The sequence below is a fragment of the Vigna angularis genome, chromosome 3 (assembly GCF_016808095.1).
Source record: "Vigna angularis cultivar LongXiaoDou No.4 chromosome 3, ASM1680809v1, whole genome shotgun sequence".
Lineage (NCBI taxonomy): Eukaryota > Viridiplantae > Streptophyta > Magnoliopsida > Fabales > Fabaceae > Vigna > Vigna angularis.
The window spans coordinates 7,920,217-8,061,249 of NC_068972.1; the positions used below are offsets into that span (position 1 = coordinate 7,920,217).

The following is a 141,033-nucleotide window of genomic DNA, read 5'->3' on the forward strand; positions in this document are numbered from 1 at the left end:
AAATTTGTTCACTTGAGTAGATTTGGAGAGAGTGATTGAGGAATTTGAGAGGATTTGAAGGTAAATTTTGTTGTTGTTTATTTGAATAGATTTTGGGTAAGTGAGAGTCAATTTGAAAGTAAAGTTTATAAAATTAGTGTAGGATTTGATTGATATGACATATTAAAAAAAATTACGTACAAATTCACTCTCACTTACCTCAAAATCTACTCAAATAAACAATAAAAAGATTTATCTTCAAATCTCTTCAATCACTCTCGTCCAAATTCATTCAATTGAACAAAACATTAGTGGTGGTATGCTGTGAATCACACAAGAAAAAGGTACAAGTAGTCAAGTCATTTTGTAATATATAATAAATTTAGAAATTTTAATAGAAATGATAGTATTAATTTTATTATCAATAATAAAGAATAAATATAATATCATACAGTAATGATATAAAATATTTTTAAATCATCACTCAATCATAAATAATTAAATAAAATAATAATATTTACATATTTTTAATAGAAATTAAAATGATATTTTTTAAATTATTTTGAATATTTTTAAGGTCACGTACTAAAACTATAACACTCTACATTTTGACTATTACTTCCTGCATCCCATCAGATTTCTTCCAGTACCCTATCACTCTTGGAAATTATTTTTGAGAACACAATAAATAATTTCGGGTTTTCTTTTTCTGAAAGCAATCTTCCCTTCTATCACGGAAAAATAAATCAGGAAACCTTGATGGGTTAGATGAGAAATTTGATGGGGTGTAGAAAACAATAGCCTTACATTTTATGTGTTTTTGTTTGTTTGAGAACATGTGTAGGCCCAAAAGCTTCATTTTAGGTTTACTATAATTGTTCTAGTGGGCTTTTGTCTCATGCAACTCCACAATTTTTTTAACTTAATTTTTAAAATAATTATTTTACCTTTTTTAAAAGTGATTTTCAGAAATTTGTACAAAGAAATTAAAACATTTTTTTATCAAAGTACACAGATTAAAAATGTTGATTTTAATTTAAATAATAGGAAATAATTGAAGTTTTTAAAATTAAATTGACAATATCATGTAAAATTTCTTTCATTTTGGGATATGTTTAAATGAACCCTTTACAACTTTTCACTGCATTGACACAATATTATGCATTTATTACTTATTATAGCTTGTTAACTAAATACTCTTAAGAGTTTATGGTTTTTTATTTTGATGATGAATATGTTTCTTTAAACTTATTTTTTAGAAAACAAATTAATAAATCTTTTATCATGTTTAAATAATTTTATTTTAAAATGTTATAACAGTATATCTCTTAGGCTTTGTTCTTTTGAGGTGATTTGGGAAAGATGATTTGGGGGAGATGATTTGAATAGATTTGAGTGGATTTGAGGGTAATATTTTTGTTGTTTTTTTGAGTGGATTTGTGGGTAATTGAAAGTGGATTTGAAAGTAAAGTTTGTAAGAATTAGTGTAAGATTGGATTGATCTGATAGTTTTAAAAAATTTGTTTAATTGGTAAAAATTAAGATTACCAAAATACCCCTAGTTATTAAAGTAATATAAAATGATAATTATTAATGTTATGTTTAATTGTAAAAATATTTATAAAGAGTAAAAAGTTAAAAATAATGATTAAAATTAATTTTTAAAAAGTAAAAAAATTATAATTTACTAAAATGAATTTATTTATTATGGAAGTGAGATTGAATAATTTTGAAGTAAAATGAATTTAGTAAAATGAATTCATCAATTATTTATTTTGTCATATTGAGTATTTTTAACTAGGAATTTTCTCTATTTCTTTTTATCTCTTTTTTTAGATGAAGTTTTGTTGTACAGAAACAATTTATCTTTTTGGTTTAATTTCTTCTTTTATTCACTCAACTAAACACTAGCCAACTAAACACTATCGAACTTATACTCTTACAGTGTACTCACACTACCCCTTTCTCCTATTTTCTTCATTCAACTCAACCAAACCCTCATTTTACTCAACAAAGCATTCTCACCTTAATCTGGATACATTCACATTGCCTATCCCGCATCTCATTTACTTGAAGTAACTTTTCTCTTTACTCTAATAACAATGAAACCCACTTCTTCTTCTATCATCACAACACTTCATATCTTATCTCTGCCATCTACACTTACATACCACTCATTAGTTACCTCTCTCTTCCTTTCATTCTTTTCTCCTCCAATTTCTCAAGGTCACCCATCACTCTTCTTTCCAAGCCTAACAGGTGGTGCTCCTCCCGCCTCCCTGCCGCAAGTGGAGGTCCACCATGGAAACAGTGATTTCGTCTCCAGTACAACCAAGTCCTTCCACTCTAATCGCTGGATGCACTCTCAGGCTACTGCATCACTGTCGGATGGACCTCTGCATCTCACAGCACACATCATCAACCATGGAAAGACATCAACACATGGAGGAAGTGGTGAAGCCTTGCTGGAACCGAATACAAGCTGCGTCTGGCATATTTTTGCGCACAAATTATCCACCGTCATAACAATTCCGGAACTCTTGATGTGATTATGAACGAAACCAGAACGAATCTCGAACCGGAGTTTGAATCAGAGAAATTATGGATGTAATCGAGGCCATGAGCGACGTCGGAGGCGATCTGCATCCTAGAGGTCCACGTGAAGAGATCGGTGTAGCTAGAGTTCCGGCGGTTAAGGAGATAGTGGGCGAGGCTGGCGTCGGGGAAAAATTCGGAAACGAGAAAGACGACGTTGCTGGAGACAGAGGCACCGACAGGAGCTTGACGAGGCTGCTGTGGTGACTCCGATAGATGATGGCGAGATGGCAGCTAAGCTCTGGGAGGTCGATTTGTTGGCGAAAGTTACGGCGAGAAACACCAACATCGCGACGACAGATTTGGCAGCACCAGGACGAGGAAGAGAGGCGTGGGCAAATAATAATGTACAGAAGGCACATATGTCATTTGTGAGCAAATCAGCACAAATCTCCTCTTGATAGCGAGATGAAAAAAAGAGCCTCGTCTTGCAAATCATCGCTTTTCTTCGCTCACAAATCAGCACAAATCAACATAAACGAATATCTCCTGCTTCGCAAATCATCGCTTTCTTTTCTTTATAAATAGTGTTTCACCTTCAAACGAACATAGACTTAATCATGTCAAATTACTATACAGTTAAAGAAAACTTAAAAAAGCAACAAACAAAAAATACTATTGCATTATCTTATGTGTACTAAGTTACATTTAGTAAACATAATTAAAAAAAGTTAAAAATGAAAAAAAAATGGTGGATAATCAAGGGCAACAATTTGTTAATATATTTTATTAAGTTATAAGTATTAATAAAGTGTTATTACTTTAAAAAACATCACTTGGAGAAGTGGATATTTCAGAGGACAAAAATCATTATAAATATGTAAGTATATGTTTTTATATGCTAAAATAAGTTTTTTTTTTAACTTTAAACTTGAATATAAAATTACAATTTATTTATGTATCAAACTTTAATATAATTTAGTATTAAAGTTAAAAAATGAATACATATAATCTTATGAACTATCTATGTAAAAAATATTGACATGTTAAGTTGTATTTTAGGTTAAAATTTGAACAATTTATAATATTTAACATTTTCTAAAAGAAATTAATATCGTCAGATTGAAAAATATATATTTATTCATTTTTAAAATTCAGATAAAAAGTATATTCAAATTTAAAAAAATAACGAATTTTAAATTCACCTTTAAATTTAAAGACTTAACATATATTTAACATTTATTATAATTATGTAAATAAATTGATTTTTCAATCAAAAAACAAAAGTTTATTTCTATCAGAGAGGCAGGGAAAATTGATATTTCAATCAAAAAACAATTAATAGTTGAGTTCCAGATTTGAATTGCTTGAAAATTTTCTCCTTTGGGCAGGGAAAATCTATTGAGAATTTGAGATTCCAAAATTGAATTTAAAGGTTAAAAATATCAAAGAAGAAGAAAGGCAGAGAGGGAGACACATGACACCAAACCAGAAAAGGATAAAACAAAAATCAATATTCTTGTTTTGTGTCTGTCTGAAAAACCAAGGGTGATGCTGTGTGCACCACCATTCCAAGATGCCATTTATTCTTCATCCTTCTAAATTTCTTTGCTTTCCCAACTGCACAACAATACCAGTTAAGGACACCACTCTTTTGGCCAACGCCTTCATCGAGAAACCAAACACCAGTCCCAGTAAGCACCAAAAGTTTCGTTCTTTTGCTAAGATTACTCTTTCCAGTCCCCGTGCATCCATAGTTTCTAAGAAAGATTCAATTTTGGGTTATACCCACTTCACACTTTGCTCCAGGAGTGATGGGTTTGGTGGATATTCCACTGATGTGTCTCAAGAGGCTATCGATGATGAAACCACCGCTCAAGAACTTGAGAAGCTTGAGTTACTAAACAAGCCTTCTCCTGTGCTTGTTACAGAAGAACCTTCGTCTGAATCGTCTGAAGTTGAAGTGGAACAGCAAGAAAAGCCCTCGGAAGAGGAGGCTTTGGCACCTTTCTTGAAGTTTTTCAAAGGTAAAAATTCCGGGGAGGATGACGAGGAAGAGAGGGAGGGGTTGGAGGTTGAGAATGGAGAGGGAGATAAGAAGGTTAATGTTGAGTACTATGACCCAAAACTTGGAGATTTTGTGGTGGGTGTTGTTGTTTCAGGTAATGAAAACAAGCTTGATGTCAATATAGGGGCAGATTTGCTAGGTACAATGTTGACAAAGGAAGTGCTTCCCTTATACGATAAGGAAATGGAGAACTTGTTGTGTGATGTGAACAGGGATGCCGAGGATTTCATGGTTCAGGGGAAGATGGGAATTGTGAAGAATGAGGAGGCAATAAGTGGAGTAGCAGTGGCCGGAAGGCCTGTTGTGGAAATTGGAACCATTTTGTTTGCTGAGGTTTTAGGTAGGACATTTAGTGGCCGACCATTACTTTCCACCAGAAGACTCTTTCGTCGGATTGCCTGGCATCGACTGAGGCAGGTTTTTCTCTATCTTTTCTTCTTCTTTCCGACACCAGTATGGTAGATATTCCAACTTCTATGCAGAATTTTTTTATGAGGCATTAAGACATTCTTGCATTTTCTTGGTGTACCTGTAATGGATGCGTATTAGACACATTTGGATACATTACCTTTACATATTCGTGAAATGTGCAAACCTTTTGTTTTGTTTGTTTTGAAAATCTGAGATTGCTGGATACTCCGCAATATGGCTAGCGAGAGGTAGTTTGGATTGGATATGTATCAATATGGGTCCTTCAATTTTCTGATTTTTCGTTTTCCTCCCACTATATGGCATGAGATGTACAAATTAGAACTTGGTAATATATATCAAAATTAGAACTTGGTCACTGGAAAGAGCACAAGTTGCAGGCACATGACGAGCAAAACAAGGAAATTTTCCTTTTCTTCTATGAATGATATTCATGGAGGAAATAAGATTGATACTACTGCTTGTTGGCAATGGGCAGTGATTTATTCTATTTTCTGTAAGGCTGGTGAAGCATGCTTAGTTTGCATTTTTTGAAACTGCAATTAAATATTTAGTATATTTTATGATTTTTATGCATATCCATATATGCGTGTTTCACATATGATATCCTTTATATCTTAATAATAGGATACACATGGTATCTGATAATTGCATTCTCCATGCTTTATTTTGGGTTTGTCAGTTCTTATGGCTACTTAATTGTTAAGATATAATATTCAAGAAATGACATCTGTCCTCCATTTAATAGTGACAACAAATTGGTCCTTCTATGATATTCGATGTCAATTTTGTCTTTCAAGGGTCAATTTTGTGTGTTTTTAATTACTAATTTGATGGAACAAATATGAGATTGAAGGATCACGTTTGCATTGTGTATTTGCATGACCAATTTTGATATTAATGTATTATAAATTGAGGACGAATATGATACTGTGTATGTTTAACAGGCCAAAACAGACATTTAGGGTGTGCTAGATTGTGTTTTTGTTTTTGTAAGTTTCTAAAACTACCTCCCTCAAAAAAGACCAGAGGTAGTATTTTATCAAACAACTTTCAAAATCTAATTTTTGCGGAGTAGGAGTGAAAGGATGGGACAATGTAGGAAGCATATATGAGTAATAGGAAATTGATAGTAGAAAACCAAATCAACTTTGGGATGTTTTATTTATTTTTTATTTTAAAACTGAAAAAGATTGTTTTTTGAAACAGTTTTGAAAAACTATTTATCAAGCAAATTCACTCTTCCTAAAAACAGAAAATAATCGGAAACGAACAGGTTGTTACTCTTTATTCATATTTATCCTGAAATTTTAGTGGGAAGGAAAACATAGTTTGATCTAATACTAAAATCTATGCCCATGATCTCACGAATTTTGTCTTATCCTTGTTCCAATCTTATCCCATGTACAGTCAAATAACATCTTTCTGATGGTGGTGAGATTTAAATTTTCAATTTTTTTAATGTTTTGGGCAGATAAAACAGCTCAATGATCCTATAGAGGTTAGAATCACCGAGTGGAATACTGGGGGCCTGCTAACAAGGATTGAGGTCTGTGCCATTGACTTGCAATTTATGTTCATGTGGCACTCATGTAGATGCTTATCTCTTTCTGAATTTGTATGGGCAGGGTTTGCGAGCTTTCCTACCCAAAGCTGAGCTTGTAAAAAAAGCAACTAGCTTTACAGAATTGAAAGAACATGTAAGTTGCAGCCTTGGAACTTTCCACTAAGCCATGGAAAAAAAAAACATTTTTCTTATTGGGATGGCTTCTGCCGATATTCTTATTTTATTGTCTATTATTTGGTAGATCTGTTGATAACAATATGTATAGCTTCACAAATGGTACCATTGCATTAAGTTTAATTCCTATATAGCCGCTGTCTGAGTGCAAATTTATGCTTTAAGTAAAACTAGTTTCTTTTTTAAGGTTTTATACAAGTCCGTTCCTCGAGTGAGTAGCTAAAGATTTTGAATACTGCATAGTGATTAGTGGTTAAGCATCTAAGGAAGTTCAGACCTAGTAGTCAAAATGATGTTTTATGTTGTTCTGTATTCTTTAAAATACCCCAAACATAATTTAAATTCACATACATTATTATGGGGTTTGCATTGTGAAAAGTGATGATCTAAAAGTTGTCATGCATGATACGGTATTGCTTTATGAGCTTCCTCTTGGTGGTATACATTACAATTTCAAGTGTTCAGCAAATTAGCTGAAAAGATTCTGTATTTCTTTACAAAAACATTATTTCTTGTATTTATTGTTTCTTTTTCACTGCTTCTTACCACCACTTGATTACAATGATGTAGGTGGGGCGCCGCATGTATGTACAAATTACTCAGATAGATGAAACTAAAAACAATTTAATACTTAGTGAAAAGGAAGCTTGGGTTAGTATTCAACTCTTCCTATTTCCTATTCTTCCTTCTTCTTTTTGCTTTATTTTTTCAAGGGATATTTTTAGGCCTTCCTTTTTCTTCTTGGTCTTCTGAAACTTCTAGTGCACAATATATTTCAGGAAAAATTGAATCTTCGTGAGGGAACACTTCTAGATGGGACTGTGAAAAAGATCTTACCGTATGGAGCCCAAATTAAGCTAGGAAAAAGTAACAGAAGGTCAGTCACTGATTGGATGTGAATTGCTTTAGCCATTTTTTTTATCTTGTTTGATAAATCACAACTTGATTCAAAGGGATTCCCCTAGGTATTGTTCTTTTTTCAAGGGTGACCCCATCGTAGAGAATCATTGAATGGTTTCAATGTGAAGAAAAGAAAACTTGATTCAAGTCCTTTTCCTATACATGGCTACAAGTGTTTTCATAACTGAAAACCTATATTTGCGTTAGATAATAGGATGCTTTTATAATCTTTGACATGATCAATTGGTGAATGATAGCTCCGCTGCAGATGATATTATTCTGGAACATACCTAGATTCAGGTTACTGATACGAGTCACTTTCTGACTAGATTCCTCTGAGATCTTTAATATAAAAAGTGAATATTAGAGAACTTAGTGTGCCCCATTTTACAGATCCATTGAAATTCGTGTAAAACGGTAGTCCATCTCCTATTTGAGGTGTCTGCCTGAAGTAACCAATGTTTAACCATTTGTCTTAAAGATTCTTCACAACCTAGCCTGAAAAAGTAGAAATTCATGCTTCAGAGCTCACCTATAGGAAAAAGATGCAAAATAAAAATCTTGGACCCCTATAGGAAAAGATATATCACAATTGTGTAAGTACTTTACATAAAAAGAAATGTTGAAGTTCCAAAAGAAACATTTGAAGTTTTGAGCAGCACTATAGCAGCCTTAGGTTCATAAGAATTGTTTTCCTTTAAATTTCAAAACAACATAAAAGATGTAAATATTTCCTCAATTGTCTGCATTGCTTTTATAAGACCATTTTAAGCATTGTATTTAAACCCAAAGTAGACACAGCATAAATGTAAATTTAATTGGTATTCGTGCAACTTGTACTGAACATGGATTCTCTTTCTAAATGAAGTGAACAAAAATAAGGTTTTTATCACTCCTTTATATTCTTTTAATCACCGCTTCACCACTTCTGATTTTTCGCTCAGGCAGAGCACACGCACATAGCTCTATGGTGAATTACTGCAAACTGTATATTTTCATTGCTTCCCTTCAGGTTACCCTGAAGGTGTTTTTATACAGACTTCTTACCCGTTATTCAAGGGTTACAACCTGTTAGTTTTCTGTTTAAACCCTAATTATTACTCTGTTAAAGAAGTTATTACTTTGAACAAAAATAAGGTTTTTATCAATCGTTGCATAATCTTCTTTGTTTTTTCCCTACCTTTCATGGTTTTATGTTATTCTCATTCTCATCTGTTATATCACTGATCTATCTCATCTGCCCCATGGTTTGGCTGCATCGTTGTTAAGAGGCTTCTTAGACATTTTTATCCACATGAAGATTTATATATCAACTTCATGACTTTTATTCTTAAAGTTGGATTAACGCAGCTTACAACGACATGACATTTTAAAATTTAAATGTTACTATTTGACGCCTTTCAGTGGGTTGCTGCATGTTTCAAATATCTCTAGAGCTGAAATTACTTCTGTCAGTGACGTACTATCTGTTGATGAGAATGTCAAAGTTCTTGTTATGAGGTCAATGTTTCCTGATAAAATTGCTTTAAGGTAATGGATTACTGACTTTAAATTTCTTCTGTAATTGTTGGGTACATTCAGTTTATTCCTGTTTCTCTAATAGCTGACTTTAACTCCTTTTACTCTTCTTGCTATGCAGCATTGCTGAACTTGAAAGTGAACCTGGCCTTTTTCTATCAAATAAAGAGGTATATATTTATTATTTTCCTAATAAGACACTGTTTTGATAAGCTTCTCAATAAGTTCTTAGAAGAGAAGAAAATGAGATGGTAACACATAAGCTAAAAACATCCTATGCACCTTAATATTTATAAAAGTTATCTCGTTTAAGTTCCATGAAAAGTTTAATTCATTTTTGTTCTCTTATTTTCTTTTTCTATTAGTGATTATTGAGAAGTTTATCCAAACAAAGTCAAAGTTCTATTTGATTTTAGTTGGACTGATATTGATAGACGTGTAATATTTTTTATCATGAAAAGAGAGTTTATCTGGAGGCTGATATGATGGCAAAGAAATACAAGCAAAAGCTGCCTCCTTCTGTCGAAACTCAACGATTAGAACACATACCTACCAGTGCCCTACCTTTTGAAAATGAAGCACTTTATGCAAACTGGAAGTGGTTTAAGTTTGAAAAATAATGATGAAACAAGTTGACACAAAAGCATGATATTAGTCACTGACAGAAACTCAATTCAGAGAACTTAGCACTGCATGGGGGCGTGCCTTTCTGGAAGAAAACATCAGAAGACTAAAGTGGTTTTCGTTTTGATGCAGTCATTGTTCTCCTGATGACTACCGTAAAGATTACAAGCCACTATGAGATCAAAAGGGTCACAGCATAATTAACTTTTATTCTTTTTTCTGTAACCAAGAAAGATTCTTCTTCCTTTCCTTTTCATCTTAATTTTTCTCTCGTGGGGCATCACTTTATAGATAGATTAATGTAGTTTTATGTAAATTCTGGAATAAATTTTGAATTTAATTTTGATTAACACTTGTGAAAACTTTTTGCACTAACATTTTTGGCCTCTTAAGTTAGACACTTGTTGATGTTCAAACAGTGTTAAATGACAGTGTGAATGTTTTACAGCAGAAGATCAAAATCAGATCCAATTTGTATTGCATTCATTTCCTTAATTTTTCATGAGTTTTTCACTTCAACTTGAAATTCTGCTCTTCTGACACTTTTTGGGTCATAAATTATTTTTTTGAATAAACCAAGCATTCCCAGGTAATTGGAGGTGATTTTTTTGGAATCCTGAGAGGTTAATTGTATGAAAGTTACGTTTATTACCTGAAAAACTGTCAAAACAAAAGCAGTAGCTGACAAAGGATTGCAGAAAATTTGCTTAAACTATGTAGGTAAATGAAATAGCGTGAAAAGAGAGCAAGAACAAATTATTTTATGAAAGAATTTATAATTATTTCAAGTATTGAAACAATAAAAAAAAATTCCTCGAGTCTATATAGAATAATATTTATCTTTTCTAATTTTAAAATAGATACTTAATAAAATGATATTTACATTTTCTGTAAATTTTAATTACACTTTCATCTTCCCAAATAATATTAACATTCTTTATGTTTTCAATAAGGTGATAATCATCTTTTTTATTTTATTTATAACATTTTTTTTTATTTAAACTTTAATTAATATAAATATTTGTTTAAGTAAGATAAAAGAAGTAAGTACAAAAAATAAATGATTGTCGGTTGTTGAAAACATATAGAAGGTGAATCTTTATTTAAAAACTAAATCTTTGTATGATTGTAGTTTTAATAAATTTCATTTTACTAAAACTTAACAGGGATAGAAAGAATTTACCATAACCACATTTAAGTTCACTTCCCTACAAAAATTAAAACTACAACAGTGTAAAATAATAAATATAATGACAAAGGGTTTGTGTGAAGATGTGTTTAAAGACCTTGTACTCGATCAAATGTGTTTATAAATATTTTTCGAATTTTGACATTTTTTTTCTTATATATAGATTCAACTCACCTAAACTTTTATGTATAAAAAAACATTTTATAATTTTAAACAAACCATTAAATTTTATATATATATATATATTATAAAAAATTCAATGTCAATAAAACATACTTTTATCTTCTTGAGACAAGTATAAATTAAGATGCTATAATTGTATAATATTAAAATAGAATGTCAAATAATAATTGGATTAATGACAAAATTAAAAAAAAAGTCAAAATAATATGTAACATGCAATGCATCTTTTGAATAAATGATACAAAGAAATAAGATAATATATAATTAAAATTGCGATAAGTATATTAAAATTGTGACGAGAAAAACAAGTAAACTTGATGGTTATCTAATGTTAAGAATGAACTATTTTTTTAAGTAAAACAATAATCAAATGAAATGAACCTAGGAGTTAAAAAAAACAAAAAGACAAGGTTTTTTTATGTTATCACATAAAAATAGTGTTTACATAATTGAATATTAGAATGTAAGAATAAAATATTTTATGAAAAAAAGCAATAAATAAAATATTAAAATGAAATATAAATAATTAAATGTCATAAAAATCATATGATTCAATAAAATTAAGATTTGTAGTTCCTTAAATGCAATATACAATTTGAAAAAAATCACACAATAAAATATGTAAATAAAGTTGTAATTATTATAGAGATTTGAACAAACTTGGAAAATGTTAAAAAATCAAACCATTAAAATAAAAAGATTTAGTAAAAGAAAAAATAAAGTTACCAAAATAAGGATTATAAAAAATAATGAATATAAACTTTTTACATACCCTTATCATACTAAATTTGAAAAATTAAATATTAATCATTCCTAAACTGTCTCAGTGAAAATTTATTGTCATAAACTTGAAAATACTCAGGACAGATTTATCAAGTTTAATACCAGAAGATTCAAAAGTATCAACAAGAAAGATATTCAAAAGTGAAATTCTCTAACTGATTAAAAATGATATCTGGACCTTTAGGTTCCGCTACCACCGCGGTGATTTCTTAAAGGCCTTTGGCAAATACATCCAGTGTGACACAACTGAATCTGTACTTTGCACAGTCTCGAACGACAATTTATTCAATCTGTTAACGGTTGACATGAAGTGAAGCCTAGACGTGTACACAAACTAATATAATCTAAGGAAAAGGATGCTTTCGCAAAATTTAAACCAACTCATAGTGTGTTTGAGATAATTACTGGGTACATACATCACATAATCCTGCACCATATATACTAGATAGCTTTTTGATATGGTGTAAAAGCATTTTTAAAAGACAACATTCAAACATGCTAAAAATACTACGAAGCTTGGAAGCTACTCTTATTTATAGAGATTAGTGTGCTTTCTAAAAACAGTTTTCCCATTTACTTTATCTTCGGTGTCAGAGTTTCGGCATGTGCTTTCAAAATATAGTTTGTAAATTTCCTCCATTATATTATTCTCAGTAATCCAAATACTCCAACACCAATAGTCCTCCTACTTTCACGTCTTTCACTTCCTCTAAGAAGCACTATGATAAAAGTGCACCTCTATCGAAAAGCCAACAAAGAAAACTAGGTAGAGCAGGAACAGTCCAAAAAATCTTAGTTTTTAGTCATGAAAAATAAATGTGAAACTCAAACAATTTGTACCAAAACCTTTGTTTATAATTTTGACTATTGCTTGACTGCACCCTCCCCCTCCCCAACCAACATGACTCCTTACTCGCAACAAATACATATGTAGAATGAAAATAACAATAATAATAGACTCCCAAGACCCCGAAAGCTCAACCATTCAAGCCTCAAAATTCAAACCCAACCCTAACTTTGCCAGCTGACAAAAAACTCACGAAGACACAAACAGCTCAGTTCAGTGACACAATCTGGCAACTATTAAGTTTGAGAATATTCCAAGATATGGGCGGCAAAAACAATTACCACCTAACCTTATCAGATTGCCAAGTATAGAACATGAATAAGAAATACTCATGCTGAGGATGCAGGCTCTTCAGTTTTCTTATCTTCAACCGCCTTGCTTTCCTTTCCAGATTCCTTCTCGGTTTTGTCATCAGACTTCTCTTCACCTTCTTTCTTCTCTGCCTTCTCTTCAACACTTAATTTCTCAATAAGATCAGCTGCTGCAGACGATTCCTTGTCATCCTCTGCCTTCTGAGATTCGGCAACTTCTTGGAATGTTTCCATAAAGCTTTTGCAATCTAAAGGAGACAAGGAAAGAGAATATTGTTAAAATATATCAATAACTACAATTATGGATAGCACACCAAAGATATTCATGGGTAGAAAAAGCCGTTCAACACAAAAATACCTTAGGCCAAAAAGAGTACAAGAAAGAACATTAGCTATTGTCTAAAATATAAAATATATTACATTAAAAATATCTCTCAGCCAAAAAGAGTACAGGAGAGAACATTAGTGATTGTCTAATATATATTATAGATTTTCAAATTCGGAGATAACATAACACAGAATCCAAGTAATGGTACACTAAAAGATTGAAAATAAATGAATACTAGAGTTGTTAAACGCACTATTGGGATTTTAAAAACCAAAGAAACACATAGACAAGTTGAAATATATTGTTATGTATCTAAGCTATGAAATACACACAACCCCGTGCCATACTAAATTCCTTAAAAGTGAAAACTATGAAATACAATATGACAAATAATTTCATAAACTTAATATGGAATTGCCAAAGACATTAAATTAATTTTCTATGACCCATAAAAATAGTACAATATAAAGGGTAAGTACTTCTAGTAGGATGTAGGAATCATACAATATAATATTTTAGTATTTGAAGCCAATCAAAAATCATTGTTAAGGCCATGTGCCCAAATCATTTTTGCTCACTGAACCAGATCTTTATTTAAACTGAGAATATGCTCAAGATAAAAAGGTCTCAGACTACTATGATAGGAGATATAAAAATAAACAGATGATGTGAATATTAGTGGCACAGGATAAAGCTAATCAGGTCATTTCACCTTCCTTTTGAGTCTACATCAAAATTAATGTTTATGGAAAAAAAAATTCTATGAGGTATTGCAAGCACACACAAATTCACACAAACGATGGAAAGAAAAGGTACTCTGACTAAATTTTATAGCTCATAAAACTCTGAACTGATCAGAAGACTTCACACAAACTTTACAATGGAGTTTTAAGAAGGATGCATCAAATTGAACTATGAGAAAAGGATTTCATACTTTCACATATTTATTTTACCACCATCCCAACTATCATCAAATAGAAATTGGCAAATTGATTCATAGGAGCAGGATGATAACAGATAATTCAAAGCATGTAGATGCAGAGTTACAAATCCTCCAATCAAAAATTTTGTTTAAACAGAGAGATCCACAAGAAAATATCTCCACTCAAATCTGGGCTAGAACCCAAGAACTTACTTTCAATAGAAGGAAATCGGATGCAGAAAAGTTCATCCTTAAGTTCACCATCAGCATAATCCCTAGCATGCCAGACACAAGATTTCTCGTTCCCAGCGTGCTCTTGGACAGACATAGTAGGCAAGACTGCAACAATCAAGAACAGATAAAACCAAAATTAAATCTCAAACTGGAAATTCTGAAAAAATAAAAAACTGCAATAATCAAGAACAGATAAAACCAAAATTAAAACTCAAACTGGAAATTCTAAAAAAATAAAAAACAGATGCAAAAGATAAGAGGTAAAAAGAACACGCACTGAGATGATTGGCACAGATCTTGAGAGTCTTGGACTGCCTCATGAGAAGCCTAACCTTGCCAGTAACCTTGTGTTTCAAGAACTTCACAGTTCCTGCGCCTCTCTCCTTCCACTGGTTTCCATCTTTATCAAAACGGTACAATTTCGATTTGCTGTGATCAGATAAACACGTATAAACCGCACCGATCAGTGTACAAACGGCTAAATCAAAAAGCAAATATAGACAAAAATGAGAGAAGGAAATAACGTACAGATCTAGGATTGGATCTTCGTCCTCTTCACCGGTGGTGACAGCAACCTCCTCGAGTTTGACGATAGGAGCGATGTTGGCTCCAGTGTCCTCGTCATCACCAGCGACGGGTGCCTCCTCCTCCTCTCGGTGCTCGGGATCGGCGCTCGACATCTTTGGAGAATGAGAGAACGTGTCGTGCTGCTGCTAGGGTTTGGAAAGTGAGAAAGGGTTTGAGTATAGCCTGGTTTGTGTGCTGTAGTGAATGGGAATGAAGTGTGGGTGTGAGGCTTATTTTATAAACCTTTTAGAAAAAGTAATAATTTGGGAGTGTTACTCTCTGTTTTCATTTATTTATAATTTATAATATAAAAAAATCTATGCCCGGATTAAAAATAATAATTAATTATATTTCTTATAAAAAGTTATTACAATAACAAAATAAAAAACCAAATATTCATTTATTTTCTATAATAAAGTAAAAGTAATTAAAATCTATTTATATTTAATAAAATTAATTTTTTAATTGGGAAGCAAATTGCCATTTTTGTTTCAAAGAGACTTTTTACTGTTAGTTCCAATTCTAAAATTACTATTTCCATTCTATTCTATTATAAAATATTTTATTATTCATTTTATTCTTACAATTTTGCAATTATTATTGTTCTTTTAGATATTTTGCCATTGTTTTAGAATTTTTTCTGATTATTTATTTATAAAATATTATTTCTGTAAGATTTTCACGCATTTGTCGAAAAAAAAAATAATCGTAATAGAAAAATGAGAAAATATAAAACCTGACCAAAAACAAAAAATTCTGGTTAAATTTTTATAAAATTACTTTTATGAATGTTAACAATCATAAATTAACTTACAATCTTTTTAACATATTTATAAAATAGTCATGAAATTACTGTATATCAATTTCTAAAATATGTAGTAAAGTGGTGTGCAATATGTTTTACAATAACATAAAAATTAAATTTATATGTTATTTGAACCTGTATTTAGACATGAATATTTAATTGGCTAATCTTGCCTTTAATAGATATGAATGGTGTCATGATAATATAATTTCCTTATTTTACTGTGAATGTATTTTATTATTTTGTTTTCTAGATTTTCAATAAAATAATAATAAAATTCATTTATTAATTTAATAGTAAGTGATAAATTTAACTAATTATATAAAAAATGATGAAATATTGATTCAAAACAATAAGTATTAGAGTATGTGAATAGATGCAAATTAAAGTACACAAATGACAGTTTAATACAACATTATTTATCTTACTCTTTTCTAACAGGCTAAATCATGTGTTTTTAATCTTTTCAATCGCTAGTCCAACAAGTTCATTGAATTTATAGTCTTTATTTCATATATGCATAATCATCCCTCCGAGGTTGGATTACATTAAAAGAAAAAAATAACTGCTGATTATCTTAGAAAAAAACTAAGTTCTAATAACATTTTTTTTAACATGGAAATAAGATTTTATTTGTAATATTTATTGTTATTGAGAAAAAAAATGAAAAGAAATGTGTGAATAAATAAAATGAAATATAATAAAGAACTATTATTTAGAAAGAAATTCACATGACATGAAATAATTTTTTTTATTTTTAAAATTAAATAATTAATTAAGTTAGCTTATTCTATAATTATAAAATAAATTGACATATGAAAAAAATTTGTCATTTTTAATATATATATATATATATATATATATATATATATATATATAATAAATACTTAATTGGGTTAGAGTCATTGTATTATTAACTAAAGTGATTTAATTAATTATATATTTAGTTAAGAGCATGTATCTCATTAAATATTAAATATAGATATCATATTCTAATTTAACGAGGAATAGATTATAAATATTAGTTTTTTTAGAAAAAGTAACATAGGTTACATAAAAAGTTTATGGTGACCTCTTATTATTACTATTTTCTCACTATCCATCACAGGAAAAAAAAAATAAGCAGAGGATCCAAGGTGGTCTAGAGTTGTCCAATGGCTAATGGTCATTCGAGGTTTATAGTATTTTTATGGAATATTGGAATTCCTCAATTAATTGAAAGGTTTGTTACTTATTAATAATTGATCTGTTTTTATTTGTATTTAACAATTAATATCAAAATCAGGTTAAATTTGTGATTAAATTTTTGTGACCAAATTGCATAAACCATAACATGAGTTTTTTCCTCAATTTTTAAAGAACTCTAATTATTAAATATAGGAATTTTAACTTTATAAAACCTTATGAATAAATTCAATTTTCCACAGTAAAAAAACTGTATTAAATGATGTTACTCAAGTTATGGTTTAAGTTTATCATATTACTTGAGCATGTGGTTAGAATTTATAACTAGGATATTTTTCTTGTTTTGATTTAAATTATCTTGTAAGACGTGCTCTTTTTTTTTTATAGATATATTTTATTAAATTAAGTATAACATATTTATACATTTTCACATTACCTTTGAAATCCATGTTAGTCTTAAGTGTTCACTTTTGGTAACGGGTTTAACAAACAAGTTCTCAATATTGTCTTGCATATATAGACTTCTATCCCTCGTTTATTGTTCGATTCATTATTATAAAATAAGATTTTGATTTTGCATAGCTTGATGGAAGGTCATGGGGTCATCTTTCATTGTATCGTTAATTTTTCTCATTTTATTGGAAAAATATAATATAATCATTTGGAATAACATTTTTTCTTTCTCTGTAGATCTTCGCATAAATACTAGCTCATGAAACATATGTTATTAAGGGTATTGAGTTTGCGTTTGTAGAGAAAAACAATTGCATGAATAAAATATAAAATTGTCATAAATTTTACCCTTTGAGATAGTCTTTGACCTTACTATTCCCTAAAATTCAATATTATCAAAGAATGTGACATTTATCGTATAATAAAAATTGTCTTCAATTTGATATTGTAGAACTTATAACCTCTTATCTAGTTATTTTGCTATGCTTATCTTTAACGTATTTATCACAAACATCAAGGTTTGTCAAGTAAAATTTACGTTCAGTGACAAATAATTCCGCATTTAAGGATTTATTACAAGAAGTTACCATATTAAGCATGTGTAGATTATCATTAGCCAAAACTAATTTGGTTCAAACAATATTTGAATTTAAAGATAATATGAATTTATTATTTCTAAACAAACACAAACAACATAATTTGTCCAAATAAAAACATAACTCAAATTCCGTCTAAATGATTATACAAATAAAGTGTTTTTCAAAAGGAAACCTAAGGTGTTCTAGAATTAAAACATCATATTCTAGTTTCATCTATGTTGTTTGCGACGACCAATTTAGATAAACTTTTACATATTGTTCTATGAGGTATTGGAGGCTTTACAATTAATTAAAAGATTTGTTATTCATTAATAATTGATTTGTTTTAATTCATAATTTAACAGGAAATTGTTAATACATAAAATATATAAATCTATAACCAAATGAATGAACTAAATTATTAGGATGACTCTGAAGTCTTTTTGGAATAAGTTTTAAATATATATTATTTTTTTATTAAAATAAAAAACATATAAAATAAAATTAATTTTAATATTTAGGCGAAATAATTTGATATATAAATTTAAAATATTTATTATATATATATCATTATTAATTTGATCTCATTTGAAAAAAAGACAACATTTTTTTATTTAAAAAAAAACAACTATTAAATTAAGTTAACATTTAAAAAATAAAGACTAAATTGAATATAAAATATTGTCTAATGACATTATTATTGTCATGTAACACTGTCACACTAAAATAATTTGACACGTGTTAATTAAAAAAAACAAATTAAATTAAAAATACTATGAGTTAATATGTAACATATAAACATAAGGATAAGAGTAATCTAACAAAACTAACCCAATTGAATTAGTTTTAAAAATTGTAATATTTAATTACACTAAAGAAAATTTTATGTCTTTTTGAATTTTTCAAGGAAAAAAATTAATTATGCCTGAAATTATCAACACTTTTATCATTATTATTGTCGATAAAGTTTACGGAATGCTATTGGTGTTTCTCCCATGTCTTCTCTTATATAAATTTTTTTATACATAATTATGAGTGTGTAGCTTTTGGATTTGTCCTCCCTACATATTCCAAAACTTGTTACAGTGTTAATTGAAGAATCCAATATTATTAAATCAATATGTACATCCTAATGATGACTTTATACTAATAAAAAATTCCAAACAAAACACGAAATTCAAACAGGGAAGACATTGTGAAATTGCAGAGTAAAAAGACGGAGAGAGTAATAATGTAATATATTACCTAATAAAGTGAGTACATGTGTAGTTTCCTCTGAATGTTACGTTTAAAATTTTGTCACAAAAATGATAGGTGAACTTAACACCAATGTGTTACGAAAGGAGAAAGCCCAAAGATATTTAAGCTTTTCATGCTGCACTCCAAAACGTTAGGTCCAGGGATTTGTTCTTTTTGCTAACAGACAAAATCACACAAAATTTCTACACAACTAGCATGTGTACGTCGATTACTTCCATTTTTATTTTAAAAATGATTTTTACATATCGCTAAGATTATTTATTATTCTATTTTAAAATAACACGATTAAATAAAAGATAAATAAGCTCAATGTGGAACATTGAAACATATCGATGCAATTTTTCTAAAAAAATAGTTTTAGTATTATAATAAACATATCTAAAGCAATCAAGATATTGGAACTTTTAACATTAATTTATCAGTATACATTTATTTTTATATAACTTTTTAAAATAAGCGTTTTTAAATTAATTTATATTTACATTATATATATACACTTAGTAAACAATGTTATTTATAGCATTTTCACGAAATTTTACATAATTTACCTATATTACATAGGTTAGCATCTTTTTTTATTTTGGATAATTTAAGGTTTCACTAAAGCATATTTATCTTAATATTTTTCATCAATCATACTAACCTTTATTTGAGAATTTAATATAATTAAGGTGTACATTATTGTTATGTCCGAGATGTTCATACTAAAAAGATATCATCTTGAGTTGATAACATCATTTACGTCTCATTTAACACAATTATCACATAAGAATGAAAATACTACTTAAAAAAAATAATTATACTTAGTTAAAAAATGATAATATTTAATATATATATATATATATATATATATGATCATATACCAATATATTTCACATTTAAAATTTCATTAAAAACTGTATAATAAGAAACAATTGTGAAACCATAACTTTAAGTTTATGAGTTTTATTTCTTATATATATGGTTTTAATTTTTTATTTATTTAATGTGGGATTTAAAATCTTATTTTGCTAGTAATTTAAGTATGAGATTAAGTCATGATAAGATGAAAAAGATTGATATATTGTGAAGAAGAAAACTCACGTAGATTAAAGATTTTAGATTATAGTAGTGTAATTCTTTATATAGATTAAACTCATATTTCATTGATGTTATTTTTATGGAGAATTCTTCTCATAAGACTCATGTAATATCGAAGTTGAATGTTTATTTTAATAATCAGGTTCAATGAATCGTATAGTTGAAAATTTAAATCACATAATAAATAAAAATAGAAAAGTTAAATATTTTATAAAAAGAATTATAAACTTATTAATTTAAAATCTTGAGTTGATGTAATATCTATTTATTGTCATATTTCCACCAAAGTATTCTATACTAGATAATGAAAAGAGAAATACATGTAATTATTTTTACCTTGTTCTTTCTCCTCCTTTTCTTTCTCTCGTTATTGTCTTTTTTTTTCCCTTCATTCTCATGTTAAAGATGTTAGAGTTGAGTTTAAATGCATGGACCGGGCTTTAGATGCCTATCGAACAAGTTTAATTTTCACATTAAATAAATTTCACAAATTATCTAATTCTTACCTTACATTAATATACATTTTATTAATCATGTTAATGTGGTAAAGAGTAAGAATCCAATATGCCTAAATAAACACGTATTTTTGAGAGATGCCTGATAAACACAAGTTCCAACGGGAAAATCTTATTAAGCAAAAGAAAAGAAGGCGCGCATGTGTTTGTGGGGATGGCTTAAGAGGTTTTTGGAAAAATAAACAATCATTCCCTGAAAATATCTTATGGTAACGCGTGTTTCCAAAGTATTAGATCATAATTCTTTAGCTAACCTATTTGAAATCATTTTTCTATTATAGGAAATAGTTTTATTTCCTTTACGTTTTTCAAATTATTTTATTCTTAAAAAATAAACTAAATAAAATTCGATTCAACTGTCTAGTAATGCTTTTTTATTTTTCATGCATATAGATTTTAAATTTGGTGGCATCAGTTTTATATTTGAAATGTTTTTAAATGTTAAAAAAATCTAAAGGAAACTGTTAAAAGGATAATATTTTATACACGATAATTAGTTCTAATGTACTTGAAGTTAAATATATATATATATATATATATATATATATATATATTTTTTTTTTTTTTTTTTCTCAAATTACTTAAATCTCTTCTTCAGCCACATCAATACTAGTTATATTCTTTTTAATTTGTCCATTTATTCTTTCAACACTATACTGATCCTTTGTTCACATAAAACTTGTTACAAAATTATATTGATGAACTATTTTTTTTTCTAAAAAGGTTTAATGTGTTATATTTAAAATATTAGATTTTTACAGTTTCACATCTTACTGTTAACAATATCCTCATAAAACTCAAAAGTTAAAAAATTGTAAAAATCTTCAACATAATATTCGTAAATCGTGTAACCTATCATTAACAACAAAAAATTATCATTAGTACAAATACATTTTCTACATTAAAAAAGATGGTTCTATATATCAAATAAATGTAATGAATTTAAAAGAGTGAATTTGAAGAGAAAAAGAGGAGTTGTTTAAATTATAAACAATATAATGAAAAATGAAAATGTTTCAAATGAAAGTTTACGAAAATTAATGAATAACGTGATAAGTTTGATAGAATAAAATTGATTCACGAACAGGAGACTGATCCTAATATAAAGAATCTTAGTGATAAAATTGGAACCCCCTTACCTCATCATAGGGTTTGGGGCTCTATGAACTTAAGCATGATTAGAATATATACATATGGTGATGAACTTTCAAAACAAGTAGGAGGGGCTACACAGCACATAATATATGCCCATTTTCTTTGTTTTTTCATGACCCTTAGCTAGGACCCCGGAAAACAAGGGAGCCCAATACACTCCATATACCCCACTCATCCATTCTCTAGCTAGGGTTTTTACGTATTCTTATAGCCTATTGCATTTATGTCCTACCATATTCTATACTTTAATGGATAAAAGCTTTAAACTTGTACGCTAAAACAAAGCATCCATTTTAAAATACAAATCTCGTAAAATAATAGATTCATGTTCCCTCTGTAGTTCACTGCAGAGTGCAGAAGCCTAGGTTTGTCTTTGATTTCTTTTCAGTCCACCTTCTTATCTTAATGGATTCATCATGTCCTATCGGGATATGCCACATAATGTAATTCTATACACCATTATGAACCATAATGCAATTCAAATAAAATTTTTGTTTCTAAAATTGAAACTATTTTTTGTATTAAACTTGTTGTACATTTAGCGGCGCATTAAAGTATTCGAATCTTTTTCAAGTGATTCTTAGTTGCAGGGTCAAATTATTTATTGTCTTTCGTCATCCATCGTTATTTAAATTGGTGTAGTCCCGGAAGGAGGAAAAGAAGACGTAATTATGTGTATCTTTAGTTAGACTGTGTATACATTAAATACGAAGATCTTGGTTTACAATATACGTTAAAGGACGGACACACACTAACATTTTTTTCACGAATTCACCATTTTTCAAGCTACCTGAGACCAATCCACACACACCATTCAGTCAATGATATGCTTTTACCTTACGAAATGCAAAAAAATACTTTGACACCAACGACTTTCTAATGAAAAATATGGTCTCATGCATCTTACATTTTGCATAAGTTTTAAACATTAATTATTTCGAACATTTTTGTTATGCTCACTTCAAGAAATCTACTATTTCTAAGAGTGTGAGAGCAAATTATTTGATTGATACTTTCACCGATTTTGGCTGATTTGTGAAGATGAATTCAAGGAGAAGATTGAATTCTTTCTTTACACGAATGAACGGATTAGAGAGAAAAAACAAGTCAGCATTATTGATCATTTCACACAAATGCTATTAACTTTTATTTGAATTCATTCACCGATTAATATAAAAACAAGTCACACTAACTTTTAATTTCCAAAAACTTCACTCTCGGGAGTAAATTATTATGTTTATGATGATAATAAAATAAAAATAGAATTTATATTGTAAATAAAGAAATGATTTAAATTTGGATAAAATCATATTAAAAATAAATGTAAATAAAAAGAAAACTAACGCAATTAGTTTTTTTTTTAATTTAAAATTCATACAATAAAAAGAATTATACATATAATTAATTTTTTCATATTCTCACTCAATTTAAAAAGAAAAAAAAAAGAATTTGCCATGTTATGAACCCGTAGTCCTGTTCTGAGTGGTGCAAGGGCACTGGTTATCTGAGAATATCATAGTTACCATTCCAATAGGTTCCGAATTCTAAAATTTTGTGACATTTATGAGAGACAAGCCTCGTGCAGGTGAAAAATAAGAAAACAGTCAAAACCTAAAGCTAAATAAAAACCCTAATCGTTACCTGTGCCCTAATTTATTCCAAAAACCCCTCTCTGTCATGTGACATACAATTTTCTTTTGCTCCACTCCCAAAACAAACCCACCTCCTCCTCCTCGGTAACCAAATCACTCTTCCCTTTCTTAATCCAATCTTCAAACACTAATCACTCACACTGTTAAAAAAGCATAAACAAACAATGTAAAACTTACAAAATTTACATACCAATTTCACCCCTCCCACGTAGGAATTCCTCTATTACTACGCTACCTTACCCTTCATGTCCTTTTAAAATAACAAGTGTTACTTCCTTAAAACCAAGGCCACGTTTAATGATGCTTGGTTTATGCAAAGAAAAAGACATTGAAGTTGTTTTTCCTACTCTAAACTTTTAACCTTTCACGATCTCCTAAGCTGCCTCACTTCTTATATTATCACCAAAGTGCTCTTCCCCTTCCCAAGAAGGCAATCTTACTGTGTGTGCCATGCCAACGCCATGGACACATTTGCACATAAAGCTCTGAATCTCTTGCATTGTCCCAATCGGAGCCCTCACCAGCAGATTTGAGATAGAGGGAACTTATCCACAATGCCTAATTTTGTCACATTCATGCAAGTACTGTTTTTCATTTCATATAAAACCTTGATAAATTCATGCAGCTCTACTTAGGGCATTTTGTCCTTTTAGGTATCACTTCTTTACATCAAAGTTGCTCTCATTGTCACAAGCCTCACAGTTTTTCACTCTATTTTTTTTAATGTACATAAAGCCTTTTGTAACAAACAGTTACCTTGATCAATATACTTTAAAATTAATAATACATATATTTGTAGAAAATTATATAAATGTGATATGAATCCACTATGATACTTTTTAATCTAAAATCTTGATACATTAAGTTTATGAATATTTTTTATATGATATTTAACTTTGTTATTGTATTGGTATTATTTGAAATTTAATTGTAGTACTTTACACTGTTGAAAGTGTATCCAAGTTAAATTTAATGGATATTTGGCATGTATTTTTATGAAATAAACTACTCAAATTTACAGGTTATGTAGTTACAGGATACATCAATGGCGTGAGAGTTTTGGTCTGTTTCACCACTACAGCATGTACAAGAACAAACAGGGAAGCCCCACTCCTCCCTAAATAGTAAGATAATGAAAGGGTAAGGGAGTGTCAGTGAGTGATAGGAGAACAATTTGGTTTTTGTAAGAGGTCAATGTCCCAATTCACAAACTACATATCTTACATAATGGAGGGTCAATTTGGTACATGTACACAACAATGAATACAGCCAAACAACGAAGTTAGAACTACACTAACTACTATTTAAATGTAAAAGAGATATTGAGAGTGGAGGTTTTCAAAGTGCATTGAACTCAGAAAAGCTCAGCGACCGCACTTACCACCGCTGAGGTATTCTCCTTTGTTATTATTACCTGTAAGCAGTCACGCGAATCATGGAAACCAACAACAGTGCATGCACCACAAGTGCCAGAACTTAGATGGCCATGCCACCATTTCCACCACCATTTGCATAGCATCACAAGAGCCAGAAGCATCATCAGAAGCCTAGCTTTGGTTCTACCATTTGGTTGTAGTGAGAGCAGAGCCACTTTCTGGGGTAAGAGGGAAATAGATTGCATTCTTCACTGTCTATCTCAGCTATTCAATCTTCCTAAAGATAATGATGCAGTCTTTCACATGCTAGTATTGAAAACGCTAGTTTGAAACTTAAGCAATAGAGACCCTCTTTCACATGCATCTGGTCTCCTAGAGTGGACTTTTTTCAGCTTCAGCTTCACCAATCACCATCATTCAACAGCTGCAAGACTGACGTGGTGACCCTATAACCAACACTCCATTAGACCAAGTTCTTAATCTCCAAAACCAAGCCATTTTCGTTGTCCAAATGGAAAGCATTGTTCCCCGGAGTGTTACCGCTTTGTTATTTTCCATGATATTTTTCTGCCTCGCCCTGACAAAGATAGGAGTCACTTGTCTCTCACCCGATGGACAAGCCCTTCTTTCTCTTCTGCCTGCAGCAGGCCCTGCTGCAACATCATCACCTGTTCTCTCCTCATGGAACCCATCAAGCTCAACACCATGTTCATGGAAAGGTATCACTTGCTCCCCACAAGGTAGAGTAATCTCCCTCTCTATTCCAGATACTTTTCTCAACCTCTCCTATTTACCTCCTCGGCTATCCTCTTTATCAATGCTTCAACTTCTCAATCTCTCTTCCACCAATGTCTCTGGCACCATTCCACCCTCTTTTGGTCAACTTTTCCATCTTCAGCTGCTTGACCTCTCCTCAAACTCTCTCACTGGTTCCATACCTGCTGAACTTGGAAGCCTCTCTTTACTTCAATTCCTTTTCTTGAACTCCAACAGATTGACAGGAAGCATTCCTCAACATCTTTCTAATCTCACTTCACTTGAAGTTCTCTGCCTCCAAGACAATCTTCTCAACGGTTCAATCCCATCACAGCTAGGCTCCTTGACATCACTGCAGCAGTTTCGGATAGGGGGAAATCCATATCTCACTGGACAAATCCCTTCACAGTTAGGCCTACTCACCAACCTCACCACTTTTGGTGCAGCTGCCACGGGACTCTCTGGTGCCATTCCCTCTACATTCGGTAACTTGATCAATCTACAGACTCTAGCACTTTATGATACTGAAATTTCTGGCTCAATGCCACCAGAGCTTGGGTTGTGTTCTGAGCTGAGAAATCTGTATCTGCACATGAATAAGCTCACTGGTTCTATCCCTCCACAATTGAGCAAGTTGCAAAAACTTACTAGCTTGCTACTTTGGGGCAATGCCTTAACTGGTCCAATCCCAGCAGAGCTTTCCAACTGTTCATCACTTGTTATATTTGATGTCTCTTCTAATGACCTCTCTGGGGAAATACCGGGGGACTTTGGGAAGCTGGTGGTTCTGGAACAGCTTCATCTATCTGATAATTCACTCACAGGTAAAATACCATGGCAGTTGAGCAACTGTACCAGCCTTTCTACTGTTCAGCTCGACAAGAATCAGTTATCAGGTACTATTCCCTGGGAGTTAGGTAAATTAAAGGTTCTACAGAGCTTTTTCTTATGGGGTAATCTAGTGTCTGGAACCATACCATCATCCTTTGGAAACTGCACAGAGCTCTACGCACTTGATCTTTCAAGGAATAAGCTAACAGGTTCTATACCAGAAGAGATTTTCGGCTTGAAGAAGCTGAGTAAGCTTCTGCTTCTGGGCAATTCATTAACAGGAGGATTGCCACCAAGTGTTGCAAACTGCCAGTCTTTGGTGAGGTTGAGGGTTGGAGAGAACCAGCTCAGAGGCCAGATTCCTAAAGAGATAGGTCAATTGCAGAATCTGGTGTTTCTCGACCTGTACATGAATCATTTCTCTGGAAGCATACCAGTGGAGATTGCTAATATCACAGTTCTTGAGCTGTTAGATGTTCACAACAACTACCTCACTGGGGAAATTCCATCTGTGATGGGGGAGCTTGAAAATTTGGAGCAGCTTGATCTCAGTAGAAACAGTTTGACAGGAGAAATTCCTTGGAGCTTCGGAAACTTCAGCTATTTGAACAAGCTCATCCTCAACAATAACGTACTGACAGGACCGATCCCAAAATCCATTAGAAATTTGCAGAAGTTAACTCTTCTGGATTTGAGTTACAATAGCCTCTCTGGTGGAATACCCCCAGAGATTGGTCATGTTACAAGCTTAACCATCAGCTTGGACTTGAGCTACAATTCATTTACAGGAGAAATCCCAGAATCAGTGTCTGCTTTGACACAGTTACAATCACTTGATCTTTCTCATAACATGCTTTATGGAGAAATCAAGGTTCTGGGGTCTCTCACTAGCCTCACCTCTCTCAATATCTCCTACAACAATTTCTCAGGTCCCATCCCAGTAACTCCATTCTTCAGAACACTATCCTCCAATTCATATATCCAGAACCCTGAGCTTTGTCAGTCCATTGATGGGGCTACCTGTTCTTCTAGTCTGATTCGAAAAAATGGTTTGAAATCTGCAAAAACCATTGCTTTGATCACAGTCATTCTAGCCTCGGTTACTATAATTCTCATTGCTTCCTGGATTCTAGTAACTCGTAATCATGGATACAAGGTTGAAAAAACATTGGGGGCATCAACTTCCACATCAGGAACTGAAGATTTCTCTTACCCTTGGACTTTCATCCCATTTCAGAAAGTAAACTTCAGCATCGGTAATATCTTGGATTGCTTGAAGGATGAAAATGTGATTGGAAAGGGCTGCTCAGGTGTTGTGTACAAGGCTGAGATGCCAAATGGGGAGTTGATTGCTGTAAAGAAGCTTTGGAAAGCAAGCAAAGCAGATGAAATAGTGGATTCTTTTGCTGCAGAGATACAGATTCTTGGATACATTCGGCATAGGAACATAGTGAGGCTCATAGGTTATTGTTCTAACAGGAGCGTTAATCTTCTTCTCTATAACTACATCCCAAATGGTAATCTGCGACAGCTTTTACAAGGGAACAGGAACTTAGACTGGGAAACAAGATACAAGATTGCTGTCGGATCAGCTCAAGGTCTAGCTTACCTTCATCATGATTGCGTACCTGCAATTCTCCATAGAGATGTCAAGTGCAATAACATACTTCTAGACTCCAAATTTGAGGCATATCTGGCAGATTTTGGTCTTGCAAAGCTAATGCATTCGCCAAATTATCATCATGCAATGTCCAGAGTTGCTGGTTCCTATGGTTATATTGCCCCAGGTAAGTCCGTTTAGCTTGCTTTACTTTCTCGAACCTTTCTTACATCCTTTACATAATTGATAAAACCAACGCCCTTAATATTTAGGCTATTGGTTTAAATGTAGAAAAAATGTGCACACATTCAATTGAAGCCCAGGAATATATGGACATCCATATTTTATCATTTAGTGGTGCTATTGGTTTAAAACTAACCATGTTTTTATCACTAACGCAGAATATGGCTACTCCATGAACATAACAGAGAAGAGTGATGTCTATAGTTATGGGGTGGTTTTGCTAGAGATTCTAAGTGGTCGCAGTGCTGTTGAATCCCATGTTGGAGATGGGCAACACATAGTGGAATGGGTGAAGAGGAAGATGGGAAGCTTTGAACCAGCTATATCAATACTAGACACAAAGCTGCAAGGTCTACCAGATCAAATGGTGCAAGAGATGCTTCAAACACTTGGAATTGCTATGTTTTGTGTGAACTCTTCCCCATCAGAGCGCCCCACAATGAAGGAAGTGGTTGCACTACTAATGGAGGTGAAGAGCCAGCCTGAGGAGATGGGCAAGACCTCTCAACCTCTAATAAAACAGTCCTTAAATCAAAACTGATTCCACCCCTTTATTTTTTCTGTGTTTTTTACTTCTAAACTCCAATGGTTAGTGTGATTGATTTTCATCTCATCGGAGAAGGAAACGATGGTGCTGCTAACGTGGAAATTCGAGAGTAGGGAGCTATAGAGGAACTAATGTTTCGCTGAAACGGCCATTGTTGTACAGTTTTAGAAATACAGATGTCAGTTATCCACATCACGTGATCGTGAAGCAGTACTATTTGTGTTTCGACACCATTTACGTGCTTGTTGAATGGTACCAGTTTATCTGCTTGAAATTCTTCGGATAATTTCTTCAACCAATTGGTTTTAAGGTAGGAACCAACTTTTTGTTTTTTTTTTCAAACACCCTCATTCTTGTTGCTGTATAAAATCCACATGTTAACTTTTTGTAAAATTCACTTTATTCTTTTTCCTTGCAGAAAGACAGAAGATATGAGTTAAAAATAACTAAAATGAATGATTTTTTTCTTTTACAAAGCTGAGAATTATAGAGTTAAAGCTTCCGATCACAAGAATCTACAAGGTTTTTACTTTGATTTAAGCGGCAAATAGGCCCGTTTTCATTGAGCACTGTCTCAAGTTCTTGTAGACATAGAAATCAAGCACTTAAAACTTGACTGAATTTATCTGCCTCCACTTTGATCTGTCTGTGTCGCTTCCAATTCCAAGTCTCCCACATCAAAGCTTAAACACGCACTTAATCATTTATTTTAAAAAATATTTTAGATCTGATTCTGATTCTACATAAATAATTTCTTTGGCGACATTAGTTTTCGCATCAACAAAAGGGTACAAGAGACCAGAGAGAGCCGAAAGGTGTGAGGTGACCTAATAGGAAAATTCGGAACCTTAGGTCCCATTGGCTCAGAAATTTCCTTGAGCAATAATAATGGCTACAGACAAAGGGCATGCTTTTCTGCAGAGAAAATTAAAGCTTCAATAATGAAAGAACTGATTTTTTTAAGTTTACACATCTTGTCATCGCATTTGCTGAATTTCATTCAATTATTGCTAAATGTTAAAAGATAAGTAGTTCTTGTTTAAATTAAATTAGAGAAAGCTGAGATCAGAAAGTTTATATAAAAAAATATAAGATTTAATGTCATTAACTGATCCGAGATGACCAAAATGACAAGTTTATAGTGGTTTATTTTCTTTAACGAAGTACTATTCCAATGGTGAACAAGTGATGACTGTAAAGTTTTCTGAATGTAAGACGAGACGGGTCTTGATATTTATCATGGACGAGACGCAAAGGCCTTCAATGGCTCGAGACATCTTGGAGTTGGAATGGTTATCAGATCATGAAGTAGGAAGTAGAATAATAGAAGCCTTATTTTTTACTTTGGAGAATCGACTTTTAGGGTCATTACAGAGGCAGGACCCATATGGAGAGGCTTAGGTGTGGGGGCCAAGATAACAGCGTGTAAGGAGACAAAAGGAAACAAAGTCTTGCTTTCCCCTCCTTCTTCCATGTCTTATCAGACACACTACATTGCGCGTTCATTTGTCAGACAATGTTCGTCAAAAGGCAGAATCGTCATGCTCGTCAGTTTCCTCTCTGAATCTCCCTTCTTAATTCTCATTGCATTCATCCCTCCAAGGACCTCCATCTTTTTTGTATGATAGCAAATTTTGTCAACAGTAAAAAGTGTTATTTTAGATTTCTTTTTCTGTTTTCTTTCACTACAACACTGTTATTTCAAATTGTGTCTCAGCTGGTTTCTTTGGATTGTTCTGTAAGACTGTATTTGGTTGAGTATCCATTGTATTCCTCATCAATAATGTAACCTTTGTCTTTTACAAAAAAGAAGTAATATGGTCCTGAATTTTGCCCGTGATTGTTGAAATTTAATCCAGGTCCTTCAAAAATGTTTTCATTCACGAGCTTGGGACTATGTGTCAATTTTCATGTTGCGATAATTTTCCCTGCTAATCTTGAACTTATCAAGAAGTTGGCATCTCATAATTATGCGTAATACCATGTCTGAAGTCTTTAACATTTGTTCCTTGATTCTTTGACCATAAGGTAACTGTATAGAACAATACTGATTTAAGAAAATGGATTCTTACAGGAGCTAACACAAGGATTACTTTCCAATTTTTATACCTTCATTCTCTATCAGTGGAACTGCGATGATCACGGAAACCTCCTCTAAATTTTCTATTCGAGAATCCTTACAATAATATTTCCTCCTAACTGTAGTTTAAAAGAAATATCTATAGTTCTAAAATTTCACCTTGTCATTTCATATTAGCATCACTTGGTCATTACCGAATTCACAATCTTTTGAATGACACAAGTATATTCGTTCTTATATTTTCCATTTGCTACTACAAGCTTTCCTCTTATATATTAACCGTAGAACAACCTAGAATTATTATCTAAGACAGACCATACGGCAGGACAAATGGTTTCTTAATGGGTCTTCAGAAAGGACCAAACTTGGGAGTAAGACTCCAAAATTACAAATTATTGTTTCCATGTTACACGTATTTTCCATGTTCAGCTATTAACATTGTTAAAAAATGTAGTAATGACAAGCACATGGACACTCAATTAGTCTTTATGTAAAAAACCACACAATTAGAATTATTGTATCTTTAAAAGAAGGAAAATGATAATTATTACTATATATATTTACACACACGTATTTGTGTTTTGTATGTAAGAACCGACACCAAAAACATGAAATTACGCTAAAGAAAAAAGTTGACAACCACTAATAATCCATAATTTAAGTCAGTTGAACTAGTATTGCCAAAATCAACCGAAATCAGATACAAGAACACCTTTGGCCATAAAGCCTATCTGTAGTAAGCAGCTGAGGTTTATTCACTTTATTGCTTCAGGGAATGTCAACTCAAGCGAGATTAAGATTTCATGTTAGTCACACCTGTCTTTCTGTATCATAATATTATGGGACTAACTAAACCTTATAAAGAGTGCAGAGATGTCTATAAGTTAAGCTATGCCTAAAAGAATAGAACCATCCTAACAATTTTTGTAAATAAAGACAATTCGTGCACTCCCACAGTCTGTAGACTTAAATATGTTAATCATCACATTGAATCAGTTATGCAGCAACAAACTCAACAGCTACAAGTGGAAGTGTGAATTGAAGTCTTTAGGCTTGAAAAATGTTTGGCTATTTATTAGTAGTAATATGTAATTTCCCACTTTCTAAAATTGTTAAAAAATTACATTAGAATGGTACAAAATATAAAATACCGATATGTTCTAAATTTGAAGCAGAGTATCCAAATTTTCATCCCACAGCTAAAATAAACAGAACAACAAGTATCTCGCAGAGGATGAGAGAAGTGCAAATAACAGCAAGAGTTATTATCATTACTAAAATAAGTTTATTGATTGTTAGTTGCAGGTTCCTAATATCTTATAAGCACCTCAATAAACTAGTTTCCTGGCGCTATCACAAAAACCCAATAGTTTGTATCACAAAACGAACATCCCTTTAAATGAAAAGAACAACAATAGTCAGTCCTCGCAAATAAGTGATGAACCGTTGGCTTGGCTTCCAATGCGTTCATTATTCAAAACTACAGCCAATGAAACACCTTAAAAATATTCAACTAGCCACTCATGGTTAAAAAATGTTGGGCACAAGTCAGAACCATCAAATACCAAAATCTTACTCATCCAATTGTGCAACTTCAGCCTTCAATTGTTCAATCTTGAGACCCATAGACCTCTGCAAAGCCCCTCTTTCTTTCTCCGGCAACTTGGCCAACAACTTCTCGAACATGCCCAAAACCTCATTGACGGCGTCGCGTGCACACTCGGCTTCCTCGTTGAAATAAACGGTGTCTTTGGACTCCAACGCCATCTCTATCTCTTCCCTCGCCTCGGCAAACTTAAGGTTGATGGTGTCCACCTCCTTGGTGTGGTCTAACTCGGCCGACCCACCACTGAAACTCCTTGGATTGTGCCGAATCGCGTAGTGGGTGCTGGGGATTGAGGAAAAAGAGTGGAACTTCGAGGTGCACGCAGGGTGGGTCGATGAAGTGAAGGGGGCAATTGGGAATTGGCGAAAAGGGTGTCGGGTTCTGAAGAATGCGTAGAAGAGGGAAAACCTCCATCGGCCACTCATTCTGCTTTTGGTGACAACAAAAGTTGAGGTTCCAGCTGCAGCGGCGACAAAGAGACACAGAGTGGCGCTTAAACCTGAAAGTGGAAGAATAAGAACCACAGTCTGCAATGGAACCACAACACGATTCTGCCAGAGATCAAGGATCCCTAGCTCCTTTTCAAGATTAAATTAAATTAATAAAGCTCAGCCTTTGTTTTTGTTTTTATTTTTTACTTTTTTTTAGGGTTTGTTCGTTTTAACTTTTACTTTTTAGTGTTAATAAGGTTGTTTATTAGATTGTTTGACTTTAATACGAACAAATTTAGTTAACTTTTTTCAGTCGGATTAAATTCAACTCAAACTAATTTAGCTTAATTTTGAACTTTTCTTGATCCGAATGAAATAATTAAATAATAATAATAACCATATAATTATTATTTCATTTACTTTATTATATATTTTAACTACTAAATAATATAACTTATTTTTTACCGATATTTTAAAATGAAAATTTAGAATAAATCATAACATATGACACACCCATCTAGGAATAAATTAAGTTAAATTGTATTTAACAAAAAGTACAAAAACTTAACTTAATTCAACTTACTTGATTTTATGTTGAAAGACGGGTTTGCTAAATTTCTTTATTGATGTTAATAGTTAGTAATTCTTTTAATTAATAATGACAAAAACTACGTTTTTTTTTCTTTTATCATGTCAGTCAGGATTTTTTTTTTGATGTTAATGAAATTGTTTTTTTATTTGATGAGTTAAAGTATTCATACTGATTAAAAATAATTAATCATTATACTGATTGAATTGGGTTAACTCAGTAACTGATTAACCTGTACTGGGCGAGCCAGATAACCTATTTTTGACAACTATCTAGATTTTGTTTATGAAATAATTAATAATTAGACATTATACAATTTAAACTTTTTTTTATTGCATAGAAGAACCTGACTAATAGTAAGTGGAAAGAGAATCACCTGAGGAGAGATATATGATACGGAGATTCTTACATGCCACGCTTACTTTATTTTCCAAATTCTGCAAGAAGACCAAACAATCTCAGAGCTCTCAGGGCTTGCCATTTGAGTCTTAGGGTTTGTCTCCTTTCTTTCATTTCTCTCAGTTTTCTCTTCCATTTAACTTCAATACATCTCTTCGTAATAACAAATTACCTATTCATTGCTTTTAATTTCACATTGGCGCAAATCGGTGAAGGTACTGGAGGAAGATTCGGGGGGAAGGCGTTATTTGCGTTCGTGGTGATATTGTGAAAGTGAGTTATTAAATCTCATTCTGTATCATCGACTGGACCATTTCAAACTGTGTTTTGAAGAGTGTCGTTTTTGCTCTGTTTACTACCTTTCCAGGTATTTTGCTCTGTTTACTACCGTTCCTTACCATATATATGTGAGGTTTGCTCTGTTTGAATGTTATATGTTATAGCACCAGTTGTGGAAAACAGCTCTTGATTGGTTCATAGGAAGCACTCTGCTGGTCCTTCCCTAAATTGGGAAGTGAATTCTAAACTAGACAAGCATGCTTTTAAAAACTAATTCTGGAGAAAATCATGTCACAATGTACCTATTATGCGAAGCTATTAATTATGGCGTCTAGCAGACGTGAGACAGAAACAAATGCACTTTTTAAGTCAATAATTCCAGATATATTATCGTTTAGATAACCGAGGGTAGTCAGATAATGAATGTCATTTAATTTGTTGATAATTTACAGTAATTAACATTGTGGAATAATTTGTTCATGTTACTCGCTGAAAGTGATTTGTGATACGAAATTGATCACAGTGGTGAAAATTAAATTAAAATATTTAAATTTGAATTTGTAATGAATAATTTAAATTATAGTAAAAAGTAAATTTTAGTTATTGATAATTTATTTTAAAATTATTGAAATTAAATTTAGAAATAAATATAAAATATGAAAGATTAGGTAGATAAAATAACTAGAAAATATTTTAAAACAAATTATCATTATTTAGAGACCAATATGGTGGCCATCTTTTGATCTTTATATATTTGGTTGCTAAATTGGTTTTTATATCTTTGCTTGCTAAAATAGTTTTGATATAATTGGTTGCTAAATTAATTTCTATGCAATTAGTTGCTAAATTAGTTTCTATTTGGTCACAAAATTAGTTTCTAAATTAGAAGCTAAATTGGTATCTAGCATTAGCTACCAAAGTTTAGCTACTTATGACTATTAGAATCTAAATTGGTCTCAACTTGAATAAGTGACTAATTTGGTCATTTTAGAGACTAATAATTTGGTTTCTAAAACCGAATTTTCTTGTAGTGCCTGAATATGTTAGGTTCCTTTATTCAAGGAATCGAACAACTGCTCTATGCTCACACACACTCAACAGTATAAAAGAAATATGTATGTATATGTATTTCTATTTCCTCTCTAACGTGTAGAAAAGGAAAATACATGTATCTGTCTCTCCCCCCAAGGAAGCCTCCCTTCCTCCACTGGCCAACAACAGGTCCAGTCTAAATCTCAAAATTATATCTGATACCCCTCTCCCCCTATTCGGTTTATTATTTATACCTTCTCTCTCTTCTAACAAACTATAACATACTACCCTCCTTACACGTGTCTTAAACGTGTCTAACTTACTCTCTTTTTATTCTTCCTTACGTAAACTTTAATGGTCTAACAGAATCCCTTTCCTTCAATTCCATGCAGTTCTTATCAGACAAATTTGATATGAAAAGAAATAGTTCTAAGAATAGGTATACTCGAAGAACACGAAATATGGAGCCCTAGAGAAGAAAGAGTTCAGAAACTGTATTAGATAAGAAAAGTAACAACAGTAGATTCAATGAGATATGGTTAGAACAACACTATTATATGTCTGTGATCTCCAAGACTACAGAAAACTACGTAAGTGTTATAGATAAAGTTTATGCGCAGTTCACTCCTACTGTTGTTGCGCATTTTATTTATTGGAATAGCTAAAATTTAAGATGTAGTTGGACACTCTGATAGTAATTAGTAATGAAATCAATGTTTTTCACTTTTTATTTGTTTGAGTTAATTTGAAAAGAACTAAAATTTTTATCAGCAGAGTTATTTTTTGCTATCCAGAATGTTTAGAAGACTCTCATAAACAGTGGAGCTATTTGAAACTTTGGTAACCATTAGTACTAGCAGTTGGGAAGAGAAAAGCTGAATGCGATGCTTAAATGCTTTATTTCTAATGTAATAGTACTGTTATCACAAATACGACATGGTACAATACAGAAATGCCGCATAGATGAAAACCAATCGTACATGGCCAATTAATCTAGGAACAAATAAATTAAAAGTGTACTATATTTTTCACTTTCACTTGTCATTTACATTTCAAATTTCTCTTGTTCTGAGCTGTGAGGCATTTAAACACAACAAGATTGGAACGTGCAAGACGACCATCAAACAGATAGAATCAATCGGGTCTGAATCACGAGTATAGAAGTGCAGAGATGACACACCTTCAGACTTTTATTCAAAAAACTTAAATAGGAAGATAGATCACTTGGCTCCAAATGGAGATTGTCTTTATTCCTCAATGAAAACAAGAATCTGTAAGAAATTAAATAGTGACTTTTATTACAAAAATTTATGCACATACCGGTAATGATATTTTTTTTTTTCTTTCTGAGTGTAAGGAAGAAAGGATCGTAAACTTACGTGATTTATCATGAGTGGTGCTTTCGCATTCGCAACTTATTTGTAGATAGGTGGAGGTGGGGAAGCATAGGTGTAAGCTGGAGGTGGAGGCGATTTTACTGGTGGAGGAGGACTTTGATAGTAATAAGGAGGGGGTGGTGATGGGGATGGTGGGGGAGGGGATTTGTAATGGTAAGGAGGTGGCGGTGATGGAGATGGTGGTGGGGGTGATTTATAGTAATAGGGAGGTGGTGGAGATGGAGAGGGAGGTGGAGGGGATTTGTAGTAGTATGGAGGTGGTGGTGATGGGGATGGTGGTGGCGGGGATTTGTAGTAGTATGGAGGTGGTGGTGAAGGAGATGGTGGTGGAGGTGATTTATAGTAATATGGAGGTGGTGGTGAGGGAGATGGTGGTGGTGGGGATTTGTAATAGTAAGGAGGTGGCGGTGATGGAGATGGTGGCGGGGGTGATTTATAGTAATAGGGAGGTGGTGGAGATGGAGAGGGAGGTGGAGGGGATTTGTAGTAGTATGGACGTGGTGGTGATGGGGATGGTGGTGGCGGGGATTTGTAGTAGTATGGAGGTGGTGGTGATGGAGATGGTGGTGGTGGTGATTTGTAGTAGTATGGAGGTGGTGGTGCTGGGGATGGTGGTGGAGGAGATTTGTAATAGTAAGGAGGTGGCGGTGATGGAGATGGTGGTGGAGGTGATTTATAGTAATAGGGAGGTGGTGGAGATGGAGAAGGAGGTGGAGGGGATGTGTAGTAGTATGGAGGAGGTGGTGATGGGGATGGTGGCGGTGGGGATTTGTAGTAGTATGGAGGTGGTGGTGATGGGGATGGTGGTGGAGGAGATTTGTAATAGTAAGGAGGTGGTGGTGATGGAGATGGTGGTGGAGGTGATTTATAGTAATAGGGAGGTGGTGGAGATGGAGATGGAGGTGGAGGGGACTTGTAGTAGTATGGAGGTGGTGGTGATGGAGATGGTGGTGGAGGGGATTTGTAATAGTAAGGAGGTGGTGATGGAGATGGTGGTGGTGGGGATTTGTAATAATAAGGAGGTGGTGGTGATGGAGATGGTGGTGGAGGTGACTTGTAATAGTATGGAGGAGGAGGGGATGGTGAAGGTGGGGGTGGTGATTTATAGTAGTATGATGGTGTAGGTTTTGGTGATGGTGGAGGTGGAGAGTTGTATTTGTAAACGGGAGTTGGAGGAGGAGGTGACTTATAGTAGTAAGGAGTGGGTGAAGGCTTTTCACATTCTTTAAAATACTTCTTTGAAGCATAAGCAAATGGCTTAGCCTTAAGCACCACTTCATACTTGTCCTTAGATTTCACCTTCAACTTGGTTTCTTCGTTGAATTGAGTAGGTGTGTTGAAGGGGGAGTGTTTAGGTGGAGCATAAAGCTTGGCCTTGCACACTGTGGGTCCATACTTGACATAGTCAAAATCCTTAACTGTGATACTGTACTTTCCATTGCTCTTAGTTTCACCATAGGCCGTGATCACTTTCGACCCTGCTTTGCATTCGACCTCCACAACAGCACCTACATTCCCCCACAAAACGATTAATTACCACACATAAACATACTTGTACATGTTAATAAGTTAAACTATTCTTATAAGAAAGTACACTATATTGGTCAACATTATAACATTATGATAATTACCTTTCTCTCAATTCAACTGTTTTCTTTATCTATTAATTATATATAGGTTTTAGCCTCTTCTAATCAAATTATATATTATTGCTTATTTTCTTCTTTTTATGTATACAATTTTGGAGATGACACATAAAATAAGAATTTCAATTAAAATCTTTATTTATTTTAAATTTTTTAATAAATTATCTACCATCATTAGTTTTTTATTTTTAAAACATTTAGATTTTTACTAAGATAAAATATATTTAAGAATATAATAATTGACATATAAATGGACAAACATTTTAAGGTATTAAAAATGTAATAATCAATATTCTCTTTTAAGTGTAAAATGACAAAAAAATGTGCTAGTAAGATGTTGAGTATATAAAATTTTTTCTTGATTAGTCATATTTTCTAGCCATAACAAAACTATATATCTAAACAAAAAGATAATGAAATGAATATGATGTACCTTTGAGGTGTTTCTTGTTATGGGACTTCTCGGGATGGTTCCAGTCATAGCACTTATAGCTGTAAACTTTACCTACTACCTTAACAATCAAAGCGTGGTGGTAATGATGTGGGTACGGGTGTGGGGGATATACAACTGGTGGAGGAGGAGAGTTATAATAGTATGGAGGTGGTGGAGAATTGTAGTAGTAAGGAGTTGGAGATGGTGGTGGAGGAGATTTGTAGTAATATGGAGTTGGAGATGGAGACTTTTCAGGCGGAGGTGGAGACTTGTAATAGTAGGGTGGTGGGGGAGGTGGTGAAGGTGGTGGTGGGGAGTTGTAATAGTAAGGAGGAGGCGGTGAGGGAGAGGGTGGAGGAGGGGACTTGTAGTAGTATGGAGGAGGTGGTGAGGGAGAGGGTGGAGGAGGGGACTTGTAGTAGTATGGAGGAGGTGGTGAGGGAGAGGGTGGTGGAGGGGACTTGTAGTAGTATGGAGGAGGTGGTGAGGGAGAGGGTGGTGGAGGGGACTTGTAGTAGTATGGAGGAGGTGGTGAGGGAGAGGGTGGTGGAGGGGACTTGTAATAGTATGGAGGAGGTGGGGAGGGAGAGGGTGGTGGAGGGGACTTGTAGTAGTATGGAGGAGGTGGGGAGGGAGAGGGTGGTGGAGGAGACTTGTAGTAGTATGGAGGAGGTGGTGAGGGAGAGGGGGGTGGAGGAGACTTGTAATAGTATGGAGGAGGTGGTGAGGGAGAGGGTGGAGGAGGGGACTTATAGTAGTATGGAGGAGGCGGGGAGGGAGAGGGTGGTGGAGGAGACTTGTAGTAGTATGGAGGAGGAGGCGATGGAGAAGGTGGTGGAGGAGACTTGTAATAGTAGGGAGGTGGTGGTGATGGGGAAGGAGGGGGAGGTGACTTGTACTCATAAGGAGGAGGAGGTGATGGTGAAGGTGGAGGTGGTGACTTGTATTCATAAGTTGGAGGAGGTGGTGGTGGTGAAGAATAGGAAGGGTAACCATCAGCATGGACAGAAACTACAGTAGTAGAAATCAAAGCAATGGCCATTGCTATGATCATGTGTGGCCAAAGACGACCCCTTTTGGGGTCGGTGCCCCTAGCAGTCATGTGAAGAAGAAAAAAACTTTATCACCTCTGCCCAATGCTGCTGAGATCCTCAATGATAGATATTGTTGTTGGGAGTGCAGAGAGGAGAGGGAAGAGGTTTGGTGTTACTGAGTGTTGAGAAAAGCTGCATGCATGAAATATTTATAGTGAGAGTGAGTCGTTAAAGGGGAGCTGTGATGAGAGACCTCAAATTATTCAATTGGTTTCATTTTGATTTTGATTCTTTAAATTAAGAGAGTCCCTAGCTGGCCTTGTGAACTTTCGAAAGCACTCTTTTTGTAAACTCATGTTTTCCTCCACATGGCCAGAATCGGGCTCCATTCAAATCCCCAACAACTAATTAACATATAAATCATCATTCCTTCCTACTTCCCCTTCTCTCAGTTGCCTATCTTGACCAAAGGTAACTCCAAAAAATGGTGTATATCCATAATTATTCATTTGTAATGAATTTGGACGAATATGACAAACACGGAGAATGAGAATGAGAAGGGAACAATTTCACCAACAACTTTGTTTCACTTTACTACATTCTTTTTCTTTCTTCAATATTTTTATCAGTCATGTGGTTCATCAATGATGAGTTTAACATGCGATGTTGTCAAACCGGCATCAAGTTCAAGTTGCCGCGTAATTTTTTGCGCGAGAAGCGTAGTTGGCAACTAAGCATTCGCCAATTATAGATAAAATAATATTTATTGGTTTAAGCAATTGATCAAAGTCAGCTTCTAACACTTTTTTTTCACATCAATAATCAATAATTGTAACATGAAAGAAACGTGGACACTATTGCTCCCTTATGAAATTTCGTTGGGCCTGTTTGATAATACAATATAATTCGACAACTAAGCGTTTCCCAACTAAATTAGCTCCAGTCCCCAGCTGAGGAAGCACTTATATTCCTCTATGGTAGCTAGTTGATTAGCTGTGTTCATAAACGTTATTCTGGAGTGACACGAAATTTCTAATAGCCACCCAAATTCTCATTCCTCTCCATAATCGTTTATAGTTGTCAATGCCGTGTAGTAGATTGAGGTGTAAATAGAATATCAAATTCGTGATGGTTGCTGAGTTAAGGGAATAAAAATGACTTTGACTTGATTATAAAAATTTAAGGGTAAATTGGATATTGAAAGCTAGAAACAGAGAAGGTTTGTCTGGAAGAAAATTATTAATCAAATAGAGAAAACATAATTCTGTAAGTCCCTTTCTTTGCTTATAATGTAGTAATGATTGGAGTAAATCAGTAAAAAGAAAACCTTTCCTTTAAGAGCATCTAATTGAATTAAAGTTGTTTAGAGCTAGAGTCATCACCAACCACTTTTGTTTCTAAGGTTTAGGTAGGGAACAGGTTGTTACAATTCTTCGGAATGAAGTTATCTTCATATAATTAATTAAGGCTGTTACAAAGTTTTCCCTTTATATTCTGTTATTTTCCTAGATATGAGATCAGATATTCCGACTTTGCTTTTATGTTTTCTTATTAGAGAAAAATGGTTTATGTATAATGCCAAATTGATTGGTATTACAAATTATTTTCGTACATTTGCATATTTGGTCAATCTTGTAAACTTCTCTCTTATTCTGATATGTTAGATTTAAAACTGAGAAGGTGAAGTAAAATTTGGGTTTTTCAGAAGAGACATTGACTAATGGTGTGAAGGAGTATTAGAATATCAAAACTAAATGCTTAATAATTGTTTTGTTTGGTCTTTCAATAATTAAGCAGGGAAGTCTGGGCCAGTATGTATAAAGCATGTGCAACACGAAACGTAAGGGTGATTAGCTGTAGCAGGATTGATGAGACCATTAAACTTTTATGAGTCTAAGCTAGAATGACAACATAGGGCATACTATTGAAGGATTTGATAGATATTGGGATATGCATGTCAATAAAAAGTAGTGGTTGACCAAAGTAGATTAAAGCTAAAATCTAAAAGGGAGGCAATGCATCGGATCGAATTTACCATACAAGAACTAACTCGTCTTGTTCAGTGGGTTTAGCTATATATATATATATATATATATATATATATATATATATATATATATATATATATATATATATATATATATATATATATATATATATATATATATATAGAGAGAGAGAGAGAGAGAGAGAGAGAGAGAGAATTCAATAGGTATAATTGACCCTTTTGATACTTCTAACAAAAAAAAAAGACAGATCAAGATGGAGAAATGTTGCGAGTTGAAGTTCTAACTCAATAGATAAACGCAGTGCAAAAACAATATTTCAATCTCTGTATATACTAATGGTGTTGTTTCTGAAACCACATATTCCTAAATATGACATTCAATGTTTATTTTGACAAGTTTATCTGTTAAATTTATTTATGTATTGTTACTTTGTATAGAACTATTAGATTTTAGGTTTAATAGCTGTTTTGACTCAAATTTTTTTTGTCGAAATAATTCAATGCAATAATTTAATCTTGTTGGCTTAATATAATATTATTTTTTTTAAAAAAATCAATATGATATCTTTTTATTAAATTGGAGTTGGTATTATTTAAAAAATGATGACGTGATGGACAGCATAAATAATGTCGTGTGGTTAGGATTATCTAACTTGACATTAAGGTGTCTGGAATGTGTCATTTAAGTCTTATCATTACTCTTAAAGAAATATTAATATCAATTTAATGAAAGTTATCATATTTACTTTTTTTTTATGAAGATAAAACCTGCATTAGGACGAAAAAGAAAATGAAGAATTGCATGTCATAACTTCAAAAAAATAGGATAAAAACCTATATTTTATACAATAAAAAAATGTAGATAAATATTCATTCTCATCTTTTGTATATGCTTTTTGATTTGAACTAAAACACATAAATTACATATATAGCTCAAAGTAGAACATGACTACATAATAAGACAAATAAAGTTATGGATATATATATATATATATATATATATATATATATATATATATATATATACCTTATTTTCTTATCTATTCCTTTGTCTGTTATTTCATTGCTTGTGTATTGCTTTTGTGTTTTTATTTCTATGAATTTAATTAAATTACACTAAATTATTAAATGCAATTTTTATTGTCATCAAATTTCAAATTATTATACGCAGTAATCTTATTTATTTTTACACCAATATTTTGAATATCATGCATAAGAGACTTTCTAATCACTTGAAAGTATACATATTTTTCTCGTTTATAAAAATTAAACTTTATTACTATTACGTTACTATTCCAAAATTAAACCCATATAATCTAAATAGTTTAAAGGCACATCTTACAAAAAAAATATATCAAAATTCACTATGCCCAACCACAGAAAACTAGTCCAAAGATTTTGCCTTGGCTGAATCTGTAAAACAAGAAACAACGATATTGACGCTCCCAATTATTTTTATAGAAATATTCATTGACAGAAACTAGTTTCTTGTATATTTAATACTATCTGAAACAAAATTTCATTGTGGAAGAACTGTAACAATCCCATCGTTAATATGGTAAAATAAATAATACAAGAACAAATAATTAATATAATCTCCTCAAAATCATTTCCATGCACACACCTACATTATATATATACTACAAGGAAATTTGTAGTTGGTGACAATTTTATTTATGAAAATAATTTTGTGAATGAAACCAAAGTTTCTTATTGATTTTATTGGCATATACTAAACTTTTAATTATCAATATAAACATTTATTCTTAATAAAGTTGTCAATAAAATTCACTGATAACTTCCATTTATAAATTAAAATTTATAAAAGGAAGAGGAATAAAAATAGAAAGAGAGGAGAAAAGGAGGAGGACTCGGAGGCAATTGAAGTGAGGATGATGAGAATGGAAACACAACCGTGGTCGAGGTGGAAGAAGAAGAAAAAAAAAGGAAAAAGAAAAAAAACAGGAAAAAGAAAAATATCTAATCGTAATATTTGTCAATGGGCAAAATCATCGATAAATATTTACCAATTAATGTTATTTGTGACCATTGTTAATTATAGATGAATTTACCAATTATCGATAAATTTATCATGATAGATCTGAATTTATCAGTAAATTTATTGATAAACTTAAATTACCTATAAACTCTTATTATTAATAATAAATTTTGTTCTCGATAATTAAACATTTTATTTAATAATGTGTATACCTCAATCCTTAACATTAATAAGAAAAAGATCTGTACGTTTTCTACGAGGTCATTGATAAAATCTCAAATGTCATAAATTTTTCATAACTCAATAATAATGTTCTACTTATGAAGTTAAATTACATAATGGGTAACTACTCTAATAATAAGATCTTTCATATGATCTTTAGCTTTAATACATTACAATTATTAAATACATTAACAAATTTATTCAGTCCCGTATGAAATTTTTATTTCAAGAATAAAGATGTGATAGTCCAACATATACCTATATATCAGAAATAACTTGAAATAATATCCTCTCAATATTCACCTTATATTTTGTTTAAGCTAGTTTATCTCCAAAATTTTATTAAACTTATATCCAAGAAGGCAATATATCTCGATTCAAAAAGCGGTAAATGCAAAGACACAATTTATTTATTTTGATTTTAACAAAATTATATTATATTATATATATATATAATCATAAGTTATTACTAAATCACTTTCCTATTTCATTTAACCATCCAATATTAAATAACTCCAAAAATTTATCTAAAGTTCTCCAGTTTTTGGACATAACATTTAGAGTGAATCCAAAAGTCAAAAATTGAACGACGAAACAGAAGAGGGCATGTGTAATTAAATTCTGAAATTCTCAATCATCAAGCTTTACTAAGACCACTAAAAAACTAAGACTTGACCTTAGTTCATCAATTCTCAAAGATTTAGAGAATATACTAAATTTTTATCAATCAAAACTTTCGTTTGCAAGAATTTCCCTCGTATAAATCTAAATTAAAATTGAAATGAAAACTAGTTTGTTGGACATCTACTTGGGTGAACATTGGGCCTTGGTTTTTTGTTAACTTAAGTGGTCAAAAATTCTATTCTACTCAAAACTACAAGGCCCAAAAATAAATCCTACACTGCTATGTCTATAATACAAAGTACAAAATAAATTCTAGATTACTTAGATGTAAAATACAATATCCAAAATTTATTCTTACTTAGACCTATCTTCTAGAGATGACTTTAACTTTTCCTGAAAGTGTTTAATCAGGACTAGGAGGTATGTTATCACTTACTCAATGATACAATCCAGAATTGGTGTTACATTATTAGGTTAGGCAAGAAGTAGGAGGAAGAATGAAAGGAGAGGTTTGTTCGAGGATAACCTTTCTCATTACACGCAGTATTAACCTTTCTCATCCTTTTTCAGCCCAACCCGGTTTTTCTATACTTAATACTTCCGATAACTACTGAAATCTAGAAAAAGCTTACTTTCATCACATCCATATACCTTAAATTAATTAAAATTTAATTATCATTTTTTAATTTATTTACAGAAGACAGAGAACCAATATACTTCTACAACAGAAATAACTATATTGACCATAATGCAATCCTTACAATACACAATACTCATAAAGTACTTGATTTTATCTTGTATAGGCAATCATTTCCTTCCATTAACTATTCCCGTGAGACACCACTATTCTACACTTGTATGCTAACACGTGATATTTGAATTATTCCAAATAAGTAAACATCTTTACCTGTGCTTCATCTAAGAGTCACTTCGCGCATTTAAACAGAAAAAGAAAAAAGAATAAACGACAATGCTAGTTTTCAAGTACACTGTATAATAATATAATGGTGTGAACAATTCTGTAAAGCTCCGAAACAGTTTATTTTGTGATAAACATGGAAACCAGAAAGCAGATTCATTTCTTCTATTTTCCGTTCTATCTGTGAATCAAGTGTACCGTGTTAAACACTCTTAAGGTTCCATTTGGGACAAGTGCTCACTAAGGGATATAAATAAGATCACTCGTAAAGTTCAGGCTTCAAAACACCAATGTAAGGAAAATTTCTATAGTGTTCGGCAAAATCCATTCCATAACCAACAACAAAACAGTCTGGGCACTGCATACAACACAAAAGTAGACAGAATCAGTAGATATCACTCCCAACTCATTCTGCTTCGTAATTAGACCATACCACTTCATGTCAGTGCCATAAGTACAGTCACTATTTCTGCTTAGAGCATAATATCCAGACTCGTGCTAAAATTATCTAGGGATTAAAGAATCAGCTACAGCAAAAAAAATTGAAAACCAAATTTATCATAACTGCTACATATCTATAATACATTTCCAACCCAAAGGTTAACTGGCCATTGATACTAGAACAAGGTAAACTTTTGGATAAATTTCCCAAAAGCACTTAAAATGAGAATCTATGTTAAAATAAAATACTTGATACGTTTATCCAAGTCAGTCTCAATAGAAATTAAGAACATTGTGTTTAAGTTCAACAGCTATATGATATATATGAAGCTCATTGGCATGTATTGGTGTGCGAAAAAGAATCTATACTTGTAAAAACCCAAAAACATGCATCATACCTCAAATCCACGGTAGAATTTTCCTTCACCCACCAGCTGAACATTTACTTTTCTCCTTGCAGGTTTATCAAGAAAAGTGCACACAGAAACAGAGGATGCTCCTTTTGATTTCAAGTGCTTAATGACTCTAGATAAGGTATGACCAGTATCTACAATGTCTTCAACCTAATTATCAATCCATGATTAAAACATGTATAACAATTTAGAGTAATTTCTCCGCAGTCTCTTGATAATCAAAGAAAAATGGAAAAAAAAAAGTATAACTAATTTGTAAAAAAAAAAATTGTTGTATAGCTTTTTGATTCTCCATTTAAGCTCGTACAACCTTGTATAATATAAAAAGTACCATAGGGGATTTGAGTTCGAAGAAAAAAAATACACTATCAAACAACAGAAAAAGAAATTCAGCTCGGACGTGGACTAACTAATTACTCTCATTTGAAAATACAATGTATTAGTTTTATTTCAATTTGAAAACAGTGACATTGAGGGGTGAGAGGAGGAAAAAAGAGGAATACCAAGATGACATGACGAGCGTTGATGTCGACCTTCAAATCCAAGGAAATGGTGGGTGCGCCATTGGATTCTGTTCCTGAACCGTAGGATTCAGCTCGGACGAAATCAACGGATACTGAGAAGTCGATTTTGCGAACAAAATCTGCCAAGAAGAGGAAGGCACCCGTGGCAACACCCACGACTATGGGCGCTCGAGAACAACCAGCAAAGTCAGCGGAAACTTCGGCGGCAAGCTCCGAGACACGGCGAGAAATTTGGTCCTCGCTCCACAGAATTGTCTCAATGTGGGAATGCATGGTCGTGTTCATTAGAGAGGGTTTATGGGATGTTTTACAACTGCTAGGGTTTTTCAGATTCTCTACCGTTTCCTCTTTCTATTTGAAGAAAGTTAGATATCTTTTTCAACCTTCTTTTCTATAATTTATTAGAATTTTATTAAAATAATCAACCTGACCCAATAATAAAAAATTACTATTATTTATTTATTTATTCATTACTTAATTTAGAATAAATTCAATTATTTCACAAATTACAACAAATGTTACTTTGTTTGTTGACTAATACTCAAACCACTTTTTACTCTATTGAATTTAATATTGCTTAAATAAATATTCCTGCTTTCTAATTTAAGAAATGTGCGTGCTGTATTGCACTTTAGAAGTATAATTTGGTCTATATAACTTAAACCTAGTAAATAGTGTTATTTAAAAGATTTTTTTCTGCAAATTATATTAAAATTTTAATGTACCAAAATTACACATAAGTCTTGGTTTACTCCCTCAATATTCTATACTTTCTCTTTTCGTAAATGCATTAATGTTACATTTCTTACAAATGGTTAATGTAGAAAATATTCTTCCATTTTAAAATAATAGTATTTTGTGAAGATTAAGAAAATGTGTATAATGGTAGGAATAAATTTTGTATAATTGAAATTCGTACGAAAATTATCTAGGACAATTATTTGTATAATATGTGAAGATTTAATAAATGGATAACTATAAAATTATAAAAGATCTAATAAAATGACAAATATATTTTATTAATAAAAGATCAAACTATAAATAAGTTTGATTATAAAGATTTCAAATAGAAATTTTTATTCATCTCTTTTAAGACTTTTTTTTCTTAATCTTCTTTAACTTTTTCTTTTAAGTTTTTATGTTTGTGCTAGCGGTAAATTAGTATTGGACGTTGTTATGTGCTCTGATACATATATCTTAATTATGTTAGATTGTATGAAGTTATGACTTTCTGAGTATATATTTGAAATTCTCGGAAAATAGTGAAATAATAGATAATTTATGTGTGAAATGTATTGATAAAATAACTTAAATTAGATTATTTTAACTTTACTAAATTTTGAATTTACATTAGAAAAAAAATCCTTAAAGTAAGAGTTAAAATTCGTTATTATTAATTAATTTCATGCTTAAAAACTAATAAATTTTTTACATTTGTATATACAAGATTGAGATATGATAATGAGATGTCAATGAATATTCTTAAAAAAGGAACACAAGTGAGTATAACGATTACAAAGTTTTATAATATTTAAATGGATAATGATACTTTGACAATATTTTTTTAGAATATTTTAATATTTACGTGTCATTCTGTGATTGATTCATGTTACTGTTTATGATTATTATTGATTGTGGAATAATTTTGAACCAATCACAAAATGACATGTAGATGATGTTAAAACATTGTCAAAAAAATATTGTCAAAGTAGCATTATCCATTTTTAAATTCATATTACAATTCTTTACACCATAAGCTTCCGTACATATAATTTTATATGTATAAAGAATATAGAAAATATATTTTGTATCTATTTATATTTTGAAAAACTATTATTATTTTGTAAAAGTGTTAATAAATATACATCTTTTTGTGCAAGTGAATATATAAGATTTTGGGTCGTTACATATCTTTTTTGTTTGTTCAAAGACAATGACTTTTTTTGGATGAGTTTTAGCAATATGTAAATAAAAAGTTAAGAGTATATTTCTATTAAATTTGTATCACAAAAATATTTCTGAACCATTGTACTCTAACGTTAAAAAGACTATTATTTTCCAACTGAAAAAGTAAATATTTTAAGAATAGAGAATAATAAAATGGTTATCAAAATTTTGGGAAAGTTTCATAGAAGGCCTGAAATGATGTCAAAATCAATACAGAAATGTGTTTGACTGAAAATGTTATAAAAATAAGATGATTTAGCACTACATTTTAAAAAATAAATGCATAAAAATCTCAAAATTTAATTTTCTGGTAAAAATACTATAATACAGTATTAATTCTCCGAAGAAGCATTTTAAACCAAATTTTTCGTAAACATAAAATTTTTCTAACAAATAAATCTACATTAAACAATTTATTTTGAATATGCAATTTAATCCATAAAAATTAAAAAAAAAAACAGAACAATTCATATTTATTGTCATTTAAAAGCACGTCTATATAATTTTATTCACATGAATGTCAACTTACTAATATATTTATTCATCTAAATAATCTAATTAACTTTATTCTAAAAGACTGGTTTTATTCTAGAGTAAACTTAAAACCAACTTAAACCAAACTGTACAATGAGAGCTGCTGTTTGACTTTCACAATTAAGAAGATTGAGACTAACACCATCCATTACATTGCTATTGCAGAAAAAGTTAAAAACCCAAAAACCACAAACAAATAGTAATGACAAATCCATATAAACCATTGATGCTATAATTCAACCTTAGATATTCCAACAAAGAAAATTAATAACTTAAGAAATTAAATGAGTGAAGAATGTGTCTACCAAAATCCGAAATCAAATGTCTAAAAATCCAAAATTGTTTCCAAAGCTAATAAACCGATTACTCTAATGTAAACTCAGTCCTAAATAAAATAGAATGATAAAAAAGTCGAAAAATACTGAAACAATTGCTAAAAAAATCTACCAAAAGAAATCCTTCAGCCCCTCCGTATCATCATCACCCTCTATATCATCTCATAAATTAGTAATTCCGCAAAAGAATGATATCATATTGGTGAAAACTTTTGACACCTGCTTCATTCATTTACGGATAACGATCCAATCTGATCAGCAACTCCAGATTCAGGTGTAGCCTCATATAATACCTGCATAGCCTCAGACACCTTTGTCTTCAGGTCCTCAGGAGATTCGATGAGATTAATTACTTCGGACTGGTCCATTTCCAGTAGCATCCCAGTCACCTTTGCTGTGTATTGGTTTAATGTGAGACGCTCCACAAGAGGATACAGATGTTCACCCAACATCTGTTCAGGTTCAACCATTTAAACCAATGATTACACTTGCTAAACAAGTATTATTACAAATAATTATAGCTATAAATTAGATAACAGGTCAATTTCATTGTAACCTTATCCATTCAAGGCAAACAAAAGATTATTAAATCCTAAAAAATGTTCAGTGAATTATGAAATATGTTATTTTCATACATGCGTCTATAGGCAGCTCTTTAATTCAAAGTTAGTTCATGTTAAGATGAACTGAATTCCAATCCTAAATTTAATACTAGATTTAACTTGTGTGTGATTAAACTAAAGATACAGTTTATACATACCATGCGCTGATTTTCTGGAGTGGCAGACGCAAGAGCCGATGCAAGTGTAGTAGACAATGCTCCAGAACGCTGACCATCATTAGGTGCTGCATTAATTCCAGAACCATCAAAGTGCATGGGCATAGTTGGACCATTTCGACCATTAGGCAAGTATCGAAACCCTTGGTTGGAATTACGATGTATCATCATCTGCTTTGAAACATTGAATTGTTTTCAACATTGAGAATATAAATATGGATTAAAAAAACTATTTAGTTCCAAACCTAGAATTATAGAATAATCACCTGGCTCTGTTGCATTGGTTGAAGATTTCCATTTCGTCGAACTCCAGTCCTGTGTCCAGACTGAGCCTGCCTTTGAAGGGGATAAGGAGTAATGAAATTGGGGGCAAACCCAGGCCTCATTCCAGGCAAAATTTGCTGCTGGAATGAATATCCAGCAGGCTGTGGGGGCATGAAGCCAGGGTTGCCTTGACCAAAATATAATTGTTGAGGAGCAAGTCTTGGTGCCCCTGGATGATGATAAACAGGAATGCCAGCAGGCAGAGGTGTCATTCCACCCGATGTTCGGATTTGAGCAAAATGAGCCTGAACAAGGTCAATTTGTTATCATACCATCAAATTCAGGAAAAAAATGCACAGATGAGTATAAAAGGAAGAATATTTTTGAGGATACAACATGAAAATTCAAAATAAGAATGACAGCAAAACGGAGAAACTCAAATAACCCCCAAAAGATTATCCTTAATCTACAAATAAAGCACATATACATCATAAGACGCATACATCATAAAGCACAGATGAATATCTCAACAAATACGATTAAAGAAAAGCCAGTCAACTACGAGTACCATTTACTTAATAGAAAGTATTTAAGATTTATATCATACAAGAATAATTAACAATAAGATTAAAGAAAAGCATCACCTGTAAATGAGCTTTCCTCTCTTCTTTGCGCTGGGCCACAGCAACGTAAAGAGGCTTTCGTCCAATCAACTTGCCATTCATTTCATTCAACTGTATAAAACACGATAAAAAAGTCATCCATTCAATAAGAAAAAAAAAATAACAGGTAGCACCTAATAGAACTTTTTAACCACACAAAGGTAGCCCCTAATATATATGCTAGATCTTTTTATCCATACAAAATTAAGACTTACAGCTTTACTTGCTTCCTCTGGTGTAGAAAAAGCCACAAAACCAGATCCCTTGCTATGTCCATTTGAGTCGACAGTCACCTAAGATATTCAATTCAATGTAGAATCACTAAGTATTTCATACATGACCATTCACTATAATTAAAAGTTAATTGGATGCATGAGATATATTCAAATAAGGATGAACAAAAATGTAGTGATAGTTACTGCACAAATAAGACATACAATGCAAATATTTTTCATATCTTACATACCTTGCAAGATGTTATAGTCCCAAACTCAGAAAAAAGATCTTTCAATTTTTCATTACTGAAGTTGTCATCAAGATTTTTCAAATACAAATTAGCACCTTGTAATTTTTCATATCTACTTATTCTTTCCTGCTCAATTTTGGCTTTCAATTCAGCCTCTCTTTCTGCTTTCTTCTGAGCCCTCCCCACATATAAAACCTTATCATCAATGGCGGTACCATTTAGTCTTTCCACTGCAGTTGCGGCTGAATCTGGATTTTGAAAATTTACAAAACCAAAACATCTAGATTTCCCATTCATATCTTTCATGATAGTTGCACTAGTTATGGTACCGTAAGAGCCAAACAACTTACTGAGATCCTCGTCTGTGAATGCTTCAGAAAAATTTTTCACATACACATTAGTAAATTTAGGTGATCCATTTGTCCGAGCCTGACGCCGGATAAAGAGTCCAACGTAAACTTGCTTGTCATTGATCAACATGCCATTCAACTGTTTGATTGCATTCTGGGCAGAATCTTCATTATCAAACTGAACAAAACCATACCCTTTTGGCAGACCAGTATTGTTATCAGTAGCCACCTTACAAGAAAGTACAGTGCCAAAAGCAGCAAAAGTGTCATGCAATGCTTTGTTATCAATTGATGTATCCAGGTTCTTGATGAACACGTTGCCTTGTCCACTTTTCCGAATGCTTGGATCACGTTGAGAAAACATAATTCGAATTGGTTTTCCATTGACAGGAGTGAAGTTTAGAAGTTCCATAGCATTGGTTGCTGTGATAAAATGTCAAAAAGTTAGACAACCACAGGATCAAAAGTGCAAAATAAGAAAGAAAAAATAACAGCACAGGCAAACCATCAACAGCCAGCCAATGTTCTCACACAGTTACAGCTATTCTATCAGTTGCTCTAATGATATGAATCTTCTATCCTATAAAAGATCGACTCCCCAAAGACATCGACTTTCCTTCCGGTTGTAGTGTATAAATTATTTTTTTAATGATAAAAAGATCCAACATTAATTTTCTTTTATATTACACACACAAATACAAACATATTACACATTACTACCACACCCAATAGTCTCAAATAGCTTACTACACCAATCGTTTCACATAGAATTCACGATAAGGCATACAATACCTCATAACACATTAATATTAAATTGCACTTTACCTAAACTGCTACTGAGATGGAAACTATGGATTTGATAAGAACGCATATTAGATATTAAATGATTTACATTTTTAAACTTTCTGAATATATACATTATTAAATTCAAGGCAAACAAATCAATTCCCCTCAACACCGATCATTATACATAATAAAAACATGATCATAATAAAAACATCTAAACATAGAAGGAATTCACATATTACACGAAAAATCATGAAAAAAATAAAATAAAAGTTTAGAATAAACCAACCGTCCTGAGCGTTAGAAAAATTGACATAAGCGTAACCAAGAGAGGATCGCTTGCTCTGATCCCTGCAAACCCTAATTGAAACAATCTGAGCAACTTGACTGAAAAGATCATAAAGTTGCTCCTCGTTTACATTTCCGTCGAGATCGCCCACATACAGCGAGGCATTTGAAAATGGTCCTCCGCCCAATGCAGTTACGGGAGCCGCTGTTGCAGTCACAGATTGAGTCATCGGTGAAGAAACCGCTGCTGCCATTCACTATTCTTTCACACAAAGAATAACTGATACTCAATGGAAACGAAACAAAAATAAGGAATAACAACTGTTGAAATGAAAATATATAAGAAAAAAATAATATAAATCAATCCTAGTTGTTATAATATGGAGATATCATTCTCCTTTTGGATTCTTTTTCTTCTCTCCTGAAAATAGAGAACTGAGGAAGAGAAAGAAGTTAGGAAGGAAGATTTGGCTTTTATAGAACGTTACACACCTGTTTCTTCTGTTTTGCATAGTAATTTAAAATCAAGTTTGGGAATTTTGTATAAATTATATTTATTAGTTAAGATGAAGAAATTATTGTTTCTTTCATTTTTTTTAAAAATTTATCTATTAATCATTTTTTAAAAGTTAAATAATTATTTAAGATATAAAAAGTTATTTTTTAAAATTATTATTATTATTAATTCTTAATTGTCCTAAAATATATATAAATATTAAATAATTAATTACGTTAAATAGATAGTAAAATAAAATTATAAATTAAGGATATCTTTGATGTTATATCGAATATTTTCCACTGATTTTGTATTTTTATGATTTCATTTTAAAATATAAGAAATAAGGCATTAAAACAATATCCTATATTTAAGAATGTGACATTAATATTAATTTTATGTAACACTAACACAAAATCATAATCATAGAGTTTTTGCTATTATAACCGTCTAACGAACAAAATCAAATTACAATTTATATAATTTTAAAAATCATCCTCTCTTCTAAAAAAATCTTCAAACTTATGTTACATGTCAATTGCATATAATTTATAGTGAGAAAATATGGGTTGTTGCAAAAAGATTTTATGAAGATTATCTTTTATTTTTATTAATTGTGATTACATTTCATTATGTTTGTATGCTTTTATGGAGATTATTTCTTATATTAGAACTATGATACTCACTTTTATCTCTTGTAATCATTGACAAAAGTAGAACATATAAGTAATATGAAATGGTTTCACATTATTTATAATTTTGATTTCTAAATTTTCTTTTCACAGATTTGATTATTATTAACGTTGTTCAAATTATATTAAATCATCATCAAATTATATTTTTGTGATAATAAATTTACATAATATCTCTTCCAAACATCGAATATTGTATTTATTATAAAGTTTATTAAATAACTTTATTAGGTAATTTATATTGTATGTAAGCTGATAATGGGTAAAAAAAATTTTCCAGTTTTTATTCTAATGCAACAATCTGTTTTGTTCATTTATTGAAAAAATGTTTTAAAAAATATATTTCTTTGTATTAATATAAATTAAGTTTCTAAATTTTAAGATGCGTATGATCCTCAAATACAGATGTATTTAAAATAAAAAATAAATAATTAAGTTGAAATAAAATCATAAATTTAATTATCAAAACTGTATAAAATGAAATTGAAGACTAAAAAATACACAATTAAAATTAAAAAAAAAAGACATTATCCATGGTAAACTACAGGTACTAAAATTAAAATTAATGAAAAGATTAAAATTTTGTTAAGAACCAAAGTATATTTCACAAACATAATTAAAAAAAATGATAAAAGTTTTAAAAGATTGAACTTGATTTCTAATTCGTGAAATTAAAATAGTAAAACATACAATAAATTAATTTTTATCATCTATTTACTAGTAAAAATGCATGTATCACTTTTGTCATCAACTATTTTAATTATAATTAAAATAATTTTTTTTTATTAAATTTACAAAAAATATATTTTCATAAAATAATTATAAAAAAACAGTGACAAAATATAAATGATAAAATAATTGATAAGATAGTTTATATCATAAAACCAAAATAGATAATGAAATATGTAAAAAGAAAAACAATCACTTAAATGTACACTAATTTGTGTATGATTGTTTTTCAGTTGGTACATTTTAGTAGACTAAAATATCATCGTATATTATAGATTTTAAATTTTAATCGTATATTATAGATTCTAAGTTTTAAGGTCAATGGTATTTGAATAATTTTCATTCACAAAAAAAACAAGAAACTATCAAACCCTTACTCACCTCTTTCATTTCTTTTAACCATTTTTCTTTCATCCTTACAAAAAATAATTTTATAATGAGTTTTCATTTTATAATTTTTGTTTGCTTATTGACATGAAGGAATTGGTAATTGACCTAGAAAAAAAATCAGAAATACTCGTTGTTAAACAATTTGTTACAAAAAATGATTTTATAATGAGTTTTCATTTTATAATTTGTCTTATATAATTTTATCTAATTTTCACAAGCATAATGACATCAAAGTAACTCTTTCAAAATTGGTTGTAACCCGTGAGCCAACCCTTTGGCTCATCACGGTTTTAAATCGAGTTGGATTTGAAAAAAATGTAATTTTTTTATGTGGGCTAGTTTCCAACCCGACTCACCCGGGTTGAACCCGTGGTGAGCTGGGTTGGCTCACCAACCCACATAATTTAATTTAATTATTTAGTATTTTGTGTTTCAATATTATCAGTTAGCATTTTTTTATTATATTATAGATGAGGATAAAAATATGTTTTAAGAGAGAAAAATATTATAGATTTTGTTTGCCTTTTCTGCTTGTTTTTGGATTACGCTTAGATTGTATGATATATATTTTTTTATTTTGAATTGTCTTTGGAATTGAACATCATTTTAGAATGAAATTTATTTAGATTTGAGTTAAAAAAATTGTAATTTTTTATTTATTTTAAAAACAACTTATAATTAAGTAAGCAAGTGAGTCAACTCGTTTAACACACCAACCTGTGGTGGGTCGAGCGGAGTTCAAATTTTTTTGGCTTGCTAATAAATGAGTCGGGTTGGGTTGGCTCACTGAGTGACCAACCTGTGGTGGCACTAGTGTAGAAAAGGCCTTTAACGTCACCATTTAGACATCCGACCCTCGAATATCCAACGTAAAAAATGACCGGTGACATTTCTGTAAATAAAACAACCATATAGACGTCTATTCTTGAGGGAACAGACGTCTAAAGTCATATAGACGTCTGTTCTGGAGGGAACATACGTCTAAAGCCATATAGACGTGTGATGTGGGGAAGAGACTTCTATATACTCATTTTTTAAATCTAAAAAGTCAAATTTTGACTCCATTTAGACGTCAGATCCCGTCAATCCGACTTCTACAGTCATATAGACATCCGATGTGGAAGGAATCGACTTCTATATACTCATTTTTTAAATTTAAAAAGTCATTTTTTAACTCCATTTAGACGTCTGGTCCCGCCAATCTGACTTCTACAGCCACATAGACGTCCGATTTGGGGGCAATTGACTTCTATATACTCATTTTTGAAATCTAAAAAGTCATTTTTTTAACTCCATTTAGACGTTCGATCCCGCCAATCCGACTTCTACAGCTATATAGACGTCCGATGTGGGGGGAACCAACTTCTGTATGCTCATTTTTAAATCTAAAAAGTCATTTTTTAACTCCATTTAGACGTCCGATCTCGCCAATCCGACTTCTACAGCCATATAGACATTCGTTGTGGGGGAACCGACTTCTATATACTCACTTTTGAAATCTAAAAAGTCGCTTTTTAACTCCGTTTAGACGTCTGATCTATAGTGTCAAACGTCTATATAGACGTCTGACCTATATGGATTGGACGTCTATATAGACGTCTGACCTATTGGGTCAGACGTCTCATTAATGTCACCCATATAGACGCCGGACATAGATCAAACGTTAAAAGCCCAAAATAACAGACGTCTAAAGTTCTTTCTGCACTAGTGTGGGTCGGGTCGGGTTACTCGTTTTGATAACTCTACATCAAAGGAATTAGTAATTAACCTGAAAAAAAAATCAGAAATACTCATTATTAAACCATTTCTTACAAAAAATGATTTTATAATCAATTTTCATTTTATAATTTTTGTCTTATCTAATTTTCACAAGCATAATGACATCCGGAGAAATTGGTAATTGGCCTAGAGAGTATTTTTAGAGATGATAATTCAATATTTGTAGATGATGAAATTAGAGAGATTAGTAAAGATGATGAAATTGAAGAGATCATGAATGAACCTTTGCGTGAAGGTGAATATGTCAATGACTCAACTCTTTACAAAGACAAATTGTTTAACCGTGAGTTTTTCTGATTGATTTTTTCACTTGGGACTACCGTAGGGATGATAGAAAAAATGTTAGAGTGAGAGAGATAAAAGAGAAAGGATGGAGAGAAATAAGGGAGGTAAGTAAGGGTTTAGGGTTTCTTGTTTTTTCTTTTAGTTTTGAGAATAAAATTATTCAAATACTGACCTTAAAACTTATAATCCATAATATATGAAATTATTTTTGTCTACTAAAACCTGATACATATTGCTAAAATATACCAACTTAAAAACAGGTACGTAGTTAGCAAACCCATATATATATATATATATATATATATATATATATATATATATATATATATATATATATATATATATATTATAAATATTTAAAATAAAATTACAAAAAGAAATATGATATAAATTAAAATTTAATTTAATAAAATATAAATTAATTTTAATTTTAATTAAACTTAATTTAATAAAATATAAATTAAATTTTAAAATTTATCGAAGATAAAAAAAATTTTGAAATCGTATTACTTGCGTTATTAATAATTATGTATATGATGTATATGTTTAAACGAACAAAAAATAATATAAATCAATCGTATTTGTTATCATTCTCCTTATGTATTATTTTTCTTCTCTCCTGAAAATAGTGAACTGAAAAAAGAAAAGTTGGAAAGGAAGATTTGACTTTTATATGACGTTACACCTGTTTCTTCTGTTTTGCATAGTTATTTAACATCAAGTTTAGGAATTTTGTATAAATTATATTTATTAATTAAGATGAAGAAATTATTGCTTGTTTCATATATTTTTTAAAACTTTATCTATTAATCATTTCTTAAATTTAAATAGTTATTTAAGATATAAAAAGTTACTTTTTAATACTTTTTTTTATGAATTTAAATCATTTTTAATAAAAAATATTTAAATAGTAGAAAAGTGTACAAATTACTTATTTGTATCATTATTTTAATTAAATAAAAATTACTTTATAATTTAATAAATTTTTTATACAATAAAAAATTGATATACATGCATTTTTTCTAGTTATATATAATAATATAATAATGATAGATAATAATACATAGAGATAAAAGAGTAGATAATAGGAAAAAAATTATAATAACAACAATTTAGAAATAAAATAATTAAATAAGTTAGTTGTTATTATTATTATAATAAGATAATAAATTAATTCATTTAATTATTGCAAAAATAAAACTTGAACAGATGCAAGATTGTATAATTATAATAATAATATTTTTGTAATTTTAAATAACAATTTTAATTTTATTTCAACATCTTTTTTACTATTTATATTTAATTTTATAATCCATTTATCCTTAAATGTAAAATAGTAATTATCTAATTTTATTAATTAAAATATTTTTTAACTTATTATACTCCTATTCACGCAAACTTTTATAAACTTTTTTTAAAATTATTTCATTTATCTCTTGAAATTTCTTAATCCAAATAATACCACAATCTCCTTTTTGTCCCTTCAAATCTATTTATTCGATCTCGTTCAAAAATTTTTCTAATTCAAAGGTAGAATTAATTATTCCAAACCAAATCCGAAATCATGTAACTTTGTATAATAATTATCTTAAAAAGTTGTTTCCTAATTGATTGAGATTATGAGAAAATTCATTGAGAATGTATTAAAATTAAAATGCATTCATTATCCTACCATATTCGTTTTCAATGTTGAACTCAGACATTAGAATCCACTTACAAATAGTAATAGTACCATGACACACTTTTACATTCATTTAACACAGACTATAAAGATAAAATGATCCTAAAAGTGTAAACTTTTGTATTGTCTCAAGAAAGAGAGAATAAAAAGTAAATAAAGATAATGTCAAATGAATGTAAAATATTTAGATGTGTTAATAAATCTTTACTCGTACACAAAACATTTGATGTCAGAACTTGTTCTCCAACTTCGTTTCCAGCTGTACCCAGACCAGTTCGAACATGATTTCTTAGTATTTCTTTGACTAAAATTGGAAATCCAAAGAAAATACAACAACAACTCCTAATGAAACCTTTGAAATGGTTTGGTTTTGGAGTTTGAGATCACTTTGTCATCCTTATTTACATAAGAGTTTGAAGGGAACCGAAACAAGATAAAATCATGCACTAATTAGTATATTCCACTTAATTGTAATTTAATCAAGTATCAAGAGTTTAAGCTTATTCAGAAGGAGGAATCAAATGTGACTGCGTAAACAGTATTTACAATGTGTTATGATAAGACTGAATCAGATAACAAAATAACTGATCCAAAGGCTAACACCCTCATTGGTACTAAGGCGTACCCATAACTCATCCATATGTTGAACTAACTAACAAAATGCTACACAACATAATTATTAGATTATTATATACAGGAGTCATGCCCCTTCCAAGTATTTTCACGATCCAACTAATCCCTTATTGCGAGCATAGGCTGTAATTATGACAAACATCACAGCAGAAAGTACTCCTGAGACAATAACTACCTGCAACAAACCATAATCGTTTTTATTCCTTAATCACACATCAACTCCAAAATGTTACATGCTCTTAAAAAGAAATAGGTATCTGATAGCAAACTCCACAAGTATTCACTAACATATACTTCCTTGCTTTTTTAACATGTATTTTAAGATAACCTTGATTGCAACTTGCTAATAAATTCTTTTTCTAAGAAAACAAATAGCTGCAATTTAGCAAATTCCATATTATATATAGGCACATGTTCAATGAGTAATCATTTGCATACCCATTTGAACATGTAATCATGGTTGTCGTTCCAAGTGTATGGGATATTCATGCCAAATATAGCAGTCACCAAAGAGTAGAAAGATAGGCAAACAGTTCCAGAACTAAGAAAGAGTTCTAACTGCATAAGAGTTGAAGACCATTTAGCAATTTCACTAAAAAAAACATAACAGAATACTGGCAGATATTTCATGCAAGTGCAGAAATACGGAAAGCACCTGAATGAGCTGATTACGATGGTTGTCAAGCTGCCAAATGGAAAATTTTCATTTGAATTTTCGTGTCATTAAACATATACTCAGATATCTTCAGTAAATTGATAGCTACTTACTTGAATATTAATATAATCTTCAGTATCATCAATGTACTCTCGCAGCTTTAAATGAAAAAAGAGAAGAAATAGTTAGGTAAAAGTAAAGCTATCCTAAACAGCACATTCAGAGTTTGAGTAAAATTAGACAAGTAAATAACACAGGCTTTTAAAGAGACCAAACAAATATGAAAACAGTAAACTAGTTTTCAGTCCGGTTTTAGAAAAGTCTAATCTAATTCGCTTAGAGTCTCTTAAATCATCACCCCACAAAATTCAGGAATCTTGACAACGTGAACTAGACATAGAATCAGAATTATCATAATATTTAATTTCAAAGGCAAAACTGGTACAGCAAAGACCCAAGTATGGTCTACTTAAACCAAAAGGAAAAATAGCACAAATCACTCAATCTCACTCAAGAAGTAATCCAACAAAGACTACATCTCACAAGTTCTTAAAACTAATGTGGAGAATTTTAAAAAGTTGCACAAAATACTTCCAAATCAAGATTTTGAATATAAACCACAAAGTTCAACTTTAAAACAGCAGCAGATGGAAGAAGGAAGAGAGCAAAATGAAAATCCGTTTTGTTAATGAAAAATTTCCCAAACTGTTGTATTTGCCAAACATTAACAAGCTTACTAGTATGGAACTAAAAGTCTCTACCCAAAGGGCAAGGCCATGAGTTAACTGTCTAATAATTAGAAGACTAAACAAATAATGGGTTATAAATTAATAAGAAACAATTTTTTTTTTATATATTTACAAAGAAACAATCTTCCCAAACACTTTCTATCTAACATGTATCCGCTATGTCTGAAATTTAACATTTACGGCTCCTTACTGCACATGTTTACACATACGTGATACTTACTGTGGTTAATTTGTTCAACGTATGATCAATTTCACTAAAATAAGCCTGCAAAATGGATAAACACCATTAATAACAACTTTTCCTCATTAAAATAATGGAATATTTTTTCCTACTATTCTTTAAAGCAAGTACAGTTTATAACCTCAAGTAACATTTCAAGCTCTTCCACATCATTTTCATCTAAACGAACTGTTGCTAGACTTGCTCTACTTGCCCTAGATATCCTTGATCCTAAGGTGGGGGAGGAAGCAAACCAATTTGAAGCACCTATTCCACTGACTGGTGATGATGAACCAGCTTTTCTTGACAGGTATAGGTCAGCCATATCATCATCATCATCCAGCAATTGTTCCAGCTCATCTCTGACCTGTTCCAGATATCAAGAATTGGTGATGGAAGAGGAAAAAGGGATGTAAGTGAAATTTTTTCAAAGGCTTAACAGAAAAACTTGACTTACCTTTTGTACTCTAGCCGTCAGCCTTGTCATTGCGCTCTTCAGTTTACGAACTCTGTCCAAATTACGACTACTAATCTGCAGATTACAATAATCTAAGGTTCATGACAAAACCAAAAAAGTCAAGAAATAAAAGGGAGATAGGGAAGTAGAGTATCCACATTTCAAGTCAGACAGAAAAAGAAAATCATTTAAAAATCAGGCATAACTAGAAAAAACACCTCAGCATGATAAGTTATAACAAATGAAAAGGATAGTAACTAAAATGAAGGAAATAAATTTTCCCTTAGCCACTTTCAAGCAGCTTCATAATGTGTTAGCTTATGTTATATATAATGCATCAAGAAATAGACTTTAAACTTAACTCAATCTTAGAAAACCAGTTCTTAAGGTGAAGATTGTCTTTTCCAATATAATGAAAGGATACGTAAACATGAAGAGAAAGAATTAAATGATATATATACCTTGGAGGTAAGTTCATCTAGTGCAGGATAAGCAGCCATCTCCAATTCTGTTGTACGTGCAGCAAGAAAACTGCAAATGGCTTCTAAAGCAACTTCCAGGGCCCGGAATTCAAAGGGTGACTCTACATTGCATAATTTAGATCACTCAGATAACAAGGGCAAGAGATAATGCAAATAAAAAGACATTTATAAGAATAGATGCAATCATTGAGTTTACTGATTACTTATGGTTCACCATTAGTATAGCATACCATCATCTTCAGCTGCTTCAGCATCATTTTGGCCACCAAGATACTCTTTACCTTGAAGACCGGCACTTGATTGAGGCAACCGCCTTTGCAATTCCTCGACAACAGGGATCACATTTTCATCTGTTGGATCTCTCAACAATACCTATACCATAATTTAGATACAATCAAGAATTCAGGATGCGGAAGCAATGCCATTGCAATTTCTAGAAACAATTAAGCACTCTACGAAGGACCAAAGGTTTGATACAGGAATTCACAAATATGAAAACCACGTTAGAGAGATAGTTAATGAACCTATTGAGGCTGCTTCTGCAATATTCTACTTATATGAGAAAATGTCCTATGCTGAGATATTCTTGTAGAAGCCATGTAAGGTATATTCTTTCGCAAGTCATTTAAGGTATATTCTTGTACAAGAGCCACTACGTTAAGCACGGAAAAAGAAGCCAACAAGTAGTTTATTGTCTTCCTACCCATTTTATTCAATGAACTTGACAATAAAAAAAAAATTCAATCCATCCTCAGATTAGCCATGACATTAAATACAAGAACGGGATAAAATGCTCAGAGAACAAACCCCCTCTATCATCCCTCCTATTCTCTTATCTCAATCAGTCAAATGTCAAATGTTAAATCTTGTTCCCAAAACCAGTTTCATGTTCTAATTCATGTTCTCTATTTCCGCCCTCGAGAGATAAAAGTATTGAAGGATAGAAAGTTGACTAACCTCTTCAGCGGTGATAATTGCCTTGATATGCTAAAACACAGAATCAGAAAAAACAAAAAACAAAATTAGAAACAAATTGTAACAAAACATTAAACAATCAAAACTAAGTATATGGCGGACCTCCAAGTTAAGAACAATGGCCTTCTCACGACCGAGAATGGTGGAAGGGTAAGAAAGCAAGGGATCAAGGATTCTGAGATCACGCGCATGAATCTGAACCCGATGCATGATTGCATATTTGTCCGCGTCGAGCAATGAACCCTGCCCTGTAGCATCAAACGTAATCCAACTTCTCGACGACTGTGTCTTCTTCTTCACAACCGCCTGCGGATCCGCAGGGACGACGCTCCCATCCCGCGCCATCCCTTACCCGTTCCCACCTCCAACTCCAATCACATGCCCCGATACCAGACTCAATTCAATTCAACAATACCCACCCATGACACCACAATCAAATTTTCTCACACCCCTCTTGCACATTTGATCAACACGCCAACTCTCATTTTTTGTTTTTTCAAAACCACTCTGAAGAATCAGATTCCCAGAAGAAACAAATATAAGATACCACAAAAAAGGAACTTTTGCCTTTTTTTTCCTTCTGGAAAGATGAAACAGACAAAACTATGTTTGTTAGTTAATTTGTATTAATTTGCGTCTGTCTTTAATGTTGTGTGGTTTATACGAGGAGGAGGCGTGAAAAGGCATGAAATACGGGTGAAGAAATAACTGAAATAAGCTGAGAGGAGAATTGAAGCACTTAAAAAAACAAACAGCTCCGTTTATATAGAATGTGGTGAGGGCCCACGCTGATGAGGTGACATCAGGGAAAATGTTGTAGAGACATTCCTCTTGGAATATTGTTAAAAAAATAATCCTCTTACTTTAATTAAAATTAATATTAAAATGATTTCATTTATAATGTTATGTTTTAAAAGAATTTATATAAACCTACAAAATTATTTCAAAAATGTTTTAATTCAAAATTAATTTTGAATTAAGAATCAATTTTTCAATATATTAATGTTAATATGTAAATATTTAAAAATCATATTAACTAATATGTCAAAATAAACTAAACAATATTAGCCTTGTTTCCACATTTGAATTGTATTTTTATTTCATTTTAAACTTTAATAATAAAAATTAGAAAAAATACGTGGTTCAATATTCAGAATTTTTCATTTTACTATTTCTTATAATAAAAATATTGTAACATAACGGAAATAATAATGCAAACGTTGTATTCTTTAAAATAAATTTTCTAAGTAAAATAACTACAGAAAAATAAAAGTTTAAATAAATTATTAAAAGTATTTATTATGAATTATAAATAAAACATTTGTTAAAAGTGGATTTCTGGACACTTGAATGTAAAAGTTCATTATCTATATTAAATATTAGTGAAAAACATATGTATCCATTTTTCTTTTACTATAACTTAACTTTTAATTATTGAAATAAAGTATACTAATAAATTATAAAATAATTTTTGTAATATCCCAGAAGCATATAATATAGTAAGTCCACAATATAATAAAAGAGAACAATGAGAGTAGACTCTAAATAAAGTCGATAAGCTTACAGCCATCCCAAATATGGTTGGAATTTAAAACTTTAACATACTAGGATATTTCAAAATATAGGAAGTAACTAAGAAAGTCCTATGAAGACTAAGTAGCGGCATCATCTTCCTCCAAGGCTTGCTCCAGAGGCACCTCATCCATCTCTGCTTACATCCAAGTAGATGATTATTGCAAAGAAAGTACACCCAAGCAAACACAAATACACAAGCAAGGGTGAACTAGATATAAAAAATCATGTTATACCAATCACACACAATATGCAATTAAAGGCAGATATAATAGACCACGCAACATAACTTCTTACACTTTACACTTGACTCGTCCGGACTAGAATGATTGTCGAGCTATGGCGGGTTATGCACTCGTGGTGGCCTCTACTGCTTTGCAAAGTCATTGTCAATGAGTTTCACCCTACCACACTCACGACATTAGTTTGTTATCACTCACCTTGGGCCATACTGGAAGCACCCAAGACTAGGACATCCTGCTACTCCTCACCACATGGATCAATCCTCTCTACTTGAGAATGAAAGACCATTGGAGCGTCAAGAAAACCCCCAAAACTGAGCTACCATGCAATCATTCCAAACACAGAACACACCACCATGAATCCTCACCTTGAGGCCATGGAATTACGTCCATTACACATAGGGCACCACCATGTGACCTCCCTTGAGATCCATGGAATTACGTCCATTACACATGCTTGTTACATTCAACCACCAAACATGTCTCATACATTCACATACTTTCAGTATAATAACATTACCACGATCATACTATGCATCTCAATCATCCCACACACTTAATTCAACCCAAAACAAGAGCAAAAGAGACTGAAACCAAACACTATGAGCTTTGGCCGAACGCTTAGGGCCTTGACCGAACAACTAGAGCCTTGGCCGAACGTTATCAAGACCACCACTAAGACTGAACGTTACCAAGACCACCACTAACCGAACGTTACCAAGACCACCCACTAAGACCGAACGTTACCAAGACCACCCACTAAGACCGAACTTTACCAAGACCACCCACTAAGACCGAACGTTACCAAGACCGAGCACCATCAAGACCGAACGCTACCTATGACCGAGTGCTACCTGAGATCGAGCACCATCAAGATCGAACGCTACTTATGACCGAGCGCTACCTGAGACCGAGCACCATCAAGACCGAACGCTCAACTGCAACGTTCTGCATAATTCTGCAGAATCATGACAGAACTTCCCTTGACCATTTCTAACCATTTTTATCAACTTCTAACACCCTTAATTCTTGTTTTAGACTTAATTAAACTTATCCAAATGATTCTAAACATTTCTACTGCCATTTTAAAGTGATTAAAGTTCAATTTTAACTCTAAAACACTAATTTCAACAACTTATGGACCCAAATCTGATTCTACTACTTGGCACATGTTTTAGACCACTTTTATACTTCTAACAAGTCACAATGGACTTGCTTAGGCTGCCCCAACAATCCAAGAACGCTGCATCCCTCATTTACTCAAAATCACTACCTCACTTCCTCTCAAAATGACCTAAAAACTACTAAAACCCCAAATTTTCTACCCAATTAAAGTATACCAGATTTTCACACTTAAATCACTTCCAATTGGTCAATTATAACAATTTAAACCCATCCAAATCAATTCCAAAAAGCTCAACACCATGGATTTCACATATCAACGCATACAATACAACATACTCAAAACGCAAAAACTCAACTCCAAACAGCGCACAAAGTCAAAATCCAATATACATACACTTCATGTAAGAAATTTAAAGAAGTATTCTAGCTCCCCTTACCTTAGGGTTTCATAGCTAAGCTCACAACTTGATTCAAGAGTGCCCAACTCAAAGAGAACCCAATCAAACCCTACAAACCACCCAATGGGTGATGGAACAACTCTTTAGAACTAAGTTTGACAAAAATATGAAGGAAAAGGCTTTTAGGCACATGCCCTAAGTTCCCAAAAGAGGAGGAAAAAGGGAAAACGACTTACCCGTTGAAGAACGAGAATCTAATCGGATGGTTGCGAAGCTCTCAACTCCGTGAACGAAAGAACATCACCTATTTATCAATGCAAAAGTTGAAATTTGTGTAAGGGTAGAAAGAAGGTAAAGTAGGAAAAATAAGAGTTCTAGAGAGAAGAGAAAGTTGGCTACTGAATTCAAATTTTTGAAAGGTTCTATCTAAGGTCATAATGTCCTTAGTTTCATGGGCCAGGTTGTCTCAACATAAGGCCCAACTGCCCTATATTCTTAGGCCCTTACAGTTTTTATAATTATAAAAATAAATAACTTTTATAATTTTATTATAAGTTTTTTTTGTGTAAACAATTTTTTAATTATGAGTAATTATTTAAATTCAAAATAATAATATTTAAAAAATAAAAGTAAAAAATGTTTTTTAATAATTATTTAAATTAAAAAACAGTTACTAAAAAAGTAAAATTATAAGTAAATTGTGTAAAACAAATGAATATCAATATTGATAAATCAGTTTTAGAAAAAATGTAAGCAAATCTTATTATATGATATGTTCCAATAATTATTAGTTAATAGTATAAAAAGTCTGTAAGATGGCAGCATGTAACAATCCAGAGAGTATCCGAATTTCCAGAGTTTCTAGTAATGGCGGCTCTCGCAAAGACCTACAAGATGGAGGTGGTGGAGTGATAAGAAACTAATCTTTTTCAAAAAGTTGAGGATGGGTAAAAAGATACCACCACAGAAGATAAACTTAACCATCGTCCATGTTTATAATTATTATTATCATATTGACCTTTATAATTATTATTATTAATCGTCAAATAATTTTGGCTATAAAAAAAATATTGTAAAGTATTATTATTCTTTGGATTATTATTCTTTTGTACAGTATCTGTAGGGATGCAAAAGATTGATAGAACCCTTTGGTTGGTGATGACAAGACCAACCAATTTTCGAAAACCAATAACCAAGAAAAGTTCAGGGAACGTATAGAATCAAAGAAAGATGAATGATAAAAAGTATGACAAGACAGAAAGCAATGACACATGGGTATAGGAAGGCCTTTTCCACAACAGAGAATCAAGCCTCAAAGCCATCCAATGAAAATGAATACTCAACATTAGTTCAGTAGAAACTTCATTGGAGGATCAATATGCACTGATCGTGCCTTGTTCATGTGTCTTTTTATTTTCCTGTTAAGAATTGAGAAATTCTGGAAGGAGTTGGATCATTTACAAAGGGCATTTCTTATTGCATGAACGGTAGAATGACCATATGGTCAACAGCAAATTGATGATCGGAAATTAAGATTTTTCATGATTTGCAGACACATTTAAATTGCATAGAGATCTCACTGGAACCCTTGTCTACATCTAATCCAACTTCTCTCCATTTCAATATTTCTTTTAACCTAAACTCCACCTTTGTAGGTTCAATTCGTTTTTTTTGTAATCTATAGGAGTTTATGAATTAATCAGTTATTATTTTATAGAAGTATCAATTTATTTCAAATTTTAATTTTGTTATGGGAGTAATGTTTTTCTTTTCTTTTTGGTATATATATCATATTCCTTTAGTTTAACTTAAAATTTAATATTATCCAACAAAACAAATTCCCACAAATATTTAAAACATTAACCACTCCAATTTTATACATTATTGTTCTAACTCATTTATGTGAAAGGCTACTTGTCCCAGGAAAGAAAAAACATGATTCAGAGTAGAGACAATTATAGAAATGTTGAATCTGATGTGAAAATCGTCAATATATTGGACAGTATCTATAGGCAATTTTCTTTATTTCTTTTCAAAAACTTTCCTACCAGTATAGCTGTTAATTTCTAACTCGCCATAAGTTATTATATAAATCCCAAGTTAGACCTTCATTAATCACTATTGTCGTTGTCCATCAGAAAAAGAAAAGCTGATAAGTAAATATCTTATTGAGGTGAAGTGACTATCAAGTTAAGGCTTCTCTAGTTTAGGTGAGATGGTTGTCATGTCAAGATATTTAAGGAGGGACTTGACAATGAATATAACCATTGGTCTGGACTATGGGCAAAAATAACTGATCTGTACTGTATTATAGTTAACTATACTATATTATACTTAAAAAAACTGATCCACTTTTACTAAAAGTTCAGTGTACTATTTTATGGTTTAGTTTTTAAAAACTGAACTTAGTTCAGTTCAGTTAACTGTGAAAACTGTATCTACTCTTTTCTCTTCTTTAGTTCCCGTTCAATTGTTCCATCTTGTTAAGAAAATCTTATTTAATAATAAAATACTAATAAAAGAAACCGTTATAATAAAAAATTAATAATGAATTTTTTAAGACAATTTTTTTATCACAAATTTTTATATTTTTTCATCGGTAAACATATATTACTTTTCAAATAATATTATTTTAAGTAATAAAAGTAAAATATATTTTTTTAAATTTAATTTTATTAAATGATTAAGTAATATAAATCATAAAAAAAAGACTATATAAAAAAATAATACTTTAAATATATTATATTCTTTAACATATTATTAAATATTTAAAAATAAGTTAAAAAAACTTTTAATGATATTAAAATGTGTGTAAGCGCACACACTAAAATAACTATTTATTTTAAAAATCAACTTACTTTAAAATAAATATTAATATTATTATTTTTAAATGATAGTATTTTACATATAAAACTAAAATATATTTTTTAACGTTAAATTTTATTAAATGAATATATAATGAAATATCATAAAAAAATAGTAATGTAGCAAAAATAATTAATATTATAGAAATATCAAATGACAACAAAATTAACAAACGTTTATTAAGAGTAATTTTTCTAGTATCATCTTTTATTATATTATAATAATTAATAAATATTAGTTTAATTTTTACATAATAAAATATAAATAATAAATAATTGATTAATAAAATAATTTTACGAAGGAACAAAATAAATATAAATAAAAAATTATGTTAAAATAAAATAAGTAGATAAAAAGATAAAATAAATTATATATACATATAAAACAAAAAAAAATAAATAATTAAAAAAATTAATATAAAAGTAAAATAATATTCATGACAAAATAAATATAAATAAAAAAATAAATAATAAAATAATTTCCATACATATATAATAATAAAAGAAATATAAATAAAATAGAAAATAATAATATCAAATAATTAAAAAGTTAATTTGTAAGACACTTATGAATAAAATAAAATAAATATTAAAATAAATTTTAATTAAAGATAACATGTATTGTTATACTATTCAGTTTAAAAATTAGTACAATTCAGTTTAAAAACTAGTACAATTCAGTTTAAAATTAGTATAGTTAACAGTTCAGTTTAGTTTATATTGTACTTTAGTACAATTTAGTATAGTTCAGTTCAGTCCAGTTTAATAAAATAAAAAACAGTTCAGTTTGTCTGAACTGTTTTACAGCTCAGTTCAGTTTATACAAATTAGTTTTTAGTTCAGTACAGATTTTAGTAGTACAGTGCAGTTCAGTTTAATTTGTCCACCCCTAGTCTGGACAATAAATCGACATCTATTAAGAAATGACCTATTGATCCATATAGTCATCTGAACAAAGATAATTTCATACACCACACATGACTGCACAGTTACAGTCTAAATTAAAGATATGGATACTCCTGCAATTAACAAAAGAATAGGTAACTTTCCTCTGATTCTGACATTTCAACTTTATAATTAGTTACAGCTACAGTGTTATACAGAGGAAAAAAATTCAATTTTTTAAGAAAGTACAAGTCTGCAGTTACTGCTAGAAGAACGACATCGTCCACCCGACAGTAGTGTTGACAGAAGTTTTGATCTCCAAACTAAATCTATTACAGTACTAAAGTAATTTAATTTTGTCTTCTGGTATTACCATATCTGTTCAGGGATTATCCCAAACCTTTTTTAATTTCCTGCAATTATGAAACAAAGTAAATGCCGGAGGGTAAGCCTTATGGCAATCCACTCACATTTGCAAGAACATACCACATGAGAGTCTTACATGCCTTTGGTTCATGAACACCATTGCTATGTTGTCTCACCAGAAATCCCCTTATATTTGTTTTCTGACCTATTATAAAAATAATTATTAACATTTCTGAGTAAACTACAAAAAGTGAGAGAAAGATAGAGGTTATGCAACTTGAGGTGACCTTCATTCTTCTCTTGTTACCTGATAAACTTAACCAGAGATAACAGTCTCGGGAGACAGAACACTAACTTCTTAACAGTTAAAGGATTTTGCAACCCTAAGTATCACTTCATGCCTGCTCAAGTCCCAATACAAATGTTCAAAAATCAAAAGGAAAGAGTGTTAAATGCTTGCTTGCCTGTCCCCATGATGCACTAAAACAAGGTAAGCAGGATCTTGAGCAGATATCTGAAACAGCTGCCATGCGATGTAGAAGCAAGTAGTAATGCTGAAAATTTTGGAAAGTGAATCCAATGTCAACCACAAAATTTATCCGTCTATATGCATGCGTTGTTAACTGGCATAAACACTAACTCTGGTCTTGCAAGTAAGAAGTACTCAGTTCTACCATAATCTTAACAAGAAAAATATAAATCAATCTTTTCTTATTCTGTGTATTTTCTGGAATATCCCAGTAATAAGCTTTAATACAGTGTACAATCACATTTCTGTTAAAATATATAAATTATACATAATTTTCTCTAAAAGACTAAATTTGATATCCAAATCAATGTATAGTTAAAAACTAAACAGTTGTTCATTGGCAACTGGAATCTGTCATAAAACTATAGCTAGTCAAAGTTCTTGAAAGGTATTTCCTGATTATAACTAGTTTTAATCACCAACCAATGAACAAAATTAAAATTGTGAGAACAAACCTGCCAAAACATATTAATAGAATTATCCAGACGACTGCAGAAACCCAACTGGATTCTTTGTAGGCAACCCAGACCTGATATTGCATGAATAGTTAGGAATAGGATACCTAAACTGATCCAAAACAATATTAATGAAATTAAACTTCAGCATTATAGAATTGAACATAACTTTGCATGAAAAAACATTTTGACGTTGATTATCTCAACAATTTTAGAGGCTCAAATAGATCACTATTCCTTGACTTAATAAAGTCTTTCTGCTATAGCTCCAAAACGCAATTGGTAGCACAAACATCTAGACGGCTGGCTTCTCTGGTAGGCATTAAATGACCCAAATAGAAACCCCATTGCAGGTAATTTTATATAATCAAATGGCCTCAAATTAGGAAATCAAAACAAATTTCTTTCCCCACAATTAACTTATGGTTTCTGGAAGAAAAGAACCACTTCCTTTCATTCTCTTGAATCTTGTCCCATCTTACTACGACAAACAGCATGCAGAAAATCAAATAACGAGTTGGGAACGTTTGATAATTAAATGCTCAGCATGGATAAAACCAATTAACTAGAATACGTCTAACAGAATGTAACACCAATACGATGCCTTGAATGTGAAAGTAATTAAGAGTCATTTAAAAGATCTTTTAGACTAATTCTCTAGAACAACATTTTTTTAATCAGTTAACAAAGAAAATACACCTACTTTAACTTTAGAGGGGCATAAATGCTTCTAACCAACAAGAATTTTATAAGTGACATGTGATTTTAGTAACAGGGAGGCCAAACATCTATTTTTTCAACAATAAATTTTTTCATATAGAATTTTAGACTTTTACATTATAAAATATGTGATTCCAAGCATTTCGATATAAATATTATTAAAAATTGTTTTGCCATTGAATCTTAATCCTCCATTTTATGAAATAAGTTTACATTTGTATGATTTAGAGCTGCTAAGATAAAAAAAGTAGACATACTGCTAGAGCCACCACATTGATGTAGAAGTCAATTAGTGTTGCTATCAACCACCTGCAAACATTTTGGAGTTTATCATATTCACTTAAACGAAAAATAACTGGGGTAAGCTGAAACTTCAAAGAAAACTTTCTAACATGAGCGTGCAAATGCACAAAATGTAAATACCTTCTTGAATGAAACGCAGCAAGTACAAGCATTGGTCTTGGTGAATATTTAACTTCGGAAAATGAAGGCTAAAAGTACATGCTAGATTTGCATATTTTAAAATAATGTAGTCCGCACTACACTCTTTGCACAAGAGTTAAAATGTTTATCAACAGATACATTGCTTACTACATGAGCAAGTAAATTATTAGTGCTTTATTATCAGTATTTGGATTGTGCTGAGATCAAGTTAACACTGATAACTTTGGGCACTAAACTCAAATAATGAAGATTGCCACACATCAAGAAATATATCTTCAGCTTCTTCAAAAACTGTTTTTTCTAAGGCTTGACAAGGTTCTTGTTGCATGACCATAAACTTTCTTTAATTTGAAGCCATTACATTAAAATTGAAAACAAAATAACTTGGTCAATGCAGAAGATAACACAAATAAAGTGATAGGTAATAAGGTAATCCACTTTTTCCTAATTAAATAAGTAAAATAAATGAAAAAAAGAATGTTCCATCTCGCGACAAATACAGAAAATTGATACATATCTCATCTATGCAGCTTGAGCTTATATAGGAAGGTTCAATCGTTCTTGTGTTGACAACAAGGATAGTAACAGAAAATAATGCTAATAATAACAAGTATGGAGATCTTACGGAGTAAAAAGCTCCATTCGGAAAGGAGAACCATCAGTGACAAGAGTGTACACCAAAGTTCCAAGCATGACAACCCCCAAAATGCTGAAAAGTATTCTAAGGGTCATGACCGAAAAATGCTTTCTCTGTGGTGCTGTGCCATTCCTATATAAATGTGAGTCAATTAGAACCGATGTTGAAAATGTAGAGATTATACACAAAAATCACACAGCTAAGGAGACCGTAAAACTGGATTCTATATATATCATCCAGTCCCTTTTATTCATATGTCTATTGATATTATTCATATGTATATGGATAGTTTACGCGGCATGGAACAAAAATAATTAATAACACAATTTACTTTAGCAACAGGAAAAAAAAGAAAAACCTGTATCGTTTTTTTGACTTTCCAAACTGTTAATCAAACTCTCAAGAAAGCTGACTATCCGCACATTGATTAAAGGAAGAAAATGAATATATTATTTTCAGAATTAAAAGACTATCCAAGAAGATTGATTGTTCAGAAATTATAAGCATAAGCTGGATGACAGTAGACTTAGAGTGACACCATTAAGCATTGATCAAGAAAATATAGAAGATTTTAGAAAGAATGAAAAATATTGAGAGAACACGACTCTGTAGTAGTGATTCTGTAGATTTACTTGTTCGGATGTCGCAACAGAACATAATACATTGGATCCTGTGAAGATTCTTGAGATGACAGCTTCAAAAATTGCACGACAATATAGGCAGATGTAGCGATGCTGATGAAACAATAGAAAAACATACCAGAAAAACAGTGAAATAAATTAGCACTTCTGAGATTCTTTTGAACGATCATAAACAAGATACAAGATAAGAAACAACTCAAACTAATAATTAATCTGAGCTTTTATACATAGGAAAGGAACCCTTACATTTTATATGTAATATGAAATCAGAGTATTGTTGCCAGCTTTCTCCATAGGTGTAATAAATGATAGGAAAACAGAAAAAGAAAAAAATTGAATCTAGTAGACAATCCTTCTATCCTCAGGAAGAAATTAAGAAATGTGAAGAGATAACTACAATGTGACTTACTATCAGTTTAGCACAAATAACCAAGATTAACTATAATCTTTACATGAGTCATGAGAAAAAAGTTATGACGCATTAGGTAATTTCATTTCAAAGATCAAAAAATTTGCTTTATCTATCAGATCCTTAAACCACTTGTTCCACACACAATTATAAGGCACTGAGAGCTATATTTAAAAAAGTAAGAAACAATGACATCTAATTGGATTTTTATTTTGTGTGACACATATAGCTGAACAAGGTAATAGAGTTGGGAAAAAATCATAGAAAAAGTAGAGATCATCTTGTTCAAAAGTTTTTGTTCATAGCTCCGGTAATATGATCTACATATTAATACTTGCCTCGATAAATTAATATTACATATAATCATTCAATCAAAATAACATCAAATAATGACAGAAAACAATACCTTCCAAGGCAAACAAGTAAAATAATCCACAGAATTGAGCTAATCAAGTTTGATTCCTTGTAAGCAACCCAGATCTGATGATGTGATCGACAATGCATGTCAGAGCTTATGAAACTTCGCTCGAGAAGTGATTGTAACATAATATCAAAATTAGGCAATATTCTTTTAAGTATTACCCATGTATTAGAGTGATTTTAAGTCCACATTTGGTTCACCGTATTTTAGAGAAACGATCATAGACTTTTGTCAACTTTATGAGACATTTTGAAAACTAAGTGATCATTTCTCCAAAAACAACCCAACACATGCACATAATTTGAAAATTGCAAGTCAGTTGTTGTACACATAAGTAACATAATATACAAAAAAGAAGTAGGAAAGGAATTATAAAGGTCTCCTCAACTTGACTTGTATTCCTATGAAAAATTATAAGGGCACACAGCACAAGAGATGAGTTTCCAGTGGAATACTGCACTGAAATTTTCAGAGGAAGTTGTGCAATTGAAATTTCACATTAGAACAATTAAACCAAGACAAGAAGTGTCAACTTTATTTCTCACTCCAAGATACGACAAAGATCAGTCTACTGACAAATCCAGTGCAGCACGTGTATTTTAATTTAGAATCTAATAACTTTTCTTTCAAAAAGTTTATCATTGATCATGTCCCTTTCTCTATCTAAAACTGATGTCGGTATCTTAGCATCACTAAATATATTTGTTTATTCTGTCACTAATCACATAAAATAATGTATAGATTCCACATGAGATAAAATATCACAAGTTTCAATTAAAATTATAAATGCAATACGAGTTGTCACCAGCAGTCTATATAAAATACTGAAGCAATTAACGAAGTCAAGTAGTATGTTGACTTACACCCAAAGCTACAACGTTGATATAGAAATCAACCAAAGTTGCTCCCATCCACCTGAACCAAATAAAATTTGGGAAAAATTTGTTTATGGCGAGAGAAAGCAGTGAACTAAAATACAGAAAAAAAGTACAGATTGGATAACCTTTCCCACTGACACTCACAACAAAAAGTAAAATTAAACAAACTCCGTCTAATTCTAAAAAACTAAGATTCATAAATTGATTTTAATTTCTCATGAAAAAATAAGTCTATGATGACGTAAGTGAGACTGAATGCAGTAAGAGATAGAGAGAAGTTACGGTGTGAGAAGTTCTTTACGAAACGGAAGACCATCGGTGAAGAGAGTGTAAAGAAGGGTAGCAAGCATGAGAAGTCCCCCAACAGTGAAGAGAGTTCTCAAAGCGGTTGCCACTGAAATTTTCGCCATTGAGATTGAGAGAAAGAAGCAATAGCAAATTGCAGTGAAGAAAATTAAGAACAATGATGCAGTTTGTGGTTTATATGTGACCACCAACACAGGCGTGAATTCACAGTAAAGTTATATCAGTTGAATTTGACTCGTGTAATGTGGATGGACATTTATGAATATTTTAAATTATAAAAATATAATATAATGAATACGGAAGTGTAATGAAAATTGTCTTCGTTGTTAATATTAAAATAAATCTGAAATTTTGAATTTATCTAAGAAAATTCAGATGATTAGTTATTTGTAAAAGAAAAGTATGAAATAAATAAATATTTAAGCGATTTATTATAGATGAAAATAGGATGTTCAATCCTTAAATTCAATTAACTCAATTTGGTTTTAGCTTAGTGCGTTTACTTTTAGTACATCTATAACAGTTCCAAATTCATAAAATCAAATAAATTAGATAACATATAATAAAAACAATTAATTATTTTAATATCTAATTTTCTTATTCTGCGTGAGTAATTATAGAAAGTATCGAAACAATAATGACTTATTCAATAAGTGGCAATATATATTTTTTAAAATAATAATGTTTTAATAACATTTTTTTACAATATTTTAATATCACTTTGTATGTCATTATGTTATTGGTTTATATTGATATTTATATTTATTATTATTGATTGAGGAATAATTTTAGACTAATCACATAATGATAATGTTAAGATATTGTTAAAAAATTATTCTCAAAATATCATTTTTTTAAAATTTAATATTTTTTCAATTACTTAATTGAATTAGCAGTTCAATTAAAATCAGATGTGGTGTCTAAAGCAGTAAACTCAATCCAACTCTGAGAATCACGTAGGTTTGGATTGTGAATAGGAATAAATTCAACATAATTTGGAATTAATTTATTAGCTAAAATCAATCTCATTTTTTTATGTTCATTTTTCGTTCTTATTATAAATAGCTTTTTTCTTTACTGTTAGTGTTTTTAACGATGGTGGTGTTCGTTTTTCATTACCTTACAAATAGATTTTCCCTTCCTATTAGTATTGTTAATCATAGATCTTTCTAGAAGTTTTTATCACGAGTAATTCAATTTTTATATTGTTGTTTTTATTAAAAAAAGAACTTTTGATAGAAAAACTTTCGATATAGATAATCATCACATTTAAGAATTTTTTTTCATAATATATTTGTCTGATCGATTTTAACATTAGTAATATGCATTTTGCTTGAAACTCTTATTAGGAAAAAAAATTATATAAAAAATCATTATATTAGAAATCTTTATTTGTATTGTATTTGTTTGAACTGGTTACTAAAATACATTATCAACTCTATCAATAATGTTGAAAATATTTTATTAGAGAAATTAAACAGGAATATAACACAAACTCAAATAACTTCAAACTCTTTTGCGTTACAAGGTGTTGCTCCCATCATCACCCTATACTTCCTCCACCTCCCCACATTATTCTAAATACAATTATATCCTTAAGTTAAAAAGATTTTTACTTTTACCCTATTTTAAATAATTTGAAACCCTAATTTTACTTTCCCAGCACCCACCCACAGAACTCTCTTCCCCTTTCCCCATTTTCGTTTCACCTCCCCACCTCCCGCACTTCCATTCCTTTTTCTTTCCAGTTTTTTTTTTGGTTTGAAAGCTTCCATTGCTGCCGTGGTGTGGAAGAACATCGAGTAACGTCCAGAGCATCAACCAACGTAAGGAAGTATACATACGTAACCTTTAAACGGGAGGTGACATCTTCAACGAATGTCAACATCCGTTTAAGGTAAAACGGATGTCCGACATCCGTTTTTCCTTAAACGGATGTTGACATCCGTTGAAGGATGATGACATCCGTTGAAGGATGTTGTCATCCGTTGAAGGATGTTGACATCCGTTGAAGGATGTTGACATCCGTTGAAGGATGTTGACATCCGTTGAAGGATGTTGACATCCGTTGAAGGATGTTGACATCCGTTGAAGGATGTTGACATCCGTTGAAGGATGTTGACATCCGTTGAAGGATGTTGACATCCGTTGAAGGATGTTGACATCCGTTGAAGGATGTTGACATCCGTTGAAGGATGTTGACATCCGTTGAAGGACATTGACATCCGTTGAAGGATGTCACCTCCGTTTAAAGGTTACGTTTTTTTTTTAGGGTTTTATTTCAAGGTTTATTCAAATACGAGGAAGCACTCCACGCACTGCACCACTCCACGCACTGTACCACGAGAGGGAGACTGCTTGATAATTCTTTCCACTACCACCAACCTTTGCAACTTGTAGTATCTCACAACGACGAAAGAAAGAGAGGAAGAAATATAATATTAAAATGAAATAAAAGTATTTTACTCATGTACCGGACTAAAATAGGTTATTAATGAAATAGGTTGTGAATGGGTAAAATTAAAAAATAATAACCCTAAAAATAAAATTTTACTGAGGGACAAAATAGTAAAGGGGAGGTGGAAGGAGAAAGGTATGGTGGTGGAGGGAGCAACACCCTAACTTTCAATAAAGGTGTCAATTTAACCCATGGTCCCAAGGCCAACACAACTCATTATTGAAAAAGTCCTATTTTAAGAAGCTTCTCAAGTAGGGGGCCAAAAAAGTCCCAACCCCTAAAACCCCTCTCAAGTGGATTAGGATCAGAGTTAAAGTGGGTTTAGTCCCACTGCATAACTTTAATTAAATTTTAGAAACAATATAATTTATATATACATAGTTTATTGTAATTTTGTTCTCTCTCTTATATTATATTATATATATATATATATTAAATATTGATAAAAAAATGAAGTTTTATGTAAATTAAACTTGCTGATATAAAAAATTAATATTGGAAATTTACATTTTAATCTTATAAACAGTCAGTCAAGTACAAAAATATGTTAATTAATTATAAAAAATTCATTTAATATCTATCAATTTTTCATTAATAATTTTTAGTTTATTCTTACATTTTTACTTATTTCTAAACTACTCATACAACATGTTCTATTGGTGGTATATTTTTTGACTAACGTGAATATTTATATATATATATATATATATATATATATATAAATATATATATATATATAAATACCTACAAAATAGAGAAGTAAAAATAATTATTTTTCATAAATTAAAATTAGCTTAAACGTTATTACATTATTAAATATATATTTTAATTAAAATAATTATCTTATTAATTTCATTCTGTTGGTAATATTTTGTAAATTAAATGTTATTATTTATTTAATTATTTCTAAAACTTACTATTTTTTGATAAACTAAAATAATTATTTATAACAAAAAATTATTTACAAAATTAATAAAAATTATTTATATTCATTGCAATATGAGTTTCATGGAGGATAGATATAATTATTTTCTATAAATACATTTTTTATAGTAAATGATAAGTTATAATTCAAATAAAGATCTCTAATATGAATTTGATGATTTCTAGTCTTGGCTTGTACAAATGCTTTTTTTTATTTGCTTTGCTAATGATATAAGATAATTCTTATGACAATTTTTTTTTTCTCGCAAAGTATAAAATAAATTGAAAGAATTTAATTAGTAGTCACTTAAATTATTGGAGTTTTCTATTCATTTGCCATTCAACATGAGTTTTCTTTGAATTTCTATTTTTTTACGTTATCTTTTTATTGTCTGTATTTTGGGCCAAATTAATTATTGGGTTAAATATTTTAGGTTATCTTTTTATTTTCTATTCCTTTGCCTTTCAACATGAGTTTTTATGTTTTTTTTTTTTAAGGAAGGAGGACTAAAATCTACCTTACTTTGAAAGAGGGACTAAAAACAAATTGATAGTTTAGGGACTAAAAACATATTTAACCCTTAATTATTTGTTTAACTTTTGTCAGAAGAAATCTGGATTATTATAGGTGTGAAGGAGTGTATGTGGAAAAATGGAATTGTTGTGAAAGAGTAGAACTTCTAAAAAAATGAAATATTATATCATAATTTAAATTCAATATATAGTTTATATATTCAAACAAGATTATTTATAGAATTTTAAGTACGAAAAATAAATATTTATTTTATATAATAAAAAAGATAATTAGGTAATTTTGGTCTATCAAATATAATTAGATCAGCTTTAGAAATTATAACACTTAGACTTACAACAAATTAGAATTAATTATACTTTTCTTGTATTTAAAATGAAAAAAATTCTAAAAAAAGACTCATGGGTTGGTCCTAACCCACAGGGTTTTTATAGATATTTTGGCGAGTGTTTCATCCTGCACCTCCAAGCATTTCATCCTGCACCTCCAAATTTTTCTAAAATACCTAAATTACCCATAATTAATACCTATAATTAAGAGATTTAATATTTTAAAAGAAAATTTTAAAACTGGTCAAAGAGTCTGGCAGAGATATTATTCTCACTTTCTCTCTCATCTTCATTTTTCTAGACTGCCACAGCCACACAGCAGCACACAGCAGCAAGAACCGCATTAGACCCTATCCTCCGCATTTCCTCTTTCCAGTAGCACCCAACACACTGTTTGCATTTCCTCTTTCGAGTAGCACCCAACACACTGCTTGCATTTCCTCTTTCCAGTAGCACCCAGCACACTGCTTGCATTTCCTCTTTCCAATAGCACCCAACACACTGCTTTTCCTTCAAATCGGAAGCTTTCCAGTAGCACCCACCACACTACCTTTCCTTCAAATCGGAAGTTTTCCGATAGCACCCAGCAGTTTCCTATTCCATTGTCGCACACACACAGGTTGTCCACTATCGCAGACAAAGGTGGTCGTCCATTCTCGCACAGAAGTTGTCCATTGGTCGTCACTCAAAGGCCAGAGAGATAGAGGAGCTCATCCAGCGCCGGCCAATGCAGAGAAATATCCACCCACAGTTCCTTTGAGCACCCAACAAAGGTTGGTTCGTGTTGTTTTTCATGCTGATAGAAATCGGTTATGAAGATCCGATGAATGCTAAATCGGTTGTGAAGATCCGATGAATGCCAAATCGGTTATAGAGATCCGATGAATGCTAAATCGGTTATGGAGATCCGACCGTGCCCATGTTGTTTTTTTTGTTTATATTATGTTTGAATTTAATATTCAGTTTTTATTTTGTCGCTGGTTGAATTATTTTAAATGTTATTATTTTAGATGTTCTTTTATAATAATTACTAACTTTGTTTTAATTTTTTTAACTGTTATGTTATAATTCTTTTAAATTTTCTGTTTAAAATTTTAAATTTATTGTTATATTTGAAATAATTATTTATTGATATAAAGAAATAATTTTATTCCTTTTAATAAAATAATTTTAATTATTTAAATTTTCCGTTTTAATTTTTAAAATTTTTTTTTGTAATTATTTTATATTTTGTGTTATAATTATTTTAAACATTTTGTTATAATAATTTTCGAAATTCTGTTTTTTTCTTTAATTTTTTAATTTATAGTTATTTGATTTTTATTTGAATAAAATTTTTCTAATTGAATGAATTATTTATTTATATAAAGATTCGAATAAAATGTTTTTATTTTTAATTAAATAAATTTAAATATTTTAATTTATCTGTTTTATTTATTTTATATTATTTGTTTGAATTATTTTATACTTTCTGTTTTAATTACTTTAAATATTCTGTTATAATAACTTAAAAATTCGTGTTTTAATTTTTTAAAATGTTCTGTTCTAATTATTTTAAACTTTCTGTTATAATTTTTGAATTTATAGTTATTTGATTTTTATTTTAATAAATTTGTTTTAATTGAAATAATTTTTTATTTATATCAAGATTTGAATTAATTTTTTTATAGTTAAAAGATTTGTTATTTTTTTTTTGTGAAATATTAGATTTTTACAGTTAGTTAAAAATGTTTTAATTACTTTTTGTAATTATTTGTAATATTTATAATTTTGTTAGAGATTGAAGTTATTTTGTTTTTAATAATATATTATTTAATTTTATAATGAATTAGTTAAATTGATGTTATTTAAAATAAATTGTTTTGAATAATTTAATATTATTTAGTAGTGAATTTTTTGTAATTATTATAATATTATTGTTAATAAAAAAATTTATATTAGATATGGCTTGTACTCGAGGAGGTTCCTCTTCACATCGCGGAGAGAGTTCGTCACAGGGTGAGAGGCGGAGACCTACAGCTTCTGCTCGTAGAAGACGTGGAGCAGTTGAGTCTGATATTCATGTTGAGGACCAAGGAGATGTGAGGTTTCACGAGGATGCAGTTGAGGATCATGAGGATGTTGTTGAAGGTGGATTTCCTGGAGGTCCATTAAATGCTTCCGTATTGACACATTACATTCACCATGTTGCTTATGCGATATGGCAGGGTCGGGTAAGTTGAAAACTTTAATTTTAATGAATATTGTTTAGTTGAAATAATTTTATCGCTAAATATTATTGTTTAGGAACGGGAGGAGATCAAGTTGATCTCCCATGGGAAGAAGTTAAACAGATTAGGATCCTGCCATGAGGGCATTAGAGACATCGTTAATGGTTCTGGTCTGATGTCTTTGGTGGGCATGTCATATGACTATGTCGATAGGGGTCTACTGCTGGCATTTGTAGAGAGATTTCATTTCGAGACTAGCAGTTTCCATCTCCCCGTGGGTGAGATGACTTTGACTTTAGATGATGTGTCATCGTTGTTGCACCTCCCAGTTTTAGGGCAGTTATGACATCTAGAGGAAGTAGATTTTGAAGACAGTAGATGCGCCATTGTGGAGCTTTTAGGCGTGGATGGCGGGAGAGCTGGTGCTGAGTTAACTGCAGCTCACGGTGTGAAAGTTAGATTGAGCTGGCTTCGAGACATCTATGTTGAGCACTGTGAACAGCAACAGTGGGAGTATGCTGCCCGGGCATACTTGTTGCATCTAGTTGGATGCAGTATATTTGCTGATAAGACTGCAACATCCATTCGCGTGTCTTATCTTTTGCTCTTTAGAAACGTACACACATGTGGCCGATATGCCTGGGGCGTTGCTGCACTAGCATACATGTATGACCAGCTAGGAGATGCCAACTTGGCTTCGACCAGACAGATGGCAGGTTATTTGACTCTGTTACAGGTAGAAATTTAGTTTACAATTTGATTTGATTGAAATTTTTCGATATCGATTATGTAATAATGTATAATATTTTGTTTTGTAGAGTTGGATATATGAGCACTTCCCTACATTGGGAAGAAGGCGTATGGTGTCTTCATACATGGAAGACAGACCTCGTGCTGCAAAGTGGGAGTCACCAAGGCAAGGTTCCACCCTCTTAGAGGTCAGGGTACACTTGGATGCGCTTACATATGATTCAGTCATCTGGTACCCTTATGAGTCACATCGGGAGAGTCGTCCTTTTTACGGCGTGTGTATGTTCTCGGGATGGATCAGGATTGGTGAGACATTGTGTCGACATTTTCCTGAGCGTGTTTTGAGGCAGTTTGGATTTCAGCAGTCCATCCCTCGAGACCCACCCGTTGTTGCAGATGCGGACATACTGGCGACCGATGATGTGTGGTTGCACTATCGTGATCACGTTGTTAGGGGTGTGTCCGTAAGCAGATTCCCATCTGATTGTGTTGATGGTTACCTTCATTGGTTTAGGATCATATCTCATCCTTACATTATTCCTGCTGCTGATGACGACCGACCGAGTCTTGCTCCCAGACTCCGACGTGACATTCCTGATGAAGTGCCGCAGCGTCGTAGATCGGCCTCATAGTCTGGTTTACTGGTATGTTTACCTACATTATTTATATTATATAATTTTGTTGTGATTGTTTATATAATTATGTGTCATCGTTATAATGCAGAGTGTAGTGAGGACATTTGGTGAAAGGTTACAACAAATGCTCTCTTGTAAGGAAATTCTCGAGGGGACGATAGGATACACTCATGCACGGGAACTACTGGATTTAGCTGACGCAGCCGTTGAAGAGTACTCACCGACCAGAATAGCTGCCAGGAATGTTCGTGACAGGCATGTTCGTGGAAGACGATCTACTTCAAATTGAATTAGCTTTTATACTTTTATTGTATCCCATTATATAATTATTTTGGACTCATTTTCTATGTTATTTTTTCCTGTAAAATAACATTAAACATTATATATGCATGATATTTAATGTTTCTATTGTATGTTGTTTTTAACTAAAACAACATTACATAAAAATACATTACATCATGAATCCGTTAAGTCAACATAGGAGGTAGTAACACCCATCAATTCTGAAAATGCTTGCATCCTATTTGTATACGAATATGACCACATTCGCGCCTCTGGATAACAATTAGTTGAGCATATCACATCTGTCATAGGCAAAGGACAACCATCTTGTAGTTGAACCTGTAAATTCCCTATTAGTAAATAAATCTTATTGTGTTGCAATTAAACATAATAATAATAATGTTACCTGTACGAAATGATTGCCGTTAACATGTCCTATACATACTAAGTGATGTTGTCTTACATCAGAAGGCGGTCTGGTACGTAGTGGGAATATCGTATAGTTCTGAGTATGTGAAAGACAAACTAGGATGACGTTATAGCGATTAACAATTGCATACCCAATGTCTGGTATAGTCATCCACTTGGTTGCATTAGCCTATAAGGAATAAAACAAATTGTTATGATAAAACTAATAAAACAAATAATAAATACATTGTGAAGTATATGAACGCGTACCGCTGATTGTGGGTCCACCATCAAAGACCTCCTCAGTTGTTCTAATCTATCATAGCCTCCCACTAGTGTCGCATATTCATCACGCCACTGACTCAATTCTTTATAGAGATCATTTCGTATAATGGGCCAAGAATCTTCCCCTAACCCTAATGACGAAGCAATGCATCTATAACCACAGTGACCATCAGCAACGACATCAACAATATTGAGAATGTATGGTTGACAAATAGGATGAAATTGATTTATCATAGGTACTCTCCTTCGTTGCCTAGGTTTATCCTTTAGTTGAAATTTGTTTTTTGCAGATGAAGATTCAATTGTTGACTGAAATGTGTCTACATGCTCAAAATATGAGGGATCACGCTTCGTAGACCTCTCTGTTCTCTGGAGTTTTTTCTTTTGTGCACCCTTCGTCTTAACTTTATGCAATGGAGGTATCATAGATGTCATTGCAAGATAAACAATGTCAAGTAACTTTTGTTTAATTGTCACTTTACCTCCAATCTCAACCTCCTTAAATTTTTCTTCAACCATAGTCAGCTCATGTTGTATGGATAACTCTGGCTGTGATTCATTCGATACAATATCTGAAATAGACAATCTTGTCCACATTACATGAAATTCACGCAAAGGAATCATACCAGGGCCATAACGTGCTAATTCACAGGCACAGGGGACACCGTACGTCCGTCTAAGTATGCATCCACATCTTCCCGTATCGAGACCGACAAGATGCACTCGTTCTAATTCTTTAGCTATTAGTCCTAAAGCATATCTGGATACTCGTCCAACAAGTTTTTTGTATTTTATGCCTTTATAAGCTTCACTCATAAGATTCAGACTAATTTCGAACGACGCTTTGATCTTATTATGTTGCAACACAATTACATTATGAATGGCATCCCAACAAGAACAAAGATCTCCCATACTGTTTCCCAATACTTTCTTTAAGTTCCAATGAGCAGACTCAACCCTAACAAAAATAAATCAACAATATTATCAAATATTCAAATACAGTGTAAACTAATATATCATTAAAACATACCTGTTCGTTGTTGTATTCCCTAAATGCATAACTTTGTTTGTCCATGCCTTCACAAAGTAAGTATTGTATGGAATAATCCAAGTATTATTCACATATTCAAATAATAAAGGGCATGAACGATAGGTGTATTCAAAGTGAATCACATAGTCCCCAAACATAGATTCATCTTCACAATTCATGACGTTCTCCCATTCTTCCATTATGCCATCCCATGCTTCCTTACAATCAAGTAACATTTTGCACTTCGCTAGTACATTTTTTGAAATATGGAAGCGACATAACAACTGATATGACCGAGGAAAGACATTGCCAATGGAATTCATCAAAGACAAGTCTCTATCGCTGATAATGACTTGTGGACCGGTATCAGATGTCAAAAATAAACCTCTAAGCTTTTGAAGAGCCCAAGTAAAATTATTTTGACGCTCACTTGATAAAAATGCAAATGCGACTGAGTAGGTTAACCCAGTAGATGTCATACCAACAATCTCTAACAATGGCAATCGATATTTATTTGTTTTGTAAGTTGAATCCATTAACAAAACAACATTAAATGCATTCAATAACTTTATTGCATCGGGATGTGTCCAAAAGAGGTCACTAACAACTTCAGAATCCTCTGCACATCTACTCCAATGTATGTAATTATTTCGATCCAACATCATCATCAATTGTTGCAGCTCAGTTCTCGACCCTCTCAATGAGCGTTTATATGTATACCTTGCTGTGTAAACTTGTTTTATTGTAGTTACATTATGCTCATTATTTTGTTTCAGAGTCAACAAAATATTTGCTGGTGTTACTTGGGTTTTAGTCATATCAACAAGTACTTCTTGTTCAGTAGGATTTAACCTACCAGCATAAGGATGCCCCACTAAAGTTTTTGCTAAATCGTGGTTATGGTATCCACATATCACTTGTAATACCCACCCATCGCCATTACTAGATGGTTTGCCCCTTAACTGGAAAGGACACTCACATTTTCGGGTGCCATATGCACTAGGTTGGTCGGGTTTGTATTTTCTATATTTTCCGCCTCTTTCACATCCTAGCAATACAAACGTCTTCCTCCCAGGTTGACCGGTAGCTTTATCGGATCTTATAGTCACCACAACAAATCCTAGATCATTTGCAATCCCTTTTACCCATTCAATTAAGTTTTCACGAGAAGAAAATATTTCATTTGTTGTGAAATTATTCGTCAGATCTTCCTCAGCAACCTCATTTATAAATGATGAAAATTCTGATTGCATGGTACAATTTATTTCAGAATCCATCCCATAATGATATTCGTCCATTTAAATTATAATCACCTATAAAAATAAAAAAATAATACAATAAATTTAAAATTTATAATTATATTATAAAATAAAAAACTAATACAATAGTTATACAATTATAAATTTATGAACAATATAATCTAACTTAAATCAAACACCAAGTTAAATAAACACAAAACTATATAAAAAATTATTAAAAAATATATATTTAAAATGCATTTTTTATATTAACAACAAATAATAATTATAAAAATAAAGTTAACTAGTTTTATTCAATTTTTATATAAAACAAACCTACTTAAATAATATTCATAAAACAACATGGAAAATTATGAAAAAATTACATATTATCTAATTATATTATAAATTCATAAAAATTATACATATACTTAAATATAATTATAAAATAATAAAATAATATATAAAATAGGTACAAATTATATAAATGAATGAATGGTTGTCAAATATCTTAGGAATTTTTTAAATAAATGTTAATCCTTGCTTGTAATAATTGAGTATTGAAACAGGTAACTGAGTTTTTTTTTCCATCAAAAATGTATGTTCAGCTTAATACCAAGAACTGGGGACGAAAAATTTTCTTTCTCGGATATGGAAATCTGATATATATATATATATATATAAATTACTTTTATTAATTTTAATAAATTCAGAAGACAAAATTATATCAATTAAAAAATATATAATTTCATTACAGACTAATACAAAATCATAAATAATTTTAAAATTAATAAAATAACTAAAACAATAACATAATTAAAATGTTATGTATGACATTAAACATGTATTGGATATCAATCTCCGAATTTTCACTATCGGATCTCCAGGTCCGATTCGAATGCATTTCGTTATTTCCAATTTGTTTCAAAATCATATGTAAAGATAATAATTAATTTAAATATTACAAATAAATAAACTAAGGTAACCAACATACATAATAATCTAAGTTGAGGGTTGAGTATCGGATATGTATATCCGAAATTTCATATAATCGGATTTCCATATCCGATGCGCATCAATCGGATCTCCACATCCGATTACCATCATCGGCGCAGTCGATCGACATCATCGGCTACCTGAGTCCATGAGTTTATATCGTTTCATTTTAGGTAGCATGCATTAACGAACCTAAATTACATCTCTATCAATAACAATATTTATCTATGCACATACGGATTAAAAATAATTACTAACCTCTACAGCAAAAACACAAAGAAGAAAGAAGAATGAGGTAATCCGAAACTCCACCAACACAAAGAGTGAAGCTGCCAATACACCACTCCAAACTGCACACTCAGAACAATACTTCTCTTTAGATAATTCTCAATGACTCTCAAGAAAAAAAATATTATCAAAGTCCAGTGAAGAGTTGTGAAAGAGCCGTATGGTTTCTTTATAAAAAAATGGGATGCAAGAGGTGCAGGGGTGAGGGGGTGCAGGAATGAAGGGTTCAAGGAGTGCAGAGGTGAAGGGGTACAGAGGAGCAGAGTGCATGTTTCTTAATTGGTGGAAAATAGAGGTGGAGTCAATGGTGGTACGGAAATTTTCAATAATCAAAAGATTAAACTTTTAAACCATTTATTAATTAAGGGTATTTTAGGAAATTGGAGGTGCAGGATGAAATGCTTGGAGGTGCAGGATGAAACACTCTATTTTGGCCCTATGAACTTTTTCTATGAAGGGCTTTTTGGTCCTATGGATTTTTCTGGCCCCAACCCACGTTGATCAGAGTTAAACCATAATAGAGGAGTCAAATTGACGAGTCAAGTTCTTTTCTCTCTCATATCTTAAATCTTTTTCAATTACTTATGGCTTCAAACTCCTTCAATCTTAAATTTTGATAAAAGTCACATAAAAAATATATATTTTAAATATATCAAAATTAATATACCTAACTATATAAAAACAATAAAAATTGTATACTATACTAGTATGAGCGGGTCATATAATTAATCAAAATAGGATAAACGTAATATCATTACTGAGAATTCATATTCAGAATATGCGTCTTGATCTAATGGCTAATATTTTTAATATATTTGGAATCACTAAAAACAGAAATAAATTAATTTGACTATATTTACTTTTAAAACGAAATAAATTTATAATCTTTAATAAAATATATTATCTGCATATTAAACTTGATAACTATAAAATTATATTAAAACACGTTTTCTATTACATGTACCATTTTGAGTGAGAATTTCTTATGACATATTTATCAAACTTCAAGTTTAGTTAATTATTTTTATCCTCGAGAACTTCGTTCAAGATATAATATAAAAGTTCAACTTTTCTTATGCAACATAAAATTTAAATTACGAAATAGATTTAATATGAGAGTGATTTTAACATTTTTTGGATGATATAGTTATTATTTATGTCTTACAAATAGTGTTTGAATAGAGTTACAAATTCTCATTATTTTTTTATATATTTTTCTAATTTTCCGGAAATATAGTTAGAAAAACATTGTCAATTTACCACATAAAAAAACAAAAGTTTTACTGAAAAAAAAGTGATTTTCAATAAGTTATTTAATGTAATAATGAATTAAAAAAGTGAAGTGAAAATAGTTGTTTTTACCTTCTAAATAAGGTGTATGGATATTTTAGTAATACTTTACCAACGCGACAAAATTGAAAAAACATATGAACTCCATTGACAAGAAGAGTACACGTGATAATCCTTGCTAAATTATGCTTCAAGTGTCTAAGTCTCGGGAAAACACGCCATCTTATTCCTTTAAACCACTTTTTCACCAAATTTTGTTCTATGTATCTCATGTTCTGGTTAGGTAGGAAAGCAAGTTACTGTTATCTTATCCCCCTAGAACTGTTGGGTAATACTGGGTGTTGTCATCAAGCATTTTTGGTACAAGTGGATCTTTTAGATATGATCTAAAATAAAATTTTTAAAACTGCAGTGACCCTATTGAGTGTTATTGTTTTAATCTGATCATCTGTTGCTTTTTTTCAAATACAGACTCCGACCATTAAAATCTCTTCAAACAACTTACTCCTCTACCACCATTGTGCCGCTGTGGTGTTCCTCTCTGTTCCCCCGACCAAAGATCACCTCTGCCATGTCATGTGTCACCCATGTTCGACCTTCCGAACATAGCAAATTCTAAGCGTAATGGTAAGGGTGGAGATTAAATAATGCATGTTAATAACAAACATCGTATGCTCCAAACACAAGCCCGTTTTGCAAAGGAAACAAAAGCCACATCATTCAAACACAGTATAGACATTCGGAGGTCCATGCCACATCTCAATTTGACAATGAACGGGAAAAAAAAGTTCAAAAATTATTTAAACATTCCATGGTTCATGCCGCATCTAGCAGGCTATAGTTTATCAACTGAACATGCTTTACCTGCAAGTGCAACACTCTGAAGCTCGTCCTTCCTAAAACAGGACTACAATAAATGATACAATGTATCAAAATGGCAACCTCAAGGTACACAGTTTACTCTCACAATCAAGGCATACAGTATGCACTAAATGACCAAAAAGAATTTGAAGAGTTTGAACTACAGCAACAAGGGGAGTTCAGAAAATTATTCAGTATCTCCATATCAGCATGCACATCCACTCCTCTGTTCATTTTCTGGAACTGCTGCCTCAGGAATCCCTTGAAAATATCTGCAATTGAAATTGAAATAAAATAGTTCGGAAATCAGTTAACAGCTATCTCCCAATAAAGCAATCTGGAAATAAAAAAATGCCAAACAGAATATGGCATGGGACTCCAAAGAAGGATTAATATGCATATTCAAAATAGCCAATGAAGTGATGTAAAAAATAGAAAACGTAACTATGTTTTATGGGATCAGGAAAAGTGCATAAAAAAGTGGGTGGTGATATCTATCAGCAGATTCGAAGGAGGCTTTCTCACCCTGGCTCTCACCACCGCTACCATCCCTGTTCCAACCTTGTAGTTCGGGAAATGGTCTAACAGTACAAAGCTTCCTTTCCATTATCCCCCAAAACAGAAACAATGCAGTAAGATATTCATCAACTTGTGTTAATATTTATATACTCGACCTCCTTGGCTAACAGTAGTAGGCACTTTGCATGTATATATACATACTTACATGCCTTTTCCCTATAGTTAAAAATTATGAATATCACACTAACCTAAAGACTGTTGTTTTCATTTTTCAAAATGGAAAAGCTAAATACATAAACAGGATGTGTAATATTGAGGAGCAAACTCCAACTATCTCCTACCCCTTTGTTCTATATGATTTTCATTTCAAACTGAATAAAAATATATATAACACTGACAATAACTCACAATCTATATAAAAGAAAATATTACTATAAGAATAAAGTTAAAAGCAGAATGTCATGCCCAGACATTCATAACATCTCATAAGAATACGGTTTTTTTTAAACATAATAAACTATTAGCTACAAAAGAAATATGTGAGGAATTCATATTTTTAACCAGACAAAGAAATCATGGAGCAGGAAAATGTTTGAAGACTCTCTACTAGACATTAAGACTCCATAAAAGACCTGATAATTTGGACAATCTATTTATCACAACATTAAAAATCTGTTTGCTTCAATAACTGAACATCGAACCCAAAATTGCATCTAGTAAATTGAACATCAAACTTCCTCAAGTATTAATTGAATTTAACATTTATTGACAATGGAAATTTGAACACCAAACGAAGCTTGATTGAAATGAGTATCATTTCCATAGCAACAAGATAATTTCTTAGTTTAATTGTGCCTACGGCATTGATACAAAGTATTGTTAGTATGTTGGAAATGAACCAGTCATGATAGGTTAATATCAAGCGACAGCAGTGTGTCATCAAGATAAGTGAAAGGGATCAAATATTGACCGTTGGACATTATATGAAGTGTCAAAGTTATAAGTTTACAACTTAAGGGTCAAATGTTCACGAGAAAAAGTTGCATGACTTTAACTTCTGATCTTAACCGCGCATGTTCTTTTCCTAAAAACAATTTCGGAACAGAAGACCATGGCGGGATATAAATGGTGACCTGATTAGCTGCAATAAAAAATAGAGCCACCAAGAACATTTGGCTCCTATAAATGAATATCAAACAAGTATTGCATTTTTACATCTTGAAAGTGGAACATCGATCTTAAGCATCAACAGAACTGAACATTTACTTTATTTGTTTCAGAATCTTCATAACTTTTTATCGGTATTGACATTTGACAGCAGGTTTTAGGTTGCTTCTGCTTTAGATGAATCCTAGCATTTTCTTCATTGCGTTTTATCTTGAACAACTTCACTACCATTTTTTTGTAATAAGAGTCTTCCTCATAATTACTTTCTCTCTGAACACTAGACACATATGATTTGAATGAAAATTTACTGAAGATCATTGGGTTTTTTTCACAATAGCTATCATTCCATAAATGGGTTTCATGTCTTGAAATTAGTAATATCAATGAAGTCAATGCTTCAATGAATACTTTGAATCTGTTCATCAACCTTTGTTTTTCAACCTCACCTTTTCTTCCAAACTCCAAAAATTTCAAAGTGGTGGTATATTACAATTTTTCATAGCTTTCACTAGAGACGGCAAAAACATGATGGAACCAACAAGTCAACTCATTTAATGCACCTTTTCTACCCCAGATTTGGAGGAAGGTGAAAACTCGTAACTTGGAACACAAGATGCTATGATTTGACCTAAAATGCAAAATTACACTTATATATAATATATATGAATAAAAACAACATAATTTGAGAACATTACCTCTACATCACAATATTTAAAACAAATTTAAATTGAAAAATCGTAATCATAATGTCATAATATTCAGATATATATTAATAATGTCATAATGTTCTAACAGTATAATCATAATGTCAAGTTAACCTATGTGGGTGACTCATCAATACAAAGGCAATACTTCTCATAATGTTCAAACACTTCTTCTCCTAGTTTCGTTTCCCAATACAAAGGCAATACAAGTTGATAGTTTAAGATGCAACTATATAGTTGCATGAATAAGATGCAGTTATTGGTTCACAAATTAAGAGTGCAAAAGAATATGGGTAAAGGTCAAAAGCATTGAATTTTTCTATCCATTATTTCTACTAGTTTCAATACTACTACTTCAATATAAAATTTTCAATTAAAAAAAAGAAAAATGACATAATCTATTTTCAATTAGTATGATACACACAAGAAGAAATGTCATCGTCTTTAGCCAATTCCTTAACAAAGAATCTGCAACTAGAAGAGAATATCAAAGAGAACTAAGAATAAAAAAGATTATCAAGAGAAACGGCTTCCATTGCATATGCCAACAATGGAGGAGTTTGGACATTGCAGAAGCTATGCACAATAATAGCAACTCAAAACATGTCATCAACATGGAAGTTGTTGTGAAAAACTGAAATTCTAAAAGAGAAAGCCTTAGATGGAGATATTCTTTCCGATGCTCTAGGTTTTAATGTGGCTAATCAATTTCTCATGAGATCATTTATTGCCTTTAATGAACACAACCTTTTAAAGAAAATGGATGAGTTTAGATATTGCCTGCATCAATGCCAAAAGCACATCTAAGATGTAGTCTTGTGATTGCCCATGAGCAATTAGGATTGACTTGTACAAATACAAGCCACTAATGTTTGGAAGAAGGGAGCAGATTTGGGAATTTCTTTATAAGAAACAGTAATAAAATTCACATTAAATAAAGAACTTAGGCCAAAAACAGAAATATGAGACATGAAACGCATACCAGTGAACCATTTTCTATTTCTATCACTTCATTGACATTCCAACAGTGATAGTCTGTAGATATGCCTTAATGCATAGTAGTTGTATATTAAATCTTAAACTGCAAGTGGTACTAACATCATTGACAATAGTTGGTACATGTCCGGTACAGTTATATAGTAGTACAACCTATATTCATGTGTATCTGCATGACAATCGAGAGTGAAACTTACATGTCTTGTTCGTGCTCATTGGCAAGAGCAGCCTTGGCAATACACAGGAATGCAGCATCAACATTGAAATCTTCTTTTGCGGATGTTTCAAAGTAGGGAATATTCCCTTTTGAAGCACACCAATCCTTTGCTTTCTTCTCAGAAACCTGCATGTGAGATAAATAAACATTTTACACTCAGAGGTAAAGTGAGAAAATGTTAAAGTGTAATAATATTTGCCTACCACTCGACTATTCCCGCCATCAATATCAATCTTGTTTCCAAGCAAAATAAATGGAAATGACCTTGGATCGGGTGGGTTTGCCTGCATCACAAAGATACAACGAGAACATAAATCTGAACAGAAAGCTTATCCAGCAAATTCCAACATTGGTAGGTTATAAATTAGGGTTAGACAATCTGTGAATGTTGTGAGGACACACTAGCTAATAGATGCATTTGTCCATGTGAAAAAACACCACACCCTAGACAATAGTCGAAGCAGCAAGAGATAAAGCATTTTGAAAAGGACAATAATTACCTGTTTGAGAAACTCCTCATGCCAGTTGTCAAGGGTATCGAAAGATTTCATCACATTAACATCATACGCAAGAACACAGCAATCCGCGCCTCTATAAAATGCAACCCCGAGACTTTGGAATCTCTCTTGCCCAGCAGTATCCCATATCTATCAATCAGACACAGAAAATAAACACATTGGAACACAACACAATCTTCACTACAAGCCTAAAACAGAAAAATTCAAAAGAACACTGAAATACCGTTGGAATAGGAAACGAAACCCACTTGTAGAGTGACAAGTCTGTCGTCAATCTGAAGCTCTTTAGTGACAAAATCAGCACCAATGGTAGCCTTGTATTGCTGACTAAACTTCTTGTGCACGTATCTAGACAGTTAGTTAAGGTCCACACAGCTAAATTCCAAAAAAAAAAAATAAGGGACGTAAAGAATTGTCAAGAACTATAAAAAATATCATCAAAATAACCAAAAACACAAATCTGATAAACTTTACAGATGCACTGGCTATGATTACAATTACAATTATAATAAATCATTGTAAACCAAAGTGAATCCGAAAAGCGGTGAAAAAACTGCGACACGCGGCGCGTGAGGATACTGATTCATCAACGAGGTCTTTCCCACTCTGGCAATGGCAAAAAACGAATCAGATAAAGCGTTTTCAAAAGCGGTGTTGCGGGAAAAACACCAAGAACGTACCCGCTATCGCCGAGAACAATGACCTTGAGCAAGGTTCGCCTGCGCAACGACATAGCTGCTTACGGTGGGGGCGCAACGCACTCGATTGTTCCTTCCTTCGCTTCTTTATCGAGGGATTTGATTTAGAGGTCAACTACGAGCACAAAAGGGGAAAACAAACGCCATTTTCGATCGCTTTCTGCACTGTTCTTGTACTAAACAGATTTCGCCAAAAACAAAAAAAAAAGGAAAAAGGGAAAATTAATTTTCCTTCAATGAATAAATTTCATGGACTAAAAAAAAACCGAAATAAAGTTTCTTCCTTACAGGATATTGGTATATCTCTCTTTATGTGGATGTTTAAAATTTAACTACGACAAGTTAATTATGGAATTTTTTTAATGGAAAGTTAATATATGGGGTGTCCTAAATTAAATTAAATAGATTAAAAAGGTAATTAAGTGAAAAATAATTCAAGTATAATTATAAGAGAGGTGTTGCGAGATAAAGTTACGAAGCGTGCATGAATGATGGCACATTGTGGGTGATCTATCAGATCCAATAATATCGCCCTGAGTTGTTTGGGAGAGAGAAGAAAAGGTATCATCAAAATACGATACACCTAGAAGATTCCATCCTAATTATTTACGTCAGAATTGAAATGGACTATTCAATCAAAAAATAATTAACAAATCCAGTATTTCAATTATTAAAATTACAAAATCGACTTCTCATTGAATTGATAAATCGGTGTAAATATTATTAAAAGCCACTTAAAAGTTATTTATAAATTTAAAAATTTATAAACATTAATATTTTCTTTAAAGTAAAAAAAAAAAATTATTGTTATATAGTACTGGACCTTGATGATGCGGTGAGTATAAAACAACATCGTCGTGGGCAAGCACACAAAACCATGATTATGCTAAGACAGCTTAAATAAAATTAATCAAGGATTAGCATATATAAGACTTAATTAACCAATGTCGATCCACGTAAGCCTTATTAACGTAAGTCACATTTCACAATATACACATGGTTCATTAATTATTATTCTATTTACAGTGTCCTGCGATACGTTTTGCTAATTTAACTTTGAAATGTTTTACAAACACTCTTAGTATCTTGACTTGAGGAGGACGAGTATCAAAAATGGTATTATCTTGGTTTTGAAACTAAGGATTACGAAAATAAATATATCATAAGTACATATTGACCCTCATAGAACAATTATATTTAAAATATATATATATATATATATATATATATATATATATATATATTCGTCTTAATAAAAATAGTTCTCTCTTTTTTATGATCAATATATCACTCAAATAACTCATTATAAGTTTGACTAAGATAAACTGAAAAATAAGTTATGTTTTATTTAAATTTATAGCTTGTGGACAATTTGTTGATAAAATATTTAAGTGAAATAATTTCTCATAATATTATGTTTTTGTTTAGTATGTTTTTGGAATAATATTGTTAAGTGATAACATCTCACTCGTTATAGTATATTAAATGATTTGATTTTATTATAGTATATTAAATGATTTGATTTTGAGATATATATGGTAAATGTTAAAGATGTCAAAGTGAGTCGATCTAACTCATTAGGATTGGCTCACCACAAAATATTTAACTTAACCTGTTTATTTTTGGTAAATCAAAAATTTTGTAATTGAGCTGGATCCACTTGCTAGTTGATTGGTAGAATGGTGAATTAGTGGATTGACCGATTATTTTGTTTTTTCAATTTATTTTATATATTTCGTTACACTAAAATTAAAGTTTTCACCTAATTTTTCAAATAATATAAAGATAAATTAAAATATCAATATATATAAATTAGTAAAAAAAAGTTTAAACATAAAAAACTATTCAAATATTATTGAATAATATTTTAGTACTTGAAATAATCAAATTGTGAACTTATATGATTAGAAGTAATAAATAATTTTAATGAAAAATAATAAATAAAAATACTAATGAAACAAAGTATTGTTGGTAATAAGTTACTGATAAATCTCTACATTCAATCTGACTTAAACTCATTTAATCTTATGTTAAGTAAGTCAAACTCACTTTAACTCAATAAAAAACTAATTATTTTTCAACCAACTCAACTCAAACTTTATGATAAGTGGATGATTTGCAAATTAAAACTCATTTTAAAAGGTTTAGTTAATGTTTATTAACTGCAGTTTCATTAAAAGCAACATCATATAAATGATTAAATCAAGCAATAAAAAATTAATTAAAAAAATTGTTATATAGTTAAATGATATGTGTTTTTTAATACACTTTATAAACCCAATAATGAATTACACATATCTAACTAATTTTGCCATAATAAAAAAGTAATAAATTTAATATTATATTAGAAAAGCGAATTTTAAGTTTAATACAATCTAAAGAACATTCAGTGCTCATATCCAATGCATCCAATATAAGAATAAAGAAAAACCAATCACGATGTTAATAAACTTTTATCACGTCTCAAAATATTATTCTTATCTTAATAGATTTAAATTTAAGTTTAAACAAAAGTCACAAAATCATCTTAAGATAAAATATGTATCTTTCTTATATTATGATTTTGTCATATATCACTAAGGATATGTGAAATCATATTAATGACACATTATATATTGTATTAATAAAATTAAGATGGCGATCAGGTATTCAATCAAACTCTCTCACATTAAAAGTCCTGATTTATGTAAAATAAATTTAAAATATAAAAATTAAATATTCAATTAGACATTTTCACATTAGAATATAATAAATTTACATTAAAATCTGAATGAGATGAGAAATTTGGAATACTCATAAAATGAAAAAAAAACGTGCTTAAAAGACAAAATAATTAGGAAATAATTAGAATTTCAAAACATAAAGTCGTTTTTAGTGGTAAGTTTTAACTATACGAGGTTATGCAATCATTGTCTAGTTAATGGCATTTCTATTAAAATAATATGCAGAACTTTAAACAAGATTGAATATTTATTTAAAAGGTTTTGGAACATGGTAAAACATTTCATTGAAAATCTTATATCGATATTATTTTATCAATTAGTGTAATATAAAGAATAATTGATATTTTTCAACTACTTTTAAAAGAATTCACCATACAAATTAAAGTATTACAATACAAATACAGAAATTAAAACATAAATTATATTATAATTAATATAAAAACATTTCAATAACAATTTTCAAATAATATGTATAATATAAACTAGGTATGTAGGCAAATCGATGGTGTAAGACTCAAAGAATAAATATGGTCTTAAAAATAAAGTTTGATTATTTTATTGTCTCTCTAATATTATTTGTTTTTCTTTGACTTTTTCTTAAAATTACGGTGATCTACCACATTGTTTGATGATAAGAGAATATCATAGAACTTACGGTGTTGAGATTATAATTTTATTCGATTAATTTTTTAAGCAAAGTTAATATTTTGTAATTTTTTATGTGTAACATTTAAAGACTCAGGATGAATATTTATTTAGTTAAAATTATTAGAATGTGACGGAATTTTTTGATTTGAGTTGTTTATATACAAATATTAATAAAGGTTCGTAGGTTAAGGTCTTTTGTTAATGACTCGTAATTTACGTGGGGAGCTTATGATTTTAATTTTTGTTTTCTCTTGTCCAAACCGTGATTTGTTTTCTGATGCATGGATTAGTTGGAGTGGATGAAATTCTTAGTTGTTTTGTGAATATATTAATTGATGTAAATGGCTTGTTGTGCTTAAAAGTGACGTGTGTAATTATTGCACATTTGAGATTTGTTTGTGTAAATATGTGATTGAGCACTTGTGAATGATTTTCTTTGTTTGGGTAAAAATATGGAGTATCAGTTATAATGGTAACAAAATAGTTTGGGTAAAAAAAGGTGTTCCATTCATATTCTTTTGTTTGATCTATTATACATTATTGTTTAAACTAATCTAAAAATTCATTTTGTAATACAAATTAGAAAAAAAAAAACGTTTCAATTTCTGATTAAAGGTATCGGTGAGTTTCATTTTTTCTTCTAAATCCAATGAACTATATTAATAATTACCGGTAACTTGTTTTAGAGACTAATTTATAAATTAATTATAATTTTAATTTTCAATAATGATTATTTTAATATTTAATAATTTTTAGTTATATAAATGGATATCTAATTTTTATAATGATTTTTGTCATATCTAAGGTTAATTATTTTTTTTTTTTGCAGTGAAATAACTCAAAACTAAATAAAACCTAATTATCTTGAATCGAATGGTATGGTAGGTTATTTTCCTAGAAAGGATTCCATTAATCGGATCATTAATCCACAATAAGCTTTGTAATTAATAAGTTAATATGTAGCACCGATTTGAGGTTTGAAAAACTGCACCGAACTGCAATACAGTGTTTGTTCGTGTCTTGACCATGGCGACTCAACCGAGCGATGCAGAACTCATAGTCAGCTTGCAAGCCAGGGTCAAGGTATTTTCCATTCAATTTCAGCCAATTGTCGATGTTTTTCTTTCTTAGCCTGTAGAGTTATTTTTATTTTCTGCTATTCGGTCTGCGTTTGCATCAATATATCCTAAATTGCTATTGTTGTTGTTTGTTTGTTTCTGGAAGCTCAGATAATCTTGAATAGGAAACCAGTCACAGTGTTTTGTTAGGTTTAGGTGGTTTTGTCTTGCATTGCAACTTTGACATGTTTTTTCCTACTGATTTGTGTTTCATACTATCAGGAGCTAGAAACTGAGAATGCAAAGCTGTTGGCTCAACTTGCTGATTGCCACAGTCATGAGGTTAGCTGGTAGACTATTTCATATTTTTGGTTGTATTTTATATTTTGACAATACTGGAGCACAGTTATTCTGGAAAAATTAACCATGAAAAGGAAAGATATACGGGAGGAAGCTGCTGTCTTCAATGAAATTTGTTTGAATCTGTGATGCAGATGGAGGAAAAATTACATGGCCCTGACGGGAAAGACAGGGAATCAAAAGAAGGCAACAGGAAATTCGAAAAGAAGACAGAGAAAAAAGAGTCAGGTTCCGTTCTGGACACTTTCTTTAGGGGAGTAGCTGTGGCACCTGTGACATGGGTCCTAAGAGATTTTTTTTTTTAATAAATAATGTCACGATAAATTTCTGTCTTTGCCCCGTTATGTTTTTTTGTCAAAATTATATTAAAATTTAAGTTATAAGTTCCAGTTTCTAATCTTCAGTAGAATCTCTGTACTGTGTTTGATGGTTGTCTTAACTTCTTGATCTCAGTGGTTTTTTACGTGTATATCTTGTTTCTGTTTTTCAGTTCCAATGGTGTTTTACTTTTAAATTGTTTCTTACCTGTGTATACGTGTTTCCTTTCTTTGGTGTAGCTACTATTAATTTTGTAAAAAGATCTACAAATTTAAATTAGCTTTTACATCATGAAACAGGTTATGACGCAGGGTTTATGAGCCATCACAGCAAGAGATACGTAGCTTTAAAAGTCATGTACTTTGGAAAAAGGTATATGCTATCACTGTAATATTTGCCTATGTTTTCTGTCTTAACAATTTGCCTCATAGCTACCGTCTTAGCTGTCCAGAGGTTGAGAGTCAAACCTTTTTCACCTCAGCCTATATCCCCCACCGCACCCAGTTGGAGCTAGGAAAGGATTTGCTGTTGTTTTCCATCTTATCAATTTCTGCTGAGATGCTGATCTATATTGAATTTTTTTTTATTCCTTATTATTTTGCTTTTTCGGTTCTTTAAACTTCTGGTGTATATTGAATTAAATTCAACATTATAATTAATATCAAGGTCTTCTAACAACCTGTGGATTTCAGGTTTTATGGTTTTGCGTCAGAGGCACAAATGCAACCAACTGTTGAGGTTTGTTTTTTCAGAAACCCAAGCCAATAAATTTCAATCTGCATAAATTGATCATGCATACCACGAAGCAGAATTTTCAATGTAATCACATTATTATTTGTTCCAGAAGAAGTATTCTGGTTGTCAACTGTGGGGATATGCTGTATGTCAACCATTGCATATGCTGTATGTGAATACCTCTGTTTATTTATCATTTGTCATTTTTCTTGCAGTCTGAACTTTTTAAAGCTTTTGAGAAAACAAGGCTATTAATTGGCAATAAGAAGGAGTCACAGTATTCAAGATGTGGTAGAACAGATAAAGGGGTTTCCTCTGTTGGACAAGTAAGTACAGGCGTGGAAGAGTAAAAAAGAATAGAAAGGAAGTGTTGTCTATTATGATACATAACTTGATTAGGAAAAGATAATACAACAAGTTGATCTTTTCCATTTCTGTATTAGGACATCCCCCAATAACAATCTTTGTGCTTCTTAAGAGTAAAGGCCTATATGGAAAATGCAATGCTAGAAAAGATAAGATACTTTTGTTGAGTGCCTCAACAGAGATAGAGAGGAAACTTCTAAACTAGTAAAAACATTATAATTAACATCGAGACTCTTTATCTTTGGGTAAGACCTATGTATGGGGATTTATACTTTGCTGATTCTCAATTGACTTTATTCCCTTCCACTCTATCACATGCAAGGTTCCATAATTTCTTGGGACCTTTATTTTTCTTGAAACCTGGATTAAGAGAAGTAACTGACTTGGAGTTTCTGTTATTGTTGCTAGACTCAATTCACTTGTATTCTTTAAATGGTAAAAATAGTTTGGAGCCTTTCTTCTGGGGTGTATATATGTAGGTTATTTATCCAATTTCCCATCAAGTCCCCAAACCATGAGAACTTATCTTTAAATAACCCTTTGGAAATCTACACTTCCTTGAAAGGTTTAAAGTCTTGAAGCTGGACAGAATTTCTTAGTAAGACGAATAGTAATACTGTATCACTGAAAGTATGTAGCAGCTTCATTGACTGAATATGGATTTATCTACTAGTTGGTGTGGCTGTGCTATTGTGGGGTTGAAATGAAAAATAAATATTTATGCCCATTGTAGAGTTCCCACTTCAAATAGAGATAAAACCATCATAGTCCTTATAAATATTGGGTAGTCCTCTCCTTACTAGCTGCATGTAGAGTTTAGTTAGGTCCAACTAAGCCTAAATTAGAGGAAGTTATTTAGGACCTCTTAATTTGGGGCCTCCTATTAGGTTATGGTTTGGAGAATATGTATTCTTCCTGTCTCTAGGAAATTGTGTTCATCTAACTAAAACAATAAAACCTGAAAACGACAATGTAAGTGTTCCACAATCCTTAATATATTATTGTTTATAATCTGTTCATAGTAAATCGATTACAAGGTTGTTTTGTTGTTTGAGGAAGTTGGAGGAAAGGGAGAGGGATAGGGAGAGCAAGAAGGACATTTGAGGAATTTGTAAGAGGGATCTCATGGCAAACAATATCTCTTAATATTTAGCCTTTAACCAAGCTTAATGGTGTACATGACCTTAACACTTTTGTAGTTGTATTTATTGTACGAGGTCATTGACGTGTGTAGGTTAAAAGCTAGTGCCAAATTTCTAATTGTTATATTCCACTATTTTACTGTTGATAACTGGAACTTCGTATAATCTGCCAGTTCATTGTTTAATTGGTTCTGATGATAGCAACATCTTGAAGCAGGTGATAGCTCTTTTCCTAAGATCAAACCTCAAGTTATCTGCAATAAATAATGGAAATTCTGGAGAAGTTGTTTTGGATGAGAAACATGGTTAGTAGAATAACTTTTTAAAAACAAAAATTCTTTGTTGCTTGATTTTCATAATTTTTTAGTGGACTTAATCTCGTTTGATTTTCTTTGTTTGTTCGCTTTTGCATCATAAAGTGAATCTGGTAGAGCATTGACACTTGGGTGATATAAGAGAAGAAAGGAGGGTGAACCCAGTGAGATTTGGGTAGGGGTGGAAGAGGCGGGATGGGGGGGCGATGTGAAGGGCGTCACATGAGGGAAGAGGAGCCCAGAGAAAAGGTTATAGAAAAATTGTATAGGTTTTGAGGGTAGACCGCACAGCTGTATTGTCTTTTTTTTTGTTGCTTCAAATGTTCTATTTCCAGTCCTTTAACTTTGTGTAAGGAGCCTTTTATCTCTTTGTTTAGAGCTAACACTAAGAATTTTCAGTTTATATTGGAGTCACATTTAATCAATGAAGCGAGTTAATGCTTGTGAAATTAGATTTGTAATGTTGAATCTGATATTATCATTAATAATTACTTTCTTAATTTTGCTACAAAATTTTATGTAATAAATTTACAACTAAAATTCAAGTGACCAAACACTATAAATATGTGTACGGTCAAGGGTAGTTTGTGTTGCTGTATTGGTGACTGGATTTTATTTCCTGCATTCTCTTTTCTCTCCTATGAAAGATTAAATTTATAAATAACACCAACAACACCAATTACTTATTCTGAATTCCACACCATCAGTAGGAATGTCCTTCTCTTTGAAATTATAATTCTGGCACAATCCTCCTAGTTGAGCTTACGTAATAATAATCATCTTTTTTCTTCCCCAGCAGGAGAAGGTTAATTCAGTGATGTAAGGAAAATTGAGTTTTTCATGATATTTTAATCCTTATTTCTTGTAGTATTAGTTTTAAAGTTTTAGAACCCGACTTTAAGTAGAACAGGATGTGGGGATCTATGATTGATGGTCATCTATCTTACTATTATGAATTGAAAATGTCACGTAGAGGTTTATTAAGTTTTATTATATGGTAATGTTAGTGACAGCTATCATGTTTAGTACTGACCACTGACACCTTTTTTATGTAGAAGGGGAAATAGATTATGTTAGGGTGCTAAATCGAGTCCTTCCAAATGACATTCGAATTTTGGGCTGGTGTCCTGCTCCTGTTGATTTCCATGCAAGGTTTGTATCTATTCTTTAAAATTTTGGCTTCAATAGTTATTAGTTATTTATTTTATAATTATGTTTTGCTTGTTTTGAATTTTTTTTTTGTTTCTTAAAACTTAAAAGCAATGGATATATTTATGTTTTTTGATTAATTTATTATGTGGAATTTAAATTCAGATTAGTGTTTTGTTGCTATGTTTTAAGTTATGAAATAACACTTTGTTGAACTAAAATGAAGGTAATAGGTTTGAGTATCATTACCCAAGTAACCCATCAGGTATCGGAATGGATGCTAAAGTTAACATCCACATGCTTATGCTTTAACAAAAGGTTTTACCAGAATTAGATTACCGATCCCTTGCATAAGCACAGTGGGCAAAGATAAAGGGAAACAATTTCAATGCAAATATAATAATAAATCTAAAAGATAAAAGTAGGTGGGGAAAAATTAAAGCAGAGATGGGCACTTGTCTGGGTAGTTTTATTATATATTTGGATGGGCTGAATCAAACATGAACAATTTTTCTTACGTTATTCCAGTTGATGTTGCAAATCAGCCTAGTGACAACTGAAGTTCATTTTAGTGATCTGTAACTATAACATTAGTGAGTTAGAATTTCCATTTTGGAGGGAGGAGGGTTGCACTTTTTAATATTGTGGTGGTTAATATTGTATTTTGATAATAAATTATTTTCAAAAGCCCATAATCTTGTTCGGGACTGCCAGACAAATGCACTTGGAACTCAGCTCATTTTAGAGTTTTTCTTTCATGGGCAAGTGGATTATCTATTTTAGTTAGATCAGAAATAGAGAATTTTTCATTTCACTTTACACCGTAAGTTGATACAGATGGGGTAGTATTAAGAAGTGAGCTTTAAACCTAACTCAACCCTAAAAAATCGGCTTGTAAGGTGAGGTTTACACCTCACTTATATATAATAATTTGACCTTATATCTAGTCAATGTGGGACTTCCAACACACCCCTTTACGCCGAGGTATAGACATCTCGAGCGTGAGAGTAGAATTAATGGGTGATCGATAGTGGCCCGACAACGGGTGGAACAGAATGCCCACATAGATCTCGCTAGGATAGGCTCCAACCTGGCTCTGATACCATATTGAAAATATGACTGATTTTATTATTCTCAATCATGAAAAATACATTCTCATATCCTCTATTTGTAATAATCTAATTCTCCTAAAAAGGGAAATAGGGAAATTAGGTAAACAAAATAAAATAGAAGATTATATATCTATTTTCTCTAATTAGGAAGATTCTAAAGATATCTTCTCTAATTATAACACTCCCTCTCAAGTTGGTAAGTGAATATCAATCATTCCCAACTTGCCTACAAGATTTTGAAATCTACTCGGAGGAAGCCCTTTTGTAGAAATATCTGCTATTTGAAGTTCTGTAGGAACATGAGTTGTAATCACAAAGCCTATGTCAAGATTATCTTTGATGAAATGTCTGTCAATCTTAATGTGTTTGGTTCTGTCATGCTGACTGGATTATGTGTTATGCTCATGGCAAACTTATTGTCATAGTGTAGTTGCATCGGGTTCTCCACTTTGACTTTAAGATCATCCAAAATGATTTTCATCCAGAGTCCTTCACACATTCCTTGAGCAAGACCTCGAAATTCAGCTTCTGCACTAGAACGGGATACTCTATCTTGCTTTTTGCTTCTCCATGTTACCAGACTATCTCCAAGAAACACACAATACCCAGAAGTAGATTTTCTGTCAGTAATAGAACCTGCATAGTCAACATCAGTATATATCTTCATAGTCAATGTGTCTTCCCTTTTGAATAATAGCCCCTTTCCTGGACTTGACTTCAAGTATTGGAGAATTTTGTCAACTTCTTGCATGTGTCTCTCTCTTGGATCATGCATAAATTGGCTCACTACACTAACTGCATAAGCAATGTATGGTCTTGTGTGTGATAGATAAATCAATTTTCCTACCAATCTCTGATATTGGGTCTTCTCTACAGGAGCACTTTCTTCACTTCCAATTCTGTGATTCTGTTCTATAGGAACTGTTGAGGTTCTACATCCCAGCTTTCCTGTTTCTTTGAGGAGATCAAGTACATATTTCCTTTGACCAATAGTATTGAGACAAATCTTACCTTTTATGGACAGAGTACATGATCCAGAGGGCTTACTCATTGATTCAACCATTGCTTTCAAGCGCTCGAGATCCTTTAATGAAAAAGTACTCTATAAATCATCCCATATTTCTTTTGCAGAAGAATGAAACATATAATTTCTACTTATCTCAGGAATCATGGATTGCCACATCCAAGTCATAATTAATGAATCTTCATTGTCCCAAATTGAAAAATGAGCGTCGTCTGGTCCTGGCCCTCCTCCATTTATGTGATCAAGTCTTGAACGACCCTTGAGAGCCCTTCGAATAAATTGGCTCCATTGTAAGAAATTCTGACCATCCAACCGACAGGTAGCCCCTATATTTGGTAGGTCATTAGGATCCAAAGGTATAATTTTTACTTCAGACATCCCGTAGAACGCAACCAGGAGTCTCCAGTGACCTTTTCCGAGACAACGACGGCGTGTGGGTCACACCGAGAAAAGGAGCAAAACTTAAAACTCAGATCTACTCAAATATAGGCTGGGTCGTCACCGTAGGAGGCTCCGACGACCCTATCTGTGGCAGCAGCGGCAAGTGGGTCTCGTCAGAGGTGGGCGCGTGGGCTACACGAACCAGCGACGGTGGCGGCGCGTGACGGCTTCTCTGACGGAGCGTCTTCCGGCTTTGTGGTCGCCAGTGTTGGGCGGATCTTTCTGCCCCATCAACGACCCCAACCGGCGACGGCGGCAGCGGCGGTGGTCGGACAGCTGCGGCAGCGCGACTGTGCAGCGGAACGGAGCTCCAAGATCGGGATCTCTGACACCAAGTTAAGAAGTGGGCTTTAAGCCTAAATCAACCCCACAAAACCGGCTTGTAAGGTGAGGTTTGCACCTCACTTATATATTATAATTTGGCCTTATCTCTAGTCGATATGGGACTTCCAACAGGTAGGATTGTGACTCAGGCTGGATTGTCTTTATTTACTGACACTAACCTTCATCTTGTGAAGATCTTGCAATAAATAATTTAACTCTTTGCTTAATGAAGCTTCATATATTGAATTATTCTATTTCGTTTTCCTGTTCCATGTGTGCTTTGTCAGGTTCAGTTGCTTAAGCAGGGAGTATAAATATTTCTTCTGGAAAGAAAAATTGAACATCCCGGTAGGAAATCAATTTTTCTATTCAATTCTCTAATTTCTTGAACCTTGTTTTGTTTTTCTTTTTCTCTTTTCTGTTTGCAATCATTTCAAAGATTTTAGAAGCACGTGAACTGTAACACTTCTCATCTATTCATGTCCCATTAGGCTATGGAGAGTGCTGGAAACAAACTTGTTGGAGAGCATGACTTTAGAAACTTCTGTAAAATGGATGCAGCAAATGTGCACAACTACAGGCGGCACATCACATTGTTTGAGATTTCTCCTACCGATGTGAGGTTAAGATTGGTAGACATTTTTCTTACTCTCATCCTTGTGTTTCTTCGGGTGCATTTTTACTGGCAAGAAGTATGTAGGAAACAACACTTAAAATTATATAAATTGGATGTTGCAAATGTGCACCACTGGTGTTAGCTTATCTTAATATTCAATATATTTTGTTAGGCTAAGATTAGTGGAAATTTAACAAGGTTTTTTGATTGAAGTCAATGTTTTTTTCCCCATTTACCTGCAGGTACAATGGTAATCAACTTTGGGTGATTAAAATAAAAGGCAGTGCTTTTCTATGGCATCAGGTTCGCTGCATGGTTGCTGTTCTATTCATGGTTGGCAAAGGTCTTGAATCTCCAAATGTGTGTACTTGACACCCTCTTATATAAATCAATTTTAAAATTTTAGTTGTTTCTTTATTGATTCTGTAGAATTTAAAAGTGTAGATAATTTTGTTTGATTGTCACAATAATGAATCTTGGCTCTTCTAACATTATTGTAGATGAATGTGGCAATCAAACAAAATCATGAAATTCTGTTGTGTAAAACTAGAGTTGGTGTTAGGCATGTAAATAATGAGGAAGAGTGGAATAGGTATTATAGAAGGAATGATAAGATATGGAAGGTTTATTGTAGAAGGAAAAGTAAAAGGAAGCGGTGAATAAAGGAAGGAACAGAAAAGTGGATGCAGTGCTGTCCGTTGGGAGTTGGTCTATTATAATTAGACCCATCATTCCCTTGGAGGGGAGGACGATAATTTTGTAGTTTGAGCTTTAGCTCTTTGTGAAGGAGAAACCCTTGGAGGAAAGGGTGATTTCCTATTTTGTGTTCTTTTCTGTCTATTCAATAAATAAAGAATATTACTCTTCTTTCGGGTTCCCATCAAATTAGTCCGACCTACCAGATTCAAAAAGAAGGGGTAAGTTTGGAAAGTTTGGCCAGCAAGCAAGGAAGAGTTATGGCAGAGATGAAAACAAGTTTGTCTATTACCAAAGAGATCCTACCGGACTTGAGGGAGATTAAAGAACTTCTTCAAGATATCAAGAAAGAAAAGAAAAAGGTAAAGACTGGTTTGGGTATTGTGAAAGATGGCTTGCAGGAAATAAAAGAGATCAAAGATCTTCCTCCAGACGGAGGAGACAATTCAACCGAGCAGGAAAAGCAAAGAGCAGAGGATGCCTTTGACAATAATGGACTTAATAATGGTGAGAAAGAACCACTTTGCCCTGGGGTTTAAAGGGTGGAGTTGCCCACATTGGAAGGGAATGACCCCCAAGGTCAGATTGCAAGGACAGTGTTTTGGAAGTTCAAAAAAATCAAAGGATCAACAAAAGTACATCCAACCCTTATCAGCATGGAAGAAAATGCAGTCCAGTGGATAATCTGGCTACAAAAAATCAAGAAATTTTCCAAATGTGGGGAGAATTCAGGGAATGTAGAAGAGAAGGAAGAACTGTGGCAAGATCTCAAGAAAAGCAAGAAACTATCCAAAGGGGGAGAAAACTCAATTAATGTTGAAGAAAAGATGGAAGTAAGCTGTGTACATGGTAATAGATCAAATGAGGAAGGAGAAGAAATGCTAAAGCCCTGGACTACAAGAGCCGAGAAATATTTTGAGGTTCAAAAGATCACCTCAAGGGAAAAACTGGGTTTGGCTTCCATCAGCATGGAGGAAAATGCAATGATAAATTTTGAGGGTGATGATAAAGTAGATAAGAACAAGGAACCAGAAGCAGGGGATGAATCACATGATTTATGTTTACCAAAAAGAAGTTCTGACTCGGGTGATAAATCTGATGATCAAGAATTTGAATTCTTTACCTGTACGAAAAAAATTCATTGCAAGCATTTTGCCTTCTGAGATATATGAAGACGCTCTTGTAGGGGTTACTTATCAACATTCTGCAAATTTGACTCGTGTGGAGGCTGGTGAATATGGGTGATGGATATGGGTTTATAGGTAGTGAGTAAAGGTACTGATATTGAAGTATGTGAGTTTGGAAAAAAACTATTGTAGCACCTATGTTAACCTACTCGATGTTATCCTCAGTTCCTCAGTGTCACCTTGTCTCTTTAATATATATATATATATAAAGAGTCATTGCATTACATTGCAATATTAAATCCTAGGAAAATTTATCTCTGCATATGGATTTCTTATTTTGCAGTTTAAGATAACAAGTTTTCATGCTTAAACTTGAAGGTGATTGATATGCTACTCGACACTACTAGGATCGTAAGGAAACCCCAGTATACTATGGCTACAGAGGTTCCGTTGGTTCTTCAGTGCTGTGAATTTGATGACATTAAGTTTATATGTTCATCAGGTATTTCTGATTTGTAAGATTTGAATATGGTGGCTTATTGGTTGGTTGGATTCCTTTCCGCAGATTTTACACTACTTAGTTAACATATTAATGCCATAAACTTTGGTTGAATATATTTAATTGATTGCATATCTAGATGCTGGAGATGCTTTGCGGTTACACTTGGTGAATGAATGCCAAATTTACCAGCTTCAAACTACAATCTTTCACGAAGCTCTTCTTAACTGTGTGCCTCTTTCAAATGGTGCTGCAAATGCGTTAGCAAATTACTTTTTAATTTCTTTTATTTATCGTGAATCCATTATCTATTTTGCTTATAACCCTTCATTTTCCAGATCAAAGCTTGCTGCCTTTTCAGGCAACCAAGAAGAAAGTTTCCCATGTTCCTCTTATGTCACGTCCTACTGAGCGTGAGTTCTGTATCCTGAAATATTTTTTAAAATTATTTAAAAATTACTTAATGCATGTTATAAATGGAATATGAATGATTTGTTTTCTTCCAAGCTCCATACCAAATTTTTTTCACGAATATACTTCTTGGCTCCTCTGATCTGACTGCTTTCTTGTTTAATTAAATCTAGCATCATATGAAGAACGCCGTGCCAAACTCAACACAGTTGCATGAAGATTTCGTTGGTGAACTTTGTTATATAATGTGTTTGGGTGAGCATTTGCATACTTAATTTTGTATGGCTTTTTAATTTTGTAAAATTATTTTTTGGTTAAAACTTATAACTGAGTTTGAAGGGTGTAATTTTAGTATAATGTTATTTAAAACTTTGGTAAAAATAATTTTTAGATGCGTAAATTGTCAAAAAAGGGTATCTATACACTATTAAAGTAATTATAATATTCAATTATGGGATTACTTTTATCCATGCAAGCACTATGGGATTTTTTCCACTGCAAAAGTAACAACGTGCTTCCATCAAAACCATGATTTGGAATGCTTAATTGATTCTGCACAATTTTATCGAACACGGCAAAATGAACAAGGTATATTTGCACGTGGTGAGTAAATTTTAGGTTTAATGTTTCAACAGGTCCCTGTTTCCGTCCAGAATCTGAAATAGGACCTTTTCTTTTTTGGCGTTTCAATTGGGTCCTTATTTTTGTAAAATTGAATTAAATAGGACCTTTCCGTTAAATTGATGAAACGGCGTTAAGTGTTGTATGACCTGGTATGCTGACAGTGTTATTTTTAACACACGTGTTATTACGTGGATAAATTTTATTATTTTAAATTTTGAATTAAAAATTAAATTAAAATAGGGGAAATTCAATTAGGGCAAAGTTGGCAATTCAATTACAGAATCTCATTCTTTCTGCAAAGATAATGTATTCCGACGACGTCTCCTCTTGGACCCCATGTTTTCCGGCACCCGTCTACAGCCACTCCCCTCTCAACCCTTCCCATTTTCGCGGACTGACGACCCAACCCTAATTCCGCAAACCGCATAGCCTCCAAAAATCCTTGTCCCTAAAATTGAACCCTCTCAACCTTTCAAATTCTTCCCCAATACCATCCCACCCCCCTTTCTCCGCCTCCCGCAGCTCCGCTCCCCGGAGCAGCCCCAGCAGAAACGGCAGCGTTTGGAGTCTCCGGTGATCCCGTAGAGCAACCTGGCTCGACAACGCAGACAGAAGATGAGCGTGAAAATTCTCGAAGATTTGGAGGGTTCGAGGGTTGAATTGGCGGAACCAAACATAGATTTAGGTGATTGAGGAGAGACTGTCGGATGAGACAGTGGAGGATTCTGAATCTTAAGCTGGGATCCAAAGAGAATCATTCTGCTTTGTGACTTTGATGTTACTTCCCCAGGTCTATTGTCGTCAACAAGAGCATCAACAAGACCCTTTGAATCCAATTTATCCCAATAACGCTTGTGTTCGCCAACTGGGGTTCTGGGGCTGTTTGTTTCTGACCTGAAAGGGTTTTTCAAGCCAGACAAAGGCTTACTGTCGAGTATAGAGGTTGGACTCATCGCAGTCTCAGTTTCACACAACACTTTCGATGTGAAATTGGCGAATAGCTTAGGAGAACTGAAGAAAGACCATACCAAAATAATATAATTTCACCACGTTCCTAATGACACGTGTGTTAAAAATAACACTATCAGCATACCAGGTCATACAACACTTAACGCCGTTTCATCAATTTAACGGAAAGGTCCTATTTAATTCAATTTTACAAAAATAAGGACCCAATTGAAACGTCAAAAAAGAAAGGGTCCTATTTCAGATTCTGGACAAAAACAGGGACCTATTGAAACATTAAACCTAAATTTTACGTTTTTCCAGGCTCGGATCTGGATCGTTCAAAGTGAGTAATTTACTGTTTTGTTTTATTCTTAGAGGGTAGAGTAAAAATTCTGCCCAATTGAGTGCTAAAACATTTTTTGAAATTTAAAATGACCTTGTAAAACGGGAATAAAACCGTTTATGCTCAATTTATAATGGGTCAAAGAAAAGTGTTTAATATGTTGCCATTTTTTTTAAAAAATCACTTTAAAGATTTTTTTTATTCTATATGTAAATATCTTATTCTTAATGACGATTGATACGTATTGTTGGAACTTAGACTCGTGTACTGTAGTATATTTGTCAGATCATATATAAGTGAAAAACTAAAGAACTCATGTACAAGGTTAATCAAAACGTGAGTAGATTTTAATTAATTTTATTGTATTTAATGATATCTGTTCTAAAGTAATTTTCATTTAATTGATGTTTCAGTTTCTAAATTGCACGGATTTCTTCCTTTTGTTTTTCCAATTCTACTAAATGTGGTAGTAATATATGAATTTATTTTATTAAAGAGTAAAAATCAAATTTGGTACATGCAAAGCTGAGAAAAATGTAAATGGGTTTCTAATTAAATATTTCATGGAAATAGTTTTTTAAATATTATTTTTGTTTGCATGCTAGTCATTCTAATGGATGAATGATGTGTGTCAAGGAGGAAAGTTTTCTTTAACTTAAGTGACAACATATTACATCTAATTTAGTTATGTAAAAAAATCTGGGCTTTTAGAGTAAATACCTGATTGGGTGTCTGAAAGATTAAGGTAGTGACCAAGAGGTCTTTGAATAGGATTTGTAATATAAATGAGTTTTTATATATTAACAATATTAACTCGTTAGTTATTCCATTAATAAAAGAACAATTAATAGCACATAAATGGATGAAAGATCTCGCAAGGAAGAGAGTTTCTTTTTCTCTTATATGCTTCATGTACTCTTATATTAACGCAGTTTTTACATTTGTTGAATTAAAAGTTCCTCTAGTTTATATGATCTAGTTTTAGTAATACATGATGTTTTTTATTAGAGATTGTTCGGAACTCAAGTGTGAGTCTAAGTCTCTATTAGATAGAAATGAGAAAGTAGAGCACCTTATAAAGGTAAAAGACCCATTAACTCATTGTCTTAAGGTTTTGGATAAAGAGTGGTGTCGATCCCTTATATAGTTGGCTTAGATGTTATTAATGCGATGACCTCAAATTAATTATAATATTTAACACAAGTGTGAAAAAGAGTTGTTTTTATACTTATAAATGAACTCAATCTTGTAATTATTCATGTTGTTCCTCATTGAAAAGTTGTAATAGGTAGTAGATTGTTATGTAAAATATTGTACAGGAAATAATGTATTATTTAGATTCTGTCAGCCAATTTTCGCAAAGCGAAAGCCAAAATTCGCACTGCCAGAAAAAGAAAATTCGCATAGCGCACCAGTACCTGTGCGCTGAGCGAATAACATCAGTTAAAATACAGCAGTTAAGAAAATTCGCATAGCGCACCAGTACATGTGCACTAAGCGAATTAATGAATTTAAGTGACTTTAAAAGACGTGACAGAGCGACAGAAACATTATCTTCTAACAGAAGCTCCGGACAAAAGAAAGAAACGAAAACATCTGAGGAACTTCCAAAGACTACTTCAAGGCATCAAGACACCATTGTTGCAAGGGATTGCTTCAAATGTGTACGTTTTAGATGACTAGGAGTAGTTAAATTTCTCTTTCGTTAGGATTGGATGTAATGAACTCACTGTAATTTTCCTGCTCAATATATCGTTGTTCGTTCATATGCTCTTTCTTGAATTTGTTATCATTGTATGAAAATATAATGTTATTTGAATGTCTTTGATTACTGGAAAGTAACTTTGAACATGAACGAACGTAGATAGAGCACTTAAGTGATTTGGGATCTAGGGATAGACTCAATAACTTGATCATTCTTAACATCGGACTTAATGCAAATTGTATATTAAATTGACTAAGGGATTATCATTTTAATATATTAATTTAGAACTAGTTGTTAAGGAATTAGGACTAGTATGCCTTGATGTGAATGTTTGAATGAAGTAATGAAATATTGAATAGAGTTTTATATTCATATGATTCATGAAACCCAATTCCAACGAAGTTTCTTTTAAATATAATTCCTTGCACACCAACTGTTTGATAAAATTACCAAAAAGAGTTTCTTGTGTTGTTTTGTACACTTTGATGTCTAATTGAGTTATAAAAGGAAGAATTGTCATGTGTTGCACAAGTCCCTTGGGAGAACGATACTTTGAACTTACTCTATATTACTTGGAACGATTTGGTATACTTGCCAATAAGTTAACAAGTTTTTGGCGCCGCTGTCGGGGACTTGTGTTCCAACACAAGGCAATTTGGGCATTTATGACTCTTTTAGACTTTGTGTGAATTTTCCTTTTTAATGTTGTTGTGTATGCAGTTGGCTTTAGTTTTTTAAGACTTTCCATTGATTTAGTTTGAACTTAATGCTTGTCTCGGAGTACGCTTTAGAGCTTGATGTTGTTATTGAAAGTTCTTAGGAATGAGATTTTAGTAGCAGAACTAACTAAATCAAACCAGATGTGCAAATCACCAGGGATGGGGTTGTGTGTTTGGATTCACTGTTTTTGAACTTAAGGCAAGTTTGATGGACGTCTTACACCAAGGGATTGGGTGAGGGTTTATCATACTTAGGTAGGCACAACAAGAGGGATATGAGTGTTCTAACTTTAGAAAATAGGGAAAGTGGAATTCTTTGCCAATTGTATCTATGTTTTGTTTGTGTTTCTTTTATGCAATTTGCCTACAGATGTTTCTAGTTGTTGGAAGATCCTAGGGATGGGCTTTCAACAGCTGAAAGGGGAGTACTAAGTGATCTTGCAACAAGAGGGATCTGAGTGAGGTTATTTAAGAAATCCATTTCAATCATTTTGCATATTGGAATTGTTGTTTGGTTGGTGTGCTCATGTTCTGCAATTTTGTTTCTTCTATTCCTTATTTCTTTGTTTGTGTTTTTATTTTATTTTTCTATTTCACTTCTCTCTATGTTACTTTTTGCAAGTGCAGGTGCAGATAGAGTTATCTTCAATGTTTAGTTATGTTATTTATGTTTTGTAATATGTTTTGAACTATGTGTTAGTTGTAAAGACATGTGACTTTGTGATTTAATGGTTATGCATTGTCTTGATTAAGTTGATGTGATTCTTGAAAATGATAACACATATGACTGTGGTTGCAATGTGTTTCATATATTTTTATTTGTGTATGAGTATGTATGACCAGATCTGTGAGTGTTGAGAGCATATATTGATGGAGAGATATTGAGTTGTCTAGATATGGATTTGGTTTTTGCATGATTTTGATTCTACGTATATACACACACTCTTTGGTTAAGGATGAAAAAGGCCCTGTTTATTATTGATTATATAGCTACTTGGCCAGATAGGCTACCTTTAGACACTGTGATACATTTGTGAACCCTTTTGAGCCTTGAAAATTTTTTTTCCTTCCACCTTGAGCCTATTAGATGATATCCTACCTTACACCCTAGAAGATAACATGTATTATGTTTTAAAAGAGGTTAAGGTTGAATTCAAGTTTGTGGAAAGAAAAGATCAATAAAAAAAATATGATAAAAAAAAAGCTCAAAATGAAAGAAAAGGTTGAGCTGTGAAAGAAAATGGTATCTGATGAATGATATATTTTGGGATTTGAGTACTGGATTGGGAATTGAAGTTGTTCTCTTCTTAATAGGTGTCTTTGAATCCAAGAAAAACCATGATTCTTTTTCTAGCCAAGCCAAGCCTTAATCTGAAAAGACCTTTGGACTTAACCAATAGTGTGTGAAGTGTGTGAATCAAATGAAATGCAAAAGCTGGGGAAGTTCTATGTCAATTCTACTGTCATGTGAGGACAAACACTTGAGTGTGAGTAATGATAAATGCTGATCTGGTTGTTCATATTCTATGTACAGATGATTTTGTGAGTGATGCACCATGTCATACTTGTTTGAAATCTTTGGGAACGCATATGATTATTCTGATGTGCAGAGTCATTTTATCAAAATTTCAAATGTCTGTTGTGATGTTCATTTTCCTATGTGATTTCATGAGGGCATGAAATAGTTCAAGTTTGGGGGAGTTGATAAGTGTGAAAAAGAGTTGTTTTTATACTTATAAATGAACTCAATCTTGTAATTATTCATGTTGTTCCTCATTGAAAAGTTGTAATAGGTAGTAGATTGTTATGTAAAATATTGTACAGGAAATAATGTATTATTTAGATTCTGTCAGCCAATTTTCGCAAAGCGAAAGCCAAAATTCGCACTGCCAGAAAAAGAAAATTCGCATAGCGCACCAGTACCTGTGCGCTGAGCGAATAACATCAGTTAAAATACAGCAGTTAAGAAAATTCGCATAGCGCACCAGTACATGTGCGCTAAGCGAATTAATGAATTTAAGTGACTTTAAAAGACGTGACAGAGCGACAGAAACATTATCTTCTAACAGAAGCTCCGGACAAAAGAAAGAAACGAAAACATCTGAGGAACTTCCAAAGACTACTTCAAGGCATCAAGACACCATTGTTGCAAGGGATTGCTTCAAATGTGTACGTTTTAGATGACTAGGAGTAGTTAAATTTCTCTTTCGTTAGGATTGGATGTAATGAACTCACTGTAATTTTCCTGCTCAATATATCGTTGTTCGTTCATATGCTCTTTCTTGAATTTGTTATCATTGTATGAAAATATAATGTTATTTGAATGTCTTTGATTACTGGAAAGTAACTTTGAACATGAACGAACGTAGATAGAGCACTTAAGTGATTTGGGATCTAGGGATAGACTCAATAACTTGATCATTCTTAACATCGGACTTAATGCAAATTGTATATTAAATTGACTAAGGGATTATCATTTTAATATATTAATTTAGAACTAGTTGTTAAGGAATTAGGACTAGTATGCCTTGATGTGAATGTTTGAATGAAGTAATGAAATATTGAATAGAGTTTTATATTCATATGATTCATGAAACCCAATTCCAACGAAGTTTCTTTTAAATATAATTCCTTGCACACCAACTGTTTGATAAAATTACCAAAAAGAGTTTCTTGTATTGTTTTGTACACTTTGATGTCTAATTGAGTTATAAAAGGAAGAATTGTCATGTGTTGCACAAGTCCCTTGGGAGAACGATACTTTGAACTTACTCTATATTACTTGGAACGATTTGGTATACTTGCCAAAAAGTTAACAACACCTTAATCATAGAATATGATTTCAAAATCAAATTGAAAATCCATTTTTTCTTAATGCGTTTCACACATTTGTCATAGTTTGTGAAGCGAATTGAAAATGATATGATAGAGAAATTGGCATAATTGTGAGGTGAAAAAATAATTAGAATGGTTGTGGAGGTGGGATGACTTAGGTAAAACAGACAAAAGCTAGTTCCCAATAGTTTGCTTGTCCATGTCTCCAATGTTGGGTGCCTTCAAGCTAACTCCTAATCTGGCAATCACCATGTGGCAAACCCTTTTCATTCCTCTTTCTCGCTGATGGCGGGTTAATCATGGCCCTATGCTTGCTATCAAATGGAAATCCATTATACCATTCTTTCAATAATGATTCCTCAGTGGAACCCATTTCCACCCTAAAGTTTCATATTACCGTCATTTCTAAAATACCTAAAGTCAATAACTTATCTTAACAAATTTCTTTACATCAATATATTTATTAGCTTTCAATTTCGATTATATAAAATAAAATATGTATGTTCTATAGCCTTCAAACCAAGATACTCGTATTAGTATATTGGATTTCTTAAACAAATACTATATTTTTCGGTCCAGGTAAATATTTATAAGGAAATTATATTATATTATATTCTTTTGATGCAAGTAGAGAGAGAAGGGGGTAGAGGAAAGTTCGGATAATAATAAAAATAAAAAAGCGAAAACAAACTTAAAATCTCTTTACACGAATTGTCGCGGACTGTGATATGATATGCATGTTTGCGTTGTGTAAGGTCTGAATTTGAAAGAAGAGAGAGACATGGAAGCCGCGATGGGACTGATGCGGAGGATTCCGCCAAAACACACGGAAACTGCTCTCTCTGCACTTCTCAGCCTTATGCCTAACAACTCCTCCGATCTCCTCGCTCAAGTCGATCAGCCTCTCCAGGTCTCTCTCTCTTCAATCTTTATCCCAATTTCTGCAATTCACGAAATGCCATTTCTGGAACCATAAATAATTCAATTACGATATTTGCTCTTTCTTTAAATAGGGTTAAGGATATTTTTTGGGTGGAGTATGAATGTTGTGTCGCGATTTGCTTTCCCAACTTCTTGTTTTATTAAATTGTTGATGACAAAAGCAGGTTCTTTGCGATGTGGAATGCGGGAAGGAGTTCATTTTGTGTGAATACAACAGAGATGCAGACTCTTACAGGTTATTTTTTTCATAAACATCGCTATATCTGATTTCTGCTGGATTCAATATGCTTAGTGTGTGTTTTCAGGCATCTCTCTCTCTCTCTCTCTCTCTCTCTCTCTCTCTCTCTCTCTCTCTCTCTCTCTCTCTCTCTTTTGTGTGCGTGTGTGTCTACTTGATCGAGTAGCTTTTGTTTCCTCTGAAGCTAAATTGGGTGTGACCTTTATTTAGTCATTCTTTTGGTTGGACTCATAGCTAGGAGCTTGTACTGTGGGAATGTTACATCTAGTATGCCTCAACTTAGTTTGCTATAGCGTTTAAACATTTTTCTTTTAAAAGGGATTTAGCTCTATTTATGTCGATGTAAAGATATAGAAAATTGGTGGTGTCTGGAATCAGAGAACGAGAGGGGAAATGAAAGAAATTAATTTTCTTTCGTGAATGGTATATTGTTAATTTTGTGATTTTTTAAATATAAGGAAAAGACCATTGAATGCATTTACTGGCCTTTTGATGAATGTGGCTGTGTAGTAGAAAAACAACAGAATATTTTATGGAAAACTCGTTCTTCAAATGGAGACCGGTACAAATGTTTAATTGTGTGTTGCTAACTTGTTAAGTTCCTACCCCATAGACAGATCTGTAATTTATTTCTCTTGATTGTTCCCCCAAATTTTCCTTTTTAACGTGTTTACTATTTACGCACGGTTTAAACTTATTATTGACTGAATGTCTCTACAGATCACCTTGGTCAAATATATACCATCCACCATTAGAAGATGGGTCCCTTCCTTCTTTAAGGCTGCGGGAGCTGGAAGTTGAAGCAAATGACATATTTGCAATATATCGTGACCAGTGAGGTCCTTTACTTACCTCATCTTTAGAGCTTATGTGCTGTTTTTAGATGTCTTTTTAAGAAATCTTTTGTCCGTAGTAACTTATTTCCTAAGTTTGTGTGTTCTTGCTGTCTATCTGAATACAATTATTTAGCTATTTTGTTTTAAAACAATATGCACCATTAATGGATAATGTCATAGGTATTATGAAGGAGGCATTTCGTCAGTTTACATGTGGGAAGATGATAATGAAGGTTTCGTAGCATGCTTTTTAATAAAGAAAGGTGGGCCTGTTATTTGAGTAAACTCTAATGGAAGACACTGCTTACACTTGTGACCTTGTTTCTGATGTGATTTTTTTGCAATTCCATGATTAAAGATGGCTCAAAGACTGGGCAGGGTAGACGGGGATATTTAGAGGAAGGAGCATGGGATGCTATACATGTTATAGAGGTAAAGTATCATTCCATCGAAGACTAAGCACTGACAAATACAGCTGTATAACAACTTTTAATGCAATGAGGAACTATAACATCCCTATTTAGCTCTAAATTTTCAGAATATTTTCAGTAATTCTTAGCCCTACTTTTTTTGTTAATTTAGGTGGGACCAGAGGATGAAAACAACAATTATCGTTTGACCAGCACAGTTATGCTGACTCTGACTACAGATAACGAGTCATCTGGAACTTTCAGTTTATCTGGATCGATTAGACGTCAGGCATGTTCAATCAGAATTAGCTCGTGTTGCATGTTGGCAATTAGATCATTTAATTATCAGCTGTATGCTAATTTTCCTTTTTCCTTTCTTGAGAAGCCACGTCATGAACAATGTACCCTGATTGAATTACACGGTTTTTGTTTGATTAATGAAGAGTGCTAATATTCTTTCTTGCCATTAGCTCGAGTCATCTTTTTTTCTTTAGTTCTAATCCTAAATTAGTTCTCCTTATATTTAGATGAATATGAGACTATCAGTTGCCGATGGACATCTTTCTAACATGGGAAGGATGATTGAAGAAATGGAGAGTAAACTGAGGAACTCACTAGATCAGGTAATTTTTTTTATTATAGAATTCAAGCCTCAACTGCATACTTGTATTTGAGATTTTCTTTTTCCTGTTCTGTTACTGTTCTTTGGTAGGGGAAGGATTTGGGTATTTGTAAATTGCAGATATCCGTATGTTAATAATACACGTTACAGGTGTACTTTGGGAAAACAAGAGAAATGGTTTGCACACTGAGACCACCTTCTGAAGTGTCCCAGATGAGAATGCCCGAGAGCTGATGTGCCGTTGCATGGTGTAACAGAGAGAAATTACTGTTTCCTTCGTATGTTTTGGGTTATTGGCTGGTAACTTGTGTCACAATATTTGCAGTAGGTAGTTTTACTACGGTTGGTGGTTCGGATGGCCATCTTTTTATAGAGGTAGTTGTGTGTGTTGTTTGAGTGCCAATTGTTGCTTCTGTAGTGGATAAGCATCATGTTTGTTGTTGATACTTGAATGTTCAACGAAACAGTGAAATCCCCAAACTTGTTCTCACGAGAAATGCCCCATATGATGGATTATTTTATCATTGTTGGTATTATTAACCAGAAGTAACATATGACCGTGGGAATGAAAATGAATACCAGCCCGAGTAAGGTAACATCGTCCAGAATCATCATGGGCACGGCCAATTTTGATACCAATATATATTCAATAGATTTGTAATACTTAGATATACTAATTGCTTATATTCAAGTAGATGAAATGTGTTTTTTATTTTGTATTTTTCTTCAATGTTATCCGAATTAGAACAAATCGATTGGATTGACTAGGAATCAATCACTGGACTAACCTCCCTATTCGGTTATCTTGTAAAGAAGTGTAAAATCAGTTTGGTAGATTCCCATCTGGGCATAATTAGTTCTACTGGCTTAGTGGAAAAAGTTATATATTTTTTAATCAAAAAAATTTAATACTATGATGGTGATATTTTAGTCTAATGGTATGTTATTGATGGTTTGAAGCGCATTAAAAAGGTCTTCTAAACCACTATCTACCAAATTTAAATTTAATGACAATTACGTTATTGATTCATTAAATATAGTGAGTTCACAAAATTCTGATTTTAATATTTTTCTGTCAATTGTAAAAGTGCGCTTAAAAAATGTATTAAAGCATCTGTATTAGTATTTTTTTTCTTGATGATTGTATCAATTGTATTTTATTTTATTGTTAACTTGATTTGCTAATCAAAATCAGTACGCGTTGTTATTTTTTTTTCTTTGTTATGAGGTTTTATGTTTAATTTTTTAACATCTCATATTATGAGTTATTAGTTATGATATTTATCAGTAAGATTTAAATTACATATTATAAAATTATGAATATTACATTGTTTTTGTCTAATATTCTAAAATCTATTTATATGAAAAAAATTATTTAAATTTAAGCCGTTTAACTGCTTTTACATTGTTTTCGTTGCATCGGTCGCCCATTTGAAAATCCTAACATTTTTATTAACTAATACTTCAGTAATATTTTTCATTCAATTAATTATAAAATTAATAAAGTTCGTTAATATATTTTAAATTTTCTAAAGTTCTATTTTAAACTAATTTATGCTAGAAAACCTCCTTATTCATCACATTTTAGCGGGATATCCATTAGAATTACATTTTTTCATCCATGATACTCAAATTTAAGTAATTTCTTAATATGATCAAGTTCAATATCACTGAATCAATTAATAGTTGGTCTTAAAAGTGTACTTGAGAGCATTTATGTGTCAAAGATTAATATATTTTTTCAGAAGTAATATTAAAATATTTAATTTATTGATCTGTTCGATATTAAGACGAAAAGTCAAATATATTTATATTCTGAAAGTTGGGTTTTGCTCACTTAAAAGAAGAAACTTTAATTTTATTTCTTCTTCCCTCACAGACTATTATCTTTCTATCCCTTACAATAAGGCGATAATAATTATTTCTAAACCTATTAACATAACTTCTCACTAGCATAAAAGGGAACAGATTGAATGTTCTTAACTGAAACAATTGTCGTCTACTTTTTGCTACAATTCTTATATATAATATATATACACTATAATATAGAAAAACAAATATATATAACAATCATATTATGATAATATAATAATATGAATTCACGATTCATCAATTAAAAGAAATTATGATAATTATATAATTAAACAAAGCTATATAGGTTTAATTTGTGAATGAATTCGGTCCCCCACGAATTTGAGCTAGGTTGTGGTTGGAAAAAATGTAACTCTTTTTTATGGGTTAGTTTTCAACCTGGCTCACTTAGAACCTGACTCACATAAAATCCGGCTCATTCTATAGTGAGTCGGGTTGTTTCACCAACCCACCTAATTTAATTTAATTTAATTATTTATTATTTTGTATTTCAATATTATTAGTTAGCATTTTTATTATTATATTGTAGATGAGAAAAAAAATGTTTCAAGAGAAAAAAAAATATCATAGATTTATCTATTCAAAACTCTAATATTATGGATAGACAAGTGATACAAAAATTATCAATATTAAAAACTTATTTGTTCGTCTTTTGTGTTTGTTTTTATATTACGTTTAGATTGTATGATATTTTTTTATTTTGAATTATCTTTAGAGTTAGATTGAAATTTATTTAGATTTAAATTAGAAAAAGTATAATTTAAAAAAAAAAACTTATAATTAAGTAAGTGAACCGTGGTTAGTCGGACCGGGTTCGATGTTTTTCAACTCACTGATAAGTGAGTCGGGTTGGGTTGGTTCACTAAGTGATCAACCCTTAATTGGAATCCCTTACAATTAATTTAGATTTAATTATCGCCTTATGTTACTAAATTTATTTAGATTTATATATTATCAACCCAGCCCATTAAACCCTACTATACCATACCATCTTATTGGAATCTGAGTGAACCGGAACATCCGATACGAGAACAGATCAAAGAAGGTCTCTCATTGAGAGGCGCTAGCAGGGTGTGATCATATAAGTTTGTGTTGTTTTCGTATTTGATTGAAGAAGGACGGGCTCAAAAGCCTTGCCTACCCTTCTTCTTTATTCTCGAATTCAATCTGCTTCTGTCCATTAATGAATTGACAAAAGGGCTAGTGCATAGAGTGTGATGAATCTCCATCGAGGGAGTGAAATCAGTCTGTCTTGTCGACTGTCAGTGATTCGGTATTCTATGGATCAATGGGCTGGGTCTGGTCAAGCCTAATTATCCATTTTGACAGCTCTAATTTATAGCTAGCAGACTGGTTTTGTGGTATAAATAAGTAGAAAGTAAAATCAATGGAGGATTCAAAGCTTTGTGGATAAAAAAATAACCTATTAATAACACACATTGAATAATAAAATTTTATATTAGTGAGACCTGGTGGTGTTCATCTTTGACATTTCCTTTTGAATAAATGCATGTATTCATGCAAGCTACCTTATTATTGCTAAAACATCTACTGCATAAAAAATATACAGTCAAACCATTTTTTTTTCAATACAATAGTTTTTTTTTTTAATATTTATCTTTTACTTATAACAGAGATTAATAGGAAATAAAGATTTGATGAATTTGATAGAAAAATAGGGGGAAATGAATAATAAAAAAATGAAAAGTTATTATAAAAATAGTATAACCCGAGTAAAATATTTTTCTGTCATAAAACCAGCGATTAATTAGTCTTAATTATAAACTATGGGTATCTTTTGTAAAATATAAACTATTTGAGTCAAATAGAATAATTATAGTAATTTGAGACTGGTGATTAAATTTAAATAATTCTATGTCAATTGATATACTTAATGGTATTGATTGATTAGTCTTACTATATACTTTTTAATTAAAGAAGCCTTAGGAAGACAAATTCGTACTTAGCTTGTCCTTTAACTTGATTTTGACCCTTGAATTTTAATAACATTTTGTTTTTTTGTTCTACTGATCATTAGGTTTTGAATTATGATAATAAATACTGTTATGAACTAGCACTACAAAAATTTACAATTTTACCGGAGGTTATTTTTTTCGTTTCCGACGGTTTTAACTCCCGGAAAGTACGTTACCCGCGGTTAGCAAAACCCATGGGAAAAGCAGCGTCGCTAAATAATTACCGGGGGTTTTTTGAAAAACCGCCGGAATTAACGGGGGTTTTCGAAAACCGCCGGTATTAACGGGGTTTTTCGAAAACCGCCGGTATTAGCGGGGGTTTTGTTGAAACCGCCGGAACTAACCGATGTTAAGCAAAACCGCCGGTAATTGTGAGGGTTTCCCAAAACCGCCGGTAATTACTGAGTTTACATAGTTGGGTTTCCAAAACCGCCGGAAATATAAATAATTTTTTTTTATTATTCAAATTATTTGATTATCATAAATAAACTAAAATTAAATAATATGAAACCAAAATAAAATGTAAACATTAAATATATACCAAAATATTATTATATAAATTATAAACATTAGAAATACAATTAATGTTTCCTAAAAATTAAAATAAACATGTTATGAATAATAATCATCAGTTTTGTACTTCTTCATCGTCTTAGTCATTTGATACTTCTTCATCGTCTTCATCATTTGATACTTCTTTATCGTCTTCATCATTTGATACTTCTTTATCGTCTTTATTTGAAACACTTCTTTTTCAAATACCTATAATATAAAACAATAATTATTGATAATATATTAAAAAAGTTATTAAATTATTGATAATTGAAAAATATTAAAATATGATATATTAGAAACTACATAACCAACTTAGAAAACATGTCATAACACTTTCAATATTAATTCAAATTAAGATACATTCATTAATAATAATAGGAAGTGAAGTGTCAACATTTTCCAAGGTGAAATGAAAAGAGTAAAAACCGAGTTCTTGAATCCTGGATAAATTAAAAAATATATTTGAAACAAAGTTAAATAGCCATAAATTTTCAGTAACAGGAACATTATCATACACTTAATTTAAGGCCAAAATTGGAAGTCATAAATACATATGCTTTTACAACAAGTCTGCATTATGGAGAAACAGAAATATTAGAACAATATTAGTGGTAAAAGAAGGTAATAGGACTTGACAAAAGACTTTATTGAGAAAAGAATAACAAAAGACTAACTCACATTTAATAAAAATAAATAAATTTTTGAATCAAACAAAAACTAAAAGAAGTCTGTTATGGCATATTGTAGTTTGATTATTTAGAATTGTGAGAAATAATATTTTTTTTATGGCTCATAAAACTAACCGGAGATCAAAGAAAGATTGTAGCTATCATATTGTTCTTAATTACAACAAAACAGTGATTATCATTCTCTGTTGTTCTATCATACATTAAAACAGGTTGCCATAGTAAAGAAGATTCAAGGTTTTATTTACTATCCAAGAATGAGGAATTTTCAAAATCAAACAGATTATAATTTTGCAGACTATGAGACTGGGTGATATAATTAATAAGTAAAGCATTTGTAAAACAATACAGTAGGAAGTAAAAGCTTCTCATAGCTCTTGCTCTCATACTCCTCAAATTATTAATGAGGTAGATGTAGATGAAGTTCAAACCTTAAGATTAAGCTCGTTATACAGGGCCTTTACTTTAGCAACATTTTCTGGATCTGCACTCCCATAGTTGTCCTGCAAACCGCAAAAATTAGTGATTTAGTGCAGTGTTATCACAGGATAAATGCGGGATATATTAAGATGATCACTTACGTATGGAACTTTCTTTTGTTGCTAATTGCTAAGCTTCAAAGCTTTCGCAACTAACCAAGAGCATTTAAAATCTTCAATATCTGTACCTATCTGGTCCCATAGATAACTAGAATGAGATTAAAGAGAACTTGATGTTTCCCGTATCCATTAATTATCCAGGATTCTCACCTTTCCAATAGTATCAGGATCCCCAAAGCAATCCAAATAATCATCCTAAAATTAGAGGGGGAAGGGGAAGGGAAAAGATACGTCAAAATACGATTTTTTATGAAATATTTTAAGCTGATAGTGAAAGTATACACTAGACAGACATCATTCTAGAGTCTAAATGGTCTTAAGAGAAGCGATCAAAACTATACTAGCAAAGTATTATCGGTACTTGAAAGTAGGTTCCCATCTCAACAAGAATGTTCTTCACATCAACATGGTTTTCCAGATTCTCACCCGCCATGAGCAATGCACATGTAACTAGAGATTAATAAATTATCAGTGATAATTACCTAATCAGAACAACAGCATAACGATAACAAATGGCTCATGTTTATTTTTCTACAAACCTCGGGCACTCTAAACCAGCATGGTTGACCCCTACGTGTGTGAGAATTATCCATACTGTCATCAAGGACAAGAAAATACGCCTGAAGTTGCAAAACTCCACAACATACTATTTTAAGACCCCTAAATGCCATCATCACAGTAAACTCTGAAACCATTAGAAGTTGTTTAATCATTTAAACAAGAAAAGAAAAAGCTTTCAACTGTCATATTGTAAAGTGGAAATTACAGGCTTCACCACATTGTTAAGTCTCACTATTTTGTTGAAAGAACTGAAGGTCTTTCATTTGTATTTCAACAGCTTCTTTTGACAGAGGCTTGAGTTCTGAAATAAAATCATCATCAACACCAGCTGCTACTTTCTCTGACTTGTCTTTCACAAGGCGCTTGATCACATCACGATGAACTGTTGGAAATTCATATGAACGTAAATGATTTACAACAAACAAAATGAGAAACATTAACAAATAATTTCTTAATGATTTGCATTAAACATCATCATCTTAAATCAAGTAAAATACTAATTCTGATTCTGTAAGGCCTCTGCATGATGAACCATAATGAAGGTACTCCTACTTATTAGTTATACTAAACAGAATGGGAAAAATCATAGCCGTAAACATCTTGAACCTACCTCTTCAGTAAGAGCCAATGTCGGGTTTCATTGTTCCAATGTCTTCCCAATAATCTCTGAAAATATACGACTGCAAAAACAACAAACATATAACTCTTTTAGTTCCATCATAGTTGTAATTAGAACTCTAATGTACAAGATCATTTGAAAGGAGATATATTAATGGAATTTTCTCTTACTTGGCAAGCTGAGTTTATGCACGAAAAGAATTTACAACTATTTTCTCAATATGTTGCCACAAAGTTACACTTACAAGCAACAATACATTTGGTATAGAGTATAAATCACCAATCAACACTGGAAATAAGACATCTGAAGAGATTAGCAACGAATATGTTTGAAGTTAAACGAAATTAACCATAAGATAACTAATATGATTCAATATATATGGTATGGAAGAAGCTCATAGACATTAGATCCCTACAATACCCATCTTTATATCATGGGAAAGAGGGTTTGAGAAAGAAAAAAGTGAAGAGATTCATTGTGGTGGTTAATGGGAGTTCCCTGATTATAGTTGAAGAACAGGGCATGAAGAAGTTGTTCTTGGATTTGCCACAAACCTGGAAGAGAAAGTGTAGAACTTGTAGTAATCTTCATCCATTAAGCTGCCACATCCAGTGGAATCAAAGTTCAAGGAATAACTCAACGGATCATAGCGGCATTGGAACGAACCTTGTCGACTCACACTTTTCGGTCGTAGTGTGCGCCCACGTCGCTTCAGTTTCCTCATCAGTTTCATCACCAAACAACAACAGTGGCATGCTGACACCATGGATTCCGTTGCCATGGCAGTGTTGGTGGTGGCGCTTGTGGTGCTTCCAGATTCATTTTGCACCTTGGCACGCCCTCGAAGGTGCTGCCAACGAAGAACGAGAATGTCGTTGGAAACAAGTTTCTTCTCAAATCCCCAACCTCCTTCTCTGGTTTCCCTCCCAACCGGTTGGATAACCGGATAACTTCCTTCATGTATGTCTCCACATCGGTGGCCAGCCTGTCCAGATCGAGGTCGATGGAGGGAGATGGTCGGTCCTCGAGCCACGTCACCTGCGAGACCAGGTAGGGTTTCGTGCGCACCACACTGTTCACTCAGAACCTTTCCTGGCCCTTACAGATGAGGAAAAAGCGGTCATCCATGAGGCTCTCATGCTTTATGACTTCGCCGACGCAGTCAACGGCGGTAGTTCCGGAGACGGCATCCGTGTAGATGACGCCGAAGCGGAGGTTTGTTTGGAGGAGTGTGTGCATCATGATGCAGTAGGGGAACTCGAAGATCTGGAGGGGAGGATGGCGCCGGGGAAGAGCACCAGAGGGAGAGGGAAGAGAGGAAGCTCGACGACGTCATCGGAGTTGGGGGAGTTTGTGTGGTGCTTCTCGGAGAAGGAAGAGGAGCAGCGGAGAATGGAATTAAGCTTCAGGCAACGGTGGCGGAGAGGTGCAGCGAAATGAAAATTGTGATTTGGGAGAAAATGAAGGCATTAGGAAAAAGAAGATAGTGGTTTGGGAAAAAAAAAAGCAGAAAGAATGAAGGCGCAAAAACATTATTTTAAAAATTAAAAATTATAAATGTTACAGGCGGTTTCTATTAAATCGTCGGAAATTTTCCGAGGTCCTAAAAACCGCCGGAAAAAAACCTCTCCTAAAATTAATAATTTTTGTAGTGTAGATTTGACAATGATAAGAAATTATCATTTCAATATGTTATTATAGCAAGAATTCAATTGTTTCTCAACTAATACCAGTGTTTTTTATTATTTAATAGATTTTTTTTCAACTATATTTTTTGGTTCGGCCCCTCACCACATGGCATAATTTCATTTGCATCAATTATAAATTTTTGTAGTGGTTAATTATTCAAATTATACTTTAAATAAAGTTTCAAGTTTATTTTTTTTCATGTATTGAATTCAGAGCAGCCTTGAAAGGTAGAGTTGGCGAATTCGTTTTAGTCAAAACTGTGAAACTATGAAATCAAAATTGTTAAATTAATAAGAACGCCAACGCACAAGAGTCTCTTTCAAAGAAGCTAATCATAATAAAATAATATAATGAACTGGATTTGACAAGAAAATAATATAATGTCCTGGTTAAATGTGTTCTAGTATTTGAATTCCATTCATACTTAATATCTTTTCCAATGAAATTTAAGTTTTAACTTCAAAATGTTATTTATGACAAAATTTTCTCCAATACCATATACCATATTTTACTAAACATTTACATGTAACATTCCAAAAATATAACACACAACTATATACATGTGTCAACATTTAATAATATGATAGAACAGTTACTACAATAAGAAAGTCAAACTTACAGTTATTACAAAAATAACCATAAAATTTTTCGAACTTTACAAGAGCTTCCTATACTACTATCGAACGTTCATCATATAACCGAACGGTTATATTTACAGAACAAAAATAGTGAACATTCACCAAAACTATCTATACTATATGACCGAACGGTCATCTCCTATTCAGCAGGAGTCTCACCGTCCAACTCTTGTTCCAACGTAAACCCTTCCCCTTCTGCTCACATCCAAAAAGGATGATCATTGCAATAGAAAACCGAACAACAACATGGATAAAAACATAAAATAAGGGTAAGCTACTATAATTCAATTAAGCATGCATTCGTACATGAAATAAAACTACAAATCATTACAGACCGAACGCTATAGCATACAAGAGCCAACGTAGATATCACACATAACTTGAATATCATAATTCACGTACGACTGACACTTGACTTGACCATCCGAATTGTATGAATACGTAGCTTGAGGCCGTTCGTGCACTCGAGTGGTGTAGTAACTGGAAAACCATCAGCTGCCACCCGAGGTTAGTCCGTTATAACTCACCCAAAAACCTATGGGCTAGGACCTCCTTCCATTCTCACACAATGACTTACCCATCTCTACTTGAGAACTGGTAATCATCAGAATATCAGGATGAACTCCGTGAATTTCACTATCCGTATTCATACTTTACCACAACATTATCCTTACACTGAGACATTCCTCCCCGGAATTCTCTTCCACATTACTTGAAACATAAACTTTTACTTGAATACCAATAATATTTCCCATACATAATAGATCATTGCTATAATAAGCAATCAACACCAATCCATAACATCAGCATTGAAAGATCAAACCACATTTCATATCAGAAGATCGAACGCTCAAATAACACCACCCGTAATTACAAACTAACGGAAATGATCTAAACAACAGACGAATATAACTTAACGTTTATTTAATAGATATGACTTTGACATGAGCCGAACACAGCTTAAGAATAGAACACTCTAATTAAACCAAATACTTAATATAAGACCGAACCATATTTAACTATCCTCAATACTAGAACAAATAGTATTTCAGTATCCTCAAAGTAATAACGAACGATATTCTACTATTCTCAAAACAAGAACGAACGTTATTTCACTATCTGATAAAACCGAACGCTTAAAGCTTATACTGAATACTTATAATTACTCTTACAAACTATTCATCAAACCTAATACTTTTAAGAAAACCGAACGTTAATACATTTTAGCTGAAATACACATAAACTGGTATCCGATCATAAACGAACATATTTTAAGCCTAGTCCAAGTACGAAGTCTACTAATAATAATATATGAGCTATCACAAACTAAAATACCTAATCCAATAAGTCTGATTATAAATGTATATAACCATCAACACTTGATATATTAATCACTTCCTATAAACCGAACTATTATACCCTGGTAAGGCTAAAATGCTAACTCTATTGATAACTTATTCCCTGACCATAACCGAACGATTGAGACCGAACACCCAACTATTCTACACAATTTTTCAGAATCCTTATAGACTTATACAGAACCACCAAAAACCCAGAAACATGCATTTCATACACTCATATACAAATCATCAATCAACTCATTCCATATATACACAAAATCATCACATGCATAATTAAATTTAATAGCTTCCCTTACCTCTTAACAGACTGATCGCTCACAATACCAACTTTGCACCACGACCAACACTCAACAGCCAAGATTCACTATTTTAAAAAAAACGAACCAACCCAAGGACCGGAAATATGATCATATTTGAAGGAAAAGAAGAAGACAACTACATGCAACCAGAAACTAAACTTACATGTACCCAAAAACTAGATTTTCTTAGAAGTAAAAGAACCTACCAGTTCAAACCACTAAACGATCGGTTGAAAGGAGGATCATTGCCACCAGCAACCTTACATACACTCTGATGGATGATCAGATGGAAGAAAACGTGAGAATTAATGGAGGAAAAGATGATAATTTTAGAGAGAAGTTAGAGAGAAGGAGGAGAAACGAGTTCAGAAGGTTTGGAGGAGAAGATTGCATGCAGAAAGTGGAACCAACTTTTAAAATTTTAGCTTATATATTACCTCAATAAACTGATCGTCCACTCTCCTGCAGCCACCTGTCTTCCACTTTCCGAGTCTCATTCCTCTCTTGCAGACACACGTTTCCCACTAAGATGGGGAATTTAATGGTTCTGACATTACACATGATGTATTCTTTTTTTAGGTTAGAAATGATTTTATTTTTCAAAAATAGTACATTTGAAAATTCTTTTTCCTTAAATAAAATGGTTTATTGTAGTAATTTAGAATTTAGTTTACAAAAATATAAATTTACAATGTAATTAAATATATTTTTGTCCCCAAAAAAAGTTTAGGATTCAGTCCCAATGACCAAATGTTGTGCTGAGTTTTATTTTTTTTTCATTTAAAAAGGAATAAAAGAAAATTTATAATTTTTAGTTTTAAAAATTAATTATTTAAAAAAACATATATTGCAAAAAATAAAGAAAATATGTAAATGAAAAATATATTAATAAAATTAATATTTACAAATTTTGAAAATAATTTACTTTTCTAAGTTTTATTACAGATAAAATTGTTCGTAAATTAGACCGATTAAGTCACAATCGTTAATAATAAGGATTCGAGTCAACAATTTTGATTTAAAAAATTTCATAAAGAAAACAAAGATAAAATGTAAAAAATAGTAAAACGTGTTTTACATAATTTAAATAATTGAATTGTGAATACGAATATAATAGTCAAAATATTTATAAATGTAGTATTTAATCTTTAAATGATTATTTAAAATATTAATATTAAAAAAAAGAGAACAATATCTCTATATTTTTCCATATTTTTATTATCATAATTATGTTAATAATTAAGTGTATGATTGTAAACAAATTTTAAAATTGTATAAATAAATAAAAATTTAAAATTTATATATATATATATATATATATATATATATATATATATATATATATATATATATATATATATATATATATATATCGTGTAAAATTAAAAATTTGTTTGTTAACTTTTCTTAATTAAATTATCACTTGTAACAAGTTTAAATGAACTAATTATAAACAAGTAGAAAATAAAACTTTTTTTTAATGCATTGAAGTATAAACCAAAGTATTTTATATTTTCTTGTGTTGTTCAATCATGAATTAATGTATTATAAATAATTTTTTTATGATTATATATTAAATGAATCAATTACTGCAAAATACTAATATAAATACATCAAAGCATATTAAACTTAACTATAATCCATATAAAATATAACAAAAAACATATATCATAACTTTAAACTCTACAAATAAACTTGTCTATAAAATTTATAAGAATAGTTTTTAATGGTGTGTTACAAATAGTGTTGTTAGTAAAGATAAAATAGGAGTAGGCTTTATTTTTTCAGTTTTAAAAGTTTAGACAAAAATAATCAATTTGTTACAAATTTCTAACAATCAAATTTTAACACCAACTTAGAAACTTTCAGTGGTTGACATGTTAAGTTGGATTTTCGTATTATTTTTAGTCACAATTTAGTTTTGTATAATTAAATTATTTTCAGTAATAATATATAAAAGATATTAAAGATATTATATGTTAATTTGTTATTTTTATTAATCTTTATTTTAAAAAAATCACATATCACTTTAAAATTATATTACAATTACATAATATTATTAATTTAGTCTCTATATTTATTTATTTTTATTTAATTTAATCTCAATTTTTATATTAAAATAAAATTTATTTTTTATATACATCTTAAGTGATATTTTTAACAAAATTTATATTTTTAAAATATTTTTAAAATTGAATTTAAATCAACTCTATTATTTTTATATATAATTTCTTTGATTAGAATAATGTTTTATTTATTTAAAATTACTTAATTAAATATTATATGTGTAGATTTTTATATATAATTTTATCTATATTAATAAATTTAATCATTTTCATATACTTAACATATTTTAACTAAAATTAGAATGAAAAGACTAATTTAACCTTAATAAAAATTTGTTTAAAATAATTTATTTAAATGTAATCTACGTTAAAATTAGTTTAAAAATACTTTTAGAAATATTTAATAAAAGTAACAAATAAAATTTATACAAAATTAAATTTAATCTCAATTTTAAAAAAATTACATTATTGCATTTTAGAAAAATGACTTAATCACGTAACTGACAATATCAATCACATGACATTGTCTTTAAGACTATTTATATAATACTAAAAAAAAGAACTTAATTACATCATTTTTTATAAACTAGAACCAAATTAAGACTAAAGAAACCTGAAAGACCAACCTGACATTTTTTAACCAAAACTGAGACAAAAAAATAATTAAACCTATATATTTAATCTTTAACCATTGAAAAGTAAATGAACTACATAATGATATCTTCAACCCAATGGTGTTCTGGATAACAATAAAAATTCATAATAAATGAAATGATACAGGTGAACCGGTAGTAGCAGGAATAACAAATAATGACAGCGTAAAAATCTAGTACTCTTTTAGCAACTTACACCTTCAAAAATTGTTTTAAGTACATAATAATAAATAATGAAAAAAAACTCCTTAATCACATCATCATAGTTATGCTACACAAGGTGGGTTGGCAAAACCTACAGTAACAAGATGAACTGAAAAAAAACAACTAAGCTCCAATCAACTTGAGAAATGCCTATAATAAACCTCTGGTCTGGTCCTACTAAAGAAAAAATATGCCTTGTGATGTGAGTTTGAACAATTACAATGTGACTATTCCTTGGCTAGCCTTGCCTCAAACCCCCCTCCAGGCCTCTTTACAAGATTGAAAGGCATGTATGTCCCAAGAAGTCTGTCCCATATGGAAAAGAATGGCTGAGAATAATTGTACTTCAGCCCTTGTAGTTGATGATGAATGTCATGGTAAGCTGTGTTGTTCTGGAAAAGCAAATGGAAGATGTTGCCAGGTAACCACAGTCCACAGTGATCATCAACAGTTTTCACCACGGCGAAGCAGAAGAATATAACTGCTGTTCTTGCAGTCATCCCTGAGACAAGAAATGAGATGGCACCACCTACAGTGTCAAGTAGAAGACCCTCAATAGGGTGATTGTAAAGGGCTCCTATTGCATAAGGAACAACCAGTCTGTGATGCTGGGAGTGGATATGCCGATATAAAAACTTGTTCTGATGCATGTACCTATGCACAAAGTACTGCCATGTATCCATCACAAACATCGCAATAACGATCTGCAAGATTTGCTTGGGCATAGAAGGCTGCACTATAACCCCAGATGCATTCGTCGTTGTAGTCAACTGCAAAGTTGCAGGATGCGTATCATCAGACACTCTACCAGAAACAGCTAAAGAATTTGTCTACAGAAAACTGTTTAATTTCTAGCACACCATAGGTAATTTCTCTCTCTCCAGACATTTATTATGATAGGTCCACTATAATTTTTATGAGCTATCTAGAAACTCCTAAGTGTTTGTTTGATTATTTAACATACATATACTTTGGAAGTTAACTATTTAACTATTTATTATGGTCATTAATTATTTAACATACATATACATTGCTATTACTTCTTTGAGTTTCTAGATATGTATATGTTAATTATTTAACATACATATACTTATCTACTAATATAATAGCCACTATACTTCAATTCCTTAGAATTCCTTCAAGCATTAGAGGCCTGGGTTATCAATAACTGGTTTACATGGTATCTTCATCAGGTTGCCAAACCAAACAGGAAAGCCTAGAGTAAAAAAAACCAATGAAAATGAAATAAGATCTGCTCAACTGACACTCAATATAAATCTATAAAGATGGCCAATCTTTACCCTACTAGATGATAAAACTTAAAAGATAGATCCACAATGTTTTTAACAGAACACAAAAACTCGCTAGTCAGAGTTATAGCTAGAGCAAATCTTGGGGTCCGTTAAATTTTAATATGAAGGAAGTTGTCAAGAGGGATCTCACGGTAAATACATCTCCAAAAAAATCGGTCTGTAACCATTTAATGGCGTTGGGAAATCCATGCAGCCAACTTCACCTAGTGGGATAAGGCTTTGGCAGTGGTGGTGGTGTTGTTCCTACACTATCTCCAAATGTGATTTCTCTTTCTTCCTTATAATATCTCTTCTTTTGCCAGGGCTCGAAAAGTTTATTACAAACTCAGACTAAATTTTAGACTTAGGTGGAACCTAAACTCCCATGAATGAAAAGGCAGAAGGCAGAGTCTCAACTGAAAGCCAAACCTAATTCACAAGAAAATATTCAACTAAAAATTATAATGTAGATTGATTCTTCCAAATAATCAACTATTATATAGCATGGAACAAAAAGACCGAAAGAAAGAGGGAAGAGAGAAGAAGAATAAAACAGAAAGTACAAATATAAGAGAAACAAAGAGAGCAGGTGCCAAATACGGCACTTCCGTTATTGTTTCAGCCTGCCTTATATACAACAGTCCTACTTTTTTTATAAGCAGAAAATCAACAACTATGAAATCATATCTAACAGTAGATTACTAACTAATATTCTTTTCTTATTTATATTTTTATATCACGCCTTCACTGTTGATATGCCACCTAACATGTCTAGATGGAAGCTCATATCTAAACATCAAACCATTCACATATCAAGCAATTGGACAGACCACTCCATGAACAAGCCACACCATGCAATTTGTTAGATCCCATATAGAGAGACACGTGACACCCTGCCAAGCTGAAAATATATTTTACCCAATAAAGAGCTTATATTTGAAGCTGATCAATTCATGAAAAACAAGGATGGATCACTCTTAATGTTAGCAAAAGACTATTGTTTTGTGATGGACAAATCAAACTCGTTACACGGTGGGAAATGACTACATAAAAATTAATTCAGAGTTTTCACGCTAAAAAAATTGTGTGTGAGAGCATGAGAGAGCAACAAAAACAGAAATGGATGAAAACGATAAAGAAGCAACTACCTAATTGAAGTCGTTAATCGCTCTTTCTTATTCCCAAGCATTATGCTTGAAAATATATGTTATCAAAATCACTTTGCACTAATAGAAGAGTCACTTGTATTTTAACTCTTTCATTGGTCTAATTTTAACTCTTTCATTGGTCTAATTTTAGGTATTGAAATTTTAACTCTTTCATTGGTCTAATTTTAGGTATTGAAATTTTTTAATCAATTAATTGAGCCAAAGGTATTTTATGAAGCGCCTTCTCGTTTAATGCAGAAGGTGTAGCTTCGACATAAATAATGCCATATCATTTTGCAAACCAATCAAAGAGGCTCTTCTTATCCTTTCAAGATGGGAAGAGAGGCTATGAGAAACATCAAGGGTCATTTGTCCAAAAAACAAAGTAGATGAAAGCAACAAAGGAACAATTAGAAGTAGGGATAATCAAACTAAACCGAAACTAGAAAATGGAATGACAGATTTATTTTAAAAATGCTATTAACAACAACGAGAAGAAAAGCATAAGCAAGAAACAGTGCTGAAACTTGAATAGTTCTTTCAACTAAAATACTATGTTAACAACAAATGTTATTTGTAGAAATTAACTGAAATGTAGAAGAACTGACCAAGAATAGAGCAACAATTGCCTGAACAAGCTGCTGAAGCAAAACACCCTTCACAACTGTTGAAAAGGGAACCAAATTCTTCTTTTCCTCGTCTTTCATAGTATGCAAGCGATACTTCTCTAAAGGTGGGAGCAAATGATAAAATCCAGCATATACCCAATAAAGCACAATAGGGGCAAACGTGCCCATCAATTCATCGCTCACATATCCTTCCCAGAAAACCATTGTACAGATCCAAACGTGGAAACAAGTAAATTTCCAGCAAAAACAATCCAACCCAGAAACAAACTCGGCAAGTCAAAGCTGCATTACAGCTAAAGATCTTAACTTGGACAAGCTCCTTCACTCCCTGAAAATAAAATTCAGAACTGTTCACTTGATAAGCAGACACAAGAAGAAACAAGAATAACTAACAGCTTCACATATGTTTGTTTACATTATACTAATACTTCGAAAAAACCAAAATAATGAAAAACAAAAAGAGAAACAGAGATTTTTGTTAAACGGCGTTGAATTCAAAAACCTGAATTTGTGAAGATTTTGAAACTTCCCCACAAGTTCTCAGAAACCAAATTCAAAGCAAAAAGCTTTCCAACAACACAGAAAAAGATAACCCATAATAGATTCTAGAACGATAGCTTACCCGGATACCCAGACGCTATAAATGTTTTCAGCACATTGCTCGATCAGATCTAGGGCATAATCCGAACGGGATAAACAGTGGTGACAGTTGTGAGATTCCGAAGATCTCCAAAAGTTTGAATTTTTATTTCAAACTTGAGCTAATTTTATTGTTTTTTTGCACTTTATCTTCTCTCCCTTCTCTGTACCTTCTCCCTTCAGAGAGAAAAGAAACGTTTTTGGGAGACGCGAAAATGATTGATGCATTTTCTTTTTCGCCCCTTCGAGACCTAATTTTGATGCTAGGAAATGAGAGAAATAGTGTTGGATCCACGTGTTGCAAGCCCGTGATCCCGATCAAGCTTCCTTCCATCACGAACGTTCGAAAAGAGGTTTTTGCCATTTTTCGTAATTGGACAAACAACAACACGTTTTCTTACTTAGTTTGTACTATCACTTAAAATTTTCGTAAGATTAAAATGTATATATAATAATAACATAATAAATTATGGAAACGATATGTTTAGGGTTGACGAACGGATTTTTAACGAGAGTTCAGTTTGTTTTTAAAATTACCAATATAAATTTTTTAGAATTTTTTTTTATGAAGGGTTAAGTCCTGCTATAGAAATAAATTTTTATTACGAAGAAGTTATGTTGTGGGTAACTTTAAAATATAAAAAAGAATTCGTTAAAGGGAATGATGGTTTTTCATAAACTAAAGTAATAATTTACCTAAAATTTTATGTCGATTTGATCAATTATTTTTCAAAAGATGATGCAAACTAAAAAAGGATAGTGGTGTATGTGTTACAATTCTCTAATCCACTAATTTGATGGTGCCTCACAAATTAGAAGTGGCGTTATCTGTATTCATAAATCTGTCTTGAGTTTTGATTGAACAATTTAAAGTCTCTTTAATTATTTTTTAGTTGAAATTTCATGTTAAACAATATTATTCTATAAAATCTCATAAAATCATTACAATTAACATACACAAATCATAAAACTCATTATTTTAATATATCACAATATATAAGAAAAACACGCATCTAAAACATATTCAATCAAAGTTTATATCACATTAAATTCTAATTAAAAATAAATAAATATATATATATATATATATATACAAACAATTTAACTTAAAACAAGTATAATTATCTTTTTTTATCTGTGAAAATAATATTTAACAATTCCAAGTGTCTAAAACACATTTTATTTATAAGATGTTCTGTATATATATAAAAACATCACAAAAAGGAATATAATCTATTATAAAGATCACTACTTAGCAAAGATCGCATTGATGATTCAAATAACGCATGCAAGCAAGAAAAAACCACATGCAAAAATAAAAATAAAAATTGGTCTTACAAAATAAAATAAAAAATAGATTTAATCATTTCGGACATCCTTATTTTTGCATAATCGTTTCAAACAGGTCATCGTATTTAAATGCTTTCAATTAGGTCCCTTATTATGGAAAATTGCATCAATTTAGACATCGCCGTTAGTTACGTACTAACACCGTTAAAGGAGGTGACACGTGTCAGTTCATGTTTTCTTTTACTTTTTGAATTATTATTTTTTTATTATTTCACTTTTTATTTATTTTTAATTTAAAAAAAAATAAAAATGTCACGTGTCAATTTGATATTATGCCACGTGGCAATGACAGCGTGACATAGCAATGACAATGCCATGTGTCATTGTCAGGCCATTCGTCATTGCATTAGTCTCGATTTGGTTCATGTATTTTTATTTTGTCTAAATTTGATTTCTGTATTTTTATTTTGTCTCAATCTAGTATTAGTTTTAAAAATTAAACAAATTTTGTCCCTCCTCAAATTCAAACAAAATTTAAATTGTATATAAATATTAACAAATATTTTTATTAAAATTGATATTTTTATTAAATATTTTTAACAATATTAAGTTTAATTATATTTATATTACTTATGTTAATTATGTTATTTAAATATACCTATAAGGGTTTAAAAAAAGAGTGACATAACATGCAGGTGTGAATTTTCGTGGAGAAAGTTTCCATAAAAAATCATGAAAGAAGAAACTACCTTTAATTACCGTTTTCCCAAAAACATTCTCCAATTTTTATTTTAAAAAAAGAGTGAAATTTCACATCGATAATTTGTTCAATGAGCTAAATC

General features: G+C 31.7%; 16 protein-coding genes and 4 long non-coding RNA genes across 64 annotated transcripts; 7 read left to right on the forward strand and 13 right to left on the reverse strand.

The window, feature by feature from the left end:
* Positions 1–3,963: 3,963 nt before the first annotated feature.
* On the forward strand, positions 3,964–10,156 carry LOC108326626 (protein PIGMENT DEFECTIVE 338, chloroplastic). Its single transcript, XM_017560226.2, has 8 exons — positions 3,964–4,999; positions 6,486–6,560; positions 6,640–6,711; positions 7,323–7,403; positions 7,532–7,629; positions 9,057–9,182; positions 9,292–9,340; positions 9,632–10,156. The coding sequence occupies exons 1-8, from the start codon at positions 4,091–4,093 to the stop codon at positions 9,788–9,790; spliced, it is 1,569 nt and encodes a 522-aa protein (XP_017415715.1). The 5' UTR covers positions 3,964–4,090; the 3' UTR covers positions 9,791–10,156.
* On the reverse strand, positions 4,999–8,072 carry LOC128195890 (uncharacterized). The gene is made up of 3 exons (XR_008247724.1): positions 7,943–8,072; positions 5,178–5,306; positions 4,999–5,111 (listed from the first exon to the last, which is right to left on the reverse strand). It is a non-coding gene; the product is annotated as an uncharacterized LOC128195890 (long non-coding RNA).
* A 2,626-nt stretch (positions 10,157–12,782) lies between the features above and the next one.
* On the reverse strand, positions 12,783–15,418 carry LOC108324061 (ran-binding protein 1 homolog b). Its single transcript, XM_017556860.2, has 4 exons — positions 15,120–15,418; positions 14,869–15,020; positions 14,571–14,696; positions 12,783–13,355 (listed from the first exon to the last, which is right to left on the reverse strand). Exons 1-4 carry the CDS (start codon positions 15,269–15,271, stop codon positions 13,126–13,128), a joined length of 660 nt encoding a protein of 219 aa, XP_017412349.1. The 5' UTR covers positions 15,272–15,418; the 3' UTR covers positions 12,783–13,125.
* A 9,856-nt stretch (positions 15,419–25,274) lies between these two features.
* Positions 25,275–29,480, forward strand: LOC108324360 (LRR receptor-like serine/threonine-protein kinase RGI5). Its single transcript, XM_017557305.2, has 2 exons — positions 25,275–28,591; positions 28,806–29,480. Exons 1-2 carry the CDS (start codon positions 25,729–25,731, stop codon positions 29,186–29,188), a joined length of 3,246 nt encoding a protein of 1,081 aa, XP_017412794.1. The 5' UTR covers positions 25,275–25,728; the 3' UTR covers positions 29,189–29,480.
* A 3,031-nt stretch (positions 29,481–32,511) lies between these two features.
* LOC108325351 (embryogenesis-like protein) lies at positions 32,512–33,470 on the reverse strand. Its single transcript, XM_017558414.2, has one exon. The coding sequence runs from the start codon at positions 33,303–33,305 to the stop codon at positions 32,847–32,849; it is 459 nt and encodes a 152-aa protein (XP_017413903.1). The 5' UTR covers positions 33,306–33,470; the 3' UTR covers positions 32,512–32,846.
* Positions 33,471–34,233: 763 nt separating this feature from the next.
* LOC108326097 (uncharacterized) lies at positions 34,234–47,652 on the forward strand. Of its 2 annotated transcripts, XR_008247618.1 has the most exons (4): positions 34,234–34,393; positions 34,515–34,666; positions 46,794–46,867; positions 47,212–47,652. It is a non-coding gene; the product is annotated as an uncharacterized LOC108326097 (long non-coding RNA). The 2 variants fall into 2 exon arrangements; XR_001831920.2 differs by lacking the exon at positions 47,212–47,652 and having other exon boundaries at positions 34,237–34,393; positions 46,794–46,931.
* LOC128195771 (uncharacterized) lies at positions 34,673–36,340 on the forward strand. Its single transcript, XR_008247619.1, has 2 exons — positions 34,673–35,799; positions 36,003–36,340. It is a non-coding gene; the product is annotated as an uncharacterized LOC128195771 (long non-coding RNA).
* LOC108326095 (extensin-2) lies at positions 35,939–40,286 on the reverse strand. 2 transcript variants are annotated; one of them, XM_052874366.1, is made up of 3 exons: positions 39,087–40,286; positions 36,990–38,515; positions 35,939–36,079 (listed from the first exon to the last, which is right to left on the reverse strand). In XM_052874366.1, exons 1-2 carry the CDS (start codon positions 40,186–40,188, stop codon positions 37,026–37,028), a joined length of 2,592 nt encoding a protein of 863 aa, XP_052730326.1. In that variant the 5' UTR covers positions 40,189–40,286; the 3' UTR covers positions 35,939–36,079; positions 36,990–37,025. The 2 variants fall into 2 exon arrangements, with proteins under 2 accessions (XP_052730326.1, XP_017414854.2); XM_017559365.2 differs by lacking the exon at positions 35,939–36,079 and adding an exon at positions 36,487–36,881.
* LOC108326096 (uncharacterized) lies at positions 45,948–47,555 on the reverse strand. The gene is made up of 3 exons (XM_017559366.2): positions 47,250–47,555; positions 46,732–46,896; positions 45,948–46,250 (listed from the first exon to the last, which is right to left on the reverse strand). Exons 1-3 carry the CDS (start codon positions 47,553–47,555, stop codon positions 46,152–46,154), a joined length of 570 nt encoding a protein of 189 aa, XP_017414855.1. The 3' UTR covers positions 45,948–46,151.
* Positions 47,653–49,961: 2,309 nt separating the features above from the next.
* LOC108326692 (polyadenylate-binding protein 3) lies at positions 49,962–54,125 on the reverse strand. The gene is made up of 7 exons (XM_017560307.2): positions 53,682–54,125; positions 52,257–53,029; positions 52,006–52,083; positions 51,773–51,862; positions 51,131–51,433; positions 50,847–51,035; positions 49,962–50,538 (listed from the first exon to the last, which is right to left on the reverse strand). Exons 1-7 carry the CDS (start codon positions 53,932–53,934, stop codon positions 50,311–50,313), a joined length of 1,914 nt encoding a protein of 637 aa, XP_017415796.1. The 5' UTR covers positions 53,935–54,125; the 3' UTR covers positions 49,962–50,310.
* A 6,011-nt stretch (positions 54,126–60,136) lies between these two features.
* Positions 60,137–64,603, reverse strand: LOC108325050 (magnesium transporter MRS2-2). Of its 4 annotated transcripts, none has more exons than XM_017558041.2 (11): positions 64,006–64,599; positions 63,886–63,915; positions 63,159–63,300; positions 62,908–63,029; positions 62,447–62,521; positions 62,132–62,356; positions 61,990–62,034; positions 61,134–61,178; positions 61,021–61,050; positions 60,804–60,923; positions 60,150–60,540 (listed from the first exon to the last, which is right to left on the reverse strand). In XM_017558041.2, the coding sequence occupies exons 1-11, from the start codon at positions 64,246–64,248 to the stop codon at positions 60,454–60,456; spliced, it is 1,164 nt and encodes a 387-aa protein (XP_017413530.1). In that variant the 5' UTR covers positions 64,249–64,599; the 3' UTR covers positions 60,150–60,453. The 4 variants fall into 4 exon arrangements, 3 of the variants coding, with proteins under 3 accessions (XP_052731554.1, XP_052731553.1, XP_017413530.1); XR_008248128.1 differs by having other exon boundaries at positions 60,523–60,540; positions 61,979–62,034; positions 64,006–64,602; XM_052875594.1 differs by lacking the exon at positions 60,804–60,923 and having other exon boundaries at positions 60,137–60,540; positions 61,979–62,034; positions 64,006–64,603.
* Positions 64,604–65,414: 811 nt separating this feature from the next.
* Positions 65,415–67,625, reverse strand: LOC108325797 (uncharacterized). Its single transcript, XR_008248071.1, has 3 exons — positions 67,477–67,625; positions 67,280–67,349; positions 65,415–65,611 (listed from the first exon to the last, which is right to left on the reverse strand). It is a non-coding gene; the product is annotated as an uncharacterized LOC108325797 (long non-coding RNA).
* Positions 67,626–71,129: 3,504 nt separating this feature from the next.
* LOC108324333 (uncharacterized) lies at positions 71,130–77,004 on the reverse strand. 8 transcript variants are annotated; one of them, XR_008248015.1, is made up of 10 exons: positions 76,772–77,004; positions 76,475–76,526; positions 75,597–75,670; positions 74,773–74,874; positions 74,129–74,272; positions 73,317–73,368; positions 72,340–72,413; positions 71,820–71,909; positions 71,492–71,555; positions 71,130–71,402 (listed from the first exon to the last, which is right to left on the reverse strand). XR_008248015.1 is itself a non-coding variant. In XM_052875300.1 (10 exons), exons 1-9 carry the CDS (start codon positions 76,897–76,899, stop codon positions 71,543–71,545), a joined length of 729 nt encoding a protein of 242 aa, XP_052731260.1. In that variant the 5' UTR covers positions 76,900–77,004; the 3' UTR covers positions 71,130–71,402; positions 71,496–71,542. The 8 variants fall into 8 exon arrangements, 4 of the variants coding, with proteins under 4 accessions (XP_052731260.1, XP_052731259.1, XP_052731258.1 ...); XR_008248014.1 differs by having other exon boundaries at positions 71,476–71,555; XR_008248013.1 differs by having other exon boundaries at positions 71,492–71,560; positions 71,663–71,909; positions 76,772–77,003.
* Positions 77,005–82,981: 5,977 nt separating this feature from the next.
* LOC108327357 (protein MAIN-LIKE 1-like) lies at positions 82,982–84,630 on the forward strand. Its single transcript, XM_052874147.1, has 4 exons — positions 82,982–83,251; positions 83,325–83,526; positions 83,650–83,984; positions 84,067–84,630. Exons 1-4 carry the CDS (start codon positions 82,982–82,984, stop codon positions 84,628–84,630), a joined length of 1,371 nt encoding a protein of 456 aa, XP_052730107.1.
* Positions 84,631–85,089: 459 nt separating this feature from the next.
* LOC108324733 (uncharacterized) lies at positions 85,090–87,936 on the reverse strand. Its single transcript, XM_017557664.2, has 4 exons — positions 86,639–87,936; positions 85,594–86,566; positions 85,379–85,513; positions 85,090–85,254 (listed from the first exon to the last, which is right to left on the reverse strand). Exons 1-4 carry the CDS (start codon positions 87,934–87,936, stop codon positions 85,090–85,092), a joined length of 2,571 nt encoding a protein of 856 aa, XP_017413153.2.
* Positions 87,937–91,184: 3,248 nt separating this feature from the next.
* LOC108326450 (ras-related protein Rab7) lies at positions 91,185–96,578 on the reverse strand. 6 transcript variants are annotated; one of them, XM_052874698.1, is made up of 9 exons: positions 96,419–96,578; positions 96,113–96,306; positions 96,012–96,038; positions 95,681–95,780; positions 95,415–95,561; positions 95,118–95,198; positions 94,895–95,040; positions 91,837–91,910; positions 91,185–91,583 (listed from the first exon to the last, which is right to left on the reverse strand). In XM_052874698.1, exons 2-9 carry the CDS (start codon positions 96,163–96,165, stop codon positions 91,420–91,422), a joined length of 792 nt encoding a protein of 263 aa, XP_052730658.1. In that variant the 5' UTR covers positions 96,166–96,306; positions 96,419–96,578; the 3' UTR covers positions 91,185–91,419. The 6 variants fall into 6 exon arrangements, with proteins under 6 accessions (XP_052730658.1, XP_052730657.1, XP_017415452.2 ...); XM_052874697.1 differs by lacking the exon at positions 96,419–96,578 and having other exon boundaries at positions 96,113–96,403; XM_052874700.1 differs by lacking the exon at positions 96,419–96,578 and having other exon boundaries at positions 91,444–91,583; positions 91,757–91,910; positions 96,113–96,403.
* Positions 96,579–100,396: 3,818 nt separating this feature from the next.
* LOC108324082 (uncharacterized) lies at positions 100,397–111,616 on the forward strand. Of its 3 annotated transcripts, none has more exons than XM_017556893.2 (15): positions 100,401–100,584; positions 100,842–100,901; positions 101,054–101,147; positions 101,537–101,609; positions 101,930–101,975; positions 102,188–102,298; positions 103,698–103,785; positions 104,853–104,946; positions 108,132–108,192; positions 108,336–108,466; positions 108,703–108,820; positions 110,662–110,785; positions 110,922–111,029; positions 111,121–111,195; positions 111,367–111,616. In XM_017556893.2, the coding sequence occupies exons 1-15, from the start codon at positions 100,528–100,530 to the stop codon at positions 111,408–111,410; spliced, it is 1,284 nt and encodes a 427-aa protein (XP_017412382.1). In that variant the 5' UTR covers positions 100,401–100,527; the 3' UTR covers positions 111,411–111,616. The 3 variants fall into 3 exon arrangements, with proteins under 3 accessions (XP_052731164.1, XP_017412382.1, XP_017412381.1); XM_017556892.2 differs by having other exon boundaries at positions 100,402–100,584; positions 104,850–104,946; positions 111,367–111,615; XM_052875204.1 differs by lacking the exons at positions 110,922–111,029; positions 111,121–111,195; positions 111,367–111,616 and having other exon boundaries at positions 100,397–100,584; positions 104,850–104,946; positions 110,627–110,761.
* A 7,401-nt stretch (positions 111,617–119,017) lies between these two features.
* On the forward strand, positions 119,018–121,939 carry LOC108324929 (probable F-actin-capping protein subunit beta). Of its 2 annotated transcripts, XM_017557882.2 has the most exons (8): positions 119,028–119,277; positions 119,474–119,544; positions 120,268–120,381; positions 120,564–120,646; positions 120,742–120,815; positions 120,966–121,082; positions 121,321–121,416; positions 121,566–121,939. In XM_017557882.2, the coding sequence occupies exons 1-8, from the start codon at positions 119,149–119,151 to the stop codon at positions 121,647–121,649; spliced, it is 768 nt and encodes a 255-aa protein (XP_017413371.1). In that variant the 5' UTR covers positions 119,028–119,148; the 3' UTR covers positions 121,650–121,939. The 2 variants fall into 2 exon arrangements, with proteins under 2 accessions (XP_052731486.1, XP_017413371.1); XM_052875526.1 differs by lacking the exon at positions 121,566–121,939 and having other exon boundaries at positions 119,018–119,277; positions 120,966–121,144.
* Positions 121,940–125,779: 3,840 nt separating this feature from the next.
* On the reverse strand, positions 125,780–129,778 carry LOC108346599 (farnesyl pyrophosphate synthase 2-like). Of its 24 annotated transcripts, none has more exons than XR_008247966.1 (8): positions 128,950–129,778; positions 128,528–128,837; positions 128,275–128,344; positions 127,643–128,046; positions 127,254–127,553; positions 127,086–127,175; positions 126,936–127,007; positions 125,780–126,025 (listed from the first exon to the last, which is right to left on the reverse strand). XR_008247966.1 is itself a non-coding variant. In XM_052875248.1 (6 exons), exons 1-4 carry the CDS (start codon positions 128,099–128,101, stop codon positions 127,107–127,109), a joined length of 465 nt encoding a protein of 154 aa, XP_052731208.1. In that variant the 5' UTR covers positions 128,102–128,268; the 3' UTR covers positions 125,780–126,025; positions 126,936–127,007; positions 127,086–127,106. The 24 variants fall into 24 exon arrangements, 2 of the variants coding, with proteins under 2 accessions (XP_052731208.1, XP_052731209.1); XR_008247959.1 differs by having other exon boundaries at positions 128,454–128,837; XR_008247970.1 differs by having other exon boundaries at positions 127,643–127,763; positions 127,879–128,046; positions 128,275–128,837.
* Positions 129,779–135,165: 5,387 nt separating this feature from the next.
* On the reverse strand, positions 135,166–139,149 carry LOC108326593 (very-long-chain aldehyde decarbonylase GL1-9). Of its 2 annotated transcripts, none has more exons than XM_017560179.2 (3): positions 138,885–139,149; positions 138,242–138,590; positions 135,166–135,963 (listed from the first exon to the last, which is right to left on the reverse strand). In XM_017560179.2, the coding sequence occupies exons 2-3, from the start codon at positions 138,464–138,466 to the stop codon at positions 135,421–135,423; spliced, it is 768 nt and encodes a 255-aa protein (XP_017415668.1). In that variant the 5' UTR covers positions 138,467–138,590; positions 138,885–139,149; the 3' UTR covers positions 135,166–135,420. The 2 variants fall into 2 exon arrangements, with proteins under 2 accessions (XP_017415668.1, XP_017415669.1); XM_017560180.2 differs by having other exon boundaries at positions 138,242–138,609; positions 138,885–139,144.
* Between the last annotated feature and the right edge of the window lie 1,884 nt (positions 139,150–141,033).

Bases quoted from the DNA above. Each gene is read 5' to 3' on its own strand.
- LOC108326626 (XM_017560226.2), top strand. From the start codon at position 4,091: ATGCCATTTATTCTTCATCCTTCTAAATTTCTTTGCTTTCCCAACTGC. The intron at 6,561-6,639 runs GTCTGTGCCATT...TTGTATGGGCAG, and splicing joins GCCTGCTAACAAGGATTGAG to GGTTTGCGAGCTTTCCTACC. The intron at 7,404-7,531 runs GTTAGTATTCAA...AATATATTTCAG, and splicing joins TTAGTGAAAAGGAAGCTTGG to GAAAAATTGAATCTTCGTGA.
- LOC108324061 (XM_017556860.2), bottom strand. From the start codon at position 15,271: ATGTCGAGCGCCGATCCCGAGCACCGAGAGGAGGAGGAGGCACCCGTC. The intron at 14,697-14,868 runs GTGCGTGTTCTT...TGATTGTTGCAG, and splicing joins GATCTGTGCCAATCATCTCA to TCTTGCCTACTATGTCTGTC. The intron at 13,356-14,570 runs GTAAGTTCTTGG...TGTCTCCTTTAG, and splicing joins CCGATTTCCTTCTATTGAAA to ATTGCAAAAGCTTTATGGAA.
- LOC108324360 (XM_017557305.2), top strand. From the start codon at position 25,729: ATGGAAAGCATTGTTCCCCGGAGTGTTACCGCTTTGTTATTTTCCATG. The intron at 28,592-28,805 runs GTAAGTCCGTTT...TCACTAACGCAG, and splicing joins CTATGGTTATATTGCCCCAG to AATATGGCTACTCCATGAAC.
- LOC108325351 (XM_017558414.2), bottom strand. From the start codon at position 33,305: ATGAGTGGCCGATGGAGGTTTTCCCTCTTCTACGCATTCTTCAGAACC.
- LOC108326095 (XM_052874366.1), bottom strand. From the start codon at position 40,188: ATGACTGCTAGGGGCACCGACCCCAAAAGGGGTCGTCTTTGGCCACAC. The intron at 38,516-39,086 runs GTACATCATATT...GGGGGAATGTAG, and splicing joins TAACAAGAAACACCTCAAAG to GTGCTGTTGTGGAGGTCGAA.
- LOC108326096 (XM_017559366.2), bottom strand. From the start codon at position 47,555: ATGAACACGACCATGCATTCCCACATTGAGACAATTCTGTGGAGCGAG. The intron at 46,897-47,249 runs GTATTCCTCTTT...ATTGATAATTAG, and splicing joins ACGCTCGTCATGTCATCTTG to GTTGAAGACATTGTAGATAC. The intron at 46,251-46,731 runs GTATGATGCATG...TGTTGTATGCAG, and splicing joins AATTCTACCGTGGATTTGAG to TGCCCAGACTGTTTTGTTGT.
- LOC108326692 (XM_017560307.2), bottom strand. From the start codon at position 53,934: ATGGCAGCAGCGGTTTCTTCACCGATGACTCAATCTGTGACTGCAACA. The intron at 53,030-53,681 runs GTTGGTTTATTC...ATTTTATCACAG, and splicing joins TTTTTCTAACGCTCAGGACG to CAACCAATGCTATGGAACTT. The intron at 52,084-52,256 runs GTATGTAAGATA...TGAATATCTTAG, and splicing joins GGACTATAACATCTTGCAAG to GTGACTGTCGACTCAAATGG.
- LOC108325050 (XM_017558041.2), bottom strand. From the start codon at position 64,248: ATGGCGCGGGATGGGAGCGTCGTCCCTGCGGATCCGCAGGCGGTTGTG. The intron at 63,030-63,158 runs GTATGCTATACT...TATGCAATGTAG, and splicing joins TGAAGCAGCTGAAGATGATG to AGTCACCCTTTGAATTCCGG. The intron at 62,357-62,446 runs GTAAGTCAAGTT...TATCTGGAACAG, and splicing joins TGACGGCTAGAGTACAAAAG to GTCAGAGATGAGCTGGAACA.
- LOC108324333 (XM_052875299.1), bottom strand. From the start codon at position 76,899: ATGGCGAAAATTTCAGTGGCAACCGCTTTGAGAACTCTCTTCACTGTT. The intron at 74,875-75,596 runs GTATTGTTTTCT...TTGTTTCATCAG, and splicing joins TTACTTGTTTGCCTTGGAAG to CATCGCTACATCTGCCTATA. The intron at 72,414-73,316 runs GTATGTCTACTT...ATGCAATATCAG, and splicing joins TCAATGTGGTGGCTCTAGCA to GTCTGGGTTGCCTACAAAGA.
- LOC108327357 (XM_052874147.1), top strand. From the start codon at position 82,982: ATGGCTTGTACTCGAGGAGGTTCCTCTTCACATCGCGGAGAGAGTTCG. The intron at 83,252-83,324 runs GTAAGTTGAAAA...ATTATTGTTTAG, and splicing joins ATGCGATATGGCAGGGTCGG to GAACGGGAGGAGATCAAGTT. The intron at 83,985-84,066 runs GTAGAAATTTAG...TTTGTTTTGTAG, and splicing joins GTTATTTGACTCTGTTACAG to AGTTGGATATATGAGCACTT.
- LOC108324733 (XM_017557664.2), bottom strand. From the start codon at position 87,936: ATGGACGAATATCATTATGGGATGGATTCTGAAATAAATTGTACCATG. The intron at 86,567-86,638 runs GTATGTTTTAAT...TATTTTTGTTAG, and splicing joins GGGAATACAACAACGAACAG to GGTTGAGTCTGCTCATTGGA. The intron at 85,514-85,593 runs GTACGCGTTCAT...TATTCCTTATAG, and splicing joins TGGTGGACCCACAATCAGCG to GCTAATGCAACCAAGTGGAT.
- LOC108326450 (XM_052874698.1), bottom strand. From the start codon at position 96,165: ATGTCGTTGCGCAGGCGAACCTTGCTCAAGGTCATTGTTCTCGGCGAT. The intron at 95,562-95,680 runs GTGGGTTTCGTT...TCTGATTGATAG, and splicing joins ACAGACTTGTCACTCTACAA to ATATGGGATACTGCTGGGCA. The intron at 91,911-94,894 runs GTAAGTTTCACT...GATAATGGAAAG, and splicing joins AATGAGCACGAACAAGACAT to GAAGCTTTGTACTGTTAGAC.
- LOC108324082 (XM_017556892.2), top strand. From the start codon at position 100,528: ATGGCGACTCAACCGAGCGATGCAGAACTCATAGTCAGCTTGCAAGCC. The intron at 101,148-101,536 runs GTTCCGTTCTGG...ATCATGAAACAG, and splicing joins GACAGAGAAAAAAGAGTCAG to GTTATGACGCAGGGTTTATG. The intron at 110,786-110,921 runs GTATTTCTGATT...TTGCATATCTAG, and splicing joins TAAGTTTATATGTTCATCAG to ATGCTGGAGATGCTTTGCGG.
- LOC108324929 (XM_017557882.2), top strand. From the start codon at position 119,149: ATGGAAGCCGCGATGGGACTGATGCGGAGGATTCCGCCAAAACACACG. The intron at 120,382-120,563 runs GTGAGGTCCTTT...ATAATGTCATAG, and splicing joins TTTGCAATATATCGTGACCA to GTATTATGAAGGAGGCATTT. The intron at 121,417-121,565 runs GTAATTTTTTTT...TACACGTTACAG, and splicing joins TGAGGAACTCACTAGATCAG to GTGTACTTTGGGAAAACAAG.
- LOC108346599 (XM_052875248.1), bottom strand. From the start codon at position 128,101: ATGTTTCTCATTTTGTTTGTTGTAAATCATTTACGTTCATATGAATTT. The intron at 127,789-127,896 runs GTGAGACTTAAC...TAATGGTTTCAG, and splicing joins TCAGTTCTTTCAACAAAATA to AGTTTACTGTGATGATGGCA. The intron at 127,176-127,253 runs GTGAGAATCCTG...CTATGGGACCAG, and splicing joins ATCCTGATACTATTGGAAAG to ATAGGTACAGATATTGAAGA.
- LOC108326593 (XM_017560179.2), bottom strand. From the start codon at position 138,466: ATGGTTTTCTGGGAAGGATATGTGAGCGATGAATTGATGGGCACGTTT. The intron at 135,964-138,241 runs GTCAGTTCTTCT...GCAACTTTGCAG, and splicing joins CAATTGTTGCTCTATTCTTG to TTGACTACAACGACGAATGC.